Genomic DNA, 110,143 nt, shown 5'->3' with positions numbered 1-110,143 from the left:
CGATGTGTGGTGTTGCTTTTGGCTCTGGCCAGCCTGGTGGCTAGTTGGGTGTCCCTGGGTTGGTGTGGGGTGGGGGGGGGGGGAGAAGAGTTCAATGGCTTTCCTGCCAAGGCACCCATGAGATCGGTATCTTGACGGTTCTTCTTACTCGGTGCTGGGGTTCCCCTTGACTAGGGTTCAGTTGTATTTCCTTTCCTTGCTGTATGGATGGGTGGAGTACATTGTCCTGTATGGGACTGAGTTAATGCAACATCGGTGGACGGCAAGGGCTGGAGCCGTGTGGAAGCCCCTGGGGCCAGGTTCTCCTGAGTTCCCTGTTGTGATGGTGCTGGATTAAGCCAGGGCTTGGTACCGTGGTTGGTATCCTATTGTACCGAGTGCTCCTTGGGGGTGGGGGGGTCTGACACCCAGATGGGTGATGATGTTAGGATGGACCACCATGCATTGTGTTCCATAGTTATTCTTTTTTTCTTCTGTTCCTCGATTAGGAGTGAGGCGCTCCTGTGGTTTAGCTGGCTCATTCTCGACCATTTGCAATGCCTTGGGTTGGAGTTCAAGAAGTCTTGGTATCAGGGCGGCACGGTGGTTAGCACTGCAGCCTATGGCGCTGAGGACCCGGGTTCGATCCCGGCCCTGGGTCACTGTCCATGTGAAGTTTGCACATTCTCCCCGTGTCTGCATGGCTTTCACCCCCACAACCCAAAAATGTGCAGGTTAGGTGGATTGGCCACGCTAAATTGCCCCTTAATTAGAAAAAATATAATTGGGTACTGAAGTTGAAACCTCACCACCATTCTGAGAATTCCCCCGTACCAAAAAAGGGTCAAGATATTCTAAGTGGTGAACAGGGATTCTCACTCCCTGACTCCTATGCAGACTTAGGTAGGTGCTATTTGGGTCAAACTAGTGTTTCAAGTTATCCCCCGGCATAACCCATATCTTCATGGAAGAATTTTTTTTTTTTAATAAAATAATTTTTATTGGAATTTTTTACAGAAAATATAAAATATAACGAAAAACAATGAAATGCAACAAAATAACCCATAATAACTGTAACGCCCCACAGACCGTATCAACGCATGTATCACATCCCCCCCAACCCCAATGAACAACAAGAGAACTTAAAAATAAATTAAAATTAAATAAACAAACATAGTCATCGTTCCCCCCCCCCCCTTTCCCTCCCTCCTCCCCTGTTTCCCCCCCCCCCCCCCCCCCCCCGGGTTGCTGCTGCTGCTGTTGTTGAGCCAGAAAGTCGAGGAAAGGTTGCCACCGCCTAAAGAACCCTTGTACCGATCCTCTCAGGGCGAATTTGACCTTCTCTAGCTTAATGAAGCCCGCCATGTCATTGATCCAGGTCTCCACGCTTGGGGGCCTCGCATCCTTCCATTGTAGCAAGATCCTTCGCCGGGCTACTAGGGACGCAAAGGCCAGCACACCGGCCTCTTCCACCTCCTGCACTCCCGGCTCCACCCCAACCCCAAAAATCGCGTTTCCCCATCCTGGCTTGACCCTGGATCCCACCACCCTCGACACCGTCCTCGCCACCCCCTTCCAGAACTCCTCCAGTGCCGGGCATGCCCAGAACATATGGGCATGGTTCGCTGGACTCCCCGAGCACCTGACACACCTGTCTTCACCCCCAAAGAACCTACTCATTTTTTTTTTAAATTTAGAGTACCCAATTATTTTTTCCAATTAAGGGGCAATTTAGCGTGGCCGATCCACCTATCCTGCACATCTTTTGAGTTGTGGGGGTGAAACCCACGCAGACACGGGGAGAATGTGCAAACTCCTCACGGACAGTGACCCAGGGCCGGGATTTGAACCCGGGTCCTCAGCGCCGTAGGCAGCAATGCTAACCATTGTGCCACCGTACTCCCCCCAAAGAACCTACTCATCCTCGTCCCAGTCATGTGGGCCCGGTGCAGCACCTTGAATTGGATGAGGCTAAGCCGCGCACACGAGGAGGAAGAATTAACCCTCTCCAGGGCATCAGCCCATGTCCCGTCTTCGATCTGTTCCCCCAGTTCCCCCTCCCACTTAGCTTTCAGCTCCTCTACTGACGCCTCCTCCACCCCCTGCATAACCTTGTAGATATCAGATATCTTCCCCTCTCCGACCCAGACCCCCGAAAGCATCCTGTCACTCACCCCCCTCGCGGGAAGCGAAGGGAATCCCTCCACCTGCCGTCTAGCAAATGCCTTTACCTGCAGATACCTGAACATGTTTCCCGGGGGGAGCCCAAATTTCTCCACCAACTCCCCCAGGCTCGCAAACCTCCGATCAATAAACAGGTCCCTCAGCTGTCTGATGCCCGCTCTGTGCCAACCCTGAAATCCCCCATCAATGTTCCCCGGGACGAACCTATGGTTCCCCCTTAACGGAGCCTCCATCGAGCCCTCCACTTCTCCCCTATGTCGCCTCCACTGCCCCCAAATCTTGAGGGTAGCCGCCACCACCGTACTCGTGGTATACCTCGTAGGAGGGAGCGGCCACGGCGCCGTTACCAGGGCCCCCAGGCTTGTATCTCCACAGGACGCCCTCTCCATCCGTTTCCATGCTGCCCCCTCCCCGTCCATCACCCACTTGTGCACCATCGACACATTGGCCGCCCCAAGAGATTGGGTAACGCCAGCCCCCCCCCCCATCTCTACCCCGCTCCAAGAAGACCCCCTTCACCCTTGGGGTCCCATGCGCCCAAACAAAGCTCATGATGCTGCTAGTCACCCTTCTAAAAAAGGCCCTAGGGATAAAGATGGGCAAACACTGAAAAAGGAACAAGAACCTCGGGAGAACCGTCATTTTGACGGACTGCACTCTACCCGCCAACGATAGCGGCACCATGTCCCACCTTTTAAATTCCTCCTCCATCTGCTCCACCAGCCTGGTAAAATTAAGCTGATGGAGAGTCCCCCAACGCCTGGCCACCTGCACCCCCAGGTATCTGAAACTCTTCACTACCCTCTTAAACGGGAGCCTCCTAATTCCCTCCTCCTGATCACCCGGGTGTACTACAAATACCTCGCTCTTGCCTAAATTTAACTTATAGCCCGAGAAGCCCCCAAATTCCGCTAACAGCTCCATCACTCCCGGCATTCCCCCTTCTGGATCCACCACATACAACAGCAGGTTGTCCGCATACAGCGATAAGAAGAATTCTATTTATTTACCACTTAGTAGCTTACACACGGGTCCGGCTTGCTGAGTAAAGTAAACTTTCTAATAATAATATTAACCACTCTTTCAGGTTATCAATTTAAACTTAACTTTATTTTCAAGTTAAAAAGATAAAAACTACTTTTACAGAAAGGTAAAAAAGATCTTTTCTTGTTCGGACCAGTTGTAAGACTTTCAAGTCTATCTTGACAATCAGTTTTCTTTAACCTTTGGTCTTCTGTTCGCTTCTCTGGGTTGCCTGGTCTTCAGATGCTGCTTGTCCCATCAACGAGGAAGATTCTGATTCTCTGCTCACTTTTTCAGAGTTTTTATAGCAATTTGTGCAACCTGACTTTTGCAAATTACACCTTCCTGCTGTTTGAGCCTAACAGTTGAAAGTTACTTTCTTATTGGTTAGAAGCGTGGCGCCTTTGCAACATCGCAGCTTCATACTACCAGCTCGCCATTACTTACTTTGAACTTGCTCACTTTGCTTGACATGTAATAAATTTGTCTGTGTCTTCGTCAATACTCTTTCAGATTTATGTCTTTCCTTAATGATTCTTTCAGTCTCAACCCGGGTCATCTTTGGGTGAAGCTAATGTCATGTTCAGGTTACCCCCTTCGACTCTATCCTTATCTGGCTCGGCCATTTTCTAAAAAAGTTTTGGGTTTCGCTCCCACAACCCAAAAAATGTGCAAGCTAGGTGGATTGGCCATGCTAAATTGCCCCTTATTTGGAAAAAATGAATTGAGTACTCTAAAAAATTTTTTTAAAGTTTTGGTATACGAATGATTAGTTCTGATCTTGTTCTTTCTCTCTACTCGTAAGTCCATAAAAAATAGGAACCGGAATAGACAGTTCAGTCCGTCAAGCGTGCTCAGCCATTCAATTGGATCATGTCTGATCTGACATTTCTCATGATCAAATTTCTGCCCTTTCCCCGTAACCCTTGATTCCCTTATTGATCAAGAATCTATCTCAGCCTTAAATATACACAAGGACTCAGGCCCCCAGAGCTCTCTGTGGCTCGGAGTTCCAAAGACTCAAAACCCTCTTGAGAGAAAAAATTCCTCCTTATCTCAGACTTAAATTGCTGCCCCTTTATTCTGAGACCATGCCCTTTGGTCCTCAACTCTTCCATCAGGGGAAATATCCTCTCTGCATTTGCCCTGACAAGCCCCTTAAGAATCCTGTATGTTTCAATGAGATCTCCTCTCATTCTTCTAAATTCCAATGAGTAGAGTCCTGAGACAGACCCCGAAGGTGTTACTTCCGATATGTCCTTCACTTTGCTAATTGTGGTAATGGAAGATGGTGGGTCTCCGGGCTATGGTCATTTAGATGCAGGCCTATTTGATATTTGGTCTTATTGTAGCCCTATTCCTTTTTCCTAAGTTGTCCTTGGTGTCGGGGTGGGTTTCCTAGTGCTGGGGGGAGTTAGACTGACACTCACTCTCAGGCCGCTTCCCTTTTGGAGGTTAGCCTGACAGCCACCTCTCTCTGGGGCCGGGTTCCCCTTTTCTGGCTGGGATCTGATGATATCCTTCTTAACTTCAGGCCTCATGATTATTCTGCTGTCCTCTTATTCTGAATTCTCCCTCTGTGTACCCGAACAGGCGCCGGAGTGTCTGTGCCCTGTGCCAGCCTAGAGCCAGGGCCTTGCACCTAGCGCAGCCAGACGAAGATGAGTGCATGCAGTTGAACAGTATCACCCAGCGATGGGTTGCCCCCATCAACGTCATGAATGGTCACCCACTTGTAATTGAACTGGACACAGGGACTGCAGTCTCAGTGATAGGACAACAGACGAAGGACAGCATGGTGGCGCAGTGGGTTAGCCCCGCTGCCTCACGGCCCCGAGGTCCCAGGTTCGATCACGGCTCTGGGTCACTGTTCGTGTGGAGTTTGCACATTCTCCCCGTGTTTGCCTGGGTTTCGCCCCCACAACCCAAAAGATGTGCAGGTTAGGTGATTGGCCACACTAAATTGCCCCTTAATTGGAGATAAATGTGTTGGGTACTCTAAATTTATTTTTTAAAAAGGGACAGCAGATGTTCCAGAAGGACAGGACGAAAATCCAGCACTTGGATTTGTTGGATGCAAAGGCGTGTTTGGCAGTGTATGTGGGAGAACCATTAGCCATCACTGGCATGACAATGACCCCAGTTGCGTATGGACATCTGTCTGTCTGGTTGCCCTTGATAGTAGGACGGGAACCTTGCCCGAGTCTGCTGGGTCTTGATTGGCTTTAGTGGCTGATGTGGAGATGCCGGCGTTGGACTGGGGTGGGAGGAGTAAGAAGTCTCACAACACCAGATTAAAGTCAAATAGGTTTATTTTAAATCACAAGTTTTCGGAGAGCTGCTCCTTCATCAGGTGAAGTGGAGGCAGGCTCACAATCATAGCATATTGTTGTACCTTTAAAACCTCCGATATCAAGACGCATTGTCCTCTGAAACTCCCCTTGTCTGACCAGCCATCAGCTCATTAAGGAGTCTGATGGCTTCTTTTGTCTGTTCTTCGTCCTGCAGCAAAGTTGATCACATGTGTCTGGACGTTTGTTCCACATTCATAGCCTTGGGAATGGGTCATCAAAGTCCGTGTCACAATAACAGGTTTATGCCTTGACTTGAGTGCTTTTTCAGATGGCCGGTATCGGGCCTGAGGAGGTGTGGGACGTGGGCTCGAAGATGGCCCAGGAGGGGTTATGGTTGATTGGCGGGGGGGGGGGGGGGGGTGGTGCAGGCTGATCACATGGAACATGAATGAGACGGTCAAGAGGGCCCGTGTGTTCGCACATTTTAAAAGTCTAAAGGCGGCCGTAGCTCTGTTACAGGAGACAACCCTGAAGGCGGTAGATCAGACTAGGTTGAGGAAAGGGTGGGTAGGGCAGATATTTCATTCAGGATTAGATTCTAAAATGAGGGGGTGGCAATTTTGATTAATAAACTGGTGGCATTCGAAGTGGGGAGTGTAGTAGCTGACTCTGGGGGGAGATACGTGATGGTGAGTGGGAAGTTTGAGGGGGTGCCAGTGGTACTGGTCAATATTTTTGCTCCAAACTGGGTCGATGTGGAGTTTATTATTAGGCTGATGTTGGAGAAGATCCCTGATCTGGACTTGCATTAGTTGATAATGGAGGGGATTTTAATACGGTTTTAGACCAAAGGTTAAACTGGTTGAGGTCGGGGAGGGTGTCAGCGGTAGCGAAGAGGGTGTCAGCGGTAGCGAAGGAGCTGAGGGGGTTTATGGAGCACATTGTGGGGGGGGGTGGTAGATTCATGGAGGTTATGGAGACAAAGGGCAAAGGAATTTTCATTCTTCTCACATGTGCACAGGTTGTACTCCCGAATTGTCTTTTTTGTTGGCGAGGGTGGTCAAAATGGAGTATTCAGTGATAGTGGTGTCGGATCATGCTCCGCATTGGGTGGACTTGCGGGTGAATAAGGATGGGGGCCAGCGCCCACAGTGGAGGTGGGATGTGGGGCTTTTGTCAGATGAGGAGGTTTGTGAGGGAGGCCATTCCAGGGTATGTGGAACTAAACGACACGGGAAGTTTCGGTGCCCATGTTGTGGGAAGCATTGAAGGCAGTGGTGAGAAGGGAGTTTGTTTTGAAACAGGCGCACAGGGAGAAGGCGGAGTGGGGGGGAAGATGGAAAAGCTAGTGGAGATTGTGCAGATGGACATGAGGTACTTGGAAGCCCCGGAGTCGGGGCTGTTGAAGGAGCGGCAGAAGCTGCAGATGGAATTCTGGTTGTTATCCAAGGGAAAGGCGATTGGGCAGCTGAGGAGGTCGAGAGTGATGGTCTGTGAATATGGGGAGAAGGCGAGCAGGATGCTGGCGCTCCAGGTGGGAAAACAGGAGGCAGCGAGGGAGATTGGGAAAGTGGAGGATGGGGGCGGGGGGGGGAGAGAGGGGCGGGTTTTGGGCTCGGAGGGGGTGAATGGGGTATTTAGGGATTTCTTTAGTAGGCTTTGGGTCGGAACCCCCGACCGGGGTGGATGGGATGAGGCATTTTTTGGAGGGGTTGGAGTTCCCAAGGGTGGAAGAGGAACTGGTGGAGGGGCCAGGTGCCCCCATTGGGCTGGTCGAGGTGATGGAGGGGCTGGAGGCGATGCAGTCGGGCCCAGATGGATAGCCAGTGGAGTTTTACAAAAAAGTTCTCTGGAGTCCTGGGACCCTAGTTGGTGAGGGTGTTTAACCAGTCGAAGAAGCTGGAGGTGTTCCCCCTGATGCTGTTGCAGGCCTCGATCTCTTTGATTTTGAAGTAGGGTAAGGATCTGGAGCAGTGTGAGTCGTACAGGCCCCCACAAACCAAAGCTGTGCAGAGTAGGCGAATTGGCCATGCCTGGGTATTCTAAATTTATATTAAAAAAGAAGAACCTCCAGACTCTGACCTGTTTTTGTAACCAGAATATTTATATGGCTGCAGAATATTTATATGGCTTAAGTTTCTGGTCAATGGTAATACCAAGGATGTTGATGCGGGACAATTCAGTGATGGGAATGCCATTGAACACAGAGGTGATGGTTAGATTCTCCTTCTAGTGGGAGATGGACTTGCCTGGCACTTGTGTTACATGTTATCAGATACGTATGATTAATATATTTTAGGCCTATATATTTTGGTTTAAATGTGTTATGGTTTGGGATTATATCTCTAAATTTAAGATAAATGAAAGGGGTTATGTGACCTTTGTTGGAATCTGCCTAACAGTAAACCTGGTTCATTTAATTGTTAAAGACCAAAGAAAGATTTAGATTGTTTCATTGAGAGGGGGTTGCTGGATATTTACACTTTGGGACAATGACTCCAGTCTCTGAGCCCACAATGAGAAGACCCCAAGTCTTTTAATACCCAGATAGGGGTTATTGATATCAGGTTGTCAACAGTTGTGCAGGAATCTGTCACTTTGTTTCCAAGATGAAAGGCGGTGGTGATCAGAGTTAGCGGATTAAACATTTCTATTTGGATACAAGGTTAAGGTGTTTCCTGTTGTCATGGAGGTGGGATTAAAGGGGACCATTTTGACAAACTACCCTTTCGACCCAGAATATCAGAGAGAAGAATCGCAAGGTTTCTTGTGTGAACTGTAATCAACTGACAGGAGAGCAAAAGATAGAATTAACCAGACCCGCATCTTAAGCAGTGAAAATGCTGTCATTATCATTCACTATGTGGACTGTAAATGCTCAAGCTTGAGGATCAAGTTTGTGAAGAATTATGGCTGGAGAGTTCTCCTGGCTAAACCTGGAAGGAGAATCCCAAAGAAAACTCTCACAATGGAAAATAGTATTGTGAAACAAAAGGAATAGAAGTAAAAACCCTTGGGATCTGCAAAACCTTTTGGATTTCTGCCACTAGTGGTGCTATTGAGCCACTCTTGGAGATTAATATTGAAGGTTCCTCCACCTACACTACATTATTTGCCCATGTTTGACTTGATACCATAAGACTTCACGAGGTCCAGAATCAATATTGATGATTCCCAGTGTTGAGTGTGCTTTGCTAACCAGGTGTATTCAATACAGGATTGTTGGAGGCCAACGTGAACGTAGACCAGAAGTCTCCAGACAATTGTAACACATTGTTTCAGCTCTGGCATTGTTTCAAAGAGCAATGGACAAACCCTGAGTGGGCAAAATGGAGTTCAGCGTTACCTGGATGACATTCTGGTTACTGGTAAAATGAGGAACAACATCTTCGGAATCTGGATACCACTCTTAAAAGATTGGAAGACTACGGATTGAGTCCTCCAATCTTCCAGTCTTCAGTCGAATATTTGGGACATATCTTAGACGCCACACACCTTCACAAATCTCCATCAAAAGTCAAGGATATTATGGGCAGCACGTGGCGCAGTGGTTAGCACTGGAACTATGGTGCTGAGGACCCGGGTTCAATCCCGGCCCTAGGTCACTGTTCGCGTGGAGTTTGCACATTCTCCCCGTGTCTGCGTGGGTTTCACCCCCACAACCCAAAGATGTGCTGATTAGGTGGATTGGCCATGCTTAATTGCCCCTTTATTTGGAAAAAAAAATAATTGGGTATTCTAAATTTATTTTTAAACAAAGAAAAAAATGTCAAGGATATTACAGAGGTGCCTGCACCTCAAAATGTTAACAAGTTGCGATCTTTCTAAGGAATTTGTTCTAAATTCGGCGACCATTTTAAAACTGTTTCATAACCTGCTGTGCCAAAAAAAGTGATTGGATCAGTGCAAAAATGCTTTCATGCAAGCCAAGGAGGCATTGCTCAAATCTGAAGTCCAGATGCATTTTAATCCGCACCTACCTCTACGGTTAGTGTGTGATGCATCTCCCAATGGCGTTGGAGCAGTGGGATCCCACATCATGCCACAGGGTGAAGAGAAACTCATTGCTTTTGCATGCAGAATATTATCTTTGGAGTAATTTTTCTGTGTGGAAATTCACACGATTGACAGGCCAGCGTTCATAAGCGACAATGTTTGGACCACATAGTTATACCATCATTGGCAGCAAGCAGAATGGGCACTGTTTTTGTCTGCACATACTTATACAATTAAGTATCAATAATCAAGTTTTCATTGTATTGCAGATGGGCTTTCTCAATTACCACTGCCAAACAGCTCACCAGCAAGTGGTTCAAGCGGAAGTATCTTCTACTTTGAACAAATAGACACTACACCTGTTACATCAGGACAAGTAAAGAAGATGTTTTCCGAGGTAATGGAGATGGTGCTAAAAGGCAAGACCTCAGAACCAAAACATAACCTGAAACCGTGCTCCACTAGAAGATTGAAGGTATCTATACTTTGGAAGTTCAGAGTATTCATTCCACCTCAATTGAAAAGACGAATTACTCAAGGGCCATTGTGGAACTGCAGACCTACTATTGGTGGGGAGAAGCAATCTGTTAGAGATAGAACCTGCAGTGAATCCAAATTCAACTGTACAAGGTTCTGACCAGACTTGAACCTTCATGAAACCCAGACACTAACAGTTGAGGAAAACAATACCTCAATGTCAAGACCAAGCACAGGGTCAATCTCTAGTTACAATGTTAGTTACAACGTTGACACTGGTCAAAACAACCACTGACCTCGTTCATACACACTCGGAAATGATGATCTCCAAACCGTCTGACTTATTGATCATTGTTCATGTTACACTTGTTTAAATCTGTTGGGGACGTTCAATTTAAAGGAGGAGAAAATGTTATTTATTTATATTAATTTCTGAGGAGAAGCACAAAAATTGCACTGTATACTCAAACTCAAACATACCACAGATGTGCGAAGACAGGACATTGAGCTGCGGAATGCTGGTGCAAGAATATTGTATGCAGAAACTTCGGAGAAAAAAAAGCCACATCAACCATGCATGCTGGAAGAAAAAGAAAGATACGAGCAGAACAAAATGGCATGGAAACAGACCAAAATAAAAAGTACTTATTCTGTGCAAAAGGGCCCAGAATGAGACATTTTGCAGTCCGAGGATGAATTGTCACGAATGTGTAGCCATTGCTGGTGCCATGAATAGATACTGGGTCACTCCACTGCTGAACGGACAGCCAGTAAGGATGGAATTCGTCACTTGGGGCAGCAATCTTGCTGGTGCCTGAGACAGTTTATAAGGAAAAACACAAGTCAGATTTCCTTGAAACCTTCAAGGATAGTGTTGAAGACATTTACTGGTAAAGTGGTGCCACTGAAGGCCGCATTGACCTAGCTGTACAACTGCAAGGACAAAGGGCAGATTTGTCTTTACATAGAGTGAAGAGCAATTATCCGGCATTGATGAGTCAAACACTGTTAGAAAATCATAGAATCCCTACAATTCAGAAGGAGGCCATTCGGCCCTCTGAAAGAACACCCAACGTAGACCCACGCCCCACACTATTCCTGTATCCCAGTTACCCCACCTAACATTTTGGACACTAAGGGCAATTTATCATGGCCAATCCACCTAACCTACATATCTTTGGACTGAGAGAGGAAGCCGGAGCACTCTGAGAAAACCCACGTAGACACGAGGAGAATGTGCAAACTTCACACAGGCAGTGACCTAAGGCTGGAATTGAACCTGGGTCCCTGTCACTGTGAGGCAGCAGTGCTAACCACTGTGCTGGCCAAAAGATTAAACTAAATTGGACCAATCAATCTGACGATTGATGCTGAATCAAGCCGTACAAATTTTCTCAAGAAACACGACAGTGAGCTGAGAAGTATGAAAGACATCACCATCAAACTGAAATTTAAAGAAAGGAGCCAAGCAAAATAACTTAAGGCAAGGTCAGCGCCCGATGCTATAAACTAAAAGTAGAAATCGACTTGGAACGACTGGTGAAGACTGGAGTGTTGCAACCTGTCAACATTAGTGAGTAGACGATGGACTTCCAGTGGCGGCCATGGAGGAGTAGGTCGCACATTTGATAGCTCCCGCCTGTGACGGACCTATGGACCTTTTTCTCCCGTTTCTTTCCCGGATTTGGATGAATCGGTGGAGAGTGAGACGGTGAGGAGAAATCCCCCTCCAGTGTATGGAGAATTGGACCAGAAGTGGCCGTGTAAGAAGACAAAGTTCTACAAAAAAGAGGCGAGCAGAGCTGGCAACGTGGGAAAGCATGGCGGAGAGGCAGGGCCACGGGGAGACGCACAGTGGTCGACAGAGCAGCTGGTGAAGTTTTTTGAAGATTGCTTCGCCAAACTTAAGAAGGACACGCTGGACCCGATCAAGGCTTCGATTGATCAGGTGGTGCAGAATCAAGAAACCCACGGGAGAGTGATCCACGAGGTGGAGAAAAAGGTGTCCGAGGACGAGGAATACATAACCGTGCTGGAAACCAAGGTGGGGATGATGAATGACTGCCAGAAAAGAATGCAGGAGAAGCTGGAGGACCTGGAGAACAGGTCCGGGAGACAATATCTGAGAATCGTCGGCCTCCCTGAGGGCAGTGAGGGATCGGATGCGAGGGCTTATGTGACAGACATGCTGGAGAAGTTGATGGGGGCTGAGGCTTTCCCTCGGCTGGAAGTGGATAGAGCGCATAGAGCCCTCGCGAAGAAGCCCCGAGCGCACAAGCTGCCTAGGGTGATGGTGGTATGTATGCACTGATTCCTGGACGAGGAACACGTTCTGCAGTGGACCAAGAAAGAACTGAGCAGCAGGTGGGAGAACTGTGAGCTGCGCATTTATCAATACCTGGGCGTGGATTTGGCCAAGAGGCGAGCCGGGTTTAATTGGGCAAAATCGGCCCACTTTAAGAAAGGGGTGAAGTTCGGAATGTTGTACACAGCGCGTCTGTGGGTAACATATGAGGACCGGGATTTTTACTTCAAAACACCAGACGATGTATAGACTTTCATCAAGGAAAAAAGACTGGAGGTGAACTAAAGACATTGAATCCTTGGAGAGTATTGTAGTGGCGATTTGTTGAAAATCACTTTTGTGCTGGTTTGAATAAGTAGTGTTATGTGCAATAAGGGGCTGTTTCGATGGTTAAAGTTAACTTTGTCTTGCTGGGTGGAGGGGGGCGGTTTGTGGTTGTTTTTCCACTGTTTTTTCTGCTGTTTGTTTACTGGCGAATGTGAAGCTTTGAATATGTTTGTCCAAGTGGGGGGAGAGGTGAGAGAACAATGGGGAGACAGACTGTTTGGTGCCGGGGTGGGAGCTATCCGGTCAGCTCGGTCAGCTGACTCAGGGAAGCACAGTGAGGGCGAGCACGTGATAAGCTTGAGCTTGATGTGGGGTGTTGGGTTTCTGGTGCTGTTACCAGGGAAGAGGAAGGGGGGGGGTGGGGGGTGCTGCTTTGCTGACAGGGGAGGAACTGTTACAAGGGGACAAATGGGAGGTCGGGAGGGGACAAATGGGAGGTCGGGAGGGGACAAATGGGAGGTGGGGGATTGAGGATGCCCGGGGGGGGGGCTGCTTGAGGAGGCCAGGGACGCAAACTGGAGGCTGGCCTAAAAAGGGTGATGGCTAGTCAGGGCGGGGGGCGGGAAGTCCCCCGACTAGGCTGATTACATGGAACGTTAGAGGGCTGAATGGGCCGGTCAAGCGTGCTCGCGTGCTGGCAGCACGGTGGTGCAGTGGGTTAGCACTGCGGCCTCATGGCGCTGAGGTCCCAGGTTCGATCCCGGCTCTGGGTCACTGTCTGTTTGGAGTTTGCACATTCTCCCCGTGTTTGCGTGGGTTTTGCCCCCACAGCCCAAAGATGTGCAGGGTAGGTGGATTGGCCACGCTAAATTGCCCCTTCATTGGAAAAAATTAATTAGGAACTGTAAATTTAGAAAGAAAAGAGTGCTCGCGTGTTGATGCATTTGAGGAGGCTGAAGGCGGACGTGGCGATGTTACAAAAGACACACCTAAAGGTCACAGACCAGACTAGATTGAGAAAGGGGTGGGTTGGCCAAGTATTCCACTCAGGCTGGACTCAAAGACCAGGGGGTAGCGATCTTGATCAATAAACAGGTGGCATTCGAGACAGGGAGAATCATGTCAGACATGGGACATAATGGTCAGTGGGAAACTGGAGGGGGTGCGGGTGGTACTCGTGAACATATATGCTCCGAATTGGGACGATGTGAAATTTACGAGGCGGGTGATGGGTAAGATCCCAGACTTAGAGTCACGTAACTTGATCATGGGGGGAGATTTTAACAAAGTAATTGGACCGGTCAAAATCCAGGACAGGGAGGGTGCCAGCCGCAGCAAAGGTATTGAAAGGGTTCATGGAACAGATGGGGGAGTTGACCTGTGGAGGTTTGCATGGCCAAGGGCAAAGGAGTTTTCTTTTTTCTTGCATGTCCACAAGGTATACTCTCGGATCGACGTTTTTGTACTGAGCAGGGCTCTAATACTGGGGGTGGTGGATACGGAGTACTCGGCAATCACAGTGTCGATCATGCCCCACATTGGGTGGATCTATGGGTTAGTTTGGAGAGAGGACAACACCAGCTATGGAGGCTGGATGTGGGGTTGTTCGCGGACAAAGCGATCTGTGGGCAGGTGAACAAGTCCATCCAAAACTACTGGGAAACAAATGATACGGGGGAGGTCTCTGCAGCAACGGTCTGGGAAGCTTTGAAGGCAGTGGTCAGAGGGGAATTAATCTCGATGCAGGCCCACAGAGAAAAGGTGGAACAGGCTGAGAGGGATAGGTTAGTTGAGGAGATACTCCAGGTGGACAGGAGATACTCGGAGGCCCCGGACATGGGGCTACTGAGGGAGCGGCGGAGGTTACAGGTGGAGTTTGCGCTGTTGACTACAGGAAAAGCGATGGAACAGCTGAGGAAGGCAGGGGGGATGATTTATGAGTATGGGGAAAAGGCAAGCAGAATGCTACCACACCAGCTCAGAAAAAGGGAGGTGGCCAGGGAGATAGGGAGAGTAAAGTGTAGAGGTGGGATCATAGTCCTGGACCCAGTTGGGATGAATGAGGTGTTTAAGAACTTTTACAGCAAATTATGAGAGTCAGAACTCCCCGCTGAGGTGGAGGGGATGAGGCAGTTTTTGGTCAGTTGAGGTTCCTGAGGGCGGATGAGGATCTGGTGGAGGGGCTGGGAGCCCCAATTGAAATTGAGGAAATAATGGAGGGGCTGGAGGGCATGCAGTCGGGCAAGGCCCTGGGGCCGGATGGCTACCCGGTGGAATTCTGTAAGAGGTTTTTGGAGATATTGAGCCCACTGCTGGTGAGGACATTTAATGAAGCAAGAGAGAAGGGAGTCCTCCCCCCAACAATGTCGCAGGCCTCGATTTCATTGATCCTGAAACGGGAGAAGGATCGGAGCAATACGGGTCATACAGGCCGATTTCTCAACTAAATGTGGATGCCAAACTGCTGGCTAAGATATTGACCACAAGGATAGAGGATTGTGTCCCGGCAGTGAACACCAGACGGGATTTGTAAAGGGCAGGCAACTCATGGCCAATGTTCGAAGGCTTTTAAATGTTATTATGATGCCCTCAGAAGGAGAGGAGATAGAGGTGTTGGTCGCGATGGATGTGGAGAAGGCTTTTGATCGGGTGGAGTGGGATTACTTGTGGGAGGTGCTGGGAAAGTTTGGGTTTGGTGAGGGCTTCATTGACTGTGTGCGGTTGCTCTATCAGGCACCAGTAACGAGTGTGCGTACGAACCGTTTGAGGTCGGGGTATTTTAAACTACACCGATGGACGAGACAAGGATTTCCCTCTCCCCGTTAACTGTTTGCTCTGGCCATAGAGCCATTGGCCATGGAGTTAAGAGCCTCTAGGAACTAGAAAGGGCTGGTTTATGGGGGAGGGGGGTCGTGGAGCACTAAGTCTCGCTTTACGCAGATGACCTGCTCTTGTATATTTCAGACCCATTGGAGGGGGTGGGGGAAGTAATGCGGATCCGAGGGGAATTTGGTAATTTTTCAGGATATAAATTGAACATGGGGGAAATGCGAGATGTTCGCAATACAGGCGAGAGGGCAGAAGAGACTGGGAGAGCTGCCGTTTAGAATGGTAGGAAGGAGTTTTTGATATCTGGGAATCCATGTGGCCCGGGAATGGGAGGCACTGCACAAGTTAAACCTATCCCGGCTGGTAGAACAAATGAAAGAGGACTTTAAGAGATGGACATGCTCCCGCTATCACTGGCGGGGAGGGTACAGACCGTGAAAATGATGGTTCTCCCCAGATTTCTGTTTGTCTTTCAGTGCCTCCCCATCTTCATCCCGAGGGCCTTTTTCAAGCGGGTGAATAAGGTTATTTTGGGCTTTGTGTGGCCGGTTAAAACCCACGGGTGAAGAAAGTGTTGCTGGAGCGCAGTCGGGACAAATCCGGTGGTGGTGACGGCTCTGAGGATCTGGGGGCAGTGGAGGAGATATAAGAGAGTGGAGGGAGCACGGTTTGTACCGGGTAGGCTGGATGGTGGGTTCCGGAGATGGCAAAGGGCAGGAATTAGAAGGATGGGGAATCTATTTATAGACGGGAGCTTCACAGCTTCAAAGCCTTGGAGGATAAATTTGAATTGTCAGCAGGGACTGGGTTTAGGTATCTGCAGGTGCGCGACTTCCTGAGAAGGCAGTATCCGGCCTTCCCACTGCTGCCACCATGGGGGATACAGGACAGAGTAATCTCCAGTTACCTGGGTGGGAGAGGGGAAGGTATCAGATATCTACCAGGAACTTTTGGAATCAGAGGAAACTCCGGTTGAGGAGCTTAAGAGCAATTGGGAAGACGAGCTAGGGGAGAGATAGAGGCGGGTCTGTGGGCGGATGCCCTAAGCAGGGTTAGCACATCCTCATCATGTGCCAGGCTTAGCCGGATACAGTTCAAGGTAGTCGACCGGGCACACATGACGGTGGCTAGAACATAGAACAGTACAGCACAGAACAGGCCCTTCGGCCCTCGATGTTGTGCCGAGCCATGATCACCCTACTCAAACCCACGTATCCACCCTATACCCGTAACCCAACAACCCCCCCTTAACCTTACACTACGGGCAATTTAGCATGGCCAATCCACCTAACCCGCACATCTTTGGACTGTGGGAGGAAACCGGAGCACCCGGAGGAAACCCACGCGCACACGGGGAGGACGTGCAGACTCCACACAGACAGTGACCCAGCCGGGAATCGAACCTGGGACCCTGGAGCTGTGAAGCATTGATGCTAACCACCATGCTACCGTGAGGCCCCTAGGATGAGCAAGTTTTTCAGAGTTGAGGATAGGTGTGCGAGGTGTGTGGGAAGCCCAGCAAATCATGTCCACATATTTTGGGCATGCCCGATGCCGAGGGTTTTGGCAGGGTTTCGCTAAGGCGATGTCCACCGTATTCAAAACACGGATGATGCAGAGTCCAGTGGTGGCGATCTTTGGAGTGTCGGAAGAGCCAGGAGTCCAGGGGGCGAAAGAGGCCGACGTCTTGGCTTTTGCCTCCCTGGTAGCCCGGAGACGGATTTTATTCATGTGGAGGGACTCGAAGCCCCCGAGTGGAGAGACCTGGGTTAGTGACATTGGCTGGGTTTCTCAGTCTCAAGAACTTAACGTTTGCCTTAAGAGAGTCAATGTTAGGGTTTACCCGGAGGTGGCAGCCGTTCGTCGACTTTCTGGGGAAAACTTAAAATGTCAGCAAATGCAGTATTCCAAGGGGGGGTGGGGGAGGGCCAGACTGTTGTTTTCTGGTTGGGGTGTGTGCAAATTGTGATGGGGGTGGAAATGTTTATTGTACCATTTTTATGTCGCTGTTATTATTATTGCAAAAATTGGACTTCCGGTTGCGGCTATGCCTGGGTAGGTCGCACGGTCGGCAGCTCCCGCCGACAACGGACATTCGGGCCTTTCTACGGAGCTACAGCAGCACTTGGACGACGTTTCCTGGTGTGGGAAGGAAACAGTGAGGGTCCCCCAGCGCTGTATGGAGTGGACCAGGAGTGGGGCGATCAAAAAGCAGCTTTGGAGAAGAGAGGAGAACGGGCACGTAAAAACAAGATGGCGGCCGGCGGGGATCAGGCAGCGTGGGCCCAGTGGTCACGGGAGCAGCAGGAGTTTCTTAGGAGCTGCTTCACTGAGTTAAAGGCAGAGATGTTGGCCCCTATGAAGGCTTCTATTGAAAGGTTGGTGGAGACCCAGAAGATGCAGGGGACGGCGATTAAGGAGGTGCAGCAAAAGGCATCTGACAACGAGGATCAGATTTTGGGCCTGGCGGTTAGAGTGGAGGCGCACGAGGCCCTGCATAAGAGATGGCAGGAGAAGCTGGAAGACCTTGAAAATAGGTCGAGGAGGCAGAACCTGCGGATTCTGGGTCTCCCTGAAGGAGTGGAGGGGTTGGATGCTGGTGTGTATGTGACCACGATGCTGGGAACGCTGATGGGCGCGGGGCATTTCCCGCGGCCCCTGCAGCTGGATGGGGCGCAGAGAGTCCTGGCAAGGAGGCCGAGGGCGAACGAGCCGCCGAGGGCTATGGTGGTAAGATTCCACCGCTTCACCGACAAGGAGTGTGTCCTGCGATGGGCAAAGAAGGAGCGAAGCACTAAGTCGGAGAACTGCAAGATCCGTATTTAACAGGACTGGGGTGCAGAGCTGGCCAAGAGGCGTGTGGGATTCAACCGGACCAAGGTGGTCCTCCACAGCAAAGGGGTGAAGTTCGGGCTGCTACAGCTGGCGAGGCTGTGGGTTACATATCAGGACCGGCACCATTATTTCGATACGGCGGATGAGGCGTGGACTTTTATTAAGAACGAGAAGCAGGACTCGAACTCATGGACTGATGTATGTTGTTGGGGCACCCCGGTGGGGTGGGGGGGTGGGGTGGGGGGGGCTGGGGGGGAGGGGTATAATGTTGGTCTTCCCCCCGTGTTTTGATTTTTTTGTTGCCCTTTTGTTCTGGACCCTCGAGGTTCTGGGCCGGGTCGCAGTTGGTGTAGAGCTGCGTCACAGGCGGTGGGGACGGGACGGACAATGAGAGCAGTTGGCGGGGTGGGGGGAGGAGTCACTTAACGTTGGGGATAGCACCCAGTTTGTTTGATTGAGTTTTTGTTTAGTTTTTTTCTCTTGACACATGGGAATAAGGGGGAGGGCTCTCTCTCCCTCACTTAGTTGGGGGCGGGGGGGGGGGGGGGGGGGGGGGGGGGGGTTGGAGACCCGTAGAGGGAGCCAACAGTGGGATTGGAGGTAGAGGCGGGAGCAGTCGGGATCAGCATGAGTCAACTGACTTACGGGAGTGCAATGGGGGGAGGGGGGAAGGGGGGTTAAGTGGACGCTTGACTAGGGTGAGGGGGATGGGGGGGGGGCTGGGATGCTGCTTGCTGTAGGGGAAGCAACATTCGGAGTAAAAGGGAGAGTCAGGACGGGGAGCCTCCGGCTGGGGGGGGGGGGGGGGGGGGGCTGGAGTGTGTGGCAGGCGCGGGCACATGGCTGGCCTAAAAAAGGGGATGGCTAGTCGGCGGCGGCCGGGAGGGATAATTAACCCTCCGACCAGGCTGATCACGTGGAACACGAGGGGGCTGAATGGGCCGGTCAAGAGGGCCCATGAGTTTTCGCACTTAAGGGGGCTAAAGGCAGATGTAGCTATGCTACAAGAAACGCATCTGAAGCTCGCTGATCAAACCAAGCTGAGGAAGGGATTGGGTGGGGCAGGTCTTTCACTCAGGTGGATCAGACGGAGGAGCACTTTAAGAGGTGGGACATGCTACCGCTTTCCCTGGCGGGCAGGGTGCAGTCCGTAAAGGTGACGGTCCTCCCCAGGTTCTTGTTCGTCTTCCAGTGCCTTCCCATCCTCATCCCCAAGTCCTTCTTCAAGCGGGTGAACAGGATTGTCACGGTATTTGTGTGGGCAAACAAGACCCTGCGAGTTAAGAGGCGCAGTCGGGGGGGGGGGGGGGGGGGGCTGGCGCTGCCGGACGTCTGCAGCTATTATTGGGCAGCAAACATATCCATGATCCGGAATTGGGTAGTAGAGGAGGGGGGGGGGGGGGGGCCTCTTGCAGGGATACTAGCTTGGGGGCACTGATAACGGCACCGCTGCTGTTCCCACTGGCACGGTACACCACGAGTCCGATGGTGACATTGAGGATCTGGGGTCAGTGGAGGAGGCACAGGGGGGAGGTAGGGGCCTCAGTCTGGACCCCGATACTAAACAACCACAGGTTCGTCCCGGGTAGAATAGACGGTGGGTTCCTAAGCTGGCACAGAGCGGGTATCAGAAGGATGGGGGACTTGTTTATTGATGGGACTTTTGCCAACCTGAGGGCGCTGGAAGAGAAATTCGGGTTGCCCCCAGGGAATACCTTTAGGTACCTGCAGGTCTGTGCTTTCTTGAACATAGAACATAGAACAGTACAGCACAGAACAGGCCCTTCGGCCCTCGATGTTGTGCCGAACAATGGTCACGCTACTCAACCCCACGTGTCCACCCTATACCTGTAACCTTACTTTTAAGGACACTACGGGCAATTTAGCATGGCCAATCCACCTAACCTGCACATCTTTGGACTGTGGGAGGAAACCGGAGCACCCGGAGGAAACCCACGCACACACGGGGAGGACGTGCAGACTCCGCACAGACAGTGACCCAGCCAGGAACCGAACCTGGGACCCTGGAGCTGTGAAGCATTTATGCTAACCACCGTGCTGCCCCTTGAAGAAGCAGGTGGGGGAATTTCCGCTGCTGCCTGCCTGTAGGACACAGGACAGGGTGGTGTCGGGCATGAGACGGAAAGGTATCAGACATATACCAGGAGCTGCAGGAGGCGGAGGAGGCCTCGGCAGAGGAGCTGAGGGGCAAGTATGAGGAGGAGCTGGATGAGGGCCTGTGGGCAGACGCCTGGGCAGAGTCAATTCCTCCTCATCTTGTGCCAGGCTTAGCCTGATTCAGTTTAAGGTGGTACACCGGGCGCATATGACAGTGGCAAGAATGAGCAAGTTCTTTGGGGTGGAGGACAGGTGTGTGAGGTGTTCAGGGAGCCCAGGAAACCATGTCCATATGTTTTGGGCATGCCCAGCACTTAAAGGCTATGTCCAAGGTCTTGGACACTCGGGTAAAACCGAGTTGGGGGATAGCAATATTTGGGGTGTCAGAAGATTCAGGAGTGCAGGAGTCGAAAGAGGCCGGAGTCTTGGCCATTGCCTCCTTGGTAGCCCGGAGACGGCTCTTGTTAATGTGGAGGGACGCGAAACCCCTAAATGTAGAGGCTTGGGTCAGTGATATGGCTGGGTTTCTAAGTTTGGAGAGGATAAAGTTTGCCTTAAGAGGGTCCTTGCTGGGGTTCTCCAAGCGGTGGCAACCGATCCTTGACTTTCTCACGGAACATTAAGGTCAGCAGCAAACCGGCAGTGGGGAGCGATATGGGTTGTGGATGGATTTCACTGGTACAGGGTAGATATCCCACCTTGTTTTGTTAAGTTGTTAATTCGTTTTTTTTTTAATTCTGTTTTTTGTTGCCCTCTTTTTGTAGTGGTTTTGTGAAAATTTTGAATAAAAATAAGTTTTAAAAAAAATTATTGCAAAAATTGCAAATACCCTAATAAAAATATTTTTAAAAAACCATTAGTGAGTAGACTACACCAAGCGTACCCATTTCGGACAGATCTGTACGGATTTGCAGATACTTCAAAGTCACTAAATCCAGTATTGCATACGGAACAATACCTCATGTTAATGAAATGTTCGCAGGATTGATGCTCGGAGACACAGAGGCTTACAATCCAAGAGTTTTATTAATGAGGAGTGTTCAGTACAGGCTGCTTCTTTACTCTGCAGTTATCCGTGCTAGCGATTGGTGATGCAATCTGCGGTGATGTCATGCATATATTATGCAGTGCTCATGATCAATTCAGCTCCAGTGCAGCTTATCAGGAGTCAATATAAATACATAATAGCTGGGACCACTCCCTCCTGACTGTAAATCACTGTGCCACCACACTGGTGGTGACGGAGGGATCTGGTTCATTGTCTGTGGGACAGTTCTCCCAATTTTTACACGTCTCCAATATTAGTGAGGACTACTTTGGGAAGAACTACTGGGCAGGGTGTCTTTGCTATAACCAAATAGTCTGTCTAGTTTTATTCTTATTTGACTTTTTGTAATAGTTTGATACAACATAGGGGCTCGCTGGACCATTGCAGAGGGCAGTTAAGTGTCAAACACATAATAATCTTTATTGTCACACGTAGGCTTCCATTACCACTGCAATGAAGTTACTGTGAAAAGCCCCTCCGCCACATTCCAGCACCTGTTCGGGTACACATGGAGAATTCACAATGCCCAAATTACCTAATAAGCACGTCTTTCGTGACTTGTGGCAGGAAACCGGAGCACCCGGAGGAAACCCACGCAGACACAGGGAGAATACACAGACTCCACACAGACAATGACCCAAGCCAGGAATCGAACCTGGAACCCTGGGGCTGTGAAGCAACAACGCTACCCACTGTGCTACCGTGGGTCTAGAGTCACATGTAGGATTCATAGATTATCATAGAATTTACAGTGCAGAAGGAGGCTATTCGGCCCATCGAGTCTGCACCGGCTCCTGGAAAGAGCACCCTACTCAAGGTCATCACCTCCACCTTATCCCCATAACCCCACCCAACACTAAGGGCAATTTAGCATGGCCAATCCACCTAACCTGCACATCTTTGGACTGTGGGAGGAAACCGGAGCACCCGGAGGAAACCCACACACATACGGGGAGGATGTGCGGACTCCGCACAGACTGACCCAAGCCAGGAATCGAACCTGGGACCCTGGAGATGTGAAGCAATTGTGCTAACCACAATGCTACCGTGCTGCCCAGGATGGACAGGGATAGGCCGAGTTTCATAATCATTAGACAGATTTTATTCCAGATTTATCAATTAATTTTAAATTCTCCCAACTGGTCTGGCCATACCTCGGGCACATTAATCCAGGCCTCTGAATTACTTGTGTATTAAACATTATGCTATTGTTCCTTTGTCTGATTAATTTGTCTGAACATGAGCCATATGTGCCTTTTAATATTTGAGTGGTCAGTTATTGGAAATCCTTGAAGTTCCATTAGCTTTTCTGGGATAAAACAGAATAAATAAAATTATAGCCATTTGGTCTAACTGTTCAGTACAGTGGTTCCTTACAAGCCTCCTCACACCTCATTTCATCTAATCGTATCCATGTGATTTTCAGTGCCCTTCTGCATGTATTTGTTTAGTTCGCCCTGTACAACACTATTCACCCCAACTACTCCTGGTTTGAGTCTAACCATTCACAGGGAAAACAAATTGCTTTTCATGGCCACTATGTCTCAAAACATTTTACAGCCAATTAAGTACTTTAAGTGTAGTGACTGTTGAAATGGAGAAAATGCAGCAACTATTTTGCACAATACGAGCTCCAAAGTGATAATGACCTGATCACAGAGCAACATGGTAGCACAGTGGTTAGCACTGTTGCTTCACAGCGCCAGGGACCCGGGTTCGATTCACAATTTGGGTCTGTGCTAATGTCTGCATGTTCTCCCAGTGTCTGCGTGGGTTTCCTCCAGGTGCTCCGTTTTCCGCCCACAAGTCCCAAAAGACGGGCTGTTAGGTAAATTGGACAATCTGAATTCTCCCTGTGTACCCAAACAGGCGCCGTGGCGACTAGGGGATTTTCACAATAACTTAATTGCAGTGTTAATGTAAACCTACTTGTGATACTAATAAAGATTATAAATGATTATCAGTTTTTATGATGTTGATTTGGGAGATAAATGTTTTGCCAGAACACTCAGGACAACCCCTCTGCTCTTCCTTGAACAGTGCCATCCTTTTATTTCCACTTGGGAGGCAGCAGATAAGACTTTGGTTTAATATCTCATCCAAAAGATGGCACCTTCAACCGTGTAGTACTCCTTCAGTGTTGCACTGGAGTGTCAGCCTTGAATTTCGTGTTCAAGATCTGAAGATTCAAGAGTGAAAACAACAGGGCTAATACACTCTGGGCAAAGAAGTTTCTCATGAATTCCTTATTTGATTTATGAATGGCTGCCTTATATCCATGATCTTTGGTTTTGGATTCTTCCACGAGTAGAAACATCTTTTCTACGTCAATCCTTTCACAGTTATGACCTCTATCAGGTCATCCTTCAGCATTCTTTGATGTGGATATAGAAGCCCCATCTGTTTTGTTTTGCTGAGTGTTATAACCTGTCAGTTCTGGTATTATGCTTGTAGATACAAGAAAAGTATGTATGTAAATATCAGTGTTCTGTTTGAATCTAGGAATTATTTAGACTAATGCAATCAAGATCTCAGCAAATGGGTCATTGTACTCATTGTTTGAGGATCCCACCCAATGGCCCTCTAATGTACCCATGACACCACTTACTGCTCGCTGTAGCTTTAGGTTAAACCCTGGCTGATTGTTCAATAAAGACCCATTATAGTACTGGCTTCTCTTTACACTTTATTAATTTAAATGTCACATTTTGTTTCCATCAATACTTGTATTTGAAATTAAAAATCTTCTGTAGATAGACATGATACACTAATGAACATTGGCACACACACATTCACCTCCACAGACTTCCAACCACTGAGCTCGAAAACAATACTGCAGCGTGCGGAAACCGGCATTAATACATGGACCTGGAAACATCTATATATACATTTTAAAAATGATAGAAACTACACCAGTGTCACACTGAGCTACACTTAAATAAGATCAAGAGGTTTTAAAAGGGGAATAATCCTTAAGATATCCAGTTTTAAACAGGTCCCACTGCCTATTTGTGCTCAGAGCATAGTGGTCAGAAGCTATCTTAAATAATCAGCCAGCTGCAGAAAGCAAAGATCGGAATCAGAACGAGAATTTCATTTAATGCCAGGAAATTTCCCCTATCATCTGCTGTTCGTTGGGCAGATGTAAAAACAGAAAATGCTGGAAACGCTCAGTAGTTTTGGCAGCATTTGAGGAGAGGGAGACAGAATTAATGTTTCCAGGTCTGAAACACTCTTTTCAGATGCTGACGAATGTTTACGGCATTTTCTGTTCTTATTTTAAATTTCCAGCAGCTACATTATTTTGCTTTTATATTAAGATTCTGAACAAAAAAGGTTTCTTCACCAGAAAAAGCCACTTAGAGTAATTGGATACTCTTGGATTTTAAAAAATAACTAAATCCTTAAATAAATCAAATATTTATGTGGTTGGGTGAAGTGTTTAACACTTTGATGTGTAATTGTGGTTACAAAGCAAACCACCGAGATAGAATACACTCCAGGGGAAACCTATTTTTAGGCAGTTATTTGCCATCTTTGCCAAGTATTAATTTTCTGTCAGGAGGTGGTGCTGTATAATTGGGTAAATATTTTAAGATAAAAGCCACACAGCTGCCAGAAAAAGGTACAAGAGGAAAACACCTCTCAATCTCTCATCATTCCATTAGTCCCATCCTTTTGAGCCTGAACCAGGCCCCAGGACTGAATTTGCTCATTTCCATAATTCACTTTTCGGTTGTCAAGCAGTTTTCATTGTAACATAAGAGAATGATACAATCACACTTATTGTGAAGTTTATATCAACAGGTGAAAAAACAAGTGAAACTTTGAACAGTGATACATCGCATAGTAACACTTCCTCTGCTGCAAAGGCTGAAGATTTCATCTAAAAACAGATATAAGACTTGTTTTTAAAAAAAAGGTATTTCCATTTTCCGCTGATGTTTGATTAAAAAGGTGAACCTTTAAGTGGGAAGGTGAAAATGAGGAAATGGCACCTTATCTTCTCTTGGGATACCAAGCTTTCTGTAACTCTTAACTTCTATCCATGTACCCCAAGCTCTCTGCACTTACCAATAGCCCAACCACCATCAACCTTAAACCTCTTGAGTTACCAAGCTGTCTGCACCGACATTATCAGCAACCCCTGAAAATATCTGGCCAACATCTGGTCACTTGGTGTTCATGCTCTCTACTGATTACATAAGATTGTAAAACACACAATGACTTTTGAGTTCAATTAAACAAGCAAACCCTGATTTCCTATATGTGACAAGATTTTGCCATCCAAGAATTGCCCATTTTACAAACATGAGCAAACTGGAGTTTGGTTCTCTGTCCACCCCAGTGATATATAAGTAAGGAATATCATTCATGGGCATCTATATGTGACCACTGTACAACCCAAAGTAAACCCTCAAGAGGTAGATTTAGCCCCCAATTTCTACAGTATTTACAAAAGAAATGCTCCAAAGCACATTAAATGTTATTTCAAGCTGATCAAACAGTTGTGTGTGGGAGAGGCAGAAAATATGGAATCATGATTGCCCAAGTTAAATCTTGGTGAGGACATGAACACCGCGGATTATCCTCACTCCATTTGCTGTTCCACAGATGGTGGTAAAGTTGCTGAATTGAATGATCACTTCTCCAGCATTCACTAAAGTCTGCTCTATCAAGATCGCTGAACAGGCTTACAAATTTAGAGCACATGGATTTTGATTGAAAATAAGTACATTGTCATGATTGAAAGTATTAAATGCCACTGTACAGCCATGATCTGGCTCCTGAAGAAAGGTGTGGGTTAACCTGTACAATGTATTAACCTTTGCATTGAAAGGAAAAACTTGCATTTTTATAGCAAATGAAGCACTTGTGAAGCGTAGTCACTGTTGAAATGTTGGAAATGTAGTAGCCAATCAGCACACAGCAAGGTCCTGCTCAGCACAAATACTAATAAAAGTTCCTACAGTAAGGAATAGGTTGCATAGTTTAAATTCACAGCACAGTTCTGATGAGGCACAGACAAAGACAGAATTTTCACTGAACCTGGAAGAAGCTGGTTGGGGGCAGTGTGTTTATTCAATTTAAGAGCAGGAATCTTTACCAATCAAAAGGCTTAATTAAATCAGCCCCTATAACACTCAAAATTGTAGTTAATCTTTACATTTACAGTGAAGAAAGATTACCAGTTGCCAGCTAGAAGAATTCTAGTGAGTGGAGTGTGAAAACTTGGGCCTTATTTCAAATATTCCCTGCCATTTGAATATTTGCAGCAGACATATAGGCAATGGACTTGATCACTATGGCAATGAAACAAAATGAATTTCTTTCCATTAACATGATTAAAACACTGTCAAAACAGGTACAGCAAGAGACATTAAACAGAATTTCCCTGAACATCTTAGTTACACAGCAAGTCAGACCAACCATCTTCATTCAGACTGTGACTGGTGAAGTTTTTAGAGAAGATAACTGCTCACCGATCAATTTCAATTAACAACTATAAGCATTAAAATGTTAAGATCTCTCCTACTTATAGCATTCAGAATTTTGCAATACATCAGAATGATGAGATTTAGCTAAGAAATGCATCCAGGCACTGCACGGATCACCAGTCAGGATGAACATTAAAGTAAGGAAAATGGGAAATTCTTTTGGGGGAGGGGATATTTAAAACCAGCAATAATTTGTGATTCAATGTGTGAGCGAGAGAAAAAAAGTATAGAGAGACATGAGAGAGAGAAACCTGCAAGTCAGAAAAAGATAGGATAGACAGAAAGATAAAATGAGATAGCTAATCCCAACAGAAAATAAAAACAAAAAGCAATGAACAAACAAGCGCAACAAGACTGTATGATGAGTGAATACAGAAAACAATTCCATTTAACCAGTGGCATTGGTACCACCATTTACCACTCAATTAAAAAAAAAATTAAATTTAGAGTACCCAATTTTGTTTTTCCAATTAAGGGGCAATTTAGCGTGGCCAATCCACCTACCCTGCACATCTTTGGGTCGTGGGTGTGAAACCCACGCAGACATGGGGAGAATGTGCAAACTCCACACGGACAGTGACCCAGGGCCGGGATTCGAACCCGGGTCCTCAGTGCCACAGTCCCAGTGCTATCCACTGTGCCACATGCCGCCCCATACCACTCATTAATAATAGTGCTGTCGCTTTTGATCACTGCTCACTTCCAACAAGGTCAGAAACATGGCCAACTGACACTAATATTTGAGCATTCTGGCATTTACAGTTTACCAGTTTCTTTTGTTAAGCAATTTTGATTGTTAATGTTGTAATAATGTTCCCAACAGATACTAGATTTGTTAGGCATACAGCAATTCAGAATGAACTGATTCTTGGGGAATACAGGAAAGCAGGTGTGATTCGAAAGAAACTGATTTCTGGGGAAATCATGAACAGCACAGAATTGCCTGGAATAAAAACTGGAAATACAGTGGCTCGGCCTACATCTGTGAAGAGAAACAGCAGGTTCATGTTCCATATATATCTTACATGAGAAGGTACCCACCAAAACAGCAAGTGTATCTTTCTTCTTCACAGATGCTGGCTGATTTGCAGTGTGTTTTTCTGACAATTCTTGTTTTTATTTTAGGTTTCCGCATTTCAAAGTTTGTTAAATTCTTCATAGGTATGTAGAAGAGATTGAATGCTTACAATTATTCCCACTTTGCAGCTTGTATATTACTGTATAGTGGATTTGCGCTAACTTTGGATCTGACATCTCACCACTTGCTCCACCAATACAAATACTAACTTTGTAATACTATCAAAACTGACTGAACTGAAAGAACCGACATCTAGCTATCCAGTGCTTTTCACAAACACAGGAACTCCCAAAGCACTTTGCAATCAATTAATTGCAAAGTGTAGATATTGTTGTAATGTAGGAAATGCTTCAATTAATATGTGGAATCTTACTGTATGCAAATAGCAATGAGATAATGACCTGATAATCTGTTTTCGGTGACACAGGTTAAGGGATAAAAGTTGTCCAGAACAGTGGGGAGAACTCTCCCACAAACTTCAGAGATAAGAGTGCTACCATTAAACCAGTCTAATATGGTATCATTTGATTCAAATAAACAGAACTGCGTGGGGACATAACAAGGATATCTGAATCTCAATTTTAACGGCTCACAGAAACTTGAGAGTTACTATGGGATGCTAAACTGGATTATTTACATTTTGTGTAATCAGAATGGAGTCCATCAAGACAGGAGGCACCAAGAAACTTGTTTAAATTCAAATTAAATCTGAAGTGACCAGGGAATGTTTGTTTACAAACAAAAATTGGGGTTTTGAGTCATGCATGCTGTGCTGGTACGCCTCAACTTCGAGGTGATGTGACTTCCCTCCTGCCAACACAATGGAAAACTCATGGGTGCTTCATATTTACATTACGTTATAGCAACTATTTGAATCATTTGATCAATACTCTTTAATTCATCAATCACAGTCAAATAATTAGCTTTCTGCCTAAAAAGACTGTCATTCAGAAAAGATAAATGCAGCCCCCGTTCTTCAAATAATGGATGAATTGTCCCATTAGACAAAGATGGCACACAGCCTTCTGAAATGATTCATAACATGTGGTGCACTCACTTCCAACTCTGTCACACGCAGGGACAAGGATGGAGTTCTATTCAATATTGGGCTAGATGGGTTGGATTTATGGTTTCAATATCTTTAATGCATCATTTTAAGAATGCTTACTCTCTGAAAAAAAATCACCTCACACTGGTCGACCATTTCATGTCCTCTTCCCCCCACCCCAAACAATTTCTGGACAGAGTGAATGCCTCTCACACACATGCACACACAAAACAACACCCAAGGTGCAAAATGCATCTTCCATCAAGTCGGAGTTTCAGTGTTCTTTCAATAACCTTAAAATAAAAAAAAATATAGGGCCTCAGACCGAGACTTCTTGCTAAAATCTATTGGCTAACCGGGAGTTTCCGATTGTATGCAGAATAAGTTAAGTTTTGAAGTTGGATAGTTCTGGTCACGCGTTTAGATGTCGAATCGGTTAGAAACGTAGGTGGTTCCAGAGCTCTGCCGGCTGTACTGCAACTGTTCGGCCAGCAGGCCATTCCGTCCATACTGGTAATCTGTGTACTGAGGGTACAGCACACTTCCATTCATCTGCTGCTTCTGATCAACAGACAGTTCTTGATGCGGACTGAGAGACATAAGGTCCCCGGAGGTGACTGGAAGCAACTTTCTCTTGGCTTCTTGGTTGGCATCATATTTAGCCTGTTTTAGAAAGACACAAGAAATAAGTGGGAATCATTTCATAGAAGCCCGACAGTGCAGGAAGCCATTCGGCCTATTGAGTCTGCAATGACCCGCTGAAAAAGCAATCTACCTAGGCTCATGCCTCCTCCCTATTCCCGTAACCCCAACTAATCTTTTGGATACGGCAGCATGGTGGCGCAGTGGGTTAGCCCTGCTGCCCGCCGCCGAGGTTCCAGGTTCGATACCGGCTCTGGGTCACTGTCCGTGTGGAGTTTGCACATTCCCCCCGTGTTTGCATGAGTTTCGCCCCCACAACCCAAAGATGTGCACGCTAGGTGGATTGGCCACACTAAATTGCCCCTTAATTGAAAAAAAAGATTGGGTATTCTAAATTTAATTTTAAAAAACACTAACCTTTTGGATACTAAGGGACAATTTAAGCATAGCCAATCCACCTAACCTGCACATCTTTGAACTTTGAACAAGACGTTGGACTCCATCAGGTGTCTCATTACCAACACAACATTCCCTGACCCGTGTGTCTTAATACAAACACGACATTCCCCGACCCAGTATCTCAACACAAACAAAACATTCCCCGACACGGGTGTCTCAATACAAACACGACATTCCTCGACCCAGGGGTCTCAATACAAACACGACGTTCCCCGACACGGGTGTCTCAATACAAACACGATATTCCCCGACACGGGTGTCTCAATACAAACACGACATTCCCCGACACGGGTGTCTCAATACAGACACGACATTCCCCGACACGGGTGTCTCAATACAAACACAACATTCTCCGACAAGGGTGTCTCAATACAAACACGACATTCCCCGACACGGGTGTCTCAATACAAACACGATATTCCTCGACCCAGGGGTCTCAATACAAACACGACATTCCCCGAAACGGGTGTCTCAATACAGACACGACATTCCCCGACACGGGTGTCTCAATACAAACACGACATTCCCCGACACGGGTGTCTCAATACAAACACGACGTTCCCCGACACGGGTGTCTCAATACAAACACGATATTCCTCGACCCAGGGGTCTCAATACAAACACGACATTCCCCGACACGGGTGTCTCAATACAGACACGACATTCCCCGACACGGGTGTCTCAATACAAACACGATATTCCCTGACACGGGTGTCTCAATACAAACACGACATTCCCCGACACGGGTGTCTCAATACAGACACGACATTCCCCGACACGGGTGTCTCAATACAAACACGACATTCCTCGACCCAGGGGTCTCAATACAAACACGACATTCCCCGACACGGGTGTCTCAATACAAACACGACATTCCCCGACACGGGTGTCTCAATACAAACACGACATTCCCCGACACGGGTGTCTCAATACAAACATGACATTCCTCGACCCAGGGGTCTCAATACAAACACGACATTCCTTGATCCGTGTGTCTTAATACAAACACGACGTTCCCCGACCCAGTGTCTCAACACAAACACAACATTCCCCGACACGGGCGTCTCAATACAAACACAACATTCCCCGACCAGCGTGTCTCAATACAAACACAACATTCTCCGACACGGGTATCTCAATACAAACACGACATTCCCCGACACGGGTGTCTCAATACAAACACGACATTCCTCGACCCAGGGGTCTCAATACAAACACGACATTCCCCGACACGGGTGTCTCAATACAAACACGACATTCCCCGACACGGGTGTCTCAATACAAACACGACATTCCCCGACACGGGTGTCTCAATACAAACACGACATTCCCCGACACGGGTGTCTCAATACAAACACGACATTCCCCGACACGGGTGTCTCAATACAGACACGACATTCCCCGACACGGGTGTCTCAATACAAACACGATATTCCCCGACACGGGTGTCTCAATACAAACACGACATTCCCCGACACGGGTGTCTCAATACAAACACGACATTCCTCGACCCAGGGGTCTCAATACAAACACGACATTCCTTGATCGTGTGTCTTAATACAAACACGACGTTCCCCGACCCAGTGTCTCAACACAAACACAACATTCCCCGACACGGGCGTCTCAATACAAACACAACATTCCCCGACCAGCGTGTCTCAATACAAACACAACATTCTCCGACACGGGTATCTCAATACAAACACGACATTCCCCGACACGGGTATCTCAATACAAACACGATATTCCCCGACACGGGTGTCTCAATACAAACACGACATTCCTCGACCCAGGGGTCTCAATACAAACACGACATTCCCCGACACGGGTGTCTCAATACAAACACGACGTTCCCCGACACGGGTGTCTCAATACAAACACGACGTTCCCCGACACGGGTGTCTCAATACAAACACGATATTCCTCGACCCAGGGGTCTCAATACAGACACGACATTCCCCGACACGGGTGTCTCAATACAGACACGACATTCCCCGACACGGGTGTCTCAATACAAACACGACATTCCCCGACACGGGTGTCTCAATACAAACACGACATTCCCCGACACGGGTGTCTCAATACAAACACGACATTCCCCGACACGGGTGTCTCAATACAAACACGACATTCCCCGACACGGGTGTCTCAATACAAACATGGCATTCCTCGACCCAGGGGTCTCAATACAAACATGACATTCCCTGATCCGTGTGTCTTAATACAAACACGACGTTCCCCGACCCAGTGTCTCAACACAAACACAACATTCCCCGACCAGCGTGTCTCAATACAAACACAACATTCTCCGACACGGGTATCTCAATACAAACACGACATTCCCCGACCCGGGTATCTCAATACAAACACGACATTCCCTGACCCAGTGTCTCAACACAAACACGACATTCCGCGACACGGGTGCCTCAATACAAACACAACATTCCCCGACCAGCGTGTCTCAATACAAACACGACATTCCCTGACCCGGGTATCTCAATAGAAACACGACATTCTCCGACCAGCGTGTCTCAATACAAACACAACAGTCCCTCATCCAGGTGTATCAATGCAAACACGACGTTCCCCGACCCGGTGTCTCAATACAAACACGCCATTCCCCGACCTGGGTGTCTCAGTACAAACACGCTATTCCCTGACTCAGGTGTCACAATGCAAACACAATATTCCCCAACCCAGGTGTCTCAATACAAACATGGCATTCCCTCCCTGCGCTGAGTGTCTCGACCAAAATGCAACATTTCCTTTCAACATAAAGTACCTCAATCCATACAGCATTCCTTGTCCATTGTGTGTATAAAAACAGTTGGTCTCATTTGCAAGTAAGGGTATGACAATGTATCGTGGCAACAGACTAGAGGTCAGCTGGGAGTTGCATCTCAGTATAAACCATCAGCATGAAGGAACAGTACATTAAAGCAGTGTCTCATTTAGGAAAAAGGCAGACTGACCTTGTTATAGGCAAATACCCCGACAATGGCCGTCATCATCCCCATGACATTGGTGGACGTGACTGGGTTCTGCAGCATGATGAGCGATACTGAAATCACCATGATTCTCTTGGTGGCATTGGCCACAGAGTAGCTGAGTGGACTGATGAGGTTCAGGATACTAAAGGCAACCATGTTCTGAGCAAAGTTACAGAAGCCACTGATGAGCAACAGTATAAGTGTCCAGTACCCGTGGGAGACATCTGTCTGAAAGAGACAAGCACCAGCTCAGTGGCACGGTACACGTGTCAATATGAATCATGCAAAAAAAAACAAGAAGTGTGTTATAAGGTTTATTTTTAAAAATGTATCTTTGACCTTTCCCCTCTCCGTCTATGGCCACACAAAAACAGTGATCAAGGAAGTACAGGAGAAATACATCTCATTACAAAGCAAGAACAAATTAGTGAGGAAAGACACACCATCGATGAGTAAGGTAAGACAGACAATGGGACAGTGTGGCAAAAGAGAATTACAAAACGATTAGAGAAGCAATTAGGAATATTAGAAAAGCAACTAGTTCAAATTACCAAGGAATATAAAAGTGGTGACATACTCCACAAACACACAAATGTCAAAAGAAAAATTGGGATAGGGAAATGAGGCAGTAAGGTAGCACAGTGGGTAGAACTGTTGGTTCACAGCTCCAGGGTCCCGGGTTTGATTCCCGGCTTGGATCACGTGGAGTCTGCACACTCTCCCTGTGTCTGCGTGGGTTTCCTCCGGGTGCTCCAGTTTCCTCCCACAAGTCCCGAAAGACGTGCTGTCAGCTGAATTGGATATTCTGAATTCTCCCTCTGTATACCCGAACAGGCGCCAGAATGTGGTGACTAGAGGCTTTTCACAGTAACTTAATTGCAGTGTGAATGTAAGCCTACTTGTGACAATAAAAATTATTATTATGACACACCATAAACTCACAGGTAATGCCAGTGAAGCAGCAGGAACATTAAATAGTTACTTTGCCTCAGTACATACCAGGGAGATTAATATGGTGAATATAACATTTAAGATGGAAAGAGAAGAGCTGAATGATAAACTAAACAGAGGATAAAACCCTGGTCCAAATGAATTGCATCTGCAGAGAGATAGCAGAGGCTATTGTATAAAAAAATCATTAGAAAAGGGAATAGAAGGGCAGCACGGTGGTCTAGTGGTTAGCACAGGTTCGATCCCAGCTCTGGGTCACTGTCCGTGTGGAGTTTGCACATTCTCCCCGTGTCTGCGTGGGTTTTTCCCCCACAACCTAAAAATGTGCAGAGTAGGTGGATTGGCCACGCTAATTTGCCCCCGAATTGGAAAAAATAATTGGGTAATCTAAATTTAAAAAGAAAGAAAGAAAAGGGAATAGTGCCAGAGGATTGGCAAACTGAGTAGTTCCAATATTTAAAAAAGGAGATAGAATACGTCCAGGGAATTATAGATTTTCCTTTACGTTTGCGGTAGGAAAGATAATGGAATCCTCACTCACAAAGATGCAACTGAAAAACACCTAGAAATTGGTAATATATTAAAAGTGCATCTCAAAAGGGAAGATCATATTTGACAAACCTGAATTCTTGGAAAGGGCAAGAGAAAGGATAAACCAGGGTAATGCTGTACCAATAAAGTACTGCATAACTATCTCATGACCAAGATCAGTAGATGTGAAATCAGGGGACAAGTAGTGAAATGGATAGAAATTCGGCTACAAAACATAAAACAGAAATTATGGGTGGCAAGAGGTGAGAAATGATGTTCCACAAGGATGGGTTCTGGGACCGCTGATGTTCATCATTTACATAAATAATAGACTTGGGTCTTGAGGTACAACTTCAAAAGTTGAGGATGTTAAATTGGGGTAAAATTAATAGAGAAGAGCTGTGATGAAATATAGAAAGTGAATAAACTTGAAGAATTGACATTTAATTGGCAAATAAGCTTTAATGTACAAGTGCTCAGTGGCACATATTATTAGGAGGAACAAGGAGTCCACATACTCCTTTGGAAAACAAATTATCAATTTGTTTGAGACATAGCGGCATCTGGGAGTGCAGATACAAAAACCATAAAATAGTGATGCAGATTAAAAAGGCCAAGAAAAAAAGAAATAAAGGTTCATTTCTTTTTTAAAATAAATTTAGAGTACCCAATTAATTTTTTCCAATTAAGGGGGCAATTCAGCATGGTCAATCCACCTAGCCTGCACATCTTTGGATTGTGGGGGCAAAACCCACGCAAGCACGGGGAGAATGTGCAAACTCCACACAGAGTGACCCAGAGCCGGGACCTCGGCGCCGTGAGGCAGCAGTGCTAACCACTGCTTCTGCACAGTCGTGATTTATGATCCTATTGGCTACTTGGCTCCGTATTATTTTTAAAAAGGCAATCAAGGAGGTGCAAGATATAATTCCGGATGCTATTGGAAAAATAAAACTGAAGGGCTACACTCATCAGGATAAGTTGAACAGACTGGGGTTCTTTTCTCTACAAACGATGATGATGTAATAGAGGAACATAAGAACTAGGAGCAGGAGTAGACCATCTGGCCCCTCGAGCCTGCTCTGCCATTCAATGAGATCATGGCTGATCTTTTGTGGACTCAGCTCCACTTTCCGGCCCGAACACCATAACCCTTAATCCCTTTATTCTTCAAAAAACTATCTATCTTTACCTTAAAAACATGTAATGAAGGAGCCTCAACTGCTTCACTGGTCAAGGAATTCCATAGATTCACAACCCTTTGGGTGAAGAAGTTCCTCCTAAATTCAGTCCTAAATCTACTTCCCCTTATTTTGAGGCTATGTCCCCTAGTTCTGCTTTCACCCGCCAGTGGAAACAACCTTCCCGCATCTATCCTATTTATTCCCTTCATAATTTTAAATGTTTCTATAAGATCCCCCCTCATCCTTCTAAATTCCAATGAGTACAGTCCCAATCTACTCAACCTCTCCTCATAATCCAACCCCTTCAGCTCTGGGATTAACCTAGTGAATCTCCTCTGCACACCCTCCAGTGCCAGTACGTCCTTTCTCAAGTAAGGAGACCAAAACTGAACACAATACTCCAGGTGTGGCCTCACTAACACCTTATACAATTGCAACATAATCTCCCTAGTCTTAAACTCCATCCCTCTAGCAATGAAGGACAAAATTCCATTTGCCTTCTTAATCACCTGTTGCACCTGTAAACCAACCTTCTGTGACTCATGCACTAGCACACCCAAGTCTCTCTGCACAGCGGCATGCTTTAATATTTTATTGTTTAAATAATAATCCCGTTTGCTGTTATTCCTACCAAAATGGATAACCTAACATTTGTCAACATTGTATTCCATCTGCCAGACCCTAGCCCATTCACTTAACCTATCCAAATCCCTCTGCAGACTTCCAGTATCCTCTGCACTTTTCGCTTTACCACTCATCTTAGTGTCATCTGCAAACTTGGACACATTGCCCTTGGTCCCCAACTCAAAATCATCTATGTAAATTGTGAACAATTGTGGGCCCAACACGGATCCCTGAGGGACACCACTAGCTACTGATTGCCAACCAGAGAAACACCCATTAATCCCCACTCTTTGCTTTCTATTAATTAACCAATCCTCTATCCATGCTACTACTTTACCCTTAATGCCATGCATCTTTATCTTATGCAGCAACCTTTTGTGTGGCACCTTGTCAAAGGCTTTCTGGAAATCCAGATAGACCACATCCATCGGCTCCCCATTATCTACTGCACTGGTAATGTCCTCAATAAAGTCCACTAAATTCGTTAGGCATGACCTGCCCTTTATGAACCCATGCTGCGTCTGCCCAATGGGACAATTTTTATCCAGATGCCTCGCTGTTTCCTCCTTGATGATAGATTCCAGCATCCTCCCTACTACCGAAGTTAAGCTCACTGGCCTATAATTTCCTGCTTTCTGCCTACCTCCTTTTTTAAACAGTGGCGTCACGTTTGCTAATTTCCAATCCACCGGGACCACCCCAGAGTCTAGTGAATTTCGGTAAATTATCACTAGTGCATCTGCAATTTCCCTAGCCATCTCTTTTAGCACTCTGGGATGCATTCCATCAGGGCCAGGAGACTTATCTACCTTTAGCCCCATTAGCTTGCCCATCACTACCTCCTTAGTGATAACAATCCTCTCAAGGTCCTCACCTGTCATAGCCTCATTTCTATCAGTCGCTGGCATGTTATTTGTGTCTTCCACTGTGAAGACCGACCCAAAAAACCTGTTCAGTTCCTCAGCCATTTCCTCATTTCCCATTATTAAAACTCCCTTCTCATCCTCTAAAGGACGAATATTTACCTTAGCCACTCTTTTTTGTTTTATATATTTGTAAAAACTTTTACTGTCTGTTTTTATATTCTGAGCAAGTTTACTCTCATACTCTATCTTACTCTTCTTTATAGCTTTTTTAGTAGCTTTCTGTTGCCCCCTAAAGATTTCCCAGTCCTCTAATCTCCCAGAAATCTTTGCCACTTTATATGCTTTTTCCTTCAATTTGATACTCTCCCTTATTTCCTTAGATATCCACGGTCGATTTTCCCTCTTTCTACCGTCCTTCCTTTTTGTTGGTATAAACCTTTGCTGAGCACTGTGAAAAATCGCTTGGAAGGTTCTCCACTGTTCCTCAACTGTTCCACCATAAAGTCTTAGCTCCCAGTCTACCTTAGCTAGTTCTTCTCTCATCCCCTTGTAATCTCCTTTGTTTAAACACAAAACACTAGTATTTGATTTTACTTTCTCACCCTCCATCTGTATTTTAAATTCCACCATATTGTGATCGCTCCTTCCGAGAGGATCCCTAACTATGAGATCATGAATCAATCCTGTCTCATTACACAGGACAAGATCTAGGACCGCTTGTTCCCTCGTAGGTTCCATTACATACTGTTCTAGGAATCTATCGCAGATACATTCTATAAACTCCTCCTCAAGGTTGCCTTGACCGACCTGGTTAAACCAATCGACATGTAGATTAAAATCCCCCATGATAACTGCTGTACCATTTCTACATGCATCAGTTATTTCTTTGTTTATTGCCTGCCCCACCATATCGTTACTATTTGGTGGCCGATAGACTACTCCTATCAGTGACTTTTTCGCCTTACTATTCCTGATTTCCACCCAAATGGATTCAACCTTATCCCCCATAGCACCGATGTCATCCCTTACTATTGCCCGGATGTCATCCTTAAATAACAGAGCAACACCACCTCCCTTACCATCCACTCTGTCCTTCCGAATAGTTTGATACCCTCGGATATTTAACTCCCAGTCGTGACCATCCTTTAACCATGTTTCAGTAATGGCCACTAAATCATAGTCATTTACGATGATTTGTGCCATCAACTCATTTACTTTATTCCGAATACTACGAGCATTCAGGTAAAGTACACTTATGTTGGTTTTTTTTACCTGTTTTGAATCTTAACATCTCCAGTTTTATTCCTTTTGTTATTGCTGGGCCTATTCACTGTGCTCCCCTCAGTCACTGTACCTTGTACTGTCGCCCTTTTAGATTTCTGACTATGTCTTCTCTGCCTTGCACTTTTCCCCTTACTTCCTTTTGCTTCTGTCCCTGTTTTACTACCTTCCAACATACTGCATCGGTTCCCATCCCCCTGCCACATTAGTTTAAACTTTAAGATTATGAAAAAAGTTGATGGGGCCAGAGGAGATGTTGTTCCAACTTTTGACCAAAACAAGGAGTTACAAATAAGTCATAAGAGAATTAAAAAGAAACTTGCATTATGTTCCTAGACTAGCAATGCAGAAGCTGGGACTAATTAATCATGAATGCGGAGGAATTTAAATTCAATATATATGGCACAAGGAGCTAGGATGGGTAATGGTAACCATGACACCAAAATTGTTGTTAAAAACCCATCTGGTTCACTGATGTCCTTTAAGGAAGGACTTCTTACCCGGTCTGGCCTATATGTGACTCCAGACCCATAGCAAAATGGTTGACTCTTAAACGCCCTCTGAAATGACCTATTAGCAAGCCACTCAGTTTAGAGATAGTCAATAAATGCTGGCCTTGCCAGTGACACCCACATCCTGTAAATGAATTTTAAAAAGTATCAATATTGACGATCACTCACTACTGAGCTGTTTACAAAAAATGCAGAGACATCGACAAGGACCCAAGTTGGAACCATAAAGATGACAGCATAACATCCAAGGATATAGAGGAGTCGGAGATGATGCATCCGTGTATCCCTCAGCACCTACAGGCAGAGTAAAGGACAAAGATATGAGCAGTAGGTTTCCTCTTCTGGGAGAGATTAGAACTAGAGGATACAAGTTAAAAATAAGGTCTCATGAGAGGGATGAAGAGATTTTATTTTCTCCTAAGAGGGTTGTTATTCTGTGGAATTCTCTTCTCCAGAAAGCAGCGGCGGCTGAGTCATTGAATTTATTCAAGATTGAGTGAGTTTGATTTTTAAAAGTCAAGGGTGTCAAAGGTTATGAGGCCAACAGGAAGGTGGAGTTGAGACCACAATCAGATCAGCCATGATCTTATTGAATGGCACGGCAGACTCAAAATGCCAAATTGCCTACCCAGGTGTTTAACCCCTATGAACCTGGGTATTATGTTGATTAGGACAGAAGGTGAATATATTTGTTTGGAAGATGGGCACTATCCAGATCCAGTATTCACATATTGAATGCATAGGTGTTATCTACGCTATATGCTCTAATTCGCATATCAAAATCAAGAATATAAATGTTTGAACCTAATTTACCGGTTTTGATGTGCACTAATAGAATCTAATTTTATCAAAAAAGCAGGAAATACTCCGTATCTGGCAGCATCTTTCAATAGCACTGTTTGTTTATTTCATATTTCCAACATCTGCAGTATGTTGCTCTTTTACTGGGTGCATTTTACTGGTTTATTCAGTATACCCTAACACAACGTTGAACCATCATTTGGGAGTCGGATATCTGACAAAATACCATTATAAGTATTTTCAGGGCACTGCAAGCTGGCTTCAGACCAGCATTCCCATTTATGGTTCTCCGATCGTGCATTATAACATGCTGATCAGATCATAATTGACCATAATCAAATAATAGTTCATGGTGTAATGTGGAGTGTCCAAAGTTCTCCAACAAGAAAATCTGGGCAGAGACCAAAGAGTTTCCCATAAGATAGGGACAACTTTCAAGGACAATGGTGACATACCGTCCAAATTTTCACACAATTAATTTGAAAACCGTAATAAATTCCTCTATTTCAACGCAAGATAGGCCAAATCAGAATTTTTTGTTGAAGCATCTTCACCAAGATACTGTTATTTATCATAGATCAGGAATATGCCCAGATAATTCATATGAAATCAATAAAGAGGACCTAACTATGGCATGTACTGAATTTACTCTCATGCACCCGCTGTAAACTTGAGCGCATGCAAAAATCCTAGTATCCTAACTCGCACCAAATTTCACTTGCCCAGCACCCCTGCTCCTGGTTTGCCAACATCTCAATTTTAAAATCCTCAGTTCACCAATCCATCCATGGCCAAACTCCTTCCCATCTCTAATCGTTGCTGCTATGCTCTAATAGCATCCACCAAGCCCTATAACCCTCCTAGATCTCTGGGCTCCTTTAAATTCTGGCTCTTGCACATTCTGATTATTCATTATCCCACCACTCTGAAATTCTCTCCCTCAACGCTCTCGACCTCTCTACTTCACTTTTCCCATTTAAAACATTCCTAAAAACTTACCTCTGTGACCAATCGTTTCAACATCTCATGTATTTCAGTATCACATTTTCATCAATAAGCTCATGCATAGCATCTTGGGATATTTTTACAATGTTTTCAGTGTTATATAAATGCAAGGTGCTGCTGTTATGGTTGAGCACCTATCTAACTGCACCATGTTTCAATGTTAGGGAACACTGTTTAGGTAGAGGGACAATGAACAACAAAGGCACAATCCTGCAATGGGTGCATCTTTTATGAAATACTCTGATATCCATCCCAAATAGATGCCACCCACAAACAACAAAATAAAGACAGATCTGAAAGATTCAAAGTAGAGAGAATTGTGCAGAAGATAATTGTTAGTTTAAGTAATTTATATTTGCATTGTATATGTCAGGCATAAGGTACAAGTTGAAGCTTATTTGTGTTTCTATACATGTGTACTAGGAAAGGTTTTAAATTTTAGTTTAGCTTCATGTTAAACAAAGGCACCTGCATGTCTTGAGTTTAATTTAACTTCAAACTTTGCCTGCATTGGGGCAGCAACGGTGGCGCCAAGGTCCGAGGTTCGATTCCAGCTCTGTGGAGTTTGCATTCTCCCACTGTTTGCGTGGGTTTCGCCCCATATTCCAAAGATGTGCAAGGTAGGTGGATTGGCCACACTAAATTGCCCCTCAATTGGAAAAAATGATTGGGTACTCCAAATTTATTTTTTAAAAATCCTTTGCCTGCACTGTAATTAAGGGTATACAACACTAAACCAATTTCAGGGGTTAGAAAAACTATGCTATTGCTTAGCAACCAGAAGCTCACACTGAAAAGCAGAATATGTTGTTTTCAGTCTGGGACCAGGTCACCCAGAAGCAGGACACTTTTCACGGTGACTGCCAGTGTAGGCAGGATGGTGTGGGGATTCAGGAGGCAGGTCGCATGGGCTGTAGTGCGGCCAGGGATTGGGGCATGGGTGCTCCAGGAGGTTCAAGAAAGAGAGAGCAGAGATTTGGAAAAAGGTTTTGTTTGGTGGGGTTAGGAGCAGAGAAAGAGGCTCCTAGTTGAAAATAGGTCTGCGGGGTGTGGACCTGATAAAGTTGGCTGGCGAGTGGCCAGATGTCTAGGGTGGTCCTGGGGTTGGTGTCAATTTGGTATAGCCTGTGGTAGTGGTGCTCTGCTGGCATGGCTAGGTGCCTGGGAGATTGCACGGAGGCTTGGATGCATGTGGTAATCGAGGACAGAAGAGGAGTTCTGAGGGGAGAGATTAAAATCCCGGATGTGGATCCTTTGTACAGACATCTGAGGGTGAGCCTTCTTTGGGAGAAGATATTGGAGTGCGTACCTCAAGAGTGGAGTTTGGGGGCCCTCGTGTGGAGGTCAGAGTTCCAGTGAGGCCAGTTGGCTCACAGCATGACAAGCATCTGGGGGAACACACAGGCTGGGGGGACTTGATGAGAAATCCACTGATGTTGTGAGTGGCATCTGTCACTTGGTTCCAGAGTGTGGGGTTTCTGACCATATTTTGCCTATTGGTGTACACAGGCTATGTGTTTACTGAGAGCATTAGCATATAACGTATATTCTGTTACTTGTGTTATCCTTACAAATCTGTATACATCTGTGAAGGTATAATTAGGGTGAAGGAATATAAATAAACATTTTATCCTTTTGTTAAAAGTTAATCAGTAGTCCTGTGACTCTATTCATCCACGTCTCTGGACAAAAACTAAAGTGCAGGATCTGTCCAGCTGAGTTCCATTCCAGTAGTAACATCAGCTGGGATCGTAACAAAAGTGAGGCCTCACTTGGGATTTTTCAAAATGTGGACACTGATTAGTAATAATTTATTGAGATATTTTGAAACACTAACAGGTTTATGGACGCAGAATTGTAATACCTGGTCAGGGATTTATTGTTCTAAGGTGGGATTTGTGAGTCCTTCAAAAAAATGAGGATATGGAGGTACTAGCATAGGAATCAGATTTGCTGCGAGGTATATTATACAGGGTTGAAATCTAAAATGACATTGGAAATAGCTACGTCTTTTCTAGAGATGGAAAATGTAACCCTGACTGGTGACAGAAAGTAGCCAAGAGTCAGTAAACGGAATTGGTAGAAAGTTGCTTTTCGAATTATCCGTAAGGGCTAGGAAAGCAGACATAGTTGAGATAATAAGGGCAACATTTGAAACTGGAAGGAATACCTGAGACACCAGGTTTTCCAATGGATGAGTCACTTGAATTGGCTAGGATTCAGTTACAAATTAAACTAGATATCGAAAGAGAAATTTTTTTAAAACTTGAATTGGAGGAAAGAGAAAGAGATAAAGGTAAAGAATGGAATTGGAGGTGAAAGAAAAACAGGGAGCATTCGAAAGGAACTAGCAAAAAGGCAGGAGAGAAGGGCAGCACAGTGGCGCGGTGGATTAGCTTTGTTGCCTCACGGCGCCGAGGTCCCAGGTTCGATCCCAGCTCTGGGTCACTGTCAGTGTGGAGTTTGCACATTCTCCCTGTGTTTGCGTGGGTTTCGCCCCCACAACCCAAAGATGTGCAGGCTAGGTGGGTTGGCCACGCTAATATTGCCCCTTAATTGGAAAAAATTAATTGGCCACTCTAAATTTATAGAAAAAAAGCAGGGGCGAGAAATGGCAAGAGAATGAAAAGGAAAACAAATAGAAAGGGAGACATTTGCAAAGGAGGAAAGAGAAAAGGAAAGTCAGAATTCCAGCATAAAAGGCTGACAGCAGCAGAAGAACTTATTTCCAGACAAGATACCAGTAGAGAGATGTTTACATTCATAAAAGCTCTTCCTTGGTTTGAAAGGGACATGGAAGCATTCTTTATTTCATTTGAAAAGGTAGCTAAACAACGGAAATGGCCAAAAGAAATCTGGACATTACTATTACAAAGTAAATTTGTAGGTAGAGCTCATGGGGTGTATACATCGCTGTCAGAGATATCTGCAGAGTATGAGGCAGTAATGAAAGCTATCTTTAGTGGAAAAAGCCTGGACAGACCTATATTGAATATAGAGGGTAAAGCAAATTAATGTTGACCATTGGATGCAGGCATTAAGGGTAGTGACAAAATATAAAGCTCTTAGGGAAATAATTCTCTTGGAGGAATTTAAAGATTCGCTTACTTTAGCCGTCAGGACCCATGTTGTACAGAAGGTTAAAATGGCTAGACAGGCAGCAAGATTACAAATTTGTCCACAGACCCAAACCTTTTTTCCATCATCACTATAAACTTGTAAAGGATAGAAAGTGGGGAGGTGAAAGGAAGACAAGTAGCCAAGGAAAATTAGGAGCAGTTGGGGATGGTGAAGAAATTTCACCTCAGATCAGAAAGTGCTGAGGGTGGAAGTGACAGCCAAAAGCCCAAGTGTTTCCACCCGTAACAAGGTTTAACATATTCGGGCACGTTGCTGGAAACTAAATGTGAGATCAATTGCGCTAGTAGAAAAGGTAGCTGTTAAACTGTAGCAGTGGTACAGGTGAAACATGTTCCCTCAGAATCTACAAGGGGGAAATGAGGCTCAAGATAGTTTCGAATGGAGGTGTTCCTTCCTCCTCCAACATAAAGTAAACAAATCAAAATTGAGATACAGACGCAGATTAAGCATTGATGGCGGCTGATGACTCAATTTGTGTTCCAGATAATTTTATGAAGGAATAAGCACTAAAAAGAGCTATTAATGAGATTTATGAACTGGATTATTTGTACGAAGTTAATTTAAGAAGTGACTTCATACATAGAATTGTTGTGGTGGGAATTTTCCCTAAATCACCTGTTAGAGGGATAGATTTTATCCTGGGTAATGATTTAGCTTGTATAGACAGTAACGTGGGAACAATTATATTGCTGCAGACTGTTGATCATGTTGATCCTTTTTTAAATTTAGAGTATCCAATTCTTTCATTCCAATTAAGGGGCAATTTAACGTTGAAAAAAGACCATTCACAAAATGCTGAGAACTGGACTAATGTTCATAAAAGTAGTGGGTGAGATCTGTTCAAAACGGAATTTGGAGAAACAAGATCATCATATAAAGTTCATACAAAACACTTTTGAGTTAACATAAGAAGCATTTTAACAACATGCTTCCAATAGCTAAAAGATATTTTTATCAGAAAGAAGTGAAATGTTAATTCACAAAAATGCCATTTCGACTTTATTGTAAATCAAAATGATGGTTTCCCACATTTGATTTCGGAAAATGAACTTGAGAATAGAATTACACCGACAGTTAACAAAGGGACGATTGGACTGTAGACAAAATGAAACTTTCTTTATTGTGTTAAAAACTGGGCATAAAAGGAAGAAACATGAGACTTAAGTTATTAGGCTTTGTTGTATAAAATTTGATAATCGTGTTACATTTGCCTTCGCTTTAGTTAAAACATTGTAATGATACAATAAGAAGTTTACTTGTATGAAGCAGACAATGACATTACATATTGTAAAGAAATCTTCACAATTGTGAAATTTTTATATTTGGAAGAATGATCGACCTCAGCTTGTTGAAATGAGGAGAGAGCTCATAAATAGTAGGGCAACTGTCTACCCACCTAGCTGAGTCTGCTGGTGTGAGGGAAGATTAAATCTATCTGCACAATTTTCTTACAGGAAGGTGTTATTTCATTTTGCTTCCACACAACCCCATTCAGCTTTGACTGGTGAGGTCAAGAATCTCTGGGCTCATTTCAGTAAATGTCCCACCCAAGAAATGATGCAACTCCTTCCAGCAGTGCAACCACAGCATCGTCAACACAGCCTAAAATCACAGGTTGTACAGCAATCACAGAACAGTCAAAACAGCAGCGTGCAGGCAGTGCAGCAACCAAGTGTGTAACATACAGTCACCACATTCTCTCTCCACCCCACCCCAAGTGCCTTAGAAATCACAGTTGTGCTGTTATGATAATACTTGAAGCAAGGGCCAGGCCAGGCAGTTCCTGAATGGACTCCTCATGGCTTCACCGTTCAGAATGAGGGCAGTTCAGTCCTTTCACCCTCAGGTATGGCCGAAGGGAGAAAATGTAAATACAAAAAGCAGGCAATTCACCCTCAAAACATAATTCAGCCAAAGCACCTTCCAAAGTGTCTCCATTATTTTATATGGGAACGGTCTATGTCCCGAATTTCAGAGCCACCTCTTTACCTTCTTGGAGAAGATGTTCTGAAGGGAGAAGCAGAGAGTGGCAGCAAGTGCACTAACGAGTCCCCAAACATCGAAGGAGAGTTCAGTCACCGTCGCCAAGAAGACTCCAGATATTATAGGGACCAATGACATGTAGACCTGTCGGGAAGGGAATCAACAGTTAGGACATGACAAAGTTCCACCTAAATATCCCAAATCCTGGTAATGGTCAGTTCTTATTGGGCCAAATATTAATTTCCAGAGCAGCATGGTGGCACAGTGGTTAGCACTGGGACTACGGTCACTGTCCGTGTGGAGTTTACATATTCTCCCCGTGTCTGCGTAGGTTTCACCTCCACAACCCAAAGATGTGCTGGTTAGGTCGATTGGCCACACTAAATTGCCCCTTAATTAGAAAAAAATAAGTGGGTACTCTAAATTTAGGGTCTGGTTTCGCACCGTGGGCTAAACAGCTGGCTTGTAATGCAGAATAAGACCAGCAGAGCGGGTTCAATTTCCATACCGGCCTCCCTGAACAGGCGCGGAATGTGGCAACTAGGGGCATTTTACCGTAACTTCATTGAAGCCTACTTGTGACAATAAATGATTATTATTAATATTATTTATAAAAAGAAAAATGTAAATGGTTAATTGTAATTTTCTTGATTAAGAAAAATTGGTCCATGTAATCCAGGGGTGGGCAAACTACGGCCCGCGGGCCGCATGCGGCCCGCCAAAGGTATTTCTGCGGCCCACCAAGTCATTAAAAAAAGAAAAAAAAAAATTTTTTTTTTTTTATTTATTTATTTTTAAAAAAAATTTTTTTAAGGTTAATGGGGGGGCGGGCTGTTGGGTTACTTACTGGTATAGGGTGGATACGTTGACTTGAGTATGGTGATCATTGCTCGGCACAACGTCGAGGGCCGAAGGGCCTGTTCTGTGCTGTACTTTTCTATGTTCTATATGAGGCGCCCAGAATCATAACCGGGTGAAGTAATTATTTTACTTAATATACTATGCGGCCCTTTGTGAATTGTGAATTTCTGAATGTGGCCCTTGCACGGAAAAGTTTGCCCACCCCTGATGTAATCCAATGTCACTTCACCTGGAAACAGTACCAAAGGAAGTTAATATATGAAGAAAGAGTCAGGCAGTTCCTGGCAAGAACGTGGACTCCATATGGTTTCACATTTAACTCACCAGTCAGAGTGAGTCACCCAGAGATCAGCTCTGCTGCTCGAGCGGCATAATGGTTAGCACTGCTGCCTCACAGTGCCAGGGACCCAGGTTCAATTCCGGTCTTGGGTGACTGTGTGGAGTTTTCACTTTCTCCCACTATGTGGATTTCCTCCGGGTGCTCTGGTTTTCTCCCACAGTCCAACTATATGCAGGTTAGGTGGATTGGCCATGCTAAATTGCCCCTTAGTGTCCAAAGATGTGCAGGTTAGGTGAGGTTACGGGGATAGGGTGGGAGAGTGAGCCTGGGTAGAGTACTCTTTCAGAGGGTCAGTGCAGACTCAATGAGCCGAATAGCCTCCTTCTGCACGTTGGAATTCTATGGTTTTATGAAAGCTGTGTGGCTGGCAAGCACCAAGGACAGCTGCAGCAGAGGGAAAAATGAAGGAGGCACATTTGCAAGAGCTATGTGTGTAATACAGTTAAACAGGACAGAAAGTTGAAGACAGGATTAGAGCAGGGATTGTGAATTGGACAACAATTTTGCCAGAGATGATTAAATCATTTAAAAGGGTTCATGGAAGGGTGTCATGTGAGAGTGCTTTTAAGAAATGGATGTTTAAGCAGTGTACCTTTAATAAATGGAGCAGCTCATATTACTGAAGTGATGTCAGAGGGTGGGGGGGGGAGCCGAGCTGAGCTCACTTCTTTTGGTTTCAGGTATGAGGAGAAAGCTGGGAGTGTTTGTTTGTTTTGCAAAAATCTGCAAGAAGAAAACACAGAACTGCTCTGTTGATGTCTGAAAATCCAAAGATTATAAGTATATTGAATGTAACCTCAGGTCTCTTGTTAAAGGTGAAGTCTTTTGGAGGTTTGAAGGAACATTTTGAGGGATTATTTAGTGTTGTATTATTTTCAGGTTATCTTTGAAGTAAGGAGTGTTAAGTGACCCAATGTTTATTTAAAAGGTTAAGTTGAATTCATGGAATAAACATTGTTTTGTGTTTAAAAACCCACGTGTCCGTAATTGTAATACCACACCTGGAGAACAAGCCGTGTGCTTCAAAAGCAACAATCTATTAAAGGGAGAGGTTGGTTGAACTCCATGATACATTTTGGGGTTCTGAAAACACCGCTCCCATAACAAGGGTCAGATAAGAGTCTCTGGGCAATCTGTCATGAACCAAGCTAAGAAGGTTCTGCATGAACATACCGATCTGGTGACAGCCATGTCTGGGAACCTTGGATAGAATGCAACTCAGGGTTCACATTTCATATTGTGAAATTTACCTCTTTGTTTGAATTAATTTGCCTGTTAATTCAAGTTTAATTTACATCAATTCATGTTGAAGTAAAAATTACGTAAAATCTGGTTGGTAATTTCTTCATTTGGTTATTTTGGTTCAGACCTTACCGGAGGGGGGGGGGGGGGGGGGGGGGGGGGGGGTCGGGTCATAACATTTGATTTAATTCAAATACTGAAAGTACAGAATAGACTCATGGCGTCTTAGAATGCCTATTTTCCCCTCTGCTTCAAACTTGCACTTCTGCAACAAAACAACAAAAACCAAAATATTGTTTCTTATGCTGTTGTCATGTGAGAGTACCTTTCAGAAATGGGTGTTTATGAAAAGTACCTTTAAGAAATGGGTGTTTATCAGTGATGTCAGAGTGTGGGTGGAGCTGGGCTGTCTGTCAGATTTTTACTTTCGTTTTAGGCTGTTTGCTGCAAGGTGTGTTTTGGTTTTGCTTTCAGTGTTGGAGCTGAAGCCAGACAGAGCTGCTGTACTGTTGATCTCTCTGCCATAAAAGACTATCTCTTGATCATTTGGTGAATTCAGAATTACAAATATTTTCAGTAGTGAATGTAAACCTGATGTGCTTCTGTTAAAAGGTGTTTCTTCTGTCTTCTGGATGTTGTTTGACAAGTTATTAAGGATTACTTAGTGTTGTATTCTTTGGGGGTTGTATTTGAATTGATGGTTGATAAGATGTTCACTGTATGTTTCAAAAAGGTTAACTTGAATTCATAGAATAAACATTGTTTTGCTTTAAAAAATACTTTTCCATTTCTGCTGTACCACACCTGTGGAGTGGGCCGTGTTCTCCCCATACCACAATCTATTAAAAATTGTGGGTCAGGTGAACTCCATGATACACTTTGGGGTTCTCTAAACCCTGGCGCATAACACTGTGCTCTATCTCTCTTTATAAACATTCTTTATGGATTCAAGTTTGGATTTAATGAACAAGTTGCCTAGATCATGACTGTTTAGAGCGAATAAGATGATATGCTTACGAGATCTTTTATTTATGGAACCAGTGCCCGTTTCCTACAGGTCCAGAGTGAGTCAATCATCTGAGAGTTGTGGAAGCTGTGTGTGTGCAGGTTGAAGGTATTTCAACAGAATGGGCAAATGATACAGTTAGAATCACTGGGGACTGCTCTTGGGCTACCCAGGGTATTCTGGTACAGGGCACCTTTCTTCTTCAAACAGATACATGCCTGAACCAGTCCCATTGGTGACATCAGTTGAGATGGAGAGAGCTCAACTGTCCTTCTCACTGAGAAGCAGCAGAGATTTTGGAAGGGGGCAGGAAACAACTTGCAGTGCAAAGTCACTTAGCACTCTCATCCAGATTAAGAGTTTTTATTTAGAATATACTTTACAATTGAAAGCAGGACTTATTTATCCTGTTATAGCCATTAGTTTTCCTTGGAAGATATGGAGCCTGTTGGAAGTGAGCTGGAAAAAATAAATAAAACAAAACCTCAACTGTTCCTATGAATCTCAGACCCACTTACCTTTGTAGTTTGCTTCTCTTTCATGATGATACGGGACAGAAGTACCACCCAAATAGGCATGGTGGCCTTGACTAAGAAAATAAACAAAATGGAAGGCAGGAGTGTTAGAATCAATTCATTCAATCTTACCATTCACCTGTATGGAGGTCAGGCACATGAGGAAAACCTTTAGCAACATCAAAATGCAATGGCTCATCAAAGTATCTATCATTGGAAATCTCCACATCCTGCATGTATCTGGTGCTAGTCTTTCACCATGTCCATACACACATATATCAGAGTCATCGTGTTTATACATTTTGCCTAAGTTTTGGAAGCATCTCAGCTTGAAGGATGCAGAAGGATTTGAATAACTGGATGAAACATGGGAACGTAGGAACAGGAGTAGGCCATTCAGACCTTCTGCCATTTAATGAGATCATGGTTGATCTGTGGCCTAACTCCATATACCTGTCTTTGGCCCACATCCCTTAATACCTTTGCTTAACAAAAATTTATCTATCTCAGATTTAAATAGCCTTTGGTGGAAGAGAGTTCCAAACATCTACCACCCTTTGTGTTTAGAAGTTCATCGAAACATCTCTCCTGAATGGTCTGGTCCTAATGTTTAGACTCTAAAATCTCCAACCAGTGGAAAAACTCCATCTTTACCTACCCTGTCTTTTCATTTGAATATCTTGAAGACTTTGATCACATCACCCTTAGCCGTCTAAATTCTAGTGAAATCAGACCCAATTTGTATAATCTCTTCTCATATCATAACCCTTGAAGTCCAGGTATCATTCTTGTGAACCCACATTGAACTCCCTCCAAGGCCAAAATATTTTTCCCAAGGTGTGGTGATTTAATCATAGTACTCAAAAGTACTATCATAGTAATCAAAGTGGGATCTAACCAGGGGTATGTAAAGCTGCAACATAACTTCTGCATCCTTATACTCCAGTCCTCCAGATATAAAGGCCAGCATTCCATTAGCTTTCTTGATTATGTTGTGCACTTGTTTCTGGCATTTTAAAGATGTATGAACCCGAATCCCTCAGGTCTCTTTGGATAACCACTGAATTTAGCTTCTTACCAACTAGAAAGTAACCTGATCTATCCTTTTTTGGTCCAAAATGGATCATCTCAAGCAACTGCCACAGTTTTGTCCATGCAACAAGTCTATCAATATCCTTCTGTAATTATATGCTGTAATCTACACAAAAGGTCGACGATTGGCAGAGCTAATAAAAAATTATGTCAAAATGGCTACAAGTGACGTGGTGTGGTTGGGATTGAGCCGTGACTCAGTGGCAGTTACCCTCACCTGGGTCAGGGGATTGAATGATATTTTGAAGAGAGTTCAACAAAATATGCTTGTTGAAATGAGGGGAGAGCATTCACCAAAATTTGAAAGGATTAAAAAAATGATGAATTGTATCCTGACATTGGTGATAAAGGGCAGATTTACGCTGGTGAGGGGAGAGAGTGGGTGTTTCCCGAAATTCCCTATGCTTACACCATTCCAGATCTAATCCTTACAATAGTTAATGAAGAGCGGTTATAAATTTAAATTTTTCCAATTAAGGGTCAATTTAGCATGGCCAATCCACACAGAGACACTGGGAGAATGTGCAAACTCCACACGGACAGTGACCAGAGCCGGGGTCGAACCCGGGCCCTTGGCGCCGTGAGGCAGTAGTGGTAAAGTTACTCAATGAAGAGAGATTTAGGAAAGAAAGCAAGTTATGTTTTTTTATTTGTAGGCTTGAGAGACTTAGGAATGCGCTAATAAAGTTAGTGATTAAAACAGAGTCCATGGGCTTGACATGGTAGATGTTGAAAGGACGCTCCCTCTCCTAGGGGAATTGGGAACTAGGGGACACAAATTCAAAATCAGCAATCTCCCATTTAAGACAGAGATAAAAAGACATTTCTTCTCTCAGAGGGTCGTTAGCAAATCAAATTATTTCCCCAGCAAGCACGGGTCACTGAATACCTTCAGGACCGAGTTAGACATATGTGTGATGTTTGATTGACAAGGGAAGCAAGGGTGATCAGGAACACAGGAAAGTGGAGTTAAGGTCAAGGCCATTAGACCATTCACTGGTGGGGCAGGCTCAAGGGACTGAATGGTTGTCTCCCATTTACAGTGCTCTTACGTAAACATCAAATGGATAAATTGAAAAGAATATGGGAACAGGGCAGACTATTCAGATCATTTTTCCTGGAGGAGGGACATCAACATCTCACCTTGTTGTAATGCTTATGCCCTGGGAGCCACAAAACAGAACTCAAATATGGGATTGTTTGAACTGCCAACTAATGTCAGTGCCATATAAATATAAATCCACTTTTCTTTGGTTTTCCCACACTGCTCCACCAATCTGATAGCAGCTGTCTCAATTTGGGAAAATGGCATTGCAGGAACTGATTGCCCTCTGGTCACTTGTTCAAGTGAAATTAAGGCAGATAGACAAAGAAGTAGCTTTTACGGAGCGTTTTAAACGAAGGAACGGTTGAGATTTGAAGAGATGTAGGGAGGGAATTGCAGGCTTAAACCTAAGCAAATGATAGGTAGGTAAATTTGGTAGGTAAATGAAGATTGGTAGGCAAATAAAAGCATGGACACCAATAGTGGAGCAATTAAAACCAGGATGTCCAAAAGGCTAGAATTAGGAGTGTCAGATAACTCAGAGTGTTGTGGGTTAAAGATTAGAGAAATAGGGAAGGACAAGGCCATAGAGGGATTTGAAACCTACAGTGCAGTTATGTGGTTGGAAGCTCAGGGGTCAAATGTGACACCAAGATTGTGAGCAGACTGACTGATAGGTACCAAGTAAAGGTTAACCTGCCCTCCACTGACCTGTTGAGCATTTCTAGAATCTCTATTTTTTCTCCTTTGTACTCAAAAATGCAGAGTAAGGCTCGTGACAGTTACAGATCAAAAATGTCCTGTCACCACTCCTCCACTATCCTGTTTCTGCTCCTTCATTTGCTTCTGTAGGCAGTTGCCACTATTCAGAAATGTTAACCTGGTGTATTTGCATATTTATTCTTTTGATGCCTTCTGTTGGCTTTCTCCTACAATGTTGTGTTTCACTTAGGGCAGCAAAGCTGATGGAGGCACCCGAGTTCCTGAGCTTGATGGTGATCTAGCGCTCAAGTTTGTAACTGAAGGGGTTGTCCATTAAGATCCTGATGTTCCAGCTCCCAAACTTAATTTTGGTGAGTAGAAGATGCCTGTGAGAGATTTATTTTAAATATGAGGTGACTGTTGCTTGCCACCCTATGTATGAACTGAGTGGGGCCTAGGCCAATGGAAAAGGGGGTTACAAGACAACTTGAGGCCAGGCTCAGTTGTGAATCTCTGTGCATGATCACATGCAAGTGCAAAGAGGGCTCACCATGCCCCAATTTCCTCCACATAATACCCTGGGTCATTGGACTCCGTTCCTTGACATGTTTTGCCAGCTGGCCAACACCCTGCCTCCCCAGCACTGCCAACTGAAGTTGAAAATTGAGTCAAACCAGAAGTCACAGACTATTTAGGAGAAACTCTCACAGTAACTTCATTGAAGCCTACTTGTGACAATAAACAATTTTCATTTCATTTCATTTCATAAGTGAGGAAAGTGCAGCAGTTTGATTAAAGATACTTTAAATGTCTCAAAAGTGACCAACAATGTAGTGTTAGGTTTTTGGAACAGTACCATGGATCATAGAATTTCCAGTGCAGAAGGAGGCCACTCGGCCCATCGAGTCTGCACCGGCTCTTGGAAAGAGCACCCTACCCGAGGTCAACACCTCCACCCTATCCCCATAACACAGTAACCCCACACAACATAAAGGGCAATTTTGGACACTAAGGGCAATTTATCATGGCCAATCCACCTAACCTGCACATCTTTGGACTGTGGGAGGAAACCAGAGCACCCGGAGGAAACCCACGCACACACGGGGAGGATGTGCAGACTCCGCATAGACAGTGACCCAAGGCGGAATCGAACCTGGGACCCTGGAGCTGTGAAGCAATTATGCTATCCACAATGCTACCGTGCTGCCCTTTGGGTTATTGTGGGACTGGGGAAACAATACCATCTACATTATGATAGAGAGAGAGTCACATGGGAGTAGTAGAGAGAAGTAATGAGTCGGGTAAGAGAGAGCCTGAAGATAGCACCTAGTCAGGACTATATCCTTTACATACATGTTTAGAGTTATACATTATAATAGTTATTGTTCAATCATACAAATCTCTAGACCTCTCCATGAAACAACTTACAACTATACAACTTCACAACAAGTACCAACACGGTTTTCAAAACTGCTGACAAAGGTGGTGCTTCTGTTGTCTATGTACCAAACTCATCATGACCCTACCAGTGAACATCAAAGCATTGTTTTCAGGACTATCACTGACCTCATCACTTCTGGAGATCTTCCCTCCAACTTCACCACCCTCCCAAACCAGAATAGCCTGCTTCTACCTCCTTTGCAAAATCTACAAAAAGGATTATCCTGGTAGATAGTCTGTAGCAGTCTGTTCCTGCCCCACTGAACTGACCTTTTCCTATCCCGACTCAAAATTTTCTTCCCTTAACCCACCAGCATCCAGCTTTTCCGATGTCCTGGTCACATTTTCCATACATAATCATCTTCTCATAACCTTGGATGGTCTCTCTCCCTCTACATCTCCATTTCCCACCAGGACAGTTTGAGGGCTCTTAGCTTTTTCTCTGAATAGAAGTCTAATCAGCCCCATTCACCATCACTCTCCCCTCTGGCTGAACTTCTTTCACTGAACAAGCTTTTTAACTCTTCCTTTCTCCAACTAAAAGGCGTTGGTTTGGATACCCACATAGGTCCTAGTTATGCCTATATTTTTCCGGGTATGTGGATCATTCCTTGTTACAGTCCTATTCGGATCCCCTCCCTCAACTATTTTTCTGGTACACTGATGACTGTATCGATGCCGTTTCCAGCTCTCACCATGAATTGGAAAATTTCAGCAACTTCTCTTCAAATTCCAATCCTCTATCTCACCTTCACATGGTCCATATTCAATTCTTCACTTGCGTTTCTCAACTTCTCTAGTTCCATTTCTGGGATAGGCTATCAACAAATATTATTATATGGTCACCAATTCCTACAGTTATCTTGAGTACATATCCTCACACCCTGTACAATGGGGATACCACTTCATTCTCCCAATTACTCCTTCCCTTCTGATGATGCAACTCTCCAAACCAATGTCACTGATATGGTTTCATGTTACATACATACAAACAAACAAATTAGGAGTAGGCCTCATGGTCCTTCGAGCCTGCTCTGCCATTTAATAAGATCATGGCTGATCTGATTAAGCTTTGATGCGGCACCTTATCAAATGCCTTGTGGAAATCCAAATGCAGTACATCCAGAGGACATCTTCAAAGAACTCCAATAAACATGCTTTGTCTTTCAGAAAACCGTGTTTACTCTGTCGGATTAGCCCTAATTTTTCCAACTGCCCTGCCATAATATCTTTAATAATAGCTTCCTACATTTTCCCGATGACAGATGTTAAGTTAACTGGTCTGTATTTTCCTGCTTTCTATCTCCCTCCCTTTTTGAATAAAGGAGTAACTTTTGCTATTTTCCAATCGAATGGAACCTTCCCCAAATCTAGGGAATTTTGGAAAATTAAACCCAATGCATCAATTATCTCACTAGCCATTACTTTGAAGACTCCAAGTTGAAGTCCATCAGGACCCGGGGACTTGTCGGCCTGCAGCTCTAACAATTTTCTTAGTGCCACTTCCCTGGTGGTTGCAAGTTTCCGAGTTCCTCCCTCCCTTCTGTTTCTTGACTTATAGCTATTTCCGGATATTATTTGCATCCTTCACGTTGGTGACTATCGGTGCAAATTCTTCAACTCATCTGAATGTGTCAGTTTAAATTTATCTGCAATCTCCATATTTTCAATTATTAATTCCTCAGCTCACTTTCTATAGGACCAAAGCTCGCATTGTTAATTCTTTACTTTTTAAAATATCTCTTTTTAAAATTGAGAAAAATTCTTACTACCTGTCTTTGTTTCTAGCTAGCCTTTTCTAGTATTCCAATTTTTCCCTCACCAATCTTTTAGTCATTCTTTGATGTTTATTATAGTCTGTCCAATCTTCTGACCTGCCACCCATTCTTGTGCAGTTAATTGCTTTTTCTTTACATTTTATACTACCTTTAATTTATTTAGTTAACCATGGACAATGAAAGGTGGCACGGTGGCTCAGTGCTTATCACTGCTGCCTCACAGCACCAAGGACCCTTTCCATTGAGTCCAGATGATCCTTTGTCAAAGCTCTGGACTCGAAACGTTAGCTCTTTTCTCTCCCTACAGATGCTGCCAGACCTGCTGAGATTTTCCAGCATTTTCTCTTTGGTTTCAGATTCCAGCATCCGCAGTAATTTGCTTTTATCCACTGTATCCACCTGCTCCACTAACTTAAAGGACAGATGTACATGCACACCAAGGTCCCTCTGATCCTTGGTGCTTCCCAGGATCCTGCCGTTTATCATGTATTCCCTTGCCTTGTTTGTCTTGCCAAGTGTATAACCTAACACATATCTGGATTAAATTCCATTTGTCAGGGGAGCATGTCGCACAGTGGTTAGTACTGGGACTGCGGCGCTGAGGACCCGGGTTTGAATCCCGGCCTTGGGTCACTGCCCGTGTCTGCATGGGTTTCATCCCCACAACCCAAAGATGTGCAGTTTAGGTGGACTGGCCACGCTAACTTGCCCCTTAATTGGAAAAAAAATAATTGGGTACTCTAAATTTAAAAAAAATTACATTTGTATCTGACCAGCCCGTCTACATCTTCCTGTATCCGATCGCTATCCTCCTCATTATTTACCACCCCACCAATTTTTGCATCATCCACAAACTTACTGATCAACCCTCCTGGACACAGGCTTCCAGTCAGAAAAACACCCCTCGACCATCACCTCTGCATCCTGCCACTCAGCCAATTTCAGATCCAATTTGCCAAATTGCCTTGAATTCTATGTGCTCTTACCTTTGCTATCAGTTTCCCATGTGTGACCTTATCAAAAGCCTTGCTGAAGTCCACGTAGACTACATCAAATGCATTTCCCTAATTTATACACCTGATCACTCCTTTGAAAAATTCAATCAAGTTGGTCAGACATGACTTCCCCTGAACAAAACCACACTGACTATTCTTCATTAATCACTGCCTCTCCAAATGCAGATTAATTCTGTTTCACAGAATTGTTTCCCCACCACTGAGGTTAAACCTACTGAACAGTAGTTTCCTGGTTTAGCCCTTCTCAGAGATCATTGCAATCCTGACGATCCCTTTGGAGAATCAGACTACCCTCGAAATACTACTCAATGTATAGAAATATAGGTCACTCCCAATAACATCCTGGACAGCATCACCCAATGCAGCAAGACCATGAATCACAAAATCCTTACAGTGCAGGAGGCCATTGGGCCCATCGGGTCTGCACTGGCCCTTTGAAAGAGCACCCTACCTAGACTCACTCCCCCACCCTATCCCTGTAACCTCACCCAACCTTCGAGCAATTTAGCATGGCCAATCCACCTAACCTGCACATCTTTGGATTGTGGGAGGAACCAGAGTAACCGGAGGAAACCGCACGCAGACACGGGGTGAATGTGCAAATTCCACACAGACACCCACCCAAGGCCAGAACTGAACCCAGGTCCCTTTCACTTTTTCTTATTCAACTGGGAGATGGCCGAGGGAAAATTTTGTATTCTTTTTCCGAACATACAAATTAGGAGCAGGAAAAGCCACTCGGCCTCTCAACCCTCTCCGCCATTCAATAAGATCATGGTGTTGTTGTTTATCCTTACTGATTGTGGTTTATGGGTCAGAAAGGATCCAGTTGCAAAGGGAGGAGCCAAGTCCTAGGTTTTGGAGCTTTGATACAAGCTTGATTGGGATTCTGATGTTGACGGCAAAGCTGTAGTAAATGAATAGGAGTCTGATGCAAGAGTCCTTGTTGTTAAAAATATGTTATCCCCTACACCATGAGCTTTTATTTTACGCAATAACCTTTTATGTGGCACCTTATCAAATACCATCTGGAAATCTAAGTACAGTACAGCCACAGTTTCCCTTAATCCACAGCATCTTAACTCCTTCAAGGAACTCCAATAAATTGTTAGACATGATTCCTTTTCACAAAACCATGTTCTCTCAGCCGGATTGCCCTGAATTTTTCAATGCTATAACATCTTCAATAATGGCTTCTAACATTTTCCATCCACAGATGTTAAGGTTAACTGGCATGTAGTTTCCTGCTTTCTGTCTCCCTCCCTTTTTGAATAATGGAGTTACATTTGCTATTTTCCAATCTGATGGAACCTTTCCTGATACTAGGGAATTTTGGAAAATTAAAACCGATGCATCAACTATCTCAATGGCCACTTCTTTCTAGACCTTAGGGTGAAGACCATCGGACCTGAGCTTTTGTCAGCCGGCAGACCCAACAATCTCAATACCACTTCCCTGGTGATTGTAACTTTCCTGAATTCCTCCCTCCCTTCCATTTCCTGATTTACAGCTATTTCTGAGATGTTACTTGCGTCCTCTATAGTGAAGACAAAATACCTGTTTAATTCATCCACCATATCCCAACTTTCCGTTATCAATTCTTCAAGCATACTTTTTTTTTTGAAAGATTTTTAAATTAGATTTTCACATTTTATATTTAACAAATCGTAAGTTACACATTACAAAACCACACCAAAAAGGAAAATGAAAAAAAAAGCAACACATATTTATAGGCAATTGTCTTCCCTCCCTTTGTGGCAGTGACCCCACCCCCTTTAGCTGGCACACATATGTTACAGTCTCCAATATGGCCCAAGCACGTATTTACCAGTGTCTATTTACAGTTTGGTTTGGGCTTCAGCTTGCCCTCGGACCAATGCCTGCCCCTTTGTCCTCTGTCCCTCTTGTTTTCTCTGCGTGCCTTTTCCAACCCCCCCCCCCCCCCCCCCCCCCCCCCCATTCCCCTTTTCCTCTTTGTCCTGTGGCTTATTTGTGCCCCCCCCCCCTTCTCCCTCTACTGATTGCTGGCTATGAACAGGTCTTGGAACAAGTTGGTGAGCGGCTTCCATGTCTTGCTGAAGCCTTCTTCTAACCCCTAGGTGGCATAATTAATTTTCTCTAGCCTGGGAAATACTGCCAAGTTGGACAGCCAGTCTGCAGCTTTGGGTGGTGCTGCTGACCGCCAGCCGAGCAGGGTTCTCCAGCAGGCGATCAGGTAGGCAAAGGCTAGAACGCCAGCCCCCCTCACCATGAAGAGTTCTGGCTGATCTGAAACCCCGAAGACCATCACTTTTGGGCATGGCTCCATCCTCACTCCCACAACCTTGGGCATTGCCTCAAAGAAGGTCGCCCAGTACCCGACAAGTCTGCGGCAAGCCCAGAACATGTAGGTGTGATTGGCCAGGCTTCCCTGGCACCGTTCACATTTGTGCTCCACCTCCAGAAAGAACCCATTCATTCGGATTCTAGTTAGGTGCGCTCTGTTCACCACCTTTAGCTGTGTTAGGTTCAACCCTGCACGCGTGGAGTTGAAGTTCAATCTTTGTATCCCTTCAATCCAAAATCCTCCCCTTATCAGTATGCCTAGTTCCTCCTCCTATTTTTTCCTTGTCTCATTAAGGGGGGGGAAGCATACTTCTTCCAACAGTCACCCGTACAAGTCTGCACAGTTTCCCTTCCATGCTGGTCCTGGGATTAGAGATGTAGAGGAGCAGGTCATCCGTGTAAAATGAAACTCTATTGCTCTCTGTCCTCAGCCTCTCCCCTTTGGATACCTCTCCACCCCTTCACCATTCTGAAGACGTTCGCCAGTGGCTCGATTGCCAGTGCCAGGGAAAGAGCAGCGGGGATCGCGGGGATCCCTACCTCGTGTCTCTGTGCAGCCGGAAGTATTTAGAGCTGGTGTTTGTCCATACGCTCGCCATGAGAGCGTTGTACAGGAGTTTCACCCAGGAGGTAAACCCTGGTCCAAACCCAAACTATTCCATATACCTCCATGAGGTACTTCCATTCGACTCTGTCGAAGGCCCTTTCCTGCTTCTAGGGAGATGATTACTTCTGGTGATCTTCCCAGATGGGGTAATTATCACTTTCAGAAGGTGCCTGATGTTCCATGTTAGCTGCCTGCCGTGACTACCTCTGGCACACAGCTCTCCAGCTGGCTCGCCGGGACATTTGCGTCCACATTGAGTAGTGAAATGGGCCTGTAGGAACCACATTCAAGTCGGGTCTTTGTCCTTTTGGGGTATTAGTGATATTGAGGCTTGTACTAGTGTTATTGGCAGGGTGCCCTTACTGGTGAGTCTGCGAACGTCTACCCATAGGTGCGGGGCCAGTGCTGGCGCAAATATCCCCTAGTTCTAATGGTGCTTCCAGGCCTCGACTTTTATCTTCCCCCATGACTGACATGTCCAGTCCGTCAAGGAACTACTTCATCTTCAAGTTCCCTTCTGGGGGCACGGAGGTGTACAGTTCTCGGTAGAAGATTGTGAAGGTTTTGTTCATCCTTTCTGGCATAGTGACTAGCCTATCACTTCTGTCCTTAACCTAAGCTATTTCCCTTGTGGCTACCCGCTTTCTCAGCTGGTGAGCCACATGGCTTTGTCTCCACGTTCGTAAAAGGTCCCCCGTGTCTGGTGGAGCTGGTGCATTGCTTTCCCAGTGGAGAGCAGGCCAAAGTCCATTTGTAGCTTTTTTCTCTTCGCTAGTAGTTCCACGTCGGGGTCCAGAAGTACCGCCGATCCCCCTCCTGTATCGAGTTGACTAGCTGTTGCCTTCGGTGCCTTCTCCTTCCTATCTTTGCACGGCATAGTTTTCCCCCTTACCACTCCCAGAACTTTGGGGGTGAGACTTCCCCATTCTGGATGTTGGTAACATACCCACCTATGGCCTGTGACATCCGTTCACAGAATCCCTTCTCGTCCAGGAGGGCAGTGGGGGCCTTGCGCCGTGCCTGGCCCGGGCCGTCTCCGGCCTCATTCAACGTAGTGTGGAGCGCGGTCGGAGATTGTGATTGAGGAGTATGTCACTCCTACTACCCCCAGAAGCATCACTTTCCCCACTACAAAAAAGTCAATTCTGGTATATACCGTGTGTACCCGAGAAGAACAACTCCTTTTCTATTTCTCAACTCAACCCAAATTCCTTCTGCATCCTGGTTTCCTGAACTTAGGTCATCCCTCTCCAATGTGCTAATACCATCATTAATTATCAAAGTCACTCCTCCACCTTTGTCACATGCCCAATAATATTCAGGTCCCAATCTATGTCATCCTGCAGTTATATTTCTGTAATGGCTATCCGATCATACTTACTAACTTCCATCAATTCATCTGTTTTGTTTCAAATGCAAGTGCGTTTAGGTACAGAACCTTTAGCTTTGTCCTTTTATTATTTTTGTAGCATCTAGCCTTACCTGTCGATTTATTCTTAGATTTGTACTCTCTGTCCCTCCTGTCACGGTCTGTTTATCATTTGCCATATTAGTGACTTTCTCTCCTTTCCCTGTAGCAGAGTAAGAACCAATCCTAAAAGGTGAGAATGATAGAAAAAGCAAAAGGAAACAAACACCTCCATCGCCCCGGCTTATCAAATTCCAAGCTTGCACTTTATTTGCTTCAGCTGTGTGACATGAACTGACTATTAACTACTCAGCTCCCACCGCTGAGGGTGCGTTTACCTTGTCTAAACTGCTAGAAATAACTTAGCTTGCTTACAGAGTACTTTCCAGATGCTGCTAATTACAGACTAGATTAGATTTTAAAAGCAATATTTAAGATGAGCACTTTAAACTGCCCCACTTGCCTGTTTTTATTAGAAAGATTTTCATTTATAAAGTGCCTTTCACAACCACCACTCAGTGCTTTACAAATCACTTTGAAGTATGGTCACTGTTGCAATGTAGCAAACTGGCACCCAATTTGCACATAGCCAGCTCCCCAAAACAGAAATATGATAACAACTGAATAGTCCATTTTTGTGATGTTGATTAACGGATAAATAGCGGTCAGGACACTCGTAATAACTCCCCTTTTGTTCAAAATAGTGCCAGCAGATATTTCATCTCCACCTGAGGGCAGCAATTTTTTCACCCATAAATTTAGAGTACCCAATTAATTTTTTCCAATTAAGGGCCAATTTAGTGGCCAATCACCTAACCTGCACATCTTTGGGTTATGGGGGCGAAACCCAGGCAAACAAGGGAGACTGTACAAACGCCACACGGCCAGTGACCCAGAGCCGGGATCGAACCTGGGACCTCAGCGCCGTGAGGCAGCGGTGCTAACCACTAGGCCGCCGTGCTGCCCTGACAGGGCACTAATTTAACGTTTCATCCAAAAGACAGTACCTCTGACAATGTACTGCACTGGAGTGTCAGCTTTGACTTTCCTGGAGTAGAAATTGGACTTGAAACTTGTGACTCAGAGGTGGCGGTGCTACCAACTGGACTACATTTGACATGTTCAGAAAGGAAGATTTAACATTGTAATAATCCAATATGAATGAAAGCTTTTTTCAAATAAAGATCGAATTGACGGCCATTGTGTTATGAACAACACAGCAGGATGGCACAGTGGTTAGCACTGCTGCCTCAAAGCGCCAGGGACCCGGTTTCGATTCCGACTTTGGCTGAGTTTGCACGTTCTCCCGTGCCTGCATGTGTTTTCTCTGGGTGCTCTGGTTTCTTCCCACAGTCTAAAGATGTGCGGGTTAGGTGGATTGGCGATGCTAAATTGCTCCTTAGTGTCCATAGGTTGAGTGGGGTTAGGGGAATGGGGCAGGAGGGTGGGCCTAGGTGGGTGCTCTTTCAGAGGGTTGATGCAGACTCAATGGGCCAAATGGCCTCATTCTGCACTGTAGGGATTCTATGATAGGATTCTATATGTAGAGTAATTAACTATTATCGCAGCCATCATGCAAAACTATTTTGCTGCAAAATGGTTAAATAAACATAGCAAATACGAGCAAGAGGAGGCCATTCGGACCTTCCAAGCCTGCTCCGCCATTCATTATGATCATGGCTGATCATCCAACTCAGTCTAATCCCGCTTTCCTCCCCATAACCTTTGATTCCCTTCACCCCAAGAGCTATATCTTACTGCTTCTTGAAAACATACAAGGTTTTGCCCTCAACTACTTCCTGTGGTAAGGAATTCCACAGGCCGACCTCTCTCTGGGTGAAGCAAGTTCTTCTCATCTCAGTCCTAATGACTCTACCCCATATCCTCAGATTGTGACCTCTGGTTCTGCACATCCCAGCCATCAGGAAAATCCTTCCTGTGATGTGGGAGTGAGGATTCAGCAATCCCATTGGAGAAAACTTTATTTTGGTGGTTTGTAATTGCAGACGTAACATGACAAGTCAATAAAAGAAAGGGTTGGTAGGTACTTCAATGCTGCCAAGTTGAAACTCAGCCAAAGGACTTGTACATCCTGTTACTAGTATAAAGTCAATAGACTTGCTTGCATGGCTCTGAACAAAATCTGGCAACGCTGTTCTCAAAAATGGGAGCACAAGGAATTGAAAATGGATAGGGAATTAGTTAGGAAGCAGCTGACGGATTAGGAATTTATTGTTTTAATTAAGAGGCAATTTAGCATGGCCAATTCACCTAACCCTGCATATCTTTGGGTTGTGGAGGTGAGTCCCACACAGACACGGGGAGAATGTGCAAACTCCACACGGACAGTGACCCAGAGCCAGGATCGAACCTGGGACCTCGGCGCTGTGAGGTAACAGTGCTAACCAATGTGCCGTTGTGATTTAAATATTTGATATACTTAATAGAAATAAACTATCTCCTCTGATGGGAGGCCAGGGTAAGAGGAAACACTCCAAGCATAAAAACAAACCATAAGTGCGAATGATTGCTTCTTTGTCATTCGCCACAGGTGCATTGAGTGTGGACTCAAAACTCTTGTACAACTACACAACACAGCCTGTGTCGTCTGCTTGATCCTTACATCCAGTTAACATCTATTCATGGCATACAGATTCTCCATCAAATGGAGATCTGGCAATCTGATTTTCTGAAACCTGTCTGCGTAGTTAACTTTTTATTCCTAAATTTAAAGTACCCATGTCTTTTTTTCCAATTAAGGAGCGATTTAGCATGGCCAAACCACCTACCCTGCACATCTTTTCGGGTTGTAGGGGTGAGAACCAACCAGGCATGGCGAGAATGTGCAAATTCCACAGGGACCCAGGGATCAAACCCAGGTCCTCAGGGCCATGAGGCAGCAATTCTAGCTACTGCCCCTTTCTGCCTAGTTAAATAACACTTTGGGATGGAACCACATGTGAAATTACTTCTCTTTATTGTCAACTGGTTTTCCTTTCCTGTTAGGATAGCTATTAGATTCTAATAGCAAGAATCCAAAGATAGTCAATTTAAATAAAGTTTTCATAAAGCACACTGCAAAAAATTGTTTACAAAATACCTTTTTAAACAGCTCTTCAAAGCAAAGAGGCTAGTAAGAGTAAATATAAGATCGAGAGATGAAATGTTTTAATTAAAACTTTACAAAAAGGTGAGGTTGGCCATTTAGCCCATTCAATTAGATCGTAGTTGACCAGTACCTCAACTCCGCTAACTGACCTTTGCTTCATATCTCTTGATACCCCTAGTTAATCTCACTCAGTCCCAATATTCACAGCTTTTCTTTTGTTAAGGGGGAGCAGGGGCTGGGAAGTGTGATAGGAGAGAATTCCGTATTTCCACTACTGTGCAGGAAATAGTTTACTAATTTCACTCCTGACTGGTCAAGCTCTAATTTTAAGGTTGTTTCTCTTTTTCCTAGAATCCTCCATTTATCCTCCTGAATCCCTTTATGATTTTCAACATCTCAATTAAATCACACTTAAATTCAAATCCATACAACCCAAGCTTATACAACCTGCTGTCAATTTAACACTTTTTAAAAATCAAGTATTATTCTCGTTATTCTTGTAAATCTGCACTATTTCCACTTCAAGGTGAATATATTCACCCTGATGTGCAGCATCTAAAACTGAATGCAATATGCTGATCACAATCTGACCAAGGTACTTACAACTCAAACCAAACCTTCCTGCCAATAAGTACTCCATCCCTCTTGAGATAAAGGTCAACATGCCTTAGCCTTTTTGATTATTTATTATACCGTTGCTGATGAATGTACCTGAACAACAATAATAATGTCCCTTTAATCCCATGGAATTATATGCAAGAAAATAATCAAACAACATTTGATACTGAGCCACATAAGGAGGTATTTGGGCAGATAACCAAAGGTTTGGTTAAAGGGGTAGGTTTTAAGAAACATGTTAACGGGAGAAAAGAAAAGTAGAAAAGTTTAGGGAGGCTGGGCATTGGCCGCTGAAGGCATGTAGAGATCTGAGCCAGAATTGGAGCACAGATATCTGAAACCCCAACAAAAATCAGGGTGTGGTGAAGTAACAGTATTTAGGATAACTTGTGTGTAAGTTTAGTTAAACTGGAATGAGAACAGGACAACTGAAGATAGACGCAATTATCATAGACATCAACCTGCAGCAGGCTTCTAAGGGGAGATGCCAAGAATCCCAGATGTCAGAACTCCCCAACACCACTGCAGCAAACCTATGAAGGAAATCTTCATTTATTGCCCTTTTAAATGTTATGTGTTCACAGGATGTGGGATTGTTGAATGCTGGGAAACCTATCAGTGATAAATGAAGTATATATAAACCTAATTTGCTAAGTCAGAGATATAATCTTAGCAATGAACACTGTTATACTGACAAAGGCTGAGATAATGTATTATATTTAGAATCACTGTAAATTGTAGCAGTCGACATGGCTTATATGATGGCCTATTTTTCCAGCACTTAAAATGTTTTTGCATGTATGCGCCATAAAAGTCAATCCTATTTCTCAGCCATGACATGCTATGCTAGTCATCAGTCTCAAATTTTCACAGGCCTACTCATTGTGTTGAAAGAACATGACACTGCAAAATGGTAACCACCCACACTCATGCCAGCATCCACTTTTATACTCAGTGTGTACGTTGATTATCATTCATGGAAGGAATGTTTAAGGTTTCAACGGTCAACTTGCACACCAACATCTACGGTGAAAGCCACAAAACAAGGTCTTTCCCGCCTCTCCATTCAATCTTCATTTATTGCCCTTTTAAATGTTGTTTCTTTAAAAGATTGATCTACTTCCCTTGTAAAGCTAATGTATGTTCAGCTTCCAACACTATTTCTGGTAGATCATTCTATTTCCTGGGTTGACTTGAAAGTTAATTTATATACAAGATGGGGAAAAATAATTGCCTAATATGCTCGAACTGATATTGGCTTGAAGTATCAGATCCTACATTTCTCACTTATTTGAGGAAATGTCAAATTCAACAATCTTACTGGAGAGTACAGCCGAGAGATTTTGCAATATACTGTAGGCGAATAATAAAAATGGACAGAGCAAGGGTTTATGGACAGGCTTGCCTGTTTGGGGTGAGTGTTATTTTGGTTTACTTTTTGGTCGATTAGGGAGAAGTGTTCCATCGTGGAAATTATTTTATTTTTATTGTTTGCCGATTCCCCTTTGTTTTTGGTGTATGATTCTGCACTGTGAAATAAATCCATTTTTGTTTGATTATATCCCTGTTCTCTGATTATTTTATTATAATTCTAAAGAAAATCCTTTTTCACGGTATGAACTTGCCCCCAACCATTTCCTAAAAACTGGATTTATCTGCATATATTTTTTTCTTTAAAAAAAATATATAAATTTAGAATATCCAATTATTTTTATCCAATTAAAGGGCAATTTAGTGTGGCCAATCCACCAGCCTGTACATTTTGGGTTGTCGGGGTCAGACCCTAGCAGACTCGGGAGAATGTGAAAACTCCATATGGACAGTGACCTGGGATCGGGATCGAACCTGGGTCCTCAGCACCACGAGGCAGCGGTGTTAACCACTGCGCCAGTGTGCCGCACCTGGATAATAATAATAATTTTATTGTCACAAGAAGGCTTACGTTACAATGAAGTTACTGTGAAAAGCCCCTAGTCGCCACATTCTGGTGCAATGAAGTTACTGTGAAAAGCCCCTCGTCGCCACATTCCGGCGTCTGTTCAGGTACACAGAGGGAGAATTCAGAATGTCCAAATTACCTACCAGCACGTCTTTCGGGACTAGTGGGAGGAAACTGGAGCACCCGGAGGAAACCCACACAGACATGGGGATAACGTGCAGACTCCGCACGAACAGTGACCCAGTTGAGACCCTGGTGCTGTAAAGTCATAGTGCTAGCCACTGTGCTACCTTGCTGCCCGATTGACCTGTGTATTAAAGCTTTCTTAAAAGTATTTTTATTGGGCTTTTAACATTGTACATCAAAGGTTATATTAAAGCTTTTTACCAGTGATAGAAAGACAAACCAGTAGAAACAAGCTACATTTTTTTCACCACATAATGACAAATAGGATTTGTAATATAAATAACTTAACCATCTTTCCTGGAGGAACGGATACATGCTTCCAAGTATATCATCTCTGAAAAGTTTAAAGACACGCTGCTGTTCTGGAGATGGTTAATTACTGAGTGGGTCATTACTCTCGCCAACTTTTCAACATACACAAAGACACATGTGAAGTCAGAGCCCAATGCTCCATCCCACCCAAACATACACCCTTATGAGCCAGTGTTTGCCATTTCTCTCCCCTTACAATATGCTCAGGAGCAAAAGACTGGGGAACCGATGTCAACAAGATGAATCTCTGATAAGGAGATCTAGGTCATTCTCTTAACTTGTGCAGAGATCTTGCAAAGTCAAAGCAGAGAGCTGATTGATGGTGCAAAGACACATGATAACTTTCATTTACATATCAATTAGCTTTGACACAGTCCATCAATTGATTTTCTGGCAGATTAGTCACAAGCAGTAAAGAATCACCACAACAAGCATCCCACTTTATTACACAAAAGAGGCTCAGACACAAATTAGTCTGCACAAACTGGTAATGATTATGCTCACTAAGGCCGGCATGTGGCACAGTGGTTAGCACTGCTGCCTATGGCACCGAGGACCAGGTTTTGAATTCCGCCCCTGGGTCATCGTCCTTGTGGAGTTTGCACATTCGGGGGAGGAGGAGGAGGAGGGGTGAGAATAAATCCAGCATTTATAGGCGAATCAGCCGAACATCAGTGGTGGTGAAATTATCAGAGCCAATAATCTGGAATAAATTTATTGGCATGTGGAAAAGACTGGGCTAATAATCGGAATTTGTTTTTTAAAATTAATTTGGAGTACCCAATTAAATTTTTTTCCAATTAAGGGGCAATTTAGCGCAGCCAATCCACCTAGCCTGCACATCTTTGGGTTGTGGGGCAAAACCCATGCAAACACGGGAGAATGTGCAAACTCTACACGGACAGTGACCCAGAGCTGGGATCAAACCCGGGACCTCTTGTGGGGACCATGAATTGGATTCAATTTGAATTTGAATTGGTTTTTGGAGCAGGCAAGGAGCTGGATTAGGGATTTGCCCCTGTCCACACTCTGAGCTCTGGCTTTGGAACTCTGATAAAGCAATAAAGAAAAATACAATTTATGGGCGGTGCGGTGGCCCAGTGGTAGCACTGCTGCCTCACAGCTCCAGGGACGCGGGTTTAATTCCCGCTTCGGGTGACAACATGCAGTTCGCACTTTCTCCCTGTGTCTGCGTGGGTTTCATCCGGGTGTTCCAGTTTCCTCCCACAATCCATAAATGTGCAGTTAGTTGGATTGGCCATGTTAAAATGCCCCTCAGTGTCCAAAAAGGTTAGATCGGGTTGCTGGGTTTACAGGGATTGGGTGGAGGTGTGGGCTTAAGTAGGGTGTTGTCGGGCGGCACGGTGGCACAGTGGTTAGCATTGCTGCCTACGGCGCTGAGGACCCGGGTTCGAATCCCGGCCCCGAGTCACTGTCTGTGAGGAGTTTGCACATTCTCCCCATGTCTGCGTGGGTTTCACCCCCACAACCCAAAGATGTGAAGGTTAGGTGGATTGGCCACGCTAAATTGCCCCTTAATTGGAAAAAATTAATTGGATATTCTAAATTTATATTAAAAAAAAGTAGGGTGTTGTTCCAAGGGCTGGTGCATACTCGATCATACATACATACAATTTACAGTGCAGAAGGAGGCCATTCAGCCCATCGGGTCTGCACCGGCTCCTGGAAAGAGCACCCTACCCAAGGTTAACACCTCCACCCTATCCCTCCGTAACCCCACCCAACACTAAGGGCAATTTTGGACACTAAGGGAAATTTATCATAGCCAATCCACCTAACCTGCACATCTTTGGACTGAGGGGGGAAACCGGAGCACCTGGAGGAAACCCACGCACACACGGGGAGGATGTGCAGACACACAGACAGTGACCCTAGCCGGAATCGAACTTGGGACCCTGGAGCTGTTAAGCGATTGTGCTATCCACAATGCTACCGTGCTGCTGAATGGCCTCCTTCTGCACTGTAAATTCTATGATACGTATGACAAGATGTTAGCAACAAGTGAAGAGCACCCTGAAGGATGAAACTGACTTCACACTCGAAGAGGAAGAGTTTTTAAAACATTTTTTAGCGTACCCAATTATTTTTTTCCAATTAAGGAACAATTTAGCGTGGCCAATCCACCTACCTTGCACATTTTTGGGTTGTGGGGGCGAAACCCATGCAAACACGGAGAGAATTTGAAAACTCTACACGGACAGTGACCTACAGCCCCCGGGGTCAAACCTGGGACCTCAGCGCAGTGCTAACCATTGCATCATCGTGCTGCCCTCCAGGAGGAAGAGTTGACACCTGTCCACAGAGAAGACTGCTGAACAGCAGGACGATGGTGTTTGAAACTGAAAGCATTGATTTAAATTTACTGGGCCATTAAAACAGGATCTGAGGCCTGTTACAATGAGCAGCAGCTTGAGAAGAACTGATCTCACGGGATCAGTCAATGTCCTGCACCAACTTGCTGCACTGTGCACTGGCAACAAATCAGTGTAGGGCAGTAGTTGGGTTCCAAAATGAATTGTGCCAACGAAACACAGACAAAAACCATGGCATTAGCCCTCGTTTTACTATTCCAGGACAAGGACATGATATTCTGAAGAAACATCAGCGATCTACAGATGCTGCCAGACCTGCAGGGTATTTACAGATTGTTATTATTTCAAAATCTGCAGCATTTTATTCTTCAACAAACCATTGCATATCTTCATAATCCTAACTGCTTCACATAACAAGCCAGAGGTGTTTCATTTATATCTTTCAACCCGCCCCTCCTCTACTGAAGGTTCCACTCATAAACTGAGCAGTTGCTGGTAATTCTTCAGTAATGTAATTCAAGTGCTAATTCTGAAAGTATTAGAGCCAGGCCCAGTTTTGTCCTGTCCTCACACCATTAATACAGAACAGCATGAACCACCAGTCACAATTTGCAGGAGGTGCCTCCACAAAATTACCCTCCTCCGATATACCACAGTGCCCTAAAGGTCAGAACCATTAAAAATACATCAGAGTTGCCAACAAAATTGAAAGGGCTTACAATGAAGGATAGACAGTAAGCACACACAGAGAGTAATTTTTTAAAAATAAATTTAGACTATCCAATTTTTTTTCCAATTAAGGGGCAATTTAGTGTGGCCAATCCACCTACCCTGCACATCTTTGGGTTGTGGGGGTGAGACCCACGCAGACACGAGGAGAATGTGCAAACTCCACAAGGACAGCGACCCGGGCTTGACCCCGGTCCTTGGTGCCATGAGGCAGTAGTGCTAACCACTGCGCCATCGTGCCGCCCAACAAACAGAGAGTAATGATACATGCAACACCATGGCTGCGTTCAACACCTGCACAGTGGTGTGATAGAGAATGGCTGGAAAGGAATTCAAACCAAAGTGCACCTGGACTTGTTTAACTTTACTGCGTGGCTGCAGGATCCAGTCGCTCAAGTTGAACTATTTGTAGAGAACAGGTTTGTCAATAAAGGCTGCAACTCAACTAGCTCCAAATTACAGTGCATGTCCCTTTCTTGGAAAGGCACCATGTGAAAGACAAGTTATTTCCTTCTGTTATAAGATGATGCCTTAATTGTACTACAATCGGAAAACAATCAGTAAAATATTTCTCCAAATTTTTTTTTCCTAATCAAAGTCACGACAAGGTAAAAATTGAATTCAAAGTTGAATTCTATTTGTGATGTCTTCGGTATTTTTAAAACCTAGATTGAAAATAGGAAGCCTGTCCCAGTAGGTTAAACACTCTAAGCAAACAAATTTAATGTGAAGGTAAAGCAACTGTTCAAACACTGCTGTATAAAAGGTAGTGAAGTCCGGCAATCGCCAGTAGGAATGTGTTCCACCTTCTCAGAATATTACTTCAAAAGCAACGTAGGAACAAGACAAAAAAACATGTTAAAGTGAATCATACAATGGTGACATTTGTTACTCAGAGTGATAAATATGACAGGAAGTAATCTGCCATTTAAGGCAGTAAGAGCAAATGGACAAGTAGGATACCAGGGAGAGCATCACAGAAGAATTATAGTACAGGGAAGGGGCTTCAATATGGGAGTTGCGGGTTAAGACTTTAATAGGCCAAATGGCCTTTTATCAAAGCTTGACTTTATAATGTTGTGAATGATAAAGTGCTGCTATTTATATTTTCACTAGAAAGGACGAAAAAAAAGAAAAATTGTAAGGACGTAATACTGCATTAAATTCTTACTTTTCTTTGGTATGTACACTTTCATTGAAACAACCGGTCAGTTTAATTGCTTAGCAAAGTACATTGTCTATGCAGCACATTATATGATTCTACCTTTCCTGAAAATCTGCTACAGGGAGGTGGTGTCACAATACCAGGGGCACAAAATACTGGGAGGGACACAGGGCGTCAATTTAGAGAATAGTCAGTTAATAGATGAAGTTGGAGTAAGGGAGGAAGTAATGATGTTTAAATCAGGGTTGCTGTGCATGTATGTGAACAAAACTAAGATTGAGGAGTTACAGGTGCAGATTGCAATGTGGAAACATGATGTTATGGCGATAATAGAAACCTAGCTCAAGGAAGGGCAAGACTGGGTGTTAAATATTCCTGGGTACAAGGTGTTAAGAAAATATAAGAAAGGAGGAGGGGGGCATTGGTTAGGCAGAGCATTGCAGTATTGGAGTAAGAGTGTGTCCCAAAGGATTCAAGAACAGAATCAATTTGATTCGAGCTAAGGAACAAAAAGGGTGCAATTACATTGCTGGATGTAGTCTACAGACCACCAACTAGTGAGGACGATGTAGAAGAACAAATCTGCAGGGAACTCACAGATGCAAAAGTGTAGTTATAAATGGGGTCTTACTGGGTGGCACGGTAGCTCAGTTGTTAGCACTGCTGCCTCACGGCACCGAGGACACGGGTCACTGTCCTTGTGGAGTTTGCACATTCTCCCTGCGTCTGCGTTGTTTTCACCCCCACAACCCAAAACGATGTGTAGGGTAGGTGGATTGGCCGCAATAAATTGCCCCTTAATTAGAATTTTTAAAAAAATAAATGGGGGACTTTAATTACCCAAATGTAGATTGGGGCAGTTGGGAGTGTAAAAGATGGCAGAAGTAAAAGTTTGTAGTTTGTGTTCAGGAAAACTTTCTGCAGCAGTTTGTGTCCAATCCAACAAGAAAAGATGCACTGTTGGACCTGGTTCTTGGAAATGAGGTGGGCTGAGTAGATCAAGTGTGAGTGGGGGAACATTCAGGAGACAATGATCATTGTATCGCAAGGTTTAGGATGATGATAGAAAGTGACAATGTGCAATCCAGAGTGAAAATAATTAACTGCGGGATAGCTCACTTCAATGGGGCAAGAACGGAGCTGGGCCAGTGGAACGAAAGGTTGGCAGGAAAAACTGGCAGAACAATAGGTCGGACACAGTCAAGATACATTCTCTTAAAAGGGAAAGATAGGGCAAGGAAATCCAGAGCTTCCTGGTTGAAAAGTTATGAAGAAAATGTTTGCTTATGACAGGTGTCAGGTAGAAAATATAGTTGAGAAGACGAATACAAAAAGTTCAGAGGGGTACAGTAGCACAGTGGTTAGCACTGCCGATTCACAGCTCCAGGGTCCCAGGTTTGATCCCAGGCTTGGGTCACTGTTTGTGCGGAGTCTGCACGTTCTCCCCGTGTCTGCTTGGGTTTCCTCCGGATGCTCCTGTTTCCTGCCACAAGTCCTGAAAGACGCGCTGTTAGGTAATTTGGACATTCTGAATTCTCCCTGTGTACCTGAACAGGCGCCGGAATGTGGCGACTAGGGTTTTTTCGCAGTAACTTCATTGCAGTGTTAATGTAAGCCTACTTGTGACAATTAAGATTATTATAAAGGCAGCACAGTGGTTAGCATTGCTGCCCCACGACGCCGAGGTCACAGGCTCGATCTCAGCTCTGGGTCACTGTCCTGTGGAGTTTGCACATTCTCCCAGTGTTTGCGTGGATTTCGCCCCCACAACCCAAAGATGTGCAGGTTAGGTGGATTGTCCATGCTAAATTACCCCTTAATTGGAAAAAATGAATTTTGAATAAAGATTATTATACAAAGATCAAAAAGTACATTAAATAAGCCAAGAGAGATTGATGGGAAAAGACTGGCAAGAATTCCAAAGTCTGCTATCAATATATAAATGGTAAAATGAGTCGTCGGCTGATCAGGGACCTAAAATGGAATTTACACATGGAGGCTGGGGGTATGGGCGAGGTATTCAATCAATACTTGCCTCCATCTTTACCAGGGAGGCAGATGTACACAGGACATGGTGAAAGACTAGGAAACTTTGTCCCTAAAAGAGCTCAAAATTGATAAACAAGAAGCATTGAATAGACTGTTGGTACTGAAAGTTCACGAGGCACCAGGACTGGATGATCCAGGATATTAAAGCCGATTGCTCGTAGACGGGTCTTGTTGGGGTGGAGGTTAGCTTCTCCACCCTGTGCCTCGGCGTGGTGGGGGAATCTGCTGGGGTTTCTGACCCTGGAGAAGATGGAGTTTACTCGGGGTGTGGGGGTCAGATGGGTTCTACAATTGCTGGAGTTTGTTCATCATGCATTTTCAGGAGTTGGTTACCATTGACTGTTGAAGAGGGGTTTTGTGGAGTTTTGCATTTTTGGAGTTTTGTAAAATTGTTGACAATTTGCTCAAATAAGGTATAAGCTTTTTCTGATATATACTAATGATCTAGATCTTGGTGTGTAGGGGACAGTTTCAAAGTTTGCGGATTACACAAAACTTGGAAGTATTGCAAACTATGAAGAGGCCAGTTTAGAACTTGAAAAGAACATGAAAGAACATGGACAACTTAGTGGAGTGGGCAGTTAGGAGGCAGATGATGTTGAATGCAGAGAAGTATGATGATGCATTTGGTAGGAAGAATATGGAGCCAATATAAAATAAGAGATAAAATTCTTGAGGAGACGCAGGGCAGAGGGACCTGGGCATACACGTGCATAGATCATTGAAGGTGGCAGGACCATTGGAAGGGAGCAGTTCATAAAGTATACAATATTTTGAGCTTTATTCATAGGGGCAGAGTGTACAAGTGCATGTCTTTTGGGACTTGTGGCAGGAAACCAAAGCATCCGGAGGAAACCCAAGCAGTCACAGGGAGAACGTGCAGACTCCGCACAGAGTGACGCAAGCCAGGAATCAAACCTGGGACCCTGGAGCTGTGCTAACCACTGTGCCCCTCTGAACTTTCTGTATTCGTCTTCTCAACTATATTTCCTATCTGACACCTGTCATAAGCAAACATTTTCTTCATAATTTTTCAACCAGGAAGCTCTGGATTTCCTTGCCCTATCTTTCCCTTTTAAGAGAATGTATCTTGACTGTGTCCGACCTATTGTTCTGCCAGTTTTTCCTGCCAACCTTTCATTCCACTGGCCCAGCTCCGTTCTTGCCCCATTGAAGTGAGCTCTCCCGCAGTTAATTATTTTCACTCTGGATTGCACATTGTCACTTTCTATCACCATCCTAAACCTTGCGATACAATGATCATTGTCTCCTGAATGTTCCCCCACTCACACTTGATCTACTCAGCCCACCTCATTTCCAAGAACCAGGTCCAACAGTGCATCTTTTCTTGTTGGATTGGACACAAACTGCTGCAGAAAGTTTTCCTGAACACAAACTACAAACTTTTACTTCTGCCATCTTTTACACTCCCAACTGCCCCAATCTACATGCTGAACTTATGCAAGACTCTTGTTAGACCTCAGGTGGATTACTGTGTACAATTCTGGGCGTCACGCTATAAGAATAATGTGAATGCATTGGAGAGAGTGCAGAGGAGGTTTACAAGAATGGTTCCAGGTATGAGAAACTTCAGTTACGAGGTTTATTCAGTTAAAAGTGCAGCGTGGAGCTTAGTGTCTGATTGGTTGAAGCTGCCCCCACCCTAATTGCTGAGAGGCAGTTATCTGTCAATCACCTGAGGCCTGTTTAGGGGCATCCTCTCTTTGAAGTTAAGGTATTTTTTGAGTCATCGGTTAGCTGAGGTCTGTATAAAAGACAGACAGACAGCGCACACAGTAAGCGAGCACTTTTCCAGGAGACACATCCGGAGTGAGACTCATCCGGAGTGAGACTCATACAGAGTGGGAGATTGAAACTTGGTAATTTGGTGCAGTGAGGTCATTCGGTGCAGAGTGTGAGGAGGTGCTTTTTAACCCTGGTAAGTGACTGGTAAGTAGTCTCCCTTTTTCTTTTTTTTTCTCTCTTTTTCTTTTCATTGTCGAATTTATTTATTTTTATTTTGAAATTCTAGTTGTTTAAAGTTTACCAAGGGTTTAAGACATGGCAGGAGATCCCAGACCCGTGTCATGCTCCTCGTGTGCGATGTGGGAGCTCAGGGACACGTCCACTGTCCCTGGCTCCTTCACGTGCAAGAAGTGTGTTCAGTTGCAGCTCTTGTTAGACCGCTTGACGGCTCTGGAGCTGCGGATGGACTCACTTTGGAGCATCCGCGATGCTGAGGAGGTCGTGGATAGCACGTTTAGCGAGTTGGTCACACCGCAGGTGAAGGTTACTGAGGGAGATAGAAAATGGGTGACCAAAAGAAAGAGCAAGAGTAGGAAGGCAGTGCAGGTGTCCCCTGCGGTCATCTCCCTGCAAGACAGATATACCGCTTTGGATACTGTTGAGGGAGATGGCTCACCAGGGGAAGGCAGCAGCAGCCAGGTTCATGGCACCGTGGCTGGCTCTGCTGCACAGCAGGGCAGGAAGAAAAATGGCAGGACTATAGTGATAGGGGACTCGATCGTAAGGGGAATAGACAGGCGGTTCTGTGGACGCAATCGAGACTCCAGGATGGTATGTTGCCTCCCTGGTGCAAGGGTTCTGGGGGAGGTGGGACCAGTACAAACCGGACGGTCTGCACCTGGGCAGGACTGGAACCGATGTCCTAGATCTGTTGGGGAGGGTTTAAACTAATGTGGCAGGGGGATGGGAACCGATGCAGGAAGTTGGAAGGTAGTAAAACAGGGACAGAAGCAAAAGGAAGCAAGGGGAAAAGTGCAAGGCAGAGAAGACATAGTCAGAAATCTAAAAGGGCGACAGTACAAGGTACAGTGACTGAGGGGAGCACAGTGAATAGGCCCAGTAATAACAAAAGGAATAAAACTGGAGATGTTAAGATTCAAAACAGAGGTAAAAAAACCAACATAAGTGTACTTTACCTGAATGCTCGTAGTATTCGGAATAAAGTAAATGAGTTGATGGCACAAATCATTGTAAATGACTATGATTTAGTGGCCATTACTGAAACATGGTTAAAGGATGGTCACGACTGGGAGTTAAATATCCGAGGGTATCAAACTATTCGGAAGGACAGAGTGGATGGTAAGGGAGGTGGTGTTGCTCTGTTATTTAAGGATGACATCCGGGCAATAGTAAGGGATGACATCGGTGCTATGGAGGATAAGGTTGAATCCATTTGGGTGGAAATCAGGAATAGTAAGGCGAAAAAGTCACTGATAGGAGTAGTCTATCGGCCACCAAATAGTAACGATATGGTGGGGCAGGCAATAAACAAAGAAATAACTGATGCATGTAGAAATGGTACAGCAGTTATCATGGGGGATTTTAATCTACATGTCAATTGGTTTAACCAGGTCGGTCAAGGCAACCTTGAGGAGGAGTTTATAGAATGTATCTGCGATAGTTTCCTAGAACAGTATGTAATGGAACCTACGAGGGAACAAGCGGTCCTAGATCTTGTCCTGTGTAATGAGACAGGATTGATTCATGATCTCATAGTTAGGGATCCTCTCGGAAGGAGCGATCACAATATGGTGGAATTTAAAATACAGATGGAGGGTGAGAAAGTAAAATCAAATACTAGTGTTTTGTGTTTAAACAAAGGAGATTACAAGGGGATGAGAGAAGAACTAGCTAAGGTAGACTGGGAGCTAAGACTTTATGGTGGAACAGTTGAGGAACAGTGGAGAACCTTCCAAGCGATTTTTCACAGTGCTCAGCAAAGGTTTAGACCGACAAAAAGGAAGGACGGAAGAAAGAGGGAAAATCGACCGTGGATATCTAAGGAAATAAGGGAGAGTATCAAATTGAAGGAAAAAGCATATAAAGTGGCAAAGATTGCTGGGAGATTAGAGGACTGGGAAATCTTTAGGGGGCAACAGAAAGCTACTGAAAAAGCTATAAAGAAGAGTAAGATAGAGTATGAGAGTAAACTTGCTCAGAATATAAAAACAGACAGTAAAAGTTTTTACAAATATATAAGACAAAAAAAGAGTGGCTACGGTAAACATTGGTCCTTTAGAGGATGAGAAGGGAGTTTTAATAATGGGAGATGAGGAAATGGCTGAGGAACTGAACAGGTTTTTTGTGTCGGTCTTCACAGTGGAAGACACAAATAACATGCCAGTGACTGATAGAAATGAGGCTATGACAGGCGAGGACCTTGAGAGGATTGTTATCACTAAGGAGGGAGTGATGGGCAAGCTAATGAAATGAAAATCGCTTATTGTCACGAGTAGGCTTCAATGAAGTTACTGTGAAAAGCCCCTAGTCGCCACATTCCGGCGCCTGTCCGGGGAGGCTGGTACGGGAATCGAACCGTGCTGCTGGCCTGCTTGGTCTGCTGTAAAAGCCAGCGATTTAGCCGAGTGAGCTAAAGGTAGACAAGTCTCCTGGCCCTGATGGAATGCATCCCAGAGTGCTAAAAGAGATGGCTAGGGAAATTGCAGATGCACTAGTGATAATTTACCGAAATTCACTAGACTCTGGGGTGGTCCCAGTGGATTGGAAATTAGCAAACGTGACGCCACTGTTTAAAAAAGGAGGTAGGCAGAAAGCAGGAAATTATAGGCCAGTGAGCTTAACTTCGGTAGTAGGGAGGATGCTGGAATCTATCATCAAGGAAGAAATTGCGAGGCAACTGGATAGAAATTGTCCCATTGGGCAGACGCAGCATGGGTTCTTAAAAGGCAGGTCATGCCTAACTAATTTAGTGGAATTTTTTGAGGACATTACCAGTGCAGTAGATAACGGGGAGCCGATGGATGTGGTATATCTGGATTTCCAGAAAGCCTTTGACAAGGTGCCACACAAAAGGTTGCTGCATAAGATAAAGATGCATGGCATTAAGGGTAAAGTAGTAGCATGGATAGAGGATTGGTTAATTAATAGAAAGCAAAGAGTTGGGATAAATGGGTGTTTCTCTGGTTGGCAATCAGTAGCTAGTGGTGTCCCTCAGGGATCCGTGTTGGGCCCACAATTGCTCACAATTTACATAGATGATTTGGAGTTGGGAACCAAGGGCAATGTGTCCAAGTTTGCAGATGACACTAAGATGAGTGGTAAAGCGAAAAGTGCAGAGGATACTGGAAGTCTGCAGAGGGATTTGGATAGGTTAAGTGAATGGGCTCGGGTCTGGCAGATGGAATACAATGTTGACAAATGTGAGGTTATCCATTTTGGTAGGAATAACAGTAAACGGGATTATTATTTAAACGATAAAATATTAAAGCATGCCACTGTTCAGAGAGACTTGGGTGTGTTAGTGCATGAGTCACAGAAGGTTGGTTTACAAGTGCAACAGGTGATTAAGGCGGCAAATGGAATTCTGTCCTTCATTGCTAGATGGATGGAGTTTAAGACTAGGGAGGTTATGTTGCAATTGTATAAGGTGTTAGTGCAGCCACACCTGGAGTATTGTGTTCAGTTTTGGTCTCCTTACTTGAGAAAGGACGTACTGGCGCTGGAGGGTGTGCAGAGGAGATTCACTAGGTTAATCCCAGAGCTGAAGGGGTTGGATTATGAGGAGAGGTTGAGTAGACTGGGACTGTACTCATTGGAATTTAGAAGGATGAGGGGGGGATCTTATAGAAACATTTAAAATTATGAAGGGACTAGATAGGATAGATGCGGGCAGGTTGTTTCCACTGGCGGGTGAAAGCAGAACTAGGGGACATAGCCTCAAAATAAGGGGAAGTAGATTTAGGACTGAGTTTAGGAGGAACTTCTTCACCCAAAGGGTTGTGAATCTATGGAATTCCTTGCCCAATGAAGCAGTTGAGGCTCCTTCATTACATGTTTTTAAGGTAAAGATAGATAGGTTTTTGAAGAATAAAGGGATTAAGGGTTATGGTGTTGGGGCCGGAAAGTGGAGCTGAGTCCACAAAAGATCAGCCATGATCTAATTGAATGGCGGAGCAGGCTCGAGGGGCCAGATGGCCTACTCCTGCTCCTAGTTCTTATGTTCTTATTGGAGAACAGGAGATTTGATAGAGACGTTCAAAATCACGAAGGGGCTGGACAGAGCCCATAGGGAGCAACTGTTACCACTTGTAAAAGGATCACGAAAGAGAGCACACAGGTTTAAAGTGATTGGGAAATGAAGCCCCCCCCCCCACACACACACCCCACACACACACACGGGATAACGTGCACCCTCACCCCACACAACAACACACACGGGGTAACGTCCACCCTCCCCCCACACCGGGGGACCTGCCCCTCCCTGCACCACTCCTGACTCACCCCCACATCCGGCCAACTCCGCTTTGGCCCAGACCATGACCCCCAATACCACCTCACCCACTCCCAGTCCTTTGCAACCCCCCCCCCCCCCCCCCCCCATCCATCTGTGCCCCCCACACCCATCTGCACTCCCCTAGATGGGAGTCCACCCCCTCCACATACCTATCCATCCCCTCACACACAACCCCCTCCGCTCACTGACACACTCTCATGGCTCTCCCTCTACCTGTGTGTGCGTACGACACGGGTACTTTCCAGATGCTGATGTGGGCCGTCACCGAGGCGAAGTATTTGCCGAAGGCGAGCGGCAGGATGAGGCGGGTGAAGTACCGGGGCGGCAGATCGGCGGCCGGCGCGATGTTCCAGGCGCGGATGAGCGGCGGCATGAAGAGGCAGATGGAAAGGATGTGGAAGAGGGAGACGGTGACCGGATAGGGGAAGTGGTTGAGGATGACTTTGTTGATGACATTGCCGCCTGAGCTGACGGTGTACCAGCAGAGGCAGAGAATGAAAACCCGCAGGCCGTCCCGAACCAGCGACTGCCGCCGCTCCGCCATCGCAGGTCAGCGTGACGCGTCAGCGTCAGCCCAACGCAACGTCAGCGTCAGCCCCACTCAGCGTCAGGCAGCGTCAGCCCAACGCAGCGTCAGCGTCAGCCCAACGCAGCGTCAGCCCAACGCAGCGTCAGCGTCAGCCCAACGCAGCGTCAGCGTCAGCCCAACGCAGCGTCAGCGTCAGCCCAACGCAGCGTCACCGCATCCCAGCGACGTGAGGGGCGGCACCACAACCTTATTAATATTCATATCTCAACAATAAACAGGTAGCTTAAGTTACCAATTGCACGAAAGACTCAGATTGGTACAACTGTGACTTTATTACAGTCAGATGTGTGGGCTCCTACTGCAGCTGGTGAAATGGCTGATCAGAAAGAGGACACACATATTTATACAGCTCCTTATGGGTGGAGCTAGCCGGCAGGTCCTACCTTACATCCCCTAATACAGGTGCACACAGTGGTTCACCACATTCACCCCCTGTTAAAAATGAGTCCGACAGGGGTGGCATGGATCTATACACCATTTTGCAAATAATTTACAGTGGGGAGGGGGGAAAAAAGTCAATTTTGATGGTCCGGTGTCCGTCAGAGGTTCAGTCGATCCGGTGCTTTGACGGTTCGCTGGGAGCGACGTAACGGTGGCGGCGGTGCTGGTGTCCCCAACGTAGGTGCTGGCGGTGTTGGTGCTGCCAGTGTTGGATGACCCCGGGAGCGTGCCAAAATCTTCCTCGTCCTCTTGCCTGGGCAGGGGAAGGAGGGATGGACCTGGTGGGGTTAATGTTGGGAGCACCGGGGGAGGGGAGGGTGGCGCGTGGGTGGGGGAAGTGTGTATGGGTGGAACCTGACGGTGCCAGGTCCCTGAGGGAGACAGTATCTTGGCGGCTGTCGGGGAATTCCACGTAGACATACTGGGGGTTGGCATGGAGCAAGTGTACCCTGTCCACCAAGGGGTCCTCCTTGTGGAGTCGGATGTGCCTATGTAGAAGGACCGGTCCTGGAGCTGCGAGCCAAGTCGGGAGCGACAGCCCAGATGTGGACTTCCTAGGGAAGGTAAAAACACGTTCATGGGGTGTGTTATTTGTGGTGGTGCACAGTAGTGACCGGATGGAGTGTAGTGCTTTAGGGCAGACCTGCCAGCGAGAGGCTGGGAGGTTCCTGGACTGTAGGGCCAGCTGGACGGCCCTCCAAACCGCTCCATTCTCCCTCTCTACCTGCCCGTTTCCCTGGGGTTGTAGCTGGTCGTCCTGCTGGAGGCGATACCCCTGCTGAGCAGGAACTGACGCAGCTCATCGCTCATGAATGAGGATTCCCTGTCACTGTGGATGTAGGCGGGGAATCCGAACAGAGCGAAGATTGTGTTGAGGGCCTTGATGACAGTGGCAGACGTCATATCGGGGCATGGGATGGCGAAGGGGAATCTGGAGAACTCATCGACCACACTGAGGATATATGTGTTGCGGTCGGTGGAGGGGAGGGGCCCTTTGAAATCCACGCTGAGCCGTTCAAAGGGGCGGGAGGCTTTCACCAGTCGCGCGCGGTCCGGCCGGTAGAAGTGCGGCTTGCACTCCACACAGACCTGGCAGTCCCTGGTGACTGTCCGTACTTCCTCGATGGAGTCGGGCAGATTGCGGGCTTTGACGAGGTGGTAGTCGTGTGACCCCCGGGTGACAAAGGCTGTCATGCAGGGCCTGGAGTCGGTCTACTTGTGTGCTAGCACATGTATCTCGGGAGAGGGCGTCTGGGGGCTCATTGAGTTTGCTGGGACGATACAAAATAACGTAATTATAGGTGGAGAGCTCGATTCTCCACCGCAAGATTTTATCGTTTTTGATCTTGCCCCTCTGCATTTTGTTGAACATGAAGGCTGCCAACCGTTGGTCAGTGAGGAGAGTGAATCTCCTGCCGGCCAGGTAATGCCTCCAATGCCGTGCAGCTTCAACAATAGCTTGGGCCTCTTTTTCGACGGATGAGTGCCGAATTTCAGAGGCATGAAGGGTGCGGGAAAAGAATGCCACGGGTCTGCCTGCCTGGTTTAAGAGTGGCGGCGCGGGCGACGTCTGAAGTGGCGCTTTCAAATTGAAAGGAGAGTGCCTCGTCAACTGCATGCATCCCAGCCTTGGCTATGTCTGCTCTGATCTGGGCGAAGGCGTGTTGTGCTTCGGCCGCAAGGGGGAATTGAGTGGACTGTATGAGTGGGCGGGCCTTGTCCGCATAGTTTGGGACCCACTGGGCGTAGTAGGACGTTTGGGGAGTAGGCTGGGCAGCATTGGTGGGAGTGCTTCTGCTGACCACAGAAGTAGCAGCAGGGACCTCCGGGGTGCGCGGATTGGTGGGCGGCGCAGGCGTATTGAGTAGGCAGGGCCCCAGCCGGGGGTGTTGTTTGCGGGGTCCAGGAGGGGTAGGACGGGTGGGCCATGCGGCGAGCAGGGTAGGCCTGGACGTTACGAGATGCGACCGCCATGGAGAGCGCTAAAGTTTTTGTCTCCGTTAGGTAGAGTGTGGCCCCTTCCAGCAGTCGTTGTCGGATGGCATCCGACGCAATCCTCGTTACGAATGCGTCGCGCATGAGGAGATTGGAATGTTCAGTGGCCGTAACGACCTGACAGCCACAGTCTCGTACGAGTGGGATTAGAGCCTGGCAGAAGTCTTCGATAGACTCACCAGGGACTTGACATGAGTGGCGAGTACGTGCCTGGCGAAGAGCGTGTTTGCTTTCTGTGCGTAGTTCTCTTTTAGGAGTGCCATCGCTTCCGCGTAACTCAGGGCGTCTTGGATCAACGGGAACACGTTGGAGCTCAACCTGGAGTATAAGACCTGAATCTTCTGAGCATGGGGTTCGCAGCGTTGATGTTAACTTCAAATCAAGCTAGCCAGTGATGAAAGTCCTTTCTGGCGTCGGGTGAGTGCGGATCCAGCTGCAGGCGATCTGGTTTGATTCTGATATCTATCTCTTAGTAAATCTTTTTTTTTTTTAATTTAGAGTACCCAATTATTTTTTCCAATTAAGGGGCAATTTAGCGTGGCCGATCCGCCTATCCTGCACATCTTTGGGTTGTTGGGGTGAAACCCACGCAGACACGGGGAGAATGTGCAAACTCCACACGGGCAGTGACCCAGGGCCGGGATTCGAACCCAGGTCCTCAGCGCTGTAGGCAGCAATGCTAACCACTGTGCCACCGTGCTGCCCTATCTCTTAGTAAATCTGACTGTAATAAATTGATGCATGATCAATTGCACAAAAGACTCAGATTGGTACAACTGTGGCTTTATTGCAGTCAGATGCGTGGCCTCCTACTGCAGCTGGCGAAATGGCTGATCAGAAGGAGGATACGCATATTTATACAGCTCCTTATGGGCGGAGCTAGCCGGCAGGGGCTACCGGTGAACCTGTAATGCAGGTCCTACCTTACATCCCCTAATACAGGTGCACACAGTGGTTCACCACACATACCAAAGTACCAACTGTGGTCAGTACAAGGGAACATGGTGATAGGCAAGCAGCTGATTTAGTGTTTGGTTGATTTCCATTCTGAATTCCAAGACAAGCAATGGGACCAAGCCCACGCAGCCATGTGGTACAGGACTCTGTGCTGTACAGGCTGTTCCCAGGGACCATCATCAACTGGATTAGCAACTCGGTGAAAGACATTTTTTAGTCTAAACCGAACTTGTTGCCTTTCGAGTGCAAAGATTGATGCACATTCCAAAGCTCAGTGTCGTGTTAGATCCACTGGTCTAACACTGGCTGCAACTGGATGCAGCTTAGATCAGAAAGATACTCCAGACCTTGAAGTTAGTTCAATCAGGTTTATTGAACTAATAGCACAGTTCTCTGGGAGTTCGACTCTCTGCTAACATAAGTGTGGTTACTCTGTCTGACTGAACCAGACTAGCTCTTAGCCACGTGGTGGAGGTGCGAGATTGTAACAACACCCTTGACTGACTCTCTAGATGTTCATCAGTGGAAAGAGATGGAATGTGAGTGCCGCATGTCTTTTATAGTCAGATCCCACCCCCGAGTGTCCCGCCTGCTTATTGGTCATGTCCTGTTCTCTTGTGTCCATTAGCTGATTGTCTGTATATCATTATGTTTGTGTCTGCATGTCATGACACCCAGGACTACATGAGGGACACACTCAAGCTTGGGGCAACCGCCGCAGAGGTTAGGTGGGGAAAGGTCGTTGTCCAAGACATTTCAGCCATAGTGAACTGAAGGGTGGGAATCGGACTGTATGACTCACATTGAATGTATATAGTGAATCTTACATGTATCACAACTGCATGAAAGCATCCCAGAGTGCAACATGATCTATGTAGACAAATAGGGCAGCATAGTGGTTAGCACTGCTGCCTCACAACGCCAATGACCCGGGTTCAATTCCAGCCTCGGGTGACTCTGTGTTGAGTTTGCACTTTCTCCCTGTGTCTGCGTGGGTTTCCTCCGGGTGCTCCGGTTCCTTCCCACAGTCCAACGATGTGCAGCTTTGGTGAATTGGCCACGCTAAATTGATTGGGAGGGGATTGAACCTGCGACTTCGGCGCCTTGAGGCAGAAGTGCTAACCACTGTGCCACCATGCTGCCCTTGTTGGTTGAGCTAAGGTGAGGACAGAGGGGCCGGCCATTTCAGATAGGCCCAGGTTAGCAAGGGGCCGGATGTTTGTGCGGGGTTTGGTTAGGGGCTGATGGCGGACCTTAGTAAGGGGGAGGGCAGAAAGCCCTGGTGAAGATTATAACATGGAATGTACAAGGGTAAAATGGTCCAATTAAACGGTCCCGGTTGTTTGCGCACCGAATGAGTCGAAGGGCAGATGTGATTTTGCTGCAGGAAACGCATCTGCAGATGAAGGATCAGATGCGGCTAAGGAAGGATTGGGTGGGCAAACATTCCACTCGGGGTTTGATTTGAAGTCGAGGGGGTTGCGATCCTGTTTAGTAAAAAGACAGTGTTTGTGGTGGCCAGGGCAGTACAGGACCCAGGGGGTAGGTTTGTGATAGTGAGTGGGGTATTAGCGGGGACACTGGTGGTGTTAGTGAATGAGTATGTACCCAACTGGGATCATTTAGATTTCATGAAGAAGCTGTTAGTGTCCATCCCGGATTTGGATTCTCACCAGTTGATCATGGGGGAGGTTTTAATTGTGTGTTGGAGCTGAGGGTGAATTGGTCTAGTCCTAAGTCAATGGCTAGGTCGGGAATGGCGAGGGAGTTGGGGGTGTTTATGGAACAGATTGCGGGGGGGGGACCTATGGAGGATTAGGCCCCCAGGAGAGAGGGACTACCCCTTCTTCTCACATGCTTATTGGGTAAACTCCCATATCGATTTTTTCATGGTGGGTAAGGCAGTTGTGTTGGGTATTGTGGGGGTGGAGTATACAGTAATAGTGATTTCGGACCATGCGCCACACTACTTGGATATGAGGTTTAGGACGGTGCGCATAGAGTCCGGGGTGGAGGTTAAATTCACCGCTTATGGCAGAGCACACTTTTTGTGACAAGGCGGCATTGGTGATAAAGAACAACATGGTGTTCAATCAAAATGGGGAGGTCTTGGGCAGCACGGTGATGCAGTGGTTAGCACTGCTGCCTCACGGCGCTGAGGACCTGGGTTCAATCCCAGCCCCGGGTCACTGTCCGTGTGGAGTTTGCGTATTCTCCCCATGTCTGCGTGGGTTTCACCCCCACAACCTAAAGGTGTGCAGGGTAGGTGAATTGGCCACGCTAAATTGCCCTTAATTGGAAAAAGATTAATCGTATACTCTAAATTTATTTTTTAAAAACCATTGATTTCTAGGCTTGGTCGCAAAATGGATTACTGACAATACAACAGCTTTCCGTTCGAGTCTGGTACAAGAGCTAGGGGCTTTTCACAGGAAATTCATTGCAGTGTTAATGTAAGCCTACTTGTGACAATAAAGATTATTATTGTATTATTGTACAGTCAGAACCAGGGGCTGAATTCTCCAAAAATGGGGCTATGTCACCACACTGGTGTAAAAACGCTGGCGTTTCACTCCAGACTTTCCTAAAAAAAAAGACCAATTAACCGACCTGTAGGGGGCTGGCAGGGACCTGGGGAGCTTCACGCAGCTTTGGCTGCGGATATGGGCCCCCACACTTCTGGTTCCAAGTCCGAGCACGTGCACGACGGTGGCCCCCAGCGGCCCCGCCGAACGCGATGGCGGACTCAGCCAGCAGATCTGGACCAACAAACAAGGTCCCACCGATCTGCCTGCAGCACGGCTCCATATGACCCGCCCGATCGCCCCTCCCCCCCCCACCAAGGCAGCCGTGGACTGAGTCTGCAGCCGCTGCGTCTGAGTCCCTACCGGCCAGACGTGGTTAGAAACACGTCTTCGGGAATTCGGCTGGTCGGGACCGGAGTATCGCTGGGAGGGCCTCTGGCAATTGCCCCCCCAGCCGTGCCATGTAATTCGTGCACGAACGATTCTCCAGAGGTGCCGGGCCCGATTCTCGCATAAAGGTCAATTCTCCTCCCCCGCCAATCGTGACTTCGGCAAAGGGCTGAGAAGAATCCAGCCCATGTGTCCGTTTCACTTGACTTGGTGTAATTTCCATCCAGTCTTTTTGGAACAGGGATCTGATGTACTTTTATTTGAGACAATTTCCCTTCATACTGATTTATAGGTAAAATTGGGGTTCAATCTAAATTAAAAATGGATCAATGAGCTCACTCAAATGCGAAGTAGTTTAATAGGAAAAGAGATCTTGAGAACCTGGTATTCCAACAAAGGTAGATACTCGCAACCTTGGATTTAAAAGATTGCAGAATCCATAAATATTTTAAAGGCGAATAGTTACTTGAAAGAGAGATATTAAAGGTTTCCTTCTCTTTCCTCTCGCAAAACTCTTCTCTGCTTCACTTAAAATTTGGGTCATGTAACTTGAGCTTTTTTGTGTGTTTATTTGGAAGTGCACCTTATTTGTTAATTTAGACCCTAGCCTTTCTTAGAATCTGTTCTATCTCCCCCTCGGACCTCATTATGTCACTTTTTATCACCCTTCTACAGGACCATGGATCCCGTGATCCTAAACTGCCTTTTTGCCTCCTCTCTGATCTACCATCACCTCAAGCTGCCCCATAACTTCCCCTTGCTGTGCCAGAGGAGAACACCAAATTGCCTCATCCTTTGATGTTCAAGACCTCAACCAACCTCGCCTCCATCCCAACCACCTCTTTTGGTGATGCCTCTTCCATGTATCTTGTAAAGTTTTTACCACTCTCAACATGTTATTAGTTATTTGATTGACATCCACATTGATAGAAATATGACTCCCAGGCAGCTCATCAAATCAGCACAAAAGCTTCTCCACTTTCGAACACCAGCGTTTTTTGAGCACCTTGTTCTCTTTCATTCTACATTTAAAGTAACAAAATTAATAGAGGAACTGGAGAGGGTGCAAAACATTCACAAGCATTATTATTAGGATGATACCCGAACTGAGTGGCGATAATTATCAGTAAAAACTTAATGGACTGCGAACATATCCCTAGAAAAGGGAAAGCTGAGGGGTGACTTATAGAGGGCTTGAAAATTATGAAAGGAACTTCCAGTGGTGGCCATGAGCTGAGCAGTCGCACAAAAGGTGGCTCTCATCTAAGAACTTTGGTCCGTGTGGAGTTTGCACATTCTCCCCATGTTTATGTGGGTTTTGCCCCCACACCCAAAGATGTGCAGGGTAGGTGGATTGGTAACGCTAAATTGCCCCTTAATTGGGCAGCACGGTGGTGCAGCGGATAGCATTGCTGCCTCACGGCACCGAGGTCCCAGGTTCGATCTCGGCTCTGGGACACTGTCCGTGCGGAGTTTGCAAATTCTCCCCGTGTTTGCGTGGGTTTCGCCCCCTCAACCCAAAGATGTGCAGGGGAGGTACATTGGCCACGCTAAATTGCCCCTTAATTGGAAAAAATAATTGGGTACTCTAAATTTAAAAAAGAAATTGCCCCCGAATTGGAAAAAATGAATTGGGTACTCTAAATTTATTTTATAAAAATCTAAGAACTTTGATTAAGGACCTTTAACCCCCACCAAATGGGCACCAAAAGGACAGAAAATACCTGAAACCAACCCCCCATCAACCAACATACCAAGGGACCAACAACCCAGCCAGAAAAGCAGTAAACATTAGGCGAGAGAAACCTCAGCCTGGGAGCAGGGAAGTCTATATGTTGCAGCGATGCCTGGGAAGCTGGTCGGCGAAGAGGGCTTCACCAAGTCCCTGGAGGTAGACTTAGGTCACTTAGACAATGGCCCAAGATTGTGGGAAAATATCATGGGCGATGATTGTGAGACTCCACAGATACCAAGATAAGGAACAGATTCTTCTTTTTTATAAATTTAGAATACCCAATTATTATTTTTTTCAATTAAGGGACAATTTAGTGTGGCCAATCCACCCAACCTGCACGTCTTTGGGTTGTGGGGGTGAAATCCATGTAGACACGGGGAGAATGTGCAAACTCCACACGAACAGTGATCCAGGGCTGGGATTCGAACCCGGGTCCTCAGTACCTTAGTCCAAGTGCTAACCACTGCGCCACCGTGCTGCCCTGGATAAAGATCAGATTCTGAGGTGGGTGAAAAGTGCGAAAGCATGGAAGTGGAAAAGATAGTCCATCGGCTTGTACCAGGAAATTGGAGCAGACCTGACCAAACTCCAGGCTTGGCACCAAATCCGCCCTGTAAAAAGCAAGTTGTGATTTGGTATGCTTACCGTGCCAAGCGATGGCTCATTTCACAGGGCAAGGAGGACTACTTTGATGCCCCAGAGGAGGCCAACAGGTTTGTGCAGAAGAATAAACTGGGGAAACAGCAGTAGAGGTAATGATAGTAGTGTGGGCTTTAGGGACTCACGAGGGCCAGGGGCAACTACATGCAGGAATGCAGGGGAGGGGGAAGAGGGAGAGATGTAGACGGGGTTAAAGTGGGTTACTCAATTGTTGAGGGGAGCAGCAAGACTAGTGAACAGGCTGGTGTATAGAGGCAAGCGAAGGAGGCGGCCATGCCGCATCTCCCGGGGAGGAGGGTGGGCCTGGCAGGAGGGAGGGGAAAACCAGATATTCAGGGGAAACAAAGAGCAAGAAGGGAGGTAATTGGGGGGGGCAGGTAGAGCTCAAGGAGGTGGCGGGAATGACGAAGTGGAGGGAGCACAAAGTAGAGAGGGCTGGGGGGGATGGGAAGCAGAGGGGTGGGTAGAGTGTGGTTACAACAGGTCACACGTAGAGACAGCGAAAAAGAGGAAGACAGTGGTCATTTTGAATGGTCCGAGAGCAGGGCCAGACCCACAGGGTAAGTATGGCTGACCTCACAGGAGGGGCCGGGGGCAGAACCCCCCAATTAAGATATCTACAAGGAACGCGAGAGGCCTCAACAGGCCGGTGTAAAGATTGAATCCTTGCCCATCTCAAATGCCTGAGGGTGGATATAGCCTTCTTACAAGCACCTAAGAGAGAGAGACAGGTAAGGAACAGCCGGTGGGATAAACTGTTATGTCTGCAAAATCGCACATACTTTGACCAGTATTTTAATCAAAATCTTACCCAGATGCCTTTAATAGCGAGAAGAACAAAGGACAACAGAAGTATAAAATCAAACCAACTTTATTTAACAACAATATTTACCCTTAAATTAACCCAATAACATTTACTAAAGGTTCCCAAGATTTGTCATATAACCCGTAAAGATGACTTTGGTTGAGCCGTGGGTCTGATTCTCTGAGTCTCTCATGTCCGCCATTGTGAAGGTGGGTCTCACACACTGCTTCCTTCCGCCTCTGGTCAGTTGCCTCAATTGCCTCTGCCTGGAGTGAGGTCACGAAAAGTGCTTCATAAATGTAAACAGCAGAGGAATATGTGTTTGAGTTTTCCTCATTCAGGTCTTTCCACTGGTGGTTTATTAGTAAAATCCACCAAACCAAGAGCAATAGATGACGAGGTTAAAACACTGGTGAGCCTTTTGTTGCCATCATGGAGGATACAGGGCCAGCATGCAGTTCCCAACTGGAGCCATTAGAAGTACTGTACAAACAACTGGGACTTTCCAAATGTTTTTGTTACTGTGGATGGGAGGGGATATTTGGAGGTGGAGGTGGTCAGTGTGCAGAGGCAGAAAATCAAATAACAATCAGTCTAACTGGTGTATGCCAGTGTTTATGTTCTACCCAAGTCTCCTTCCAACCCTATTTCATTTGACCCCATCAGCATTTCCTATTCTCCCTTGCACCTTTACCTTGCTTTTTAAATGCATCTATGGTATTCAGCTCAACTGTACTCCCCTGTGGTTGATAGCATGTTCCCGTTCTAATCCCACTCTGGATAAACGTATTTCTCCTAAATTACATATTGGATGCATTAGTGACTGTTCCATACCCACTAATTCTAGATAATCTATGTTGTAGAACCAATCAGATAACAGACTGTTCATGATCTGGCAATATGCAATGAGTCTGGATTAATTAATGATCTCATAGTAAAGGAGCTTCTCGGTAGCACTGATCACAACATAATTCAGTTTAGCCTTCATTTGGAGGGTGAGAACATAGAACATAGAACAGTACAGCACAGAACAGGCCCTTCGGCCCTCAATGTTGTGCCGAGCCATGATCACCCTACTCAAACCCACGTATCCACCCTATACCCGTAACCCAACAACCTCCCCTTAACCTTACTTTTTTTTAGGACACTACGGGCAATTTAGCATGGCCAATCCACCTAACCCGCACATCTTTGGACTGGGTTCTAAGAAGAATGAGTTCTAAGATTAATATTTTATTTTTTTGTAAATTTAAAGTATCCAATTCATTTTTCTTCCAATTAAGGGGCAATATAGCCTGGCCAATCCACCTACCCTTCATATCTTTGGGATGTGGGGGTGAGACCCAAGCAGACATGTGGAGACTGAGTAAACTCCACACAGACAGTGACCTGGAGCCGGGATTGAACCCGGGTCCTCGGTGCCGTGAGGCAGCAGTGCTAACCACATTGTCGCCCAAGATTAGTGTTTTAAACTTAAACAAAGGCAATTATTTTATTTTTTTTATAAATTTAGATTACCCAATTAATTTTTTCCAATTAAGGGGCAATTTAGCGTGGCCAATCCACCTACCCTGCACATCTTTGGGTTGTGGGGGCGAAACCCACACAAACACGGGGAGAATGTGCAAACTCCACACGGACAGTGACCCAGAGCCGGGATCGAACCTGGGACCTCAGTGCCGTGAGGCAGCAGGGCCAACCCACTGCACCAAAGGCAATTATAAGAGTATGAACTCAGAGCTGGCTAAAGTGAACTGGGAAATTGTGTGAAGGGATATGTCAGTAGAGATGCAGTGGTAGACATTAAAGAAAATATTCAAAACACTCAACAAAGATACATTCCAGTCAGATAGAAAGTCTTTAGAAGAAGGTTGCATCCTTCTTGTGGCTAACTAAGTAATTAAAGATTGTATCAAAGTGAAAGAAAAAGAATAAGATTAGTGGCAGGTTAGAAGTGTGAACAGAATAAGTAATGACTAAAAATCAATAAGGAGAGAGACAGAGTACAAAAACTAGCTAGAAATATGAAAACGAATAGAAAGAGTTTCTGCAGGTATTTGAAAAGTTCACTTCAGTCCTCCATATAGTATATCTGGGGGAATTAATGGGAAATAAGGACATGGCAGATGAATAGAATTCACATCCTGTATCCTTCCTGCAGAAGACACAAACAAAATCCCAGAAATAATTGAATTTTAGGGAGGGAGAGACTTAAAACAACATCAATTAGCAGGGAAAGGATACTGAGAAGATTATTAGAACTAAAGGCTGACAAGTTCCCAATCCTGTTGAGATAGTTGGTTTTAATTTTCCAAAATTCCCCAGATTGTGGAAAGGTCCCATCGGGTTGCTAAATAGCGAATGTAACTTCTTTATTCAAAAAAGGAGGGAGACAAAAAGCAGGAAAATACGGTTAGCCGAGCCGGTCATTGGAAAAATGCTAAAATCGGTCAAGGAGGTTGCAACAGGGCACTTAAAATTTTAATGCAATCAGAGTCAACATGATTCTGTGAGGGGGAAATGATGTTTGACTCATTTATTGGAGTTCTTTGAGGAAGTAACAAGGAATGTGGAGGGGGCAGCATGGTGGCCTAGTGGTTAGCACAACCGCCTCATGGCGCTGAGGTCCCAGGTTCGATCCCGGCTCTGGGTCACTGTCCGTGTGGAATTTGCACATTCTCCCCGTGTCTGCGTGGGTTTCGCCCCCACAACCCAAAAACGTGCAAGCTAGGTGGATTGGCCACGCTAAATTGCCCCTTAATTGGAAAAATGATTGGGTACACTAAATTTATTTTAAAAAACAAGGAATGTGGATGTGGTGTACTTCGATTTCCAGAAGGCATTTGATAAGGTCAGGGATGGCGGTGGTGTAGTGGCATTGTCACCGGACTGATAATCCAGAAACCCTGGTTTGAAAACCACAATGGCAGATGGTGAAGTTTGAATTCACTAAAAATCTGGAATTAAAGTCTAATGATGACTGAGCATTTTTGTAAAAAACATGTTTCACTTGTCCTTTAGGAAAATAAATCTTCACCTAGTCTGACCTATATGTAATAATAATGATTTTTATTGTCACAAGTAGGCTTACATTAACACTTCAATGAAGTTACAGTGAAAAGCCCCTTGCGACTCCAACCCACAGCAATGTGGTTGATTTAACTACCCTCTGAAATGGACTAGCAACCCACTCAGTTGTATCAAACCATGACAAAGTCTAAAAAAGCAAATTAAACTGAATGGACCACACAACATTGACCTAAACACCTACATACACTGCAGTGGTGAAAGATGGCAGCTCACCACCGCCTTCTTGAGGGCAATTAGGGATGGACAATAAATACTGGCCTAACTAGTGACATATAAAAGGTTAAACTAAAGGCAAAATAAGCCGCAGTAACATATTAGCATGTTAGCCTCATGCTAGTGAGGCCACACCTGGAGTATTGTGTTCAGTTTTGGTCTCCTTACCTGAGAAAGGACATACTGGGCTGGAGGGTGTGCAGAGGAGATTCACTAGGTTAATCCCAGAGCTGAAAGGGTTGGATTACGAGGAGACGTTGAGTAGGCTGGGACTGTACTCATTGGAATTTAGAAGGATGAGGGGGGATCTTATAGAAACATATAAAATTATGAAGGGAATAGATAGGATAGATGTGGGCAGGTTGTTTCCACTGGTGGGTGAAAGCAGGGGGGCATAGTCTCAAAATAAGGGGAAGTAGATTTAGGACTGAGTTGAGGAGGAACCTCTTCACCCAAAGGGTTGTGAATCTATGGAATTCCTTGCCCAGTGAAGCAGTTGAGGCTGCTTCATTAAATGTTTTTAAGATAAAGATGGATAGTTTTTTGAAGAATAAAGGGATTAAGGGTTATGGTGTTCGGGCCGGAAAGTGGATCAGCCATGATCACATTGAATGGTGGAGCAGGCTCGAGGGGCCAGATGGCCTACTCCTGCTCCTAATTCTTATGTTCTTAAAGAAGATTGCTTAGCGAACAGAGAATGGAGAGTAGGGATAATTGGGTCATTTTTGGGTTAGAAAGATGTGATGAGTGGATTACCACAGAGATCAGTGCTGGGGCCTTAACTATTTAAAATCTATATCAGTGACTCAATCACTGAATGTATTGCTACTAAATTTGCTGATGACACAAAGATAGGTAGGAAAGCAAGTTGTGAAGACATAAGGAATCTGTAAAAGAATACAGATAGGTTCAGTATGTGGACAAAAACATGGCAGATGGAGTATAATGTGGGACAGTATGAACTTGTCCACTTCGGTAGGAAGAATAGGAAAGCAGAATATTACTTTAATTGAGAGAGGTTGGATAGGCTTGGGTTGTTTTTGTTGGAGCAGCAGAGATTGAGGGGCGACCTGATCAAGGTGTACAAGATTATGAGGGGCATGGACAGGGAGCAGCTGTTCCCCTTAGTTGAAGGGTCAGTTATGAAGGCACACAAGTTGGGCAGCACGGTGGCCTAGTGGTTAGCACAACCGCCTCACGGCGCTGAGGTCCCAGGTTCGATCCCGGCTCTGGGTCACTGTCCGTGTGGAGTTTGCACATTCTCCCCGTGTCTGCGTGGGTTTCGCCCCCACAACCCAAAAATGTGCAGAGTAGGTGGATTGGCCACGCTAAATTGCCCCTTAATTGGAAAAAATAATTGGGTAATCTAAAATTTAAAAAAAAAAAAAAAAATGAAGGCACACAAGTTGAAGGTGAGGGGCAGGAAGTTTGGGGGGGATTTGAGGAAAATCCTTTTTACCCAAAGCGTGGTGACGGTCTGGAATGCACAGCCTGGGAGGGATGTAGAGGCAGGTTGCCTCACATCCTTTAAAACGTTCCTGGATGAGCACCTGGCACGTTATAACATTCAAGGCTATGTCAAGTGCTCGCAAATGGGATTAGGTAGGCAGATCAGGTGTTTTCATGTGTAGGTGCAGACTTGATGGGCTGAAGGGCCTCTTCTGTGCAGCATTCTGTAATTCTGATTCTGAGAGCTACTGCAGAACCCTGCTGTTCAGAGGAATCTAAGCATCTTAATACACGAAGCACAAAGAGTTAGGTAGGTACATCAAGTGATTAGGAAGGCATAGGAGTTGTTATTCTGTGGCATTCTCTCCTGAGAGAGGTCTGGAGGAGGTACAGTTGAATTTTTTAACTGCGGAGTTTGATAGAATTTTGACTGAAAGAAGAGTCAAAGGTATAGCCAAAGGGGACTGCCAAAGGGCAGTCAGGAAACTATCAGATTAACTGTTTTATCAAGTGACAGAGCAGGTTTCAGACGCCCAATGACCCAATCCTGCTCCTAATTCATATGTTCATACCTTGAATTTCTCCTCAAGCAGAAACATTTTCTTGATGTCTATTGTCTCAGACATTTTCATCATTTTGAAAGATCTCTATTAAATCACCCCTCAATCTCCTCTTCTATAGAAAAGAACTTTAAAGCTTTCCAGTCTTTCCGGATATGTATAACCTCACTTCTGGTATTACCTTCATAAATATTTGCATCTTCGCCACTGCCTCTATACGGAGTTTGTAACATAGCACCAGTAAACATCTGGATCAATTGCCTGCCGAGCGATACATAGTGCAGGAAAACCCAAGAGCAACCTTAACATAGAAGATTTCACAAAAAGAACAGCACGCTTCTATAGCTGCATAGGTATCACTTTACCAGCCGCCTCAGTTAGATTCCAATTCAATACTGACATCATTTTCCATTTTTGGACACAGGTTTTTCTTCCACCAAACTCTATTGGTCGCTTTCAAATCTTTTGTTTTTCTTTATGTTTCTCCATGTCCCACAACAGGTGAGTCAGAGGACTGACATTCTTTATTTGAACTCCAGAAAGTGGAGAGGGGCACTGACGAATGATAAACCTCCCAACCTTTCCCTTCTGGGCAACACTTTGACCTCCACTCGGTGCCTCCGACGATGACTACCTGGGAGAGATCAGGAAACTCACTGTATGGACACTCAGACCTGCACCTCTGCAGTGACAAGATGATTGCATTCGGTTTGAAAAGCCTGTGTTATATATAGACTTAATTATTCCATGTGCCTTGGGATGTTCAATTATGTTCAAAGCACTATGTAAATAATTGTTGCTTAATCAAATTAAGAGACAGCAGTGTTGGGTGGCACGGTGGCACAGTGGTTAGCCCTCACGGCGCTGAAGACCCGGGTTCGATCCCCACCCCTGGTCATTTTCTATGTGGAGTTTGCATGTTCTCCCCGTGTCTGTGTGGGTCTCACTCCCACAAACCAAAGATGTGCAGGTTAGGTGAATTGGCTATGCTAAATTGTCCCTGAATTGGAAAAAAATAGAATTGGGTACTCTAAATTTATTAAAAAAGAGAAAGAAAAGAGGCAGCAGTGCTAACCACTGTGCCACCGTGCCATTCCAGAAACTTACAAGTTCATAGAGAAAGAGGATGGAGGGGATTAATTGGCTAGCTATGTCAAAAACTGGTGCAGCCGTGATGATTTGAATGACCTCCTTTCTGTGCCAAGTGATTTTATGTTAATTCATCTTACCTTGGGGTACAGTTATTCTTCTAAAACAGTTTTCCTAATAGTGTTATCAATGTTCAACGGTGAAAGAAATTTTTTTTTGAATAAATACACTTTTCTCCTCTCCTACTTCCATGTTTGCAAGGCCCTTTGACATGCATGGTCTTCACTTCCACAGACACAGACAGCTGAGCAAACTAGGAACCAGTGAACCAACCTATGCCACCAATTTAAAGTGACAATGATGCAAAACTGCTGACGGGCAGAGGAACAGGCGAAACTACGTGAAAATATTAACTTCAAAGCAAATTGATGCAGATGCTGGAATCTGAAACAAAAACAGAAAATGCTGGACAATCTCATCAGGTCTGACAGCCTCTGTGGAGAGAGGATGGAGCTCACGTTTCAAGTCTGCATGACTCTGTCAAAGCTAGAGAGAACTGGAGATAGGATCAGATTTATACAGTTGTGGGTGGGTGGTCCGGGGGGTGGGGGGGGGGGGGGGGGGGGGGGGGGGGGGGGGGGGGGGGGGGGGGGGGGGGGGGGGGGGGGGGGGGGGAAGGGTTGGATGGAGAAGTGGGGCTGGAAAGAGAGCCAACAATAGGTGGAGTTGACAAAGATGACATGGACAGAAAGACAAAAGGTATATAAATGGTGGTGATCAATGTTAAGAAAGGTGCCGACAGTGGCCATTTACAAGCTGCCATTTTCTCCTTTAAAAGAGTCTTATGTTGAAGTTCAATTTTTAAATGGAGAAATGCCATACTTATCAGTAAACTCAATTCAAAAAGGTTATTTTAAAGAAAGGCATTTGTGATTTCAAGGCTGCCCTATATCAATTTGAAATCAAATTGAAAATCTAATTAAATAAAATAGGGATACAGGGTCAGGCGATGTGTTGTAGCTGCCGCATGTGTGAGCTGGTGGACCCCATGGTGGTTCATAGTGACCACACCTGTAGCAAATGGTGGTTACTTGATGAACCTTTGCTCAGAGTAAATGAGCTGGAGTCAGAGCTTCAGACATGGTGACACATCAGGGAGAGGGAGAATTACCTGGACGCTGTGTTTTCGGAGGCAGTCACACCCCTTAGTTTAACTACCTTAAATTTGACGAGTGGTCAGGGACTGCAGGGTGGGACGACAAGCGAGGCAGTTAGAGGGATCCAAGAGGTAACACTGCAAGAGATTCAGCTCCTGTCCTTGTCCAAGATTCTTACTCCCTATGTGGAACTGTATGGAGGATGAGAAAACTTACCATAGCACCGTGATACAGTGGGCCATTCAAGTGGAGGGAGAAAAGAGAAATTTAGATGTAGTTGTGGATAATATAGTTAGAGGAATAGAAATGATTCCCTGGAGCCATAATAGAGATCCCAGAAGGCTGTGTTGCCTGCTAGCGTTTGGGACATCAGCTCCAGGCTGGAGAGGAACTTTCAGTGGGAGGGGGAGGGTCCCGTTGTCCTGGGTACCAATGACATAGATAGAATGAGGAAAGAGGTTCTGCATAGAGAGTTTGAGAAGCTAGGCACTAAATTAAGCAACAGAACCTCCAAGGTTAAAATCGCTGGATTATTACACGAACCACATGCAAATTGGCGTAGGATACATAAAATTAGGGAGATGAATACGTGGCTCAGAGACTGATGTGGGGGAAACAGGTTTCAGTTCATGGGACACTTGCATCAGTACTGGGCAAGCAGGGATTATACCAATGAAACGGCCTACATCTGAACTGTGCTGGGACCAGTGTTCTTGCAAACTGCATAACTAGGGAAGTAGATGTCATAATATCCACTCATGTATATCATGAGATGCAGACAGGCAGTGATTGACACACAGGATAACCAATGAACACACACGACACAGAACAACCAGTCACCAGACAGGACACCACCACTATAAAGCCCACAGGGCATTAAGGCTCTCCCTCTCTCACAGGACACGGCTAGGGTGATAGTCGCAGTGCACAGGCCAATGAACATCATCACCATGTGATAGAGAGCTAGTCTGGTCAAGCCAGTAGGAGGTTATCAGTTAGGTTAATAGAGTGTCAACCCACAGCAGATTATGTACAGCAATCAACAGGTTCAATAAAACAGTGTTGGACCATCTCCTGTGTCGGAAGCCTGTTTCTCGTTTTACTGCATCCAGTTGCAGTCAATGTTGGACCAACACAAATAACACATCATGGTACCAGAGAGCTACTAACTCTAACGAACCTACCTCGAGTGAATCTGCAACGAGCAGCACGCCATCCAGCGGCATGGAAAAGATCCAACCTCCTCCACAACTCCGGATCTCCGGCAACCTCGGCGCCAACTGGAAAGTCTTCAAACAGAAGTTCCTCCTGTATATCGAGGCCTCCGACCTCGAGGCAGCATCGGATGCCCGAAAGATCACGCTGTTCCTGTCGACTGTGGGGGACCACGCCATCCACATCTATAACTCGCTCACGTTTGCGATGGCGAAGATAAGACGAAGTTCAAGACGGTTCTGCTGAAATTCATTGACCACTGCGACATTGAGGTGAATGAGAGCTTTGAACGGTTCATCTTCCAACAGAGGCTTCAGGGTAAGGATGAACCTTTTCAATCCTTCTCGACCCATCTCTGCATCCTAGTGCAGTCATGGAATTATGACTCAGCGGCTGATTCCATGATCCGGAGTGTCGGAAGCCTGTTTCTCGTTTTACTGCATCCAGTTGCAGTCGATGTTAGACCAACACAGATAACACATCAGTAGAGAGGGCTTAAAACTAAATGGGGCGTGTGATCCTGTAGAGCAGGGGTGTCAAACTCAAATACACCGTGGGCCAAAATTAAAAAATCGGGACAAGTCGAGGGCCGGACTGGTTCAATGTATTTTTGCAAAACTTATTGAAATGAACTTATTGAACCTGGAACTAATAAAGCTTAGGTTATTGCCTATAAAAACAACATTAAATATTAAATAAATAAAAAAAATAGTTGCATTTATTTCTTATTGCTTTATCTGGAGCTTTTCCAGAGTAATTTCTAATGAAAACATTTTTCCACAGGCCAACACTTTGTGATTCACACTATACCTGAATAAACTCGGCATCAGCCATATCATACGCCATAGGCGCTTCAATTGCTGGGGCCAGCTTTAATAGTAATTAGATATTATTAGGGCAGCACGGTGGCCTAGTGGTTAGCACAACCGCCTCACGGCGCTGAGGTCCCAGGTTCAATCCCGGCTCTGGGTCACTGTCCGTGTGGAGTTTGCACGTTCTCCCCGTGTCTGCGTGGGTTTCGCCCCCACAACCCAAAAATGTGCAGAGTAGGTGGATTGGCCACGCTAAATTGCCCCTTAATTGGAAAAAATAATTGGCTAATCTAAATTTTAAAAAAATTAAAATTAAAAAAAAAAGTTATTAGATATTATCTCGCGGGCCAAAGATAATTCCACCGCGGGCCAAGTTTGACATATATTCTGTAGAGGGCCTATGTAAACTTATAAAACAAAAGGATTGGACATCATTACAGCAGGTATTTAGGTAATGATACCCAGAGTGCGACAGGAAGGAACAGACTGTACAAACATTAAAAAAAATAGCAACAAATAGGGTCAAAAAGGGGAAAAAGGGTAACAAGGCAAATTCCTGGCTCTTTTCTTAAATGCACACAGTATTCAGCACAAAATCAAATGAAATTAACAGCACAAATCGAGATTAATGGGTATTATCTTATAGGTATTACAGAGACGTGGTAACGAGAAGATTAAAACTGGGAACTAAATATTCAGGGATTGGTTACTCTTCATAACGACAGGCAGGAAGGAGAATGTGATGGAATAGTTTTGTTAGCAGGAGATGGAATAAGTTTCATAGCAAGAAATGAGCTGAAGTAGGGCGGAATTCTCCAATAATGGGGCTATGTCCACACACCCGCGAAAAAAACGTGCGTGAATCTGGGCGTACCTGGAGAAAGTTCAGTGTGATTCTGCGATTTTCAGGGGGTTAGCAGGACCCGGAGTGCTCCTCACAGCTCTGGCTGCTGATACGTAACTCTGCACTTCCATCGGGGGTCCGCGCATGTGCACGGCGGCGGCCTGTGTCAGCCAGCTTGCGCGACATGACTGACCCACACCGCGGACCAGCACCGAGAAGATCGCCCCCCCCCCCCCCCCAGATCGGCGCGCCCGCGGATCGGTGGCCCCCGATCGATAGCCTGGCCGTCCTGGAGGCCCCGCCAGCTGAATGATCATCCCATCCCCCCCCACGTGGACCGATTCCGAAGCCGCCATACCGAGTGCCCGCCGGGTGCCTGCCGAGTGGAACCATGAGAGAACCACGGCAGCAGGAATTCTGCCAGCTGCACTTGGAGAATCGCCGTGGGGGCATCTTATAATGGCCCCTGACCGCTTGGCAGTGATTCTCCGGGGACCGGAGGACTGCGGGAGCGACGTCAGACCCAATATCGAGTTTGACGCCCATTCTCCGCCCCCTGCGCCGAGCGCAATTTCGGCTCGGAGAATCCCGCCATTTGGGTGGACGTTAAGAAATAGCAAGGGACAACGTCCGGTGGCGGCCATGGAGTAGGAGGTCGCACATTTGGTAGCTCCCGCTTGTGACGGAGCTTTTGGACCTTTTCTTCCGATTTTGTCGAAATTTTATTGGAATAATCGGTGGAGAGTGAGACAGTGGGGAGAAATTCCCCACCAGTGTATGGAGTAATGGACTCGAAGTGGCCTTACAGGGAGACATAGCCGAGCAAAGAAGGCGCGTGCAGAACCGGCAGCACAGGAAAGCATGGCGGGAGAGCAGGATCCTGGTGTGGTGGCACAGTGGTTGACAGTACAGCTGGTGAAGTTCTTCGAGGAGAGCTGCGCCAAGTTAAAGAAGGATACGCTAGACCCGATTAAGCCATCGATTGATCGGGTGGAACAGGAGCTAGAAGCCCATGGACGGGCGATCCAGAAGGTGAAGGAAAAGTTGTCCGAGCACGAGGACTATCTAAACGCGTTGGAGGCCGAGGTGGGACCACCAAAAAAGACTGCAGGAGAAGGTGGAGAACAGGTGCAGGAGACAGAACCTGAGGATTGCAGATCTCCCGGAGGGTAGTGAGGGGTTTGACGCGAGGGCATATGTGGCAAGTATGCTGGAAAAGTTGATGGGAGAGGGGACATTTACTTGACCCTTGGAGGTGGACAGAGCGCAAAGAGCGCTTGCGAGGGAGCCGCAAGCGAACGAACCGCCAAGGGCGATGGTGGTGCATCGGTTCCTGGACAAGAAACAGATTTGCGGTGGGCCAAGCAGATATGGAGCTGCAAGTGGAGAACTGAGAGTTGCGCATCTACCAGGACCTGGGTGCAGAAATGGCCGTAAAGGCGAGCCGGATTTAACAGGGCAAAATCGGCCCTCTTCAAGAAGGGGGTGAAGTTCGGGATGTTATATCCAGCGCGTCTGTGGGTCACTTTTGAATCACTGGACGAAGCACTAAACTTTATCAAGCACTAAACTTTATCAAGGACAAAAGGCTGGTAGGGTTCTAAGGGCACTGAACGTTGAGGGAGGGCATTGCGGGGTCGGTTGGATTAAAGTTATTTATGTGAGGTTCTGGATATGCAGTGCTCGCTGCAACAAGGGATTATCCTTGTTTTTTTTTTACCCCTTCCTTTTTCTTTGGTTTTCGTTTTGCTAAGATGTTTGAGCAGTTGCCCGGAAATGTAATTTAACTCTGTTCTGGTGGGTGATGTGTGGAGGGATTTTTTTCTACTGTTTGTTTATTGGGGGCTATGATGCTCTGAATATGTATGGCCGAGTGTGGAGGAGGAGGGAGAACAATTGGAAGACAGGGTATCTGGCGCCATGGGTGGGAGCTACCAGGCTAGCTAGGTGAGCTAGTTCACAGAAGCGCAGTGGGGGGTGAGCAGGTGATAAGCTTGGTATGGGGGGATTGGGATTGCGGTGCTGCTCTTGGGGGGGGGGGCAGGGAGCTGCTCTGCTGACAGGGGAGGAACTGTTGCTCGGGGGCAAAAGGGAGGGTGAAATGAAATGAAATGAAAATCGCTTATTGTCACGAGTAGGCTTCAATGAAGTTACTGTGAAAAGCCCCTAGTCGCCACATTCCGGCGCCTTTCCGGGGAGGCTGGTACGGGAATCGAACCGTGCTGCTGGCCTGTTTGGTCTGCTTTAAAAGCCAGCGATTTAGCCAAGTGAGCTAAACCAGCCCCTGGATTAGCTCACACCCACCTCATAAATTCCACATCGTCCTAATTTGGTGCATATATAGTCACAAGTACCACCTGCATCCCCTCAACCTTCCCACTCACCATGATGTACCTACTCCCTGCGTCCAACACAATTCTCCCTGCCTCGAATGCCACCCGTTTGTTGATCAGGATCGTGGACCTAGAGTCACATAAGCTGATGCCCAAGGGTGGGCCCGAGGAGTCAAGGAACGTGAGCTAGAGGCTGGCCTAAGAAGGGAGATGGCTGATCGGCAGGGGTGGGATCACTTGGAATGTCAGAGGGCTAAATGGACTGGTTAAGAGTGCTCGTGTGTTCGCTCATTTGAGGGGACTGAAGGCGGATGTGGCAATGTTACAAGAGACACACCTGAAGGTTATATTCCAGACCAGACTGAGGGAGGGGTGGGTTGGCCAAGTATTTCATTCAGGGCTGGACTTTAAGACTCGGGTGGGGGTGGGGGGGGGCCTCTGGGTCACTGTTGTGTGGAGTTTGCACATTCTCCCCATGTTTGCGTGAGTTTCGCCCTCTCAACTTAAAGATGTGCAGGATAGGTGGATTGGCCACGCTAAATTGCCCCTTAATTGGAAAAAATAAATTGGATACTCTAAATTTAAAAAAGAAAAGAAAAGATCGGGGAGCAGGGTCCACGATCCTGATCAACAAACGGGTGGCATTCGAGGCAGGGAGAATTGTGTTGGACGCAGGGAGTAGGTACATCATGGTGAGTGGGAAGGTTGAGGGGATGCAGGTGGTACTTGTGACTATATATGCACCAAATTAGGACGATGTGGAATTTATGAGGTGGGTGTTAGGTAAAATCCCAGACCTAGAGTCACATAAGCTGATCATGGGGGGAGATTTTAATATGGTCATTGACCCAAGGTTGGACTGGTCAAAATCTAGGACAGGCAAGGTGCCAGCTGTAGCGAAGGAAATAAAGGGGTTCATGGAGCAAATGGGAGGGGGGTGGGGTAGATCCACGGAGGTTTGATTGGCCAAGAGCGAAGGAGTTTTCGTTTTTCTCCCTTGTGCACAAAGTATATTCTCGGATCGACTTTTTTATCCTGAGCAGGGCGTTACTGGCGGGAATGTTGATACCGAGTATTAGGCGATCGGTGTGTTGCACCATGCCCCACATTGGGTGGATTTGCGGGTGAGTAAGGAGAGTGGGCATCTCCCGTTATGAAGTTCGGATGTGGGACTATTAGCAGATGAGGGTGCGTGTGGGTGGGTGAGCAAGTCCATTCAGAACTATTTGGAAATGAATAATACGGGGGAAGTCTCGGCAGCAACGGTGTGGGAAGCTCTGAAGGTAGTGGTTAGAGGGGAGTTAATCACGATACGGGCCATAGAGGAAAAAGTGGAATGAACAGAGATGGGTAGGCTAGTTGGGGAGATACTCCAGGTAGACAGGAGATATTTGGAGGCCCCGGAGGCGGGGTTACTGAAGGAGCGGCGTAAGCTACAGATGGAGTTTGAGCTGTTATCTACAGGGAAGGCGGTGGAGCAATTGAGGAAGGCGAGGGGGGTGGTATATGAGGAGAAGGCCAGTAGGATGCTAGCACATCAGCTGAGGAAAAGGAGGCGGCCAGGGAGATAGGGAGAGTAAAGGACAGAAGTGGGAACGTGGTCTTGGAACCAGGAGGGGTGAATGGGGTGTTTAAAGAGTTTTATAGCAAGCTATAGGAGTAGGACCCCCCGGCTGGGTTGGAGGGGATGAGGCTGTACCTGTACCTGGGTCAGTTGAAGCTCCCGAATGTGGAGGAAGGACTGGTGGAAGGGTTGGGGGCCCCAATTGAAATTGAGGAAATAATAGGGGCTGGAGGCCATGCAGTTGGATAAGGCCCCGGGACCAGACGGCTACCCAGTGGAATTTTACAAGACATTCTCGGAAATGTTGGGGCCGCTGCTGGCGAGGGCATTTAATGAGGCAAGGGAGTGGGGTGTCCTTCCCCCAAAAATGTCACAGGCCTCAATCTCATTGATTCTGAAGCAGGAGAAGGACCCTGAGCTATGCGGGTCATACAGGCCAATCTCCCTACTGCTGGCACGCAACTTACGGCCAGTGTTAGAAGGCTTCTGAACGTTATCATGATGCCCGGGGTGGGTGGGGGAGATGGAGGTGGTGGTTGTGATGGACGCGGAGAAGGCCTTTGACTGGGTAGAGTGGAATTGTTTGTGGGAAGTGTGAGGAAGGTTCGGTTTTGGACAGGACTTAATTGATTGGGTGCAGTTGCTCTATCAGGCACCAGTAGCAAGCATGCGAACGAATCGGCTGATGTCAGGCTATTTTAAGCTGCACCGGGGGACGAGGCAAGGGTGTCCCTTCTCCCCGCTGTTGTTTGTTCTGGCCATAGAGCCATTGGCAATGGCGTTAAGAGCTTCTAGCAACTGGAATGGGCTGGTCTGGGGGTGGCGGGATGGAGGTGGAACACCGGGTCTCGCTTTACGCGGACGACCTGCTCCTCTACATTTCTGACCCGTTAGGTGGGTATGGGGGAGATTATGATGATCCCAGGGGAATTCAGCCGGTTTTCTGGGTATAAATTGGATATGGGGAAAAGTGAGATGTTTGCGATCCAGTCGAGGGGGCAGGAGAGGAGACTGGGAGAGCTGCCGTTTAGAGTGGTGGGAAGGAGCTTTCGCTATCTGGGAATCCACGTGGCACGGGAATGGGAGACATTGCACAAGCTAAACTTGTCCCGGCTTGTAGAGCAAATGAAGGAGAACTTTAGGAGATGGGGCATGCCCCCACTGTCACTGGGAGGGTACAGACCGTGAAAATGATGGTCCTCCCCAGATTTCTATTAGTTTTTCAGTGCCTCCCCATCTTTATCCCAAGGGCCTTTTTTAAACGCGTAAATAGGGTGATTTTGGGCTGTGTGGACGGGTTATACCCCGCGAGTGAATAAAGTGTTGCTGGAGTGTAGCCGTGGGGAGGGTGGGTTGGCACTGCCGAACTTTTGTAACTACTATTGGGCGGCAAATATAGCCATGATTAAGAAGTGGGTAGTTGTGGTGGGGGTCCAGCATGGGAGCGTGTAGCGGCAGCATCATGCAAGGACACAAGCCTGGGGACACTGATAACGGCACCTCTGCTGTTCTCGCCGGCCCGGTACTCCACAAACCCCTGGTGGTGGCGGCCCTGAGAGTCTGGGGGCAGTGGAGGAAATATACGAGTGGAGGGAGCATCGGTCTGGGCCCCGATTTACAATATCCATCGGTTTGTACCGGGAAGGCTGGATGGAGGGTTTTGGAGATGGCAGAGAGCAGGGATCAAGAGAATGGGAGATTTATTTAGAGATGGGAGCTTCCCCTGTTTGAAGGATTTGGAGGAGAAATTTGAACTGGCAGCAGGGAGTGGGTTTAGATATCTGCAGGTACGAGATTTTTTGAGAAGGCAGATTTCGATCTCTCCACTCCTGCCGCCACCGGGGATACAGGACAGGGTAGTTTACAGAACATGGGTGGGAGAGGGGAAGGTATCACATACCTACAAAGAGCGTATGGAGTCAGAGGAAACTCAGATAGAGGGGCTAAAGGGTAAGTGGGAAGATGAGCCAGGGGGAGAGATAGAGGAGGGTTTGTGGGTGGATGCCTTAGGCAGGGTTAATACATCCTCATCATGTGCCAGGCTCAGCCTGATACAATTTAAGGTAGTCCACCGGGCACACATGATGGTGGCCCGGATGATTAAGTTTTTTGGGATGGAGGACAGAGATGCGTGGGAGGACAAGCAAATCATGTCCACAGTTTTGGGCATGCCCGAAGCTTAGAGGGTTTTGGCACGGTTTCGCTGATGTCATGTCCACGGTAGTTAAAACAAGGGTGGTGCCGACTACAGACGTGCCGATCTCTGGAGTGTCGGAAGAGCCGGGAGTCCAGGGGGCGAGAGAGGCTGACGTTTTGGCCTTTGCCTCCCTGGTAGCCCGGAGATGGATACTGTTAATGATGAGGGACTCGAAGCCCCCGAAATCAGAGACCTGGGTTAGCGACATGGCTGGGTTTCTCAGTCTTGAGAAAATAAAGTTCGCCCTAAGAGGGTCAATGTTAGGGTTCGTCCGAAGGTGGCAGCCATTTGTCGGCTTTTTCGGGGAAAATTAAATGTCAGCAGAGGCAGAAATCTGAGGGGGGTGGGCGGTTTGGCCTATTGTTTCTGTGTTGGGGGTGTGAGAAACGTGTCAGGGATGGAAATGTCTCATACACTATGTTTATGTTGATCAGTCTATTTTGGATTTAGTAATGTGTAATGAGACAGATTTAATAAATAATCTATCACAGAGGAAGCAGTGACCATAACATTATACAATTTAGCATTCAATTTGAGAGTGAGAAACATGGGTCAGAAACAAATGTGCCGCATTTAAATGAAGGTAATTATAAAGGATTGAGGGCAGAGTTAGCTGGAGTGGATTCGGGAAGGAGTGTAGTAGGGAAGACAATTGACCAACAATGGCAGATGAAAATAGTTTATGACTCAACAAAGATATATCCCAGTGAGGAAGAAAGATTCTAGAATGGGGATAAATCAACCATAGTTAACCAAGGACGTGAAAGATAATATTAAACTGAAAGAAAAAATGAATAATGTGGCTAACATTACCCCCCAAAAAAAGAGGGAGATGACCATGTGGATAAGCATAAAAAAAAACGAATTTTGAGTACCCAATTCATTTCTTACAATTAAGGTGCAATTTAGCGTGGCCAATCCACCCACCCTACACACCTTTGGGTTCTGGGGGCGAAACCCACACAGACACGGGGGAGAACGTGGAAACTCCACACGGACAGTGACCCAGGGCCGGGATCGAAACTGGGACCACAGCGCCGTGAGGCAGCAGTGCTAACCACTGCACCGCCCCTCTATGCGGATAAATAATACGAAAACAAAAACGGACAGCAAGAGCTTCTTTAAATACATAAAAAGGAAGTGAGAGGCTAAAGTGAACATACACCGCTTGGGGAATGAGACTGGGGAAATAATAACGGGGAACCAGGAAATGGCAGAGGAGTTAAATAAATACTTTGCGCCAGTATTCACAATGGAAGGCACTGATCTCACGAATGCTAAATAATCAAGGGGCAGAAGGGGGAAGAAATAAATACAACAATAATCTCCAAGGAAAAAGAACTAGGGAAACTAATGGAGCTAGAAGACGATAAGTCAAGGGCGGCATGGTGGCGCAGTGGATAGCACTGAGACTATGGTGCTGAGGACCCGGGTTCGAATCCCGGCCCTGGGTCACTGTCCGTGTGGAGTTTGTACATTCTTTCCGCGTCTGCGTGGGTTTCACCCCCACAACCCAAAATATGTGCAGGTTAGGTGGATTGGCCACACTAAAATTGCCAATTAATTGGACAAAAATAATAATTGGGTACTCTAAATTTATTAAAAAGACGATAAGTCTCCTACATCTGATGAGTTGCATCCCAGGATATTAAAAGAAGTAGCTACAGACCGTAGACTGCACGGGTAGTAATCTTCCAAGAATCCTTAAATTTTGAAGGGTTACCTGCCAATGGAATTCTGCCGATATAACACCCTTATTCAAAATAAGGAGGGAGACAAAAAACAACTATAGGCCTGTTAGCTTAACTTCTGACATTGGGAAAATGTTACAGTCCATTAAAGGATGTAATAGCAGAGCATTTAGAAATGCCTAATATAATTAAGCACAGTCAACATGGTTTCTTGAAGGGGAAATCAGGAGTTCCGGTGGCCACCATGGAGTGAGCGGATGCACATTCGCTGGCTCCAGCTCACGGTGGATTTTCTCGGTCTTTTCCCCAACCAAAGGGTGACATACTTGAGAGCAAGAGGTGCAGGAGTGCCTGAGGAAGGTTTTACTCCTCTGGAGTGGCTGGATCCACGAACTAGGAGTGGTGCAAGAAGGAAAGAGCTGCTGGAGCAGGAAAGTCTTCGTGATGCACCACAGGACAAGATGGTGGAGTGGCAGAGGGCTTCCCTGCCTTCCCAGTGGTCAACGGAATGTTTATGTGTCTTAATGAAAAGTTTTGCCAGCAGAGGAAAGAGGTCCTGGAAGACTTGGCCAAGGTTGTGGAACCGATTAAGTCGGGGATCGAGAGAGTGGAGCAGAGGCTGGAGTCCCATGGCCTGGTGATCCAGAAAGTAGAGGAGGCGGTGGGGGAGCATGAAGAGCAGTTGGCCTGTGTGGTGGTGGAGGTGGGAGTGATGCGGGAGACCCAGAAAAAGCTGAGGGAGAAGGTGGAGGATCTGGAGAATCGTTCCAGAAGGTTAAACCTCAGGAACATTGGGATGCCGAAAGGCATCAAAGGTGCGGAGGCCGCCGTGTATGTGTGAAAGACGCTGGAGACATTGATGTGGGAGGATGCCTTAGATCGGCCCCTGGAGGTCGACCGAGCACACAGGGCGCTGATGAGGAGGTCGCAGACGGTCGAGTCTTCGGGTCAATGATGGCGCAGTTGAACTGCTTTCTGGACAAGGAGAAGATTCTGAGATGGGTGAGGCATGCCTGGGAAGGGAACAGGTTTGTGAGGGACAATGGACTGGGAGGAGTGTGGGGACATTGAACTTTGGAAGAGTTTGGGTGTTCTTTAAAGTTTCGGATGGTGGCTGGTTTGGAGGGCAGGTTTTTTCATGGAGAACATCAATGGTGAGTGCACCTTTTGTTACTCTTTAGGGGCGTATTGTTGGGGGGGGGGGGGGAGAGGAACTGGGGGAGGTTGGAGACTTTGGGCAGGGCCACCATGCTAGCTGTGCGGGCTAGTTAACGGGAGTGAAGTGGGGGTTGTCAGGAGGCAGGTAACGGTGGGGGGGGGGGGGGGATGGTTCCTTGTTTGAGGATGGGAAGGGGAGGGGGAGGGGGGTTGCTAACCAGGGTGTGGATGGTGTTGAAAAGGATCGATGACGGTGGACATCCCAGGGCGGGCCCGGAGGGTCGCGTGACATGGGCCAGGGGCTGGCCCAAAAAGAGACATGGTTGATCGGCATGGGGCCTCACGATCATGTTGGTCACGTGGAACATGGGAGGACTGAGTGGCCATCAAACAGTCCCGTGCCTTCGCGCATTTGAGGAATCGGAAGGTGGATTGCAGGAGACGCACTGAAAGATAGGGATTAGACGAGGTTGAGGGACGGGTATTTGGGATGGATATAAAGGTGAGGGGGTGACAGTGATGGTGAATAAGCTGGTGGTGCTCGATGTGGGGTACATTGCGGCCAATCCGGGGGGTATGGTATGTGATGGTTAGTGGAAACTTGGAGTGGATGCCGGTGGTTCTGGTA

General features: G+C 45.9%; 1 protein-coding gene across 1 annotated transcript; it reads right to left on the bottom strand.

Moving 5' to 3' along the window:
• Positions 1–24,021: 24,021 nt before the first annotated feature.
• On the bottom strand, positions 24,022–80,623 carry slc35e1 (solute carrier family 35 member E1). Its single transcript, XM_038776345.1, has 6 exons — positions 80,260–80,623; positions 49,917–49,987; positions 45,956–46,093; positions 39,188–39,313; positions 33,053–33,298; positions 24,022–29,642 (listed from the first exon to the last, which is right to left on the bottom strand). Exons 1-6 carry the CDS (start codon positions 80,588–80,590, stop codon positions 29,400–29,402), a joined length of 1,155 nt encoding a protein of 384 aa, XP_038632273.1. The 5' UTR covers positions 80,591–80,623; the 3' UTR covers positions 24,022–29,399.
• Between the last annotated feature and the right edge of the window lie 29,520 nt (positions 80,624–110,143).

This window comes from Scyliorhinus canicula, chromosome 18 (genome assembly GCF_902713615.1).
Source record: "Scyliorhinus canicula chromosome 18, sScyCan1.1, whole genome shotgun sequence".
Lineage (NCBI taxonomy): Eukaryota > Metazoa > Chordata > Chondrichthyes > Carcharhiniformes > Scyliorhinidae > Scyliorhinus > Scyliorhinus canicula.
This window is presented reverse-complemented; position numbering and strand designations above follow the sequence as displayed.

Coding starts and splice junctions, on each gene's coding strand:
- slc35e1 (XM_038776345.1), bottom strand. CDS start 80,590: ATGGCGGAGCGGCGGCAGTCGCTGGTTCGGGACGGCCTGCGGGTTTTC. Junction 46,094..49,916: donor AAGAGAAGCAAACTACAAAG/GTAAGTGGGTCT, acceptor CCTTCCCGACAG/GTCTACATGTCATTGGTCCC. Junction 39,314..45,955: donor AGAACATCTTCTCCAAGAAG/GTAAAGAGGTGG, acceptor CTCTGCCTGTAG/GTGCTGAGGGATACACGGAT.